This window comes from Natator depressus, chromosome 1 (genome assembly GCF_965152275.1).
Source record: "Natator depressus isolate rNatDep1 chromosome 1, rNatDep2.hap1, whole genome shotgun sequence".
Lineage (NCBI taxonomy): Eukaryota > Metazoa > Chordata > Testudines > Cheloniidae > Natator > Natator depressus.
This window is the reverse complement of record NC_134234.1, coordinates 150,744,658-150,888,836: the sequence shown is the minus strand read 5'-3', so window position 1 is coordinate 150,888,836 and position 144,179 is coordinate 150,744,658. Positions and strand designations below refer to the sequence as shown.

At 44.1% G+C, this 144,179-nt stretch overlaps 1 protein-coding gene across 6 annotated transcripts; it reads left to right on the top strand.

The window, feature by feature from the left end:
• The first annotated feature begins 22,745 nt into the window (after positions 1 to 22,745).
• Positions 22,746 to 89,707, top strand: BCOR (BCL6 corepressor). Of its 6 annotated transcripts, none has more exons than XM_074968922.1 (15): positions 22,748 to 22,885; positions 43,170 to 43,299; positions 44,869 to 44,947; positions 46,097 to 48,922; positions 49,608 to 49,661; positions 50,066 to 50,249; positions 60,359 to 60,640; positions 61,078 to 61,329; positions 68,524 to 68,852; positions 69,416 to 69,685; positions 76,698 to 76,864; positions 85,120 to 85,265; positions 86,829 to 86,906; positions 87,123 to 87,273; positions 88,618 to 89,706. In XM_074968922.1, exons 2-15 carry the CDS (start codon positions 43,214 to 43,216, stop codon positions 88,910 to 88,912), a joined length of 5,199 nt encoding a protein of 1,732 aa, XP_074825023.1. In that variant the 5' UTR covers positions 22,748 to 22,885; positions 43,170 to 43,213; the 3' UTR covers positions 88,913 to 89,706. The 6 variants fall into 6 exon arrangements, with proteins under 6 accessions (XP_074825052.1, XP_074825023.1, XP_074825043.1 ...); XM_074968932.1 differs by having other exon boundaries at positions 22,749 to 22,885; positions 60,976 to 61,329; positions 69,548 to 69,685; XM_074968905.1 differs by having other exon boundaries at positions 22,749 to 22,885; positions 60,976 to 61,329.
• The last annotated feature ends 54,472 nt before the right edge of the window (positions 89,708 to 144,179 follow it).

The following is a 144,179-nucleotide window of genomic DNA, read 5'->3' as shown; positions in this document are numbered from 1 at the left end:
AGAAAGAAAATGGCAGACTAAGAGGCAGAAAATTTTCAAAATTCTTGCCCCGGCCTTCACAGTCCAACCTAACTACCCTAGCCTATACCACGAGTTTGGGCCTTGACTACTCTAGAGAAATTTACCTTGCCAAGAATCACCTGGTCCTTTTAGCACACTTGTAAAACACATCAGATCCATGTGGTTTATATGCATGCTTTAGATGGATTAAACCAGGGCTTTGGAGCAGAGCACGGAGCTGGAGCACGGAGCAGCTCCAGAGCAGTGGAGCTGCAGGTTTTTGCCTGGAGCTGGAGCACAGCTCCAAATCCCTGGATTAAACATGCTTTCAACAGGGTGCCAGTTCAATCTGATCCAGTTCAGCCTGCACTGGTTTAATGCCAGTGCAGATTGTACTACAATGGTTCAGAATGGAGTCGTTCATATAGTCCTCCACTACTGTCCCATGATACCCTGGTGGCATTTTCAAATCTCCCTTGAGGTTCTTCTGAGATCTGTGCAGGGAACTGTGGGCTACTACCTTCATTTTAATGCCAGATCCAGTCAGGAGTTTCAGATGAAGACAGACACTCTGCAGTCATCCCCACACCAAGGAACATGTGCTTCTTATCTCCTTCCCCTTTCTCTGATTCTTCTGCCCACTCCTCCCAGCCCAGCCCATTGTTTCCTCCACTTGAAAGCCTGATCTCAGCTTGAGGGCCCACCTACCCTCATGCTGAAGTGGTCTGATTTCACAGTACAGGGAGAAAACAGAAGGGAAGAAGCATGGAGATCAGATGTACACCATTTTGAGGAACAGACTATCTTCTTCTGAAGCCTGTGGACATTGTCTGGCCCTAAATTAAAGAAAAACAACTTAAAGTACAACCAGTCTCAATAGAGGTGTTCAAAGACCAATGCTTCCCCATTTATTTAAATGGAGGATTAGTTTCTTTCTGGCCTAATTTCTCTTATGAGGTGACTGGATTAAGCTCAGACACCTCCATAGGCACAGAAAAACTTTGAACTTGTTGATGTGTATCTTAATTAATTTTTAAGATAAATTGGAGTGCTATTTATTTATACGATATTTAATAGGAGAACACTGAACATTTTTAAAAATAAAGACAGGGTGAAACTCACTTTTGTTCAGAGAGCAAGCACATGGCCTATGCATCTCTTAAGACCCACTTACACCTTCAAAACAGGACTTCAGTGAGGCATAGGCCTACTGCTAGTCTTCAGGGGTGAGCTTCATTCACAGTGAAGGCTAAAGTTCTGCAAAGTTGTACTGGCTACTTGGCACCTACATCAGCCAACAGCTTGCAGAGAACAGTACAGATCTGTGTTGGATGAGTGAGACCTCATAGAGACTGTTGGGTCTCCAGTGCTTTTAAAAAGGAAACAATAGCTTGTAGGGGAACAGTTCTCCTGGCCTAGGTACCTGTGGTCCCCTCTGATGTAAGATATTTAAACAAGGGTATGTCAATATTGGCTTTAGACACATGTATCCCAATCCTGCTCTCCTTGAAACTGACAAAACCTCCAGAGAGTCAAATGGGAGCAGGAGCAGGCCCAGAAACAGTACATCAGACTAGAATAACTTTCCTCATAGCTGAATGGAAGAAAGAACATGTTGTAATGAGCCGTTTCGCTATGTGCAGTGATAGGTAAACTAGAAAGGATAGAAATGATCCTGAGCATACAGTGACCCAAAACTCTTTAGCTTTATAAAATTACAAATTGCATTTTGATGCATTGAAATTAATGTGGAGCCCATGTGACTTACCTCCAACCCAATGGTGCTTTATAACAAAGGTGACTACTCCATGTTCACTTTCTATAGAGAGGGCAAACTAAGAACCGACTTTGAATGTGAGGTCTACATAACAGTCATTTAGAGCAGTGCTTCTCAAGCTATCTGATGTGGGGGACCGGCATTTTTTTTTCCAATGTGCACGCAGACCGGCAGCCAATGGCTCGCGGACCGGCACCGGTCCACGGACCACCACTTTGAGTAGCACTGATTTAGAGGGCAGTGATCACAACTGTGTGAGAGGATGTCCACGATCAGGATAGACAAATATATCTATAGACACAACCTTTCTCTTAGCTAGGAAAGTTTGGGCTGTATGTAGAAAGACCAAACCTGTATGGCTCAGTCATCGTAAACTGTGGGTATCTGAATGATTGGTGCTGTTAGGAGCTGAAAGCTGTACCATGTGTCATTGCAAAAGTAATTTCCCCTACATGCACAAATATAAGGGCCCAGAACCTCTGGGGTAGTTATGCTGCACAGAGCATATATCAGGTGCGTGTACAAAAAGGTGGCTTAAACCTCACATTTGCACTGCCCTGATGCTGGTGCTGCCCGGTGCTGGCTGATCCCCCTGTGCTGTGTTACAGAAGCCTGAGGCTCCTTTACTTTACACCAGGGGGCAAAGATGCATCTGGGGATTTGCATAATGCAGGTGTATCAGTGCCATGTCCCCTCTCCTGTAGCCACATCCATTTACATGGATACACAAGCAGCAGGGAAGATGAGTTGCAGAGGAGACCCTAGTTCTGAGCCGCTAGATGATCACCCTTATGTAGGGTGAGCTTTCCTGTGCCAGCTAAACCAGCTTTACCCCCAGACCGTGTGAGTGGTGCAGCCACACCACACCAACTGATCTGGCCAAAGTCTCCAATCTGTACTATGACCTCTGACATAGTATATATGCATTATTGGTCCATTGTGAATATATGAACTCTTTGTCTAGATTGCAATTCCTAGGCCAATAAGGTTAGTATTGATTGTAATCATCTCTCTAGGATGGTGTATGACCATGATATAAGAGTGTATATTCATTCCCTGAATGGGTACTTTTTCTAAAAAGATCTAAAGAACCAATCTAGAACAAAAATTAGTCTCCATCATATTTGGTAGAAAGGGTAATATAAATATTAATGTATGTCCAAGCTGTGTATGCTAAAGAAGCAACATTTGGATGAGGGCAGAGAGGAAAGCCTGTTTATGAGGCTCAGGACAGTAATTTATAAGAAAGCTCTTCAGGTCAGAGACTCTCTCAATGTATGTTCATACAGTGCCTAGCACAATGTGGCCTTGATTTTTGATAAGAGTGTCTAGGAAATATTGTTACACAAATAATAAGAGGAAGCTGGCGTTCAATCATAATTTATTTTATGTAGGTGAATCTAATCTTTTGGCATCCATTGAGGTGACCTGTTCAGCCATCTTTGAGTTAAAACTGCAGGTGTAGCTTGAGAATAAAGAGGGGAGTAGGGAAGTAGGTGCTGTGAAGTTAAGACATCTATCCTCCAGGAACCTTTGACTGATATTCTCACATACTTGGACAGGCAAGTTGAGCCCCTAGATAAGGTCACCCTTAGGTCCAGAAGATGACCCAGAATGTAAAAAGGATGAACATAACGAGGGTTTGTTGAGTAATGTCAACTATCACTTCTTTTCTCATGTTTATAATTTATAGTTACAGCTGGATTCAGGTGTTACTGATGAGGAAAGGCAGAAAATGCAGGAGTTCTGCAGTCGCTTCTTTGTGCTTCAATAGATTAACGGATCTCATGGGTTAGCACTAATCTGAAAGCCCTGTAAATAGCTAGTTTTGAGGAAAAAGCACTTCACTCTGTCTGTAAGACATCTTTACTTGCAGCCGTGTTAGTCTGTATCCGTAAAAAGAAAAGGAGTACTTGTGGCACCTTAGAGACTAATAAATTTGTTAGTCTCTAAGGTGCCACAGGTACTCCTTTTCTTTTTATCTTTACTTTATTTCTCAAAACAAGGCTTTTTTTCTGTTTCATTGTTTTCTGGGTTTTTTAAATCTTAGTAATATCAGAAAGGAAATATAAAATAATTGCTGGCAAAGTTTGCAGATGATACAAAAATTGGCAGCGTGATAAATTATTGTAAGGATGGGTCTGTTCTACACAGCGATCTGGATTACTTGGTAAACTAGACTCACTTTGAATGACATGTTTCAATACAGCCAAATGCAATGCCATACATTAAGGGACAAAGAATGTAGGCTACAGTTCCAGCATGGAGGAACTGTATTTTGGAAAGCAGTGACTCTGAAAAGGACTTTAGAGGCCATGCTGGAAAACAAATGAATGTTAACTCCTAGTGTGATAGCATGGCTAACAGATGAACACTATTTTTGGAAAAAAGAAAAGGAGGACTTGTGGCACCTTAGAGACTAACCAATTTATTTGAGCTTAAGCTTTCGTGGGCTACAGCTCTTTGGGTGTGTCAGCAGGAGAATATAGAGTAGATTTAGGAGGTGCCTTTGTTTCTGCTTCCAGCATTAATGAGACCATTATTGGAATACTGTGACCAGTTCTGGTGTCTGCATGTTAAAATGGATGTTGAGAAATTAGTATGGGTTCAGAAGAGAGCTACAAAAATGATTTGTGGTCTGGAAAACCTGTTTTAGGGTGACAAACTAAAGAAACTCAATCTATTTAGTTTACCCAAGAGAAGGATACGAGCTGACTTGACATGGTATTTACAAGTATCTAGAGGTGGAGATTTCTGATACTAGAGAGCTCTTTACTCTAGCAGAGAAAGGCATAATTAGATAAACTGGTTAGAAGCTGATGATATGACTTCAGACTAGGAATAAGAGGCACGTTTTTAACAAGGACGGTACATAACAATTGGAACAATGTACCTAAGGATATGGTGGATTCTCTGGTGCTTAAAGTCTTTAAATCAAGATTGCATGTCTTTCTAAAAGTTCAGGCAAAAGTTATGGACCGGATGACTGGGTGAAATTCACTGGCCTATGTTATGCAGGAGGTCAGACTAGATGATCATAATGGTCCTTCCTGGCCTTAATATCTGTGAATTAGCTATTTCAAGTCTCTTAATCCCTGATATTCCCAAAGGTCTCAAAGATGTGTATTGTGAACACTCAGATCTTAATTGTAAATAGGCAAGGGTGTTACATCTGTTTAAAATAGACTTCTCTTTCAAACATTAATTGGGCAATGGAGTTAAATAGTGGTTAACAAACAGGACAAAGAATTCTAGAACGGTCTGACAAAAACCACTTCCCAGTTGTGCAGCTTTGTCTTGTGATGCCACAATTTCACTAGTTCTCTAACTGCCATAATATTACAGGTTACGTAAGAGCTGAAATGTTCATGAAAATAAATAAATACATAAGCAGCCAACACCCCTGAATGCCACCCTTTTGCCCCATAAAATCTCCTTCCGGCCCTTCTTTATACATCACAAAGAAGCAGAAAAAGGCAAAAGGCAATTTGACCTGTTTTAAAGATAGAAATCCATTCTCTCACAGGAGAGCCCTGCAACTTGTCTGAATGAATGGCAGGGGAAAGGGTAAGGGGGTTTAGAGAGACACCTAGATATTCTTGAGATTATTTAAGCTATTAACTTTCCTGAGGTTTCATAAAAATACCTCCAGCCAATTGTCTTTACTAAACCACAATATTTTTCTCAAGGGGGAGGAAGGAGGTAAGTTTTCAAGGCACAGCTTGGTTTCTAGTCCCTTATATGAAGAAAACCTGCTATGACTCTCAGAGGTCTTATAAATCATACCTGTTGTTCCGTGGAGATACTAAATATAAGGTACATTCAGTGCCTTGTTAATCTTCCTAATCAGAAATGGAACCAGAGATTGTAATTGGTGCAACAAAACACTGAGTTAAAAGTGTCTCAGAGACTGAGCTCTGTGATTTGATGTCTTAAACACACACTGGAGTGTTTCATGCGCAAACAGTGAAGTAGGGAATGATGTCAGGGAAGCCTTGCAAATTCACCAGGCAGGCAGACCAAGCAAATTGTCCACTTTGAATAAAATTAATATGACTGACCACCAACTTCTGGTCAGCTTCATGCTCTCTAGTGACTTGTTCATGAGCTTCTCTTAGTAGATAAGAGGGTATCAACTTACACTCACTGCACATGAGAGAGATAGGGAGGTCAATGGTGATGGAAAACAGCACAAGCAAATGTGAATTCCTAGCTGGATAGGGGCGTAAACCCATTAGTTGTACATAATTTGAGAACACAGATCAACTTGTCATAACATACTACCATAAATCTATGCTGCTCTCAGAATAACAATGCAAGAGTCCACGCCCTTTGGGAACTGGAGGAGTAAGCAGGAAGTAAAATTTACATCCAAGTCAATGACCTAGGTCAGGACACGATCCTTCAGTACTTCCCCAAACAAAACCTCCAGGCTGCACAGAGTGGCCCCTAACATAGTTATGGCAGAGAAGTCTTGGGGAAGCTTATTTCATTCAATTTCAAAGAATTTGAGATTGCAGGGCTTGAGAGACTATTGTTAGGAACACAACACAAGAGGATGAAAGGAGCTCTGTAGTTCATTTTACATGTCCAAGAGGCATTTTCATGCTCCATAATGAGAAGGGATAATTTTGAGGAAGTTCACATCAAAGGGGAAAACATCCTGAACATTTGCATAATTGCAGGATTTGGAGAATAATAAGACAAGCCTGCTGCTTAAGAACCTGGGCATGACATAGGCCTTCAACTGGACTTAACATCTGGGGCTAGTGGTGTATGTTTACTTACTTGGTCTAGGACCTCCTTGGAGGCCAGAGAGGGAGATCTGGAGCTGTGGCTATAAAAATAACTTTGACCTCATGGGACAAAAAGAATTAAAAATAGATTAGCTTAGCTAGCTGTTTCTACTCCGAAGCACTCCAGGCCTGACTGGGAGAACTGCAAGCCTTATGCAGGGCATAGCGTCGGGGCCGCAGAAAATGCAGGAAGGCTAGATCATTGAGGGCCATTGCCTTGTTGAAGAACCAGCTCCATTTGTTGCTAATGACTTGGAATGCCAAACCATAATCAGGGTGCTCAGGAAAAAGGCTCCAGGTTAAATGCACATAGTTTGAATTAGCTGCTGATAGCAGAGGGCGGGGTAGTCAGCAACATCTCGTGTTTATGCGGCAACAAATGCAGTTTAAACAAGGCAGATCATTTCCCCCAAGAGTCGCCCCGTGGGGCACCATAGAATTAGTCAAACGTTTCTCTCAGAATTCAATGGTGCAAGAAGTAGGCGAGAACCTCTAGTTTCAGGGTCCAACAAGGGGGGCTCCAAAGAGTCGATTCGTTAAGGCGCCGTGTTTCTAGAAATACTCGACAAAAGTCTAGAAGTCTGAGTGTGTCATCTCTGGGATGCCAGCTGAGTCCTCCCTTTTCAGCGAAGACTGAGGCAAATGCCAGTCAGAGCCTCCTGCCGCAGAGTGAGAGCTAGCTATATACCACCCTGCTGCAAGACACATCGCTGCCAAGCCAGCGAAGACTACCGGTGCTGAAAGGACACTGGAGCACATTCCCCCCCAGCTGTCACTATCCATTTGGTACCTCTGTGGATTACTCTGTGCTCTTACTAGGTGACATATGCGTCACGTAGCAAACACATTGCTAACATAGCCTCCTCCTAGCCAGTGCTCAGAGCCTCCCAGTCCTCACCAACCACTTTGCTGACACAATCACACGAAGACTTGTATAAATGGATTAAATAGCAGGTTCGCATTAGTGCAGAGAAATACTTCACCCAAGGATCTCTGCTACCTCAGCGTCACACTGCCACTTTCTTTAATCTCGTCTGTAACAATCTACTAAGGAACGGTCCCATAACTGGTCTTTGAGCATCGCTTTATGAATAAAGTTAGTGCCTATCAAATTTGTTAGTCTCTGAGGTGCCACAAGTACTCCTGTTCTTTTCACCCCAGAACAGATATTTGATGTAATCCCGATTTCCCTGCTACAGTTATCGGGTCATTGTATTCGTAACAAACTCGCCTGTTCAGAAGCATAGCTGGAAAAAAACAGTTTGAGTTGAAGGTTTTCCTTCAAAAGGGTGTTTCCTACCAGGTGTGTTTCTATGTGCCTCTGCACCCCAGATGTAGTGCTTAGAATCCATTCAGCCATGTTACAGATGTCAAAAGAACAAAACAACCCATGAAATAAAGATGAACAGCCAATAATAGCTCCTTAGCCATTATTTAAAAGTGTGGTTTTGGCCTATGTCTATGTACTTGCTGCAGAGACATTTCAACCTTGCATGCTTTCCCCAGAAGAAATTTATGTAAAAGTTGGAAGAAGTCATACTCTGGTAGCTAAAGCCCAGCCTTGCTGAAGATTTGTGATTCTGCCCTACTCATTGCTGAACTAGTACTTTAGTCTGTGATTAGTCCCATTCAAGTCAATGAGTGTACTGGGAAGCCTTATACTATTTCTCTCAAGCTGGAGTCAGTCCCTAAATAATTGGTCCCTCCTGCAGACCTTATTCAGGCAAAAATCCCAATAATTTTAATTTCTCAACATTTTGGAAGCAGACTTTTTTTTTAAAGACAACAGTGCATGAGATAAGGAGGTTAAGTCCTAAATGTTAGCTCCTTGGCTTTTGCCATAACCTTAGTGTTCTTTAAAGGGCGCTCTTGTATTCAGATTTAGCACAAGCCCTGAAGTGACTGTGATACCAGATAAGTAGGGACCTACCAAATTCAAGGCCATGAAAAACGTCTCACAGACCGTGAAATCTGGTCTCCTCCCGTGAAATCTGGTCTTTTGTGTGCTTTTACCCTATACTATACAGATTTCACAGGGGGAGACCAGCATTTCTTAAATTGGAGGTCCTGACCCAAAAGGAAGTTGCAGGGGGTTGCAAGGTTATTTTTTTTGGGGGGGGGGGGTCATGGTATTGCCACCTTTACTTCTGTGCTGCTTTCAGAGCTGGGCAGCTGGAGAGCGGCAGCTGTTGGTTGGGCACCCATCTCTGACGGCAGCAGTGTAGAAGTAAGGGTGGCAATACCATACCATATCATCTTTCCTTCTGTGCTACTGCTGGTGGCGGTGGCTCTGCCTTCAGACCTGGGATCCCGGCCAGCAGCCCCCACTCTCCAGCTGCCCAGCTCTGAACCAAGGCTGCCACCAGCAGCGGCGCAGAAATAGGGGTGGCAGTACTACAACTCCCCCTACAATAACTTTGTGACCCCCCCCCCAACTCATTTTTGGGTCAGGACTCCTACAATTACAACACCCTGAAAATTCAGATTTAAATTGCTGAAATCATGAACTGTATGATGTTTAAAATCCTATGTCCCTGAAATTGACTAAAATGGAGCATGAATTTGGTAGGGCCCTACAGATAAGTCATTATGCACTTATTTCGACATTTTTTTTTAGAAGCAGCCCTGTAACACAAAGATAAACCTGGCACCGAATTGCCAAGCCAAGTGACTTAAATATGTTTATTCTTGCTTGGGAAATCCAGTCTGCGTGTAGAGCCCCATCCTGCTTTCATGACACAGGCAAAACTACCATGGCAAAAAACGGGGTTGGGCCCTCAGAGAGCAGAGCCCGCTTCTGTTTGCTCGCTGTAGCTTCAGCTCTTATCATTTCCCCTGTCATTTATAATCAACCCCCCCCCCCAGCCCTAGCCCTAGCCCCAGCCCCAGCCCCCTGAACCCTTCTGAGGAGGGAGTGAAACGTAGGTAGAAGGGCAGAACGGTGAAACTAAAGGCAGCTGCGCGCAGAACAAAGGTGCTGGAGACGGAGAGTGGCTTTTGGGGCTAGAGCAGAGCCTTGGAAAGGAGAGATTTCTGTCCAGAAAACTCCGCTCGCACCGTTTCTGTCCTGCCCTTGAACTGACAAGTGAATATCTGCCTCACAACCAGAAAGTAAATCACAACGAGCCTGGCTCAAGGGAGAGCGTACAACGCTTCCCTCGGTTGCTAAGAAGTGGAAGATTTCTGCTTTCCAACACAGTCTGTTTTCTATGCAATATTTACTCTGGGAGCCCGCAGAAATGCGTTCGCTGTTTATGATGGTGAGCGTAGAGCAGCTCCCATTTTCCTGGTACAAATCAGTTGAGGAACCCCCGTGGCGAGGAGTATCAAAGTGAGATCGGCTTGGTAATCCTCCCAAATCATGGTTTTACTGCAGCTCTCTGGAGACTTTTGAGCAGGGTGCAGCATAGTTAAGTGAAGGTTTGGGCGACTCTTTCTCCTTCCACTTTGCAGGCAAAACCTGCCTATCCTGTGCTTGTTTAGCTGTGTAAACTTCTACTATTTACTGCCCGTTTCCTTAGGCGCAGGGAGTTTGATCAAACCTTTATGATATGCCGAGAAGCAAATGCAAATGGGATTTTGAACATTTAACTGAGTCAACAGACAAGGCACTTGCCCCTGTAAGCTTATCGGTTCAGTAATATGGCTCCGAGGGTCAGCCCGCATGATTTTTAATCTCAAAAAATATCTAAAACTAGCCTTGCTGTAATCGTATTAGCCCAACTGCATTTAAGGAGGAAAGGGCTTGGTGTCTGCCTTGCCAAAAGCAGACAAAGGTCTGAAAGGCAAGGCCTCCGGGTGCGCCGCAGGGGGTCGAGATTTGTTAATGTTCAATCTTGAATGAGAGACCAGGTTAGTGAAACGTCTCGAGATTTTTCTAAACAGCGCATGATTAGACGATGTAGAATTTCCCTTCGTTTAGCAACTGAGTTTGCCAGTCAGGCTCTTGGCAAAATTTAAAATGGAGGAAGTAAACACCCAACACATAGGACAAAGTATCCCGGAGTGCTGCTTTTCCTTCTGCCACTTGGGTATAATTTCTCTTTGGAAATTATGCTAAAATAACATTGTGCATAAATTAATGATTTATTTATTTGGCTAATAACTTTCACATTCTTGCTTATATTTATCTAGGCTAAAGGCCATCTGTAAAATACCCCGCAGCTGTACGCAGTGCTAAAACAGAGTGCCTTGGAACCAGAAATCAATGTCCCTGAAATGAACAAGTGGACAAGTTACTAGGTTCAGTCACTCCACACACCATTTCTTGATCACCAAATAGATGAAGTAGGCGTCGGTTAACGGAAACATTTGAAAAGGCCACATGCAAACCCTTTCGCTGCCGCCGATTTAGACTGGCTAATTTTAAAGTCACAACTGACCACGCACAAAAAATAAAAAACCTTTGGTCAGACTAGGGAATGTGAGAACGATCACATGCTATCCAGATTTAAACGACGATAAAACACAATTAGCTATGATAATGGCGCCAGAAATAATTGATAAAGTGTCTTATTTCTCTTTGTATACAGAAGGCAAAATAGACACCTTCAGTGAGATCACACTGTGGTACAAAGCCTCTGCCCAGAAACACCAGCACTGATTGTGCATTTTACATCTAAGGAGGGGAGGGAATATGTGCTCCTTTAATGCAAATCATCTTTACACAAATAGATTTGCAGGCTCACAAAGCCCCTGCAGACCTGACCTCTCCCTACATAGTTCGTAGCTATAAGCTTGGGCAAGCGGCTAACTCAAAATCCACATCCCTAGAGCAGATATTATCCGTGAAAACGCCTTGAAATATCAGTCAAAACTCAGGGCTGTTTTAAGAAAAGTACGATTAGGAAGGGCTGGAACTAGCCTGCAACTAATCTCCGAGGCCTTCATGCCTCCCTGGCGAGCAGCGCCCCAATGCCATGTGCAATTAACAGAAAAGGACTCGGAGAAAGCAACGCTGAATTGAATGTGCAGACTTAAAAAAAAAAAAAGTTAGCACTTGGGCAACTCTGAGGGCGCCGCAGAGGGGGAGAGAGCTCCCAGAACTGTTAGATCAACGATCCCGTCTGCCCGGGAGGGTGACACGGTCCTGCCGCGAGTCCGCCCAGCAGAGCAGGTTTAACCGGGCCAAATGCAAAGCGCCAGGGCCGCCTTTTGTGTGCAGCCCCATAAAACAACTCCAGGCAGGTAAAACTCCTCCGAGCCTGGCGTGCCTCTTGCACTAGCAGGCCACCGGCGCTGCGCACCTCCTGCCCACTCCCCCCCAGGCGCGTACCCACGCACACTAGATCTTTCCCCCGTCAAGAAAGGTGTTGGAGACCATGGAGACCGGAGGAGGGGGAGCCCCGTCACGTACCAAAGCCCAGGGCAGCAGCAGCAGCCAGCTGGAGCCCAGCGAGGTCACGTTGTGTCTCAGACCCAGCCAGATCCCCCGCCAAAGGTTCCCCTTCCCTGTTGCCCGTGGGGAGAGGAAGGAAATGGGGGGAGGGAAGAAGCTGCTGGGGGAGTCCCCCCCCTCCAAACTGCCTCCCCGGCCAGAGAGCAGCCGCGCCAGACAAAGGCGAGCCTTGCAGAGAAAAGGGGACCCGCCAATACCGGGCTGGGAAAGGCGGGGACGCGCCGCGCGGCTGGGAGGCTAGTGGGGTCCGGCCGACCAAGGGGGCTCGGAAACCTGCCCGGCTCAGCTGGCCTGGCGGGGAGGAAGAGGAAGCCGAGAGAGAGAGAGAGAGAGCGAGCGAGGGGGGGAGGGGAGACAGCGCCATCTTTTCCTGGCACAGCCAGCGCTCGGCTCGGCCACGGTGTCTCTCGGTTTCTTTTTAGCAGCGGAAAACGTGCGATTAGCAGGCAGCCAGGCGGAGCCGCCCTCCCAGCCCCGCGCCCACACAGCCCGCAGCTCGCTCCCCCCTCCCTCCGCGTGATCCCGGCGCGCAGCCTCTCGCTGCAAAGCCAGATCGCAAAACAACGCCTGCCCCAGCCTGAGCGCGGCCAGCCAGGCCCCGGGGTGGGGGGCAACTGCGGGCCCGACCTCCCTGCGTGTCACAGCGCTGCTGCGTGGGCACTCGCCCCTGGAGCGGGAGCTCCGCGCCCCCTGCTTTGCGCAGCTGGCCCCGGGGGCGAGCCCCAGCCCTGCCGTACCCAGGGGTGGGCTGCGCGGTCACCGCTTCCGACAGCGGGGGCGGAGAGCCAAGGCCCGATTCCTCTCGCTTTTCACACCCTGCACCTTATCGCGGGGAAGCAGCTGGGCGATCCCCGCCCGCCCGCCAGCCAGGCAGCAGGGAAAGGAGGAGCCGGCGTTGCAACCCTAGAGCTTTACGTTCCCTCCTAGGGGAGGGGGAGCCGAGGCCCCGCTCCGGCTGCTGCCAGCCCTTTGCAGCCTCCTCCCCCGCGGGGCGAGGGTGGGGTGCGCTCCGAGTTCTCCGCTTCTGGGGCCCGACCCTGTGTGTGGGGGGGGGGGGCGAGGGGGGTCCTCTCCGGGCGAGAGCTACCGCCCCTGAGCCGGCACCGCCGCCCACAGCCCCCTGAATAGCGCTTTATTATCCAGCGCTCAAACCCCTCATTGTGCTTGGCAGAATCACCTGCCTCCGCTGGAGCCGGGCGCGGCAGCCCGGGCCACACGGAGCTCGCGCCGGCCCGGCCCGGCTCTCCCCGGGGCGCGGGAGGAGGGGCAGGCAGCTCGCGGACGCCCCGCACACTGGCTCGCCCGGGGAAGCCTGGCGCAGCCTGGTCAGGCAGCGGCGGCTCTGGCTCCGACGAGTCCCACACAAGCCAAGCGCGCGGCCGCCTCGCGGACCTGCTGCTGCCTGGGGGTGGGTGGGGAATTTAAACGGGGCGGGGGGGGGGACTGAGCCTGGTGAGGGGGATTTGATGGGTGGTTGGCTGAGCCGGGGGAAGGAGGGGGTTGGGTTGGCTGCGCTCAGTGATGGGGGATTTGAGAGCGAGAGAGAAGGGGAGGGAGGTGTTGGCTGCGCTTGGTGAAGGGGGATGGGGGGGGGGGGGCGGCTGCCGCTCATGCTGGGGAATTTTTCTGAGGGGAGGGCTGCGCCTGGGCGTGAGGGGGGATGTGGCGTGGGGGTGTTGATTGCGCCTGCCGAGGGGTATTTGATAGGAGGTGGGAGAGACAGCTCCTTGTTTCTAATAAAGGAAAGGACTTTTATTGAAGGATAAATGCAGGGAACGAAAGTAGTGTGGGTTGCGTCTGATGAGGGGGGGATTAGACGGGGGCAGCCACTACCCTTGGTGAGGGGGGATTTGGTGGGGGAAGGAATGGCTGATCCTGGTGGTCGGGATTTGATGGGGGGAGGGTTGGCTGGCCCTGATTGCGCGGGGGGGCTTGATGGGGGAGGGTTGGCTGGCCCTGATTGCGGGGGGGGGGCCTTGATGGGGGAGGGTTGGCTGGCCCTGGTGGTCGGGATTTGATGGGGGGACGGTTGGCTGGCCCTGATGGGGGGGATTGATGGGGGGAGTGTGGGCTGCCCCAGGTTGGGGAGTTGATGAGGAGTGCGGGCTACCCCTGACCAGGGGCTGTGTGTGTGAGTCAGGGGGTGGGGAGGTGTCGGCTGCGCCTTGCCGGTTGGGATTTGATAGGGGCGGGTAGGAGACAAGTCTCCTGTTTCTAATAAAGGAGCCGGCTTTTATTGAAGGATAAATGCAGGGAACAAGAGTCGTGTGGGTTGCAGCCGCCCAGCTTCGTTAGCTGCTGATGTGACTGTGAAGAGAAAACGCTTCGCAATCATTTGAGAGCGAGAAACGCCTGGGAAGGAGCCCAACACCCCCTCCTGCCCCCCGGGGAGCCCCCCCCCATCCTCTGTCGCAGTCGCCCCAGACTCAGTAGCTGAGGGTGCCTGGGGAGCCAGGAGACGCAGACCCTGCTAACGGCTGGGCTTGGGGGCTTGCCAAGTTGCTGTGACTTAGGGGAACTCTGGGGATGACTAATCGCCTAGGGCTAGGGCTTAGCGAGGTGGTTTTTTGTCATCAGCTGCTGACCCACTCGCTACGAGAAAATAACTGCGGTGGGTTTCTGAGAAGGAGCCTGGGGCTGCGCCTGGCCTCAGGGAACTCCCCTCTCCCCGCATGGAGATCAGCTCTGCGCCCTCAGCAACTGCCTCGGCGCGGCTGCTAAGCCGGCCGGGCCCGGTGTGCTTCCGTGTGTGCGCTCCCAGCTAGGAGGGGACGGGGTGTGGGGAGGGTGTGTTATGGCGGAGGGCTGCGCTGTCTGTCTAGGCTGAGCCAGGGTTTGCGAGCTGCACCCTGCGGGGCATGACCGGAGGGAGAGAAGTGAAGAGGAGCTGCCGAAGGCGGAGACTCAGCAAGACCAGGCCCTGTGGCCTCGGTTTCTTGGAGTGGTGGGAGAGGCTGTCTTCATGCCTGGGCCCTCTTCTCAGCGTGTGTGGGAAGGGGAGGAGGTGGAGGAGATGCCTGGCTCTGGATGTGCAGTGTGCGGCTCTTCCTGGATTTAAAGTCTGGTCCTAGGGGATGAGTGAAGGGATAAACATGTCCCGATTCTGTCCTGGTGGAAAGATGGAATGGGGGTGGTTGTGCTCTGAGGAGTGTCACTTCATATTCCAGGCTGGTTGTCCTATGCCTGTGTGTCTGGTGGTGGGGGCTGTATGTCCTGCGTCTTTCCGCACTGTCTTCCGAGTTCAGAGGTGCTGAATGTCTCCAAAAGTTACACTGGAGAAATTGTGTGTCTGGGCCTGTCCGGCTGGAGAAAGGGGCTGCATGTTCTTCTACTTCTATCCAGACCGCGGTGTCTGGGGATGTGCCTACAACAGGGGATGGGAAGAAACCGCCTTGTGTTAGCTCCAATGAGAAGCAGATAGCATATAAAATAGGGTGAAATTGTAGAACTTAACTAGATGTATAAATCTGAGAAAGCCCTCTCTTTTGTGAACGACTTTTTTTTTTTAAATCTACTTATGCACTAGTTCAATCTGCAGCCAGTCCTATGGCATTTCCCCCGTTTTTAACTCTAAAAAGGCCTGTAAAAAGTCAGTAGAGGCTCTTATTTTATATTAACAATCACCATATGTTGACACTGTTATGTGACCCTCCCAAATACAGCTACCTGTTTAGTTTCAACTCAGTGAGTGGTTAGTAAAACAAAGACAAGTCCCTTAACTACTAAAATAAAAGCCTGGCTAGTAGCTCAGTGCAGTGAGTGAGAACAAAAGCTCTGATGCACAGTAAATCTTAATTATTCCTAGTTTTATTTAATTTAATCAATTACGTGAATAATTCTGGCTTCCAACAGCCACATTTAGACGAAAACCTTTACTGACTGAGCTACTGCTTTGTTTTAGTTATAGAAACCGGTGGAAGGGAACTTGGTTGTGAATGCCTTTTTTAAACTGAAAATACTTTTATTTTCCTTTGGCTTTTTGAAGCTGTTTTCGAAATGAACATTTCAGAGATAAGAGGTGACAGATCCAAATCGCTGGGGGGAGGTTGTAAACGGACGTTTTGCCCCAGCTTACTGATATCTTATCTTTCACACTTGCAGGGCGAAAAAAGTGGCTTATCTTTGTACCCACCCCCCTCTTGCCTTAATTGCTAAAAACACTGCGAAGTGTTAAGTACAGGACTAAGGAATCTCTCGGTGTCTTCCATGAAAATAATTATGTTTAAAAATTTGGAGATGTTCTCTGTACAAACACAGAAACCCTCCTATGCTTTCCCTCCGCCGTGCTTTAAGGCTGCACATATCCATCTCAAACGTGTGCATTCAAGTTAGGGAAACCGCTGCTGCTGGGCTTGCAGCTGAACTGAAAATCCAGTCACTTAATACCAGTCAGCCCACAAGGACGAGTCATTGGTGCATTCTGTCGTTTTCACGTTTAATTCTAAAGTATGAACTTACAGTCACCTCTAAAATAGATAGAATAAACTCCCTGATTATCAAACCAATAGCAGAATTGTACTGGCTCTTCAGAAACAGGATTAGCTCATGGCTTTCCTCCCCCTTTAAAATAAGGTAGCTGGAGGTGATTCACCGATTGTATCAAATTATTAACATACAAGCTAGTGTCTGCAAAAACACGCTTTAAAATAATGGCGTTTCCCCCTTCCATTGTATGATATTTAAACTCTGGAGCTTGGTGGATATTTGGTCGTTTGTCTGTGTCACATGCAGGCCGCTAATGGCTGGGATTCCAGGCGCTGTGTATTGCGCATTACAGAGATGCCTGGTACATACTGAAGGGTCTGATCAGTGTTTTCAGTATAAACCCCATCATGGAGGGTTTATAAATCAACTGCAAAAATTAGCTGCAGAGTCAGACGCAAAGGCTAAACACGAATTTTAGCAAGCGATTAGGGCGCACAGAGATTGAATTGCTCTGTTCAGAGCTCAGATTCTCTCCGTAGTAGTTTCAGTGTCTGCATGCACAGTCCATGTATGCTACCAATATTTAGATCACTGCGTTGCGACCTAGAGTATAAAAAGGGCTGTAAAACCAAAATAGTGTATTCTATTTTTTATTCCCTTTAAGAATTCTCCTCCCCCGCCTCCCTTCAGCCCCCTGCTTCGCAGCTGCATCTTCCTGCTAAGAAAACTGGACAGGATTTCAGACAGTAGTCCTTTCAGAACCTGTCAACATCGCTCCTTGATTGGTTGTCAGAGCACCGGGAGGCGAACCCTCCCCCTCGGGATGGGCATGCTGCTGCTTCCCCGGCACCCCAGAAGTGACAGGCGGAGTCTGATAACACAACTCTGCTCTCCAGTGTGCCAGCAGAAAAAGCTACTCTTTGCTCACCAGTGCCTTCCCTAACTATTTCTAGTGTTTTGAACCAACAAACAATCAAAATGGCTGAAATATTAAACTTCAAGAGGTGGCTACTGTTCACTCGCTATATATGGTTTTGTTTTGGAGATATTAATCATAAATATTGGTTTTCCCAATATGCTTCCTAAAAGAAGAACTCGAAGGGACAGCCTTCTTTGTCCAGGAAGCACGTATCTTTATGTAATTTACCTATTCAAGGAGCTGATAAGGTACATGATACATAAAACTGCCTAAGTAGAGAGAATGGAGGGATAAGTGTACTAGTCTGGTGACTACAGAGTATTTCAGGAAGGTGGGAATTATTAAATTAGTTTGTTACAATTTTGTGTGGTTTCTGCCATGTACCGAAAACAGCCAGGAAACAGACAAACAAGGCTGACACACTATCCTTAACGCTTTTGCTTGGTTTGTTTCCTTAATGTTATAAATTTAAGGATTGAAAAACAGCCTCAACTTTGAATTTTCTCTCTGATGCGGATGAGTGTCACAACTTTGATAAAACCTAAACATATTTTTCCTATTTGGTTATTGAATGATGCTGATCTGTACAAGCCATAGACTTTTCCATTATAATAGTTATTATTCAGGGTTTTTAACTGTGAGGTACCAAGTAATCAGACCTAAACCTGGAACACAAATTATAAAACTGAATCTTTTGTTGTTAGTTAAGATGTTTTAAAACATAGTTGGGAGATATCAAAACCACCGATACTGTTTTATTGAGTGGGGGAAGGATGTGAAGCAATATTTTGGTCATTTCCCTTTGGAAACAATCTCAGACAGTAGCCATAAGGAACTAAAACTGGATCTAATATGAACAGAATTGCCCTGTGCTACAAAATACAATTATAGGAGTTGTAATATGAAAACTCACTTTGATTTCAATGGGAGTCTGTAGGATTTTGTAACAATATGCTGGCATTGTGTCAGGCCTGAAAGAACTACTGTACAGACTCTGCATAAGGCTGAGTGAAGCTTGTCTTGCTTTGTTATTCAGATTTCTCCACGTCCATTAAAAACAGACTTACAATTTGCAAGGATAAAGGTCTGGTTTAAGACACACACTGGCAGGACAATTCAAAGCTCAGGATAGTGATCGGTTATTTGTAGGCTTTTTCATGGCACTAATCATCATAGTTTCTGAGCACCACAAATGCATTATTTAATGTATCCCACAGTACCTCTGTAAGGTGGGGAAGTATTATTATTACCATTTTGCAGATGGAGAACTGAGGCACACAGAGATTAAAGTCCCAATCTAGTGCACTAGCCATAAGATTTTCTTTGAGGGCTGGTCTGGGATTTAACTGTCACCTTCTAGTCTAGAAGTAAGAGCGATAACGGAGGTACACACAAATTTCAGAATAAGGTATTATTTCTACTATTGTGATTCATGGAATGGCAGGTAAATGAAAGAGGGAGTGAAATAACCTCCTTTTTCAGGCCTCATGTTAGAAGTCGCATTCTACCGTTAACAATGGATTTGTCTTTACGAGGTTGTTAAGTGCTTAACGTTATTGGAACAGTTGTGTTTGTGAACGCATTCTCACCATACTTTATAAAAACATCAGCGCAACGACCCCAGCGTCTGTGTACGGCGGCGCTCTCTCTAAGCTTTCATTGAAATCCTCCCTTCACTGAGTGCAGTGTACAGCGGCCTGACCTCCGGGTCAGCTCCCTTAAGGGCTCGTGGGAGGGGAAAGGCGGCCTGATAGTCTGTAGGCAACACTAGGCTCTGAATTTACCGAGGCGTTGCCTTCATCGGCTTGAAGGAAATGCAGCCCTGTGTGTTCAGAAGAACCGAGCCAACCCGGCTGAGGGATTGAACTGCAGCTCCAATGGCTTCACAGGGAAGTGTGGATCACATCTGCCACTCTCCAATTGCAAAGCTTTGGGACGTGAAAAAACAACAATAAAGCAGACAGAAGAACAAACACGTTTCTGCTCCTCCGAACAACGAACAAAGTTAAAGAAAGTAGTTTTAAAAAAATAAAAGAGTGATCAGTTTGGTCTTTTCTCAAGATAATTTGAACAGGAATAGTTCTAAAAATAGGTGTGAAACAAGGCCCTTTTTAAACTAAGGACGGGGTAACTGTTTCATTACAACATGTAGATTTCATATACACTGTGAATCAGGAAATGTAAAGAAGAAAATATTTTTTACAGAGAATTAACTCAATCCAATTGCAGACTTTACCCACAAGGAGAGGGGAACCTATAGTTCTACTTTTCAAGTAAAAAAAAAAGCAATTTAATTAGGTTTTTCCCCAGGGGAACAAAAATACCAGAGGCCTTTCCTCCAGCTCTGTGTCTGTAACTCACGTGTGTTCAGTCTAATAACTTTTAATGTCTAGCCCTAAAACGTCTTTATAAAAAAAAATAGCTTTACAAGGTAATAGGCCAGGTGTCCTTCTGCTTGTTATCCGAGATTAAAAAACCTGTGTGAGAGTTTTCAGATGTAAACCCAATAAACCTGGAATAAAATATAGAAACTTTTTTCAGTGTTTGAATGTGAACCCTTGGTATCATAACAGTGGAAAACATCTCAGATGCTCAGTATATGCCTAAGGCACTTGCAACTCTTTTCTTAAGCCTAGATATCTACCTACTGCTTAAAAATCCCATTTCATTTGCATCAGCTGTTTTTAGAGGCTTGAAGGCAAGGCAATTCAGTTGTGTGTCTAGAGTTTCAGGTTTCAAACAGTTGATATTTCACTTCTGCTTTGAAAGGGACGATATTTTTAAATAGACACATACCGAAAGCTAAAACAGTATGAATAAAATCTCACAGAATACCAACTCTATTGTCAGAACTTTTTAATTTTTTATCTGCCTGGTAAAACGCTGTTGGTTTCTAAGATTCACGACTTCAGTTGTTTTTTAGTCTAGTCTTCTTTAGGGAACTTCTGTTTTTCCACCTTTAAAGACAAGTCACTCCTGTCATTACAAAATACACCTTTATGAACCAATACCTTTTGTTCCCCCTATTGAATAGACACCTTTTTTAGTCAAGGTTAAGGGTTTGTAAAAGTACTAAGGTGAACATGTTATTCAATTTCTCACACTGAAACCCTCCACCTAGAGATGAAAAATACAATGGGTTAAATTGCCTACGTTAACCGTGCTCTATCTGGACAGAATTAACAAAGAACAATACTAATAAAGGCCCGCTTCTGCTCCCATTAGATGCAATGGCAAAACTCCAAGTCACTTATATGGGACCAGTATCTGGATCCAAAGATTACTTGTGTGAGTAAAGCGAGCAGGATTTCCCCCTCAGCATCCTTAAATGGGGTAGGGTTATGCTGTAGTCTCTCTTCTGCTGTTAATTTCAGCTACTAACACTATGAAAAATGACGAAGCACTTTGTATACCTATACCGCTAACGCAGAGCAACCAAATGTATGAGTATCTGTCAAGTCGGGCGTTAAGAACATGAAATTTACCAGCTGAGCTGCCTGAGCCAAAAGCTGCGCTGCCAAAGTAAATAGATGCAGTAGATAACCACCAACCCAGCGATTAAAGGGCTCCAAAACCTATGCAGAAATCTTAAATCAGCAGTAGAAAATCCAGGAAGGAGAACTGCGTTCTCCAAGCGCCACCCCACCCCACTATTTCCAAACAATTCACACGCCATGAAAACGTGTTAAGGAGTCTCCGACTTGGATCAGGCAACAGATTTATAATCAGGGTGGCGTTTTCACGCCGAAAGGGAAGCCGTTGAGAAACGGTGCTTTTTAAAAAAAGGGATCAGAGGGGAAATGTAGGGAGAAGTAGAGCAGTCCAGTGGAGGGGTGTGTGTGATGAGAAGGAGAAGCTGAGCGTTGCGATGTGGAGAAAGACATTTTTGGGGCAAGGGCTGCCGGGCGAGGGACGCAGTACAGGAAGGGGGTGGGGGGGGAGCGAAGTAGAAAGTGTGTTTTAGAGAGGAGGGGGATAAAGGCAATCTTCCACTGGAGGACGATTGTGAATGAGAATTTAAAAGGGGGCTATGTTGTGGCGTGGGGGGAGGTGGGGAAAGCACTTGGGACGGAAAAGCGGGGGAGGGCCGGGAAAGCCTGGGGGGGGGGGGCGTGTGACTGAGAATGGAGAGTCTGATGGGGCAGCGGCGGGCTTGATAAGGAAACCGTGTACTTCGGGAGTGCCAAGGAGAGCGAGCGGGAGGGAACAAAGGGGCACTTCCAGTTGGGGAAGGGGTGCTGCGGGTGGGGCTGAGGGGCTGAAGAAAGAGAGCGCTTCGCCGGCGGGGGAGGGGGAGTCCCCTCACCTGAGCAAGCGGGGGCGATTCGGAGTAAGACTGGCAAGTGGGAATAAAAAGCTTCCCCCCCCGCCCCAACACAGCCACTCGGGAAGGGGGCTGCTGCGAGCGGCTGGAGGCAGACCGGCGACCCGGGGGCTGCTCAGGCAGGGCCCGAGAGCCCACGCCACGAGCGGGAGCGGGGCTGAGCCCGGGAAGCGCGCGCCGGGCCGGGCCGGGCCGGGCCGGGCGCTCCCCGGCGGCAGCGTGCTGGGGCTGAGCGGCGTCCGGCGCGCTGTCTGGCTGAGCGAGCTGCCGCCGCTGCCGCCGCCGGGCTTTGACAGCTTGGCGGAGCGGAGTGAGCGGAGCTTTATGGTAATTGCGGTTCTCCACTGGCCTTCTGGGTAGCGAGCAGGGGAGCAGCGGCGCGGGCGGGGGAGACACTTTCCTCTCAGCCGCTGCTGGCTGAGGAGAGCGCGGAGTCTCCCCGGGACGCCCTCAGCTTTGGGGCGGGGGGAGGGGGGCCGCGTGCCCGCCCGTCCGCAGGGACGGGAAGGGGGAGCCAGCCCCGAGGTGCTGCCGGCCGGGGGCAGGGAGAGAATCAATTAAGGGACGAGAAAAGGCTCGGAAGGGAAACGCGGGCGGAGGGGTAACTTGCTCCGGGAGAGCGCGGCGGCGGCGCTGCTGCTGCTGGCGGCGGCTCCCTGAGCGCAGCGCCCGCCCGCTGGGGGGAGGCGGAGGCGGCGGCTGGAGGAGGAGGAAGGGGGGGGGGATGTGAGGGGAGCGCGGCGTGCAGCACACGGAGCCCGGGCTCCCAGCGGCAAGAGGAGGAAGAGCGGCTTTCCCGGCGGAGGGGGATTAAATCCCCAGCCACACACACAAAGCCGCGGCCAGGCCACTGGAGACGCCGGCCCCGCGGCGGGAGCGCGATGTAGGAGGGCAGCCGGCGCCGGCAGGGGACACTCAGCCCGGAGCGGCCAGCAACATGGCGCTGCCAGCCCAGCGCCCGCAGCCCGAGTGAGCCTAGCGGGCTGCGGAGCCCAGGCAGCAGCAGCAGCGTAGCCCTCGCCGCGGCCACCTGCCCCGCCAGCCCCTGCTGCTGCCCCCCGCGCGGCACGGAGCGCCCCAGCCCAGCGCCGCAGCGCGGACACACGCCCCGAGAGAGGGGGAGGGGAGCAGCAAACTTTTTGCATCCACCCAGCCCGAGCTTCCCTTCCGGGGAGAGGAGGGGACTACAGCCCCGGGACCCGGGCGGCCGCACTCGGCGCTGCTGCTCTCCCTGCCGGAGCACAAGGTCAGTGCTGCGCGAAACCTCGCTGCTGCGCGGAGTCCGGAGCGTCCCTTCCCCGCGGCCGGCGGGGCTCTGGGGAGCGGCCCGGCCCGCCCTGGCGCTCCCCTGGGGGACGTGGGGCGAGGGCTCGCTGTGTGGCTGGGCCAAAAGGGCTGAAATGGGCAGCGAGCCCAGCGGGGCGAGGGGGTGGCAGGCAGCCGTCGCTGGCCGCCTGTGGGCGGTGGGGCCTCCTGGGGCGAGCCTCGCGGGCGTGGGTGCCGCGGAGTGGAAGTTTGTCGGCAGTTGGCTGGTAAAGATGCCCCCGGGGAGGCAGGGTGGGGTAAGCAAAGGGGAAGCTGCCGGTCGCGCTCTGTCTGCGCCCCAGCAGGAAAGAGGAGGTGGGGGGTTCCCGTCGTGTCTCGCTTTCCGATCTGGAAAGGGCTGTGAAAGCCCCACCTCTGGCAGCCGCCACGGCTTGCTCCCAAGGGAAGGGGGTGGGGGACACTTTTAAATCAGGGGAGAGGGAGGGCACGTACTCGGCTTCCCCTCCACGCCAGTGCATCTGGTGGAGAAGCCCAAGCGAGAAGAGCCACATTCATGGGGAAGAGGCTGGGGCTTTCGGGCGCTGGTTGTTCCAGGGCCAGGTAAAGGGTGGACTTTTAACGCTGTTTTTAAAGGAGCTGCTGCGTGAGGTTTTCTCGTTGATTTGCGAATGCAAAGGGGTTTTGTTCTTTGAAGCTGGGGGGGGGGGGGCGGGAGGAAAGGGAGCCAGTCACCGTGGTTACCCATTCAAGGATCATTGCTGGTATGGGGTCCAGTCTGATGTAGAAGTTTATTCATTTTAAATCTAGTTTTTAGTGGAAAGAAAACTACAGGGACGATAGGAACTTGCTATCAAAGGCTGATCAGGGAAGGACAGACAGGTCTATTTTCTGCAAGCCCTCGCCAACTCCGAGGCTGGTCTGCGCAGCATATGGGGCATGTATTTGATGTTCGTGAAGCGAGTCCGGGGGCGATATTTGCGAAGGTTTCACGTTCCTCTTTTTTTTCTCTCTCTTCCTTCCTTTCTTCTTTCCGCGATGTGTGTAGGATCCGAGGTTGCGGGCGGGAGGAAGGGAGGGGGGAACCAATGACTGGTGTAACACTGACGAACTGTGGGATTGTGTTTAATGGTCTCGCCTCAGAGCTTGTTGCAGCATTAATTTCTTCTAATGAATCTTTTGCAGAAAGTCCGCTCATTGCTTTCATCTGCTCCTCGGAGCCTGCAGCTTTGCATTCGTGTTTTGTATTAAAAACGAAAAGAGCCTAGCCCGCCCACAATGTGGTAGCGAAGCCTGGTTGTTTCAAGGCTTTATTAACTTTTCCGTGGTGAAGAGGTCATCGCTCCCTATAAAGTGGGGATTGGCAAAGGGCTGCGTAGCCGACCCTACTAGTACGATCTGGGAACAAAGATAAAAAGGAGGAAACCTCCCCATAAGGTGGTGTTAAGTGCAGTCTTGAGTATTTCTTGCCGTGGCGTTGGAAACAGACACCAGCCACCGAAATCAATTGTTACTGGGTGTTTAATTCAGCTTTGCCAACAGAATTGCATTCCTCTCCCCCCCCCCCCCCCATATCGCAGAACATTTACATTCTGTTAACCTTGGAGAATCGTGTCTGGCTGCTTCTGTCACGCGAGTCCATTAATGTAGCTTCTTCACTGAGACGTTGGTGCTTATGTATTTGTCTAGGTTCGGTGCAATTGCATTTGTGCACACGGATTAATTTTTCTTTCAGTTTTTAAGTGGAAGCCGTCGGTTTTTCTGAGAGGAAGACAAGGCAACGGGCACCGTAACTGCTTTTGGGGGGATTAGGAAGGCGGGTGTATGGGGGCGGGGGGCGTTCAGGCAGGGGTTGCAGTTCAGCTCTTTGAATTGCTGTCACAAATATGTGACTGAGAGTATGCTCTGGATCAATGAGTTGCACAGCTCATTAGCTATTCCCCAGCTTTTTGCAGGATTGGACCTCCACCTCTAGTACCGTCCCTCTTGAATACGCAACTCTTAGGGAGAGCTAGAGACAGAGCAACACTTCGGTTGACTATAGATGGGTGTGAAAGGGCGTGATTGAGAAACATTTAAATTTTCAGGTTAATAGGTTTGCTCACTGGGGGAGGGGGTTGTTCTTGTTCTGCCTTCCACACTGACCCTGTCTTTCTCGAAGGGCGGGGAAGGCCCTGGCACTTTGAGCTAAATGTTATGGTCGTGGAATAGAAAAAGTGTGTATCGTAGCAAATGCTAAAAGAGCAGACAAAATCCTATTTGTCAGGCATGAAGGTGGGCTGTTTTGAAGGCTACACATGTACAGTGAAGGATTATGTTGCGGACACTGTTTCTTTATTTCCTTCGCCATTTCTAAGGTGAGTGGCGGAGGCTGAGGGACCGGGAAAGGGCTTCTCCTGGTATTGTTTGTCCGTCTGTGATAGATCGGTCTAGACAGCCGTTCAGGCTCCCTGCGAGCTCAAGAACCGGAGCCTGAAAGGGAGAGTGGGGGAGACCGAGAGGAAAAGGTCAACGCGGTATTTTTTGTTAACCCTTAAAGATGAGGAAAATCTAGATAGCTGGTGTAGTTAAAAGAACCCGAGAAGCGATTGGAAGGAGCCCGGAGGGAAAAGGGGCAGCGCTGTGGATCGTGGGCTTACCCCATGCATCTAATTGCATTTTAAGAGCTGTTTCCCACAACAGGAAAAGAGTTTACGAGGCGAGTGCCAGATTATTTCGTTCCCAGAAGTTTCCTCTGTTTAGAAACTCTGAGGAGCGCGTTAACCCCGTGTCAGATTGGTGCGGGGCCAGACAAACACAGAGGGGCGCACAAAGGCTGAGCCTGGCGTGCAAGGGGCCCCGCGAGCGAGCGAGCGAAGCACGCAGTTCGTGTTTCCCCATCTCTTCTCTCCGCCCCCCTCCCCCGGGTCACGATGGAAAACCCACAGCGGAGATTCACAACCACTCCGGGCGAATACCGAAAGGAAAGCGAGTTTCCGCGAGAGCTTTTCAGATCGGATCAACTTCTCCCCTCCCACCCCGGAGCCCTAATGACCTGGGGGTGGGGAGGGAGTCGACTTTGTTTTATAGCACCGGGCTGCCCTCGGTTTGTTTAATGTATACACGGAAAGGCAGGCAAACCTACCTCAGGTTGTTTTGAAGCACAGCGGACTTCACAGGGAGGGTCATACCTCGTGGCCCGAAAAGGCAAACAGGGACTAAGGCTTGCGTTCCTGTTTGGGTTACTTTGAGTGGCGTATGGGTTTTCCTTTTGTAATAAGACGTTGTCAGTGGAATACAGGCGACCGTGTTGTGTAAGCCTATGCGGTGCAGATTAAAAGGAGTTAAGGCTCCAGAGCCGTAGATAAAAGCTGGTTTGTGTTGGATTTGCCTGCAGCGCAGACCATCCTCATTCCTCTTTGTTTGAGCCCTGGCTCAGGGCGCTCCAGCCTTATTGGAAATATTCCCGAGGAGTCAGCGCGGAGCCAGGGCAGCAGGCAGCTCAGCGTTTATTTACACTTCACATCTAAATACATCTCTAATTAGATAGAAGCAACACCGGAAACGGTAGATTGGTTGCATATCTAATAGAGACGAGTACCAATAGACCCTACAGAATTTCCTTCTTCTCCCCTCCCCCTCCCCTCCGCCCACCACCACAAAAAGAGCCCATGAAAACCAAGCCAAGAATCTGGAGACTGAACTGAAATAACCTCGTAATAAACCACACAGATCTCTTCTGAGGTTATTCCAATGTTAAAGAAGTACTTAACATATGAGAACTGAGGGCCCAAACTGCAGTGTAGTGAGTGGTTATTAATATATTTCTGGGGTCTATATTAGCCTGGTGGACACAGCCTAGAGTGCTGTGCACACTGAGTCCCTATCCTTCAGTACCAGGATGCGATCCTCATCTATAGACGCCTTGCGATTTGGCAAATTTCATAACAACCCTGCCCAAAACAGTTCACTTTCTTCATAAACAGGGGCTTTTTTAAAAAAATCAGGACGGTTCATAGCCATTCTAAGCTAGTGTTTAGAGGATTGGGTAGAATCACCGATGGAGAATTTTGGTTAGTCCTAGGATTGAAAAACAATACACAAGGTTTAAATCACATTGGTCCTTAATTTGTGGACATAAAAAATGTAAGGCTGCCATTAAAAAAAAATTAAACAATACCCACACTAAAGTCTAAATTATAGGAATGAAAATCGGTGACTTTTTTGTCTTCCAAAGAACCATAAGACTTTGAAAATTGAGTGGTTAAAGGCCTAATTCAGTCTAAAGGCCTCATCTTGCTCCTGGTAGTGGGGGTGTAAAATATTGTAATTTCATTGACAAGGGAGTTAATTCCTGTTTTACTCAAGCCTTTTAATGTTGGCTGATGTACACAAAAGGCCACTCAGCTATCTGTTTGTAGGACTTGGATAGTGCAATACACTTCATTACACGGATGACATGTGATACTGTCTCTTACGTCTACATCTATAGCACATTTTAGTGTGGGCCTTTGAACAGCAGGCTTAATACTTCCTCCTTAAACTGAGGTTGTTTAAAAATGAATGGTAGCTAGAATGAATGTTATGCTTCTTGCTTTTTGCAGTAATCTAACCACTCAGAGATCAAGTAGATTCCTTCCAGCGAGCCAGACTAACCCCTTTTAACTACATCGAAAAGCTCTCCCCGTGTGTGTATAATGAGAGGCAGAGGAGGCCTCATCTGCAGACAGGGGGAGTTCCCTTGTCCGTGAGCAGCACTGGCTACATGTAATCCTTGTGTCCTTTCACCGAAGAGGCTGATATGGAGTATTACTCTGAATCGACCTTTCCCTCAGACCTGTTCGGCTGTCAGGACTTGAACCTTTAGCTCGAACGATCTTTCAAGCAGAAGTTAATGAATGTTTCACAAGGGTTTCTCTGTCATGTGTAGCACCTTTTAATGGATGAGTTGACTAGTTAGGGACAGAAAGCAAGAAGGCCACCAGCTCACAGAAAATATTTCCCTGAGAGAAGTTCTGTTAATTTGCAGAAGGCGCTTCTATTTTTTCTTTTTGCCGGACAACAAAACAACCTTCAACTAGTATTAAGATTTTTCAAACTATTTTTTACCAGTGGGACGAGTTAATATTTTTTCATTACTACCTGCCCACATATATATTTAGAAATAGCAAACTAGCATACTAAGATGATGTAGGGCTTATTTTGGTGCTATTTTTCTGTATGAAATTTACCTTTATACATTAATAGATTTGGTGCCCTGTGATTAGGCATGCAAGGAAGTCCGCTTGGAGAAGACCCTGACAGCATAAAATATAATTTGTGATCTGAAAGACAGTTTCCAGTATAATCTCATTATGCACCACAGACTCCTGGTGTTATTTTGTGGAAGGCGGACAATGATCAATTTACATTGACCTGGGGCTGGGCGAGCTTTTAGATGGTAATTGCCATATTGATTTGCATGCAGAGAGGAGACCTGTTAAAATTAAAGACCGGAAGCTAAATTAAACTAAATTTATTGTCTAGGTACAAACTAAAAGACCTGTTAAAGTGTAAGGTAGAGTTTAAGAATCTGAAACTTGGAGGGGAAAGATATTTACATTGCTAGTCCCTTTAACAAATACATATTCTTAGAAAGTGGAACGTAAATGCCCAGTTCTGAGTGAAAGTATATATGCCAATTCTATTTCATGTAAGGATTGTTACCTTTTTTTTTTTAAATTGTATAATAAAATCCTTGCTTTTTTTAATCTCCTCCCCCAAACCCTTTTGTGATTTTGTTTTGTTAGTGTGACAGTAAACACACACACACAAGCTTTATTTGGATAGGACAATTGAAGTAGAAAGTACAGACTCCACCAACTACACTGGAAATTCTTTGTATAGAGTTGAGCATGACCCTTAGAAAAGAGAGTAGGTTAAAAGTTCCACTCTACCTCAGCACTCACACCAATAAGTACTTCATGCAAGTTTTATCACCTTAATTTAATATCAGCAAGATCACTTTTAATAATATCTAGCTCTTATATAGTGTGTTTTATAAGTAGATCTCAAAGCGCTTTACAAAAAGGTCAGTATCCTTATCCCCATTTTACAGTTGGGGAAACTGAGGTAGGAGAGAGGTGAAGTGGTTTGCCCAAGCTCACCCAGCAGATTAATGGAAGAGACAAGATTAGAGCCTAGGTCCAGTGCTCTATCTAGTAGGCCATAAATTAACTTTTCCCTTAAACTATGCTTAGCAAACATGTAGAACTCCCATGCCACTGAAAACTGCAATAACATAACAAAGCTATATGCTGTCATTCACTTTACAGATGTCTCAATGTATTTTAGTATGGTATAAGTATGTCAATACTTCCATTTAGCAGTTACTTGTAAGAGTTCTGTCACAATTTTTAAAATAGATTAAACTCTTACCCTAAGTGTTCATTTAAAATACTCTGGAATGTATCACCTAGTGACCCTTGCCTTTAAATAACTTTATACCACAAAATACTTAGGCTTGTGTTCTTAGTTTTAAAAGTCCAGACAATGGGACAATTGAACAAATGAGTACTCCAAAGTGATTGATGTTTGCATTCACACATCATCAGGAATGTTTTCATATTTTTGTATAAGTCCAACCACTCAGTAGTTCTATGGCATAGGAGCTAAACCGTATAGACATTTTACCTAAATAACTAAGAAAACATTAAAATTACATCTAGGTTCATGCTTTGTGTTAGAACTAATACCCAAACAAAAACACTACCTGTGTGGGGGTTTCTTTTGTGCACCAAAGGGAAGGAGGAAAGAATTAAATTCATCCAGTTTTATATTTGGTTAGTTGTACTTCCTCTGCTAAGGTCGGATATTAGCTGATGTTAATCTGTGTTTTCTTTTAATGCTGCAGCATATAGACACACGGAAGTGAATTAAGGATTGAGAGGCAGATTCTCAGTATTGCTTTGAATTCTCAGAAAACTTTTGAGTGGTATTAGAAGGGACAGAGAGAAATCCATTTTCACTGGAAGATCTGCTGCTGCTGTGACCCAAACATCTTCCATGTGATAGTTTAGGACTTTGGATAGGTACCACCAGGGTTCCTTAATCCACCCACTGGTGCTATAGAATCTAAATTCATAGACCTAGGGACCTTTTAATGCACATATTATTGCTAAAACAGACAGTAACATGTTTTTAGAGTCATACTATTGAACATTTAGGAGGGTATTTAAAATCACCTATAATCTGGGTACCATAGTGTGCTTACTAAAATAGTTGTGAACAGAAGTGTTTGTGTGCAGGCACACACACTGCACTCTGAATCTCCCTACCTCATTCATCCCTGTATCCAAATGTATTAGCCCTCATTGTGGGAACTACTTTTAACATGTCACTCCCAGCCATTATACATTGTTAGGGTCAAATTTAATTGGCCCCTCAGGAAGCAATACCTTTTACATACATCCCCAAATATATCAATCAAAACACTTTACAGGTTTACGTAGGGGCTTCATTAGCACAATTAACCATAGAGGTATCCATTTGGTACTCAAAACAGCCCCATATACCTTCCCTTTCCAAGGTCTGCCTGGATATAAAATCAGGGGAAATAAGACGTCCCAATTCCAGCCAAAGCAATTCGGTAGCTCAGAACAGTACTATGCAGCAGGAAGTGGTCTTCTCCTCATTTCTCCACTTCTTCTGGTCCAGTGAATTGTGACCTACCATATGTGTGGCCAACGTTTGCTTCAGCCGTTTTAGCACATCCTCCCCAAGGCCTACATCTTTGCGGGAGGATGGGCAAGGTCTGAGCTCCCGCAGCTTGGCCAGAGGGCCTGAGTGGAAGGTTGGCCTAGGCATGTTTGAGGTAGATTTCAGCTAATGCTGACCCAAAATACACCTGCCTTTTTTAAAAAAAGAGATGTAATGTGTTTAATGGTAAACACTATAATGGCTATGTGACTTGACGTTAAAAGGGCCCATTAAAAAGTAGCTGTTGGTAGCTGAAGTCGGAAGATCCAGTCGGGAAGAAAATATGTGAAATGTAAGTTTTAAACTATCACTTTCCCCGTAAGTTAGTGAGGTGGGGAGAGAGGAAAGGGCCCTCCTGAGCAGACATTTCAAGGTTGTTTTATTTTAGCTATAGAAAGAACCCGTTACTATGAGATCGCATTTTCAATAAACTGTATTGGCTCTCCTCTTTATACAAATTGCTGGTATGAAAGGAAAGCAAGCCTATATGCAGGGAGGCAGGCATAAGCTAGTGAGATCAGGTTTCCGACTGAGCTCCCGGAGGAGAAGTGAGCATTTGATTGAAGCTACACTTGGTTCTTCGTTCCCAGGGGACAGCAGCCCTGAAACACGAGAGCTCTCCCTCCCTCCCTCCCTCTCTCTCTTCTTCCTCTAAAAGCCTTTGTGCTGAAAGAGCTTCAGTAGGCACGAATCGCTGGTCTCTCACAAGAATGTGTTGCAGCCTTTGCTGACATTGTTTTGTTAGCAATGGGTTTTACCAGGCAAGCAGATTCTTAGCTCCGTACAGGCAATGAATAGTCGATGCCACCAACCTGCAAATACCTATTGGAATAATTTACAGGGAAAACTGGTTGGGAAGTTCAGTGCAGACCTACCACGTCAGTAGTAGCCACTGTGCCTGCCTTGAGAAACGTTAACCTTTAGCAATACTTGGGCCGAGATGAAAATGCTCTTTAAAACAAAACAAAAAATCGTCAGTCTTTTCTTGCAGCCGGTCACAAAGCTATATATTGTGCATTTCCGTGCCGGCTCTCATAGTCTCTTTATCAAATTTAATCTATTTTAAAACTCTTAGGCGAATACGCTTACTGTTAAACATTTCTGTAAAGATATACATTCCAATTAATCATACATAATTTAGCCAAGAATAAATTAAAGGGAGAAGATATACTTTGTCAGTTCTAGCGAAATCTCCACCTTTCCCTTCGCAACAGAAAATTTGCACAGAATGGGAGAGATACTAGCACAAGTGTAATCAATGAAAGAGCAGGCAACTTATAGCTAACCTGCTGTTTAATTATTGTACAGAGTATTTCACAAGGAACGTTTGATTTGCATCAGAATAGTAGATTTTTAAAGTAGGAAAAGAGAAACTGCACGTGCATGATTTAAGGTTCAGTTTAGAAACATTAAGACTTGAGTGGAATCAATAGAAGTGACCGTTTATTTTAACTGGATATATGGAGATAGAAAATAAAGTACTTCTTCTGTTCAAGTGTTTGGGACAATAAGGGATGTCCATTGTGGGATAATCAATAAATGTGCAGAGCTCAAAGCAAGAGGGAGGTGGAAGGGTGCAGGAAACCCAAGGGTAGTCATGTAAGTATGACGCACAGCCCGTTTCATTTGCTATGTCAAACTAGAGGCAAACAGATTTGACTCAATATCTTAAAATCTAATCGTAGTTACTTTACTCACTCCAGAAACTCACTGGGGATATCAACCTGAGCAAAGCCATCTGGAATGGTCCATTATGTAGATTCGGTATTGTAATGCAGCTAAAGCGGATTGTTCCTTACTATAGGCCTTAATGATGGGGAAACTTTATAACAAAAATATCTTAAGTCATAAAGTGAGGTTTATACTTAATTAAAGACGAGCTGGGGTGCAATTTTCACCGATACTGACGATTATGGAAAGTAAGTTTAATACAAAATAAAGGAAACTTGTCCTCACCCCTATGGGGGCAGTTACTGGTATCCATTCAGTCGTGACATTTCTGCAGCAGAACAAGGGGCCTTAAGCTTCCAAAAGCTACAATGACCTAGACATAGTGAGGGGCACGGTGTACTTTACACGAGAAAGTCAAAGCTGCAGCTGTACTCTGGGGCTTCTTGTGACGGGAAATCAGAAACAATTGAAGTTGTGACAAAACTTTATTATCAAGGAGAAGAGTGTGTGTGTGTGCGCGCGCGCGCGTGCTTGGTCTGTCTCGAGTTTGGAGAAAAACCGAAATATCGTCTGGTGGGGAAATTAATAAAGGAACTCCACTGTATCGGACAGCAGCAAGATTCTGTTCGAAAAATCGGATGAAACAAACAGAGTTCTCTCCACAGTAGGAGTGGGGTAGAGGGGGTTCCTTGTTTGGACTAAACCAGCTGCAGTAGTTGATGCTACAGCACTGAAGGCAGACACAATGCTGCTGTTGTTGGTTTGATCTCGAACTGTGGATTGTTAGTCTGGATTTAACTATGCGGTGGGGGGGGGGGGGGGAATGTGAAGGCTGTTTACAGCTAGTGCAAATAATGTGACAGCTGTTGGAGCGCGAGTAGCCCGCGCCTCTTCGGCACCTACAACAAAGCTCTCACTATGCAGGCAGCAGTAGCGCGGCAGAGCGCTCGCACAGATAGCGGCCGCGCGGATTAAGAACTAATGAGCTGGGGGGGGGGGTTGCTTTTTAATGTAATAGTTCGCGAGAGGTGTGATTTTTCTCATCACAACTTGTGTGCACGGACCTGGGCTAAATTTCAGACAGACCCCCGGATATCGCAGTTGAGTAATACACCTGTAGGGGAAAAGCTCTTCCTGGAGTGGAGGGTCTCTCTAAAACAAGAGACTATAGATATGACTTCAATTCCTTTTGTTAGACTTGAGAGAGAGTCTAAAGGTCAAATTCTGCCCTGGCCGTCAGCAAGGGCAAACGCACTGACAACAGCGGGCTGCTTTGGAGTCTAAACCAGCTCGGAATTTGGCAAAAAAATATGTTGGCTACTAAGCCGTGCTCCCTTTCCTGGAAGTGCTGAAATTTGCATATACCGGGCCAGATCCTATTGAAGGCAATAGCAAAGTTCCCGTTGCATTCCCTGAGAAGAAAAGCAGGCCCTGTGGTGCAGGGGATTGTACACATGGGAGGATGATGTTCTGAATTTCCCTTAGACTGAGCTGACGATGTGAGATGACTCCAACTTGGACAGCATTTCTCAAAAACAATATGCTGAATTGCATTGTTTATTTTTAATGCACGTGCTGCTGTAAAACAAAGTTGTTATTCTGAGATCAGTTGTAGGCATTCTCAGCTCAACTAGACTGTATGTTGTTGTCAGGAAGGTGTGTAAGATTCTTGGTCAAAAACAGCTCCAAACAAGTAAAAATGAGACAGTAATTGATCAGGCTATTGCTCTTAAAACAAAGGCCTTTGAAACTTGAAGAGAAATTCACTACCTATTTCTGTCTGTCCTTCAGGTTTCCTTATGTATCCAAACTCAGCCCGCAGCCTTTATGGAAGTCTCCCAAAAGTCAGATGGAGTTTTGTATGATTAAGAACTGTAGGATCTGGCCTGTATTTTCAAATTAGGTAGTTTTAACTGCAACAGAGAATCGTTATGTTTTTACACACAAAGTAACCTCTAAAATCTATTTTCCTTTGGCCTGGAACTCTCTAGAAAGACTTAATTTCACACAGTGGGTATAATTTTTGTTTAAGGGTGACTACCTTTATTATCTATCTTCAGTCTCCCTTTTTTTTCTTCTTATGCTGTTGAGTCTTTATGAATAACGTTGTGCTATTGACGGTGGAAATTACTCCAATAGTAATTCAATAATCTTAGCGTCAATGCTATAAATTAATCTTTCATATGACGTATGCCATTTCTGTAGGAACATTGCTTGCGAAACTAGTTTCGCCTTGAAGCTAAGGCGGAAAGATAAACAAGTCTACGTCGCCAAAATACTGGCACTCTCTTCCTTCTTCCAAATCTTTTAAAGTCACGGAGCAGTATTTCCAGGATTATAGTGTTGCCTCTGCGGAGGGACTGTCGCTGGCTTTAAAAAAAGCTAATGCAAATTAGAGAAAAATAATTTTCTTTCAGAGATATGCAATGTATTAGTCACTTGTTATCGTGCTTAGAGGCAGACCTCATTTGCGCGTCTGCCAACTCGCTCACATCTGCTCAGAGCTGTTCAGGGCATTTTAACCTTGGCGGTGTAGTGCTGTAGTCCCACGGATCAAGAGCGAGTAATTAAAGCTCTAAGCAGCAGCAAAAATTCATAGCCGCCCATCTGCATAGCAGTTGCTTCAGTGTTTTGTTTTGGTGCCGAGTTCTAAGACGAAAAAGCAGAGATTGCAATGGTCCTTAGTGTTTCCCTGTACGACCGATGTCTGTGTGAGTCTTCCTACAACTGTGGGGTATTAACCCAGAGGAACATCGCAAAACTTTGTATAGAAAGCCTGGCTTTGCTTTTACAGTAACTTTCGGATTCACGTAATAAAATTACGATTCTGCTGTTTGAAGAAGAGTCTTAAAATCAGATGACTGGCACATGCCTACCTGCTCTCTATAGGATAACTGTTTCTTTAAACGGTCTGGAGAAGATGATGTGAGGGTTTGGGACCAGTAGTTATGTAGAAACCTATAGACGTGCGCGCAGCTGCTTGTTTATAACTGCTGTCTAAAATGTTCCGTGATTTTCAGAAGTACTCGGAAAGTATTTCCCAGGAGGGGGAAACATTCGCACTGTAAACACTATATGTATTTTGAGACGGGGTGGTACTCTTCAAGTATTGCTAAGCATAAGCCGACTGAGTTGTTTGTAAGCCGCTCCAACTTCCCAAGCGCTTTTCTTAAATGATCGCTGAATATAACTGTCCATCTTGTGTATAAAACGGTGCAGTTGAGTCCCCCGCCCCTCTCCCTCCAAGCAAACCTTGCTGCATAGACAAAGTCCTGCGGGGAGCAGAAGGATCTCAGGCTAGTTAAGCTAGATAAAACGTTAAACAGAGGAGCAAGTTTAATATCTCGCTGCCGGCGCGCCGGCCATTTGCTGTATAATGAGTAGCTGCTTTACTCTCCGGAGAGAATCGCCTTCAAACTGCCTCCTCCTGGTGATAGGTTGTGTGTCTGTCTGGGGAAAGGGGGGGAGGGGGCTGCTCCTAATCAATCAGCCTCTCAAAGCTGTTGCTCCGTAAATGAGGGAACCACAGGCACTGTCAGCCACAATTATGCAAAATCAACTCGTCCGTGATCAATATCTGCTAACGTCCCCTGTGGATACTGCGGGGGGTCAGGGGGGTGCTCCCCCACCGTACGGTACAGCGTGAGCTGGTGACGGCGAGAGAAAGCAACGTGGATCAGGGGCGGTCAGAGGAAAACCAAGGGCGTATGTCCCATTAATCATTCTAGCAGGGGGTGCCGTGTGGGGAGGAGAAGGGGCCCGGAACGGTGGTATTTATAGCCAGATAATGCTGCGGAAATGAGTGCACCATTTCGCTCGGTTCTCACAGAAACAGGCGGACTTATCTATTCAATGTGTAGGGGTATTTTTTTTTCCAACCTGAAGTTTCCTGTCGGCAAAATAAGTGGGAAGGGTGGGATGGAAAACGCGTTTGTTCAGGGAGCTGAGTTAGATGTGCACAGCGAGCGTGGCCAAAGCCAGCCGTGTGTGTGGAGGGAAAGGTGGCTAAAGGTGTGTGTTTGTTTGTTCTTAAAAGCAATAGCCATCCTAAATCAACCCAACATGGAAAGCTCCTGATCTGTAAGGACTCTGAAGGGTTAATGGGGTGAGGGAGCCCGGCCCTGCGCGCTCTCCCTTCTCCCCGAGACTCCGCTCGGCGGATGCAACGTTCGCTTAATTACCTGAAATGCACATTTGTGCCAGGCCGGCTGTATCTATCTCTCTCCTGCTGCTCCTTCTGCGCAGCTCAGGCTTGGCTGCTGCCTGTTGTCTCTGGCGGCAGCAGCAGCGGAAACCCTCGCTCCTCTGTGTCTCTCTAAAATGGCGCGGACGGTCTAGGAAGTAAGAGATGCAGACGAGGGGGTCGGTGACAGAGGGAGCCTAAACTATCGCTTGGAAAGGGGGGCAAGACTGTGGCTAAGGGCCATCGATAAAAGGGGTTTAGATCTAGTGGCTCTGTGGCGTATGGTGCAGGAGCTGCCTTCTCTGGCAAGCATGTCCGCCTAGCTACCTCTCCCCCCCGCTCATCTCCTCCCCGGAGGAGGAGGAGGGGGCGTTATTAATGTCGCTGCTGGAGAAGTGGCAGGATGAAATGCGAAGCTGCCCTTCGCGATTTATACTCTAGAACACCCCCTCCCCTTCCCCCCCCCCGTGAAGCCAAAGCCTTTTCCGCTTCAGCTCCGCCATTCACACAAGGGAAATGTGTGGCGGGGGCGGGGGGAGAGATGTAGAAGCGCAATGGAACTGGTGTCGCCACTCACCGCTTGCCAAGTACACGTTTCAGTGGTGACCCTTCTAACACTCTCCCAGGGTGGCCCGGGGAGGGTCAGCTCCCCTGTGTCAAGGCCCCTCTTCACCCTAAGCAACCCCAGCTTGGGTGCCAGCCGTGTCTCTGCTTCAGCAAATAAAATATCCTCCTTTCCCCCCACCTCCTCGATGTATTTCAGTGTGTGTGTGTGGGGGGTCAAGCATGTGCCCCACGCTGAAGCAGATCTAATTAACCTGCAGACGCCGGCACCTCTGTGAACTCACCAAAGTGAGCCGGGTGCTCCCTTCCCAGCCCCATGTGCCGGGGGGGGTTCTCCCTAAAATAGGTGGGGTGGTTCCCCAGCGGATCAGCGCTGGCAGGGAAGGCTGGGACTCTGTCGCGTACGTGGGCGAGACGGCCAGGGTTATTTGAAGGCTCGCCAGCCATTTTAACTTTCCCTCGTTGGCCTCCTCTCCGCCGCCCTTCCTCCGATCCCAGGTTTATCATTAATTTAAAACTTTTGTTTGCAAATGGCGGTGAGAGCTCGGCACCGCTTCGCCTGGTAGCGTAGGCAGCTGCTGGGGGCTGGACGGGGGGAGAGAGCGGGGCCGCGCCGCGGAGTTACTTTCTGTGGCAGGCTCGGACGCGCGAGAGAGACCGAGCGGAGCCGCCGCACGTGAACCGAGCGCTGCTGCTCTGCGTCCTCCCGGGAGCGTCTGGCGGTGAAGCGTCCCCTGTCCGCGCCCCTGATCACGCACCGAGGCGGAGAGAGGGGTGTGTGCGGGAGGGCTCCCACACGGGGCAGGGAATCGTCACTGGGCCAGGCATGGAGGGACAGTGCTTGGCCGTGAATGGGGAGGGATTGAAGTCTTCGTTGCCTTCCTGCCCCGTGTCCCCGGCCGGCCCTCGTATCCTTCGCCTCAGTGGGAAACACCCTCCTCGGCCCCCTAGTGTCTAATGCCTCCTCTCCCTCCCCCGCTTTGATCCTCCCTGTCGGCCCCAGGGCCGGGGGCTTGCCCTTTGCGGCCCTCCCCCGCGAATCCAATCGCTGGCAGCTGGAGAGCCGCAGACAGAGGCCACAGTCATCTCTGCCTCCCCACTTCCCCCTCCCGCGGCTGCAGCGTCTGTCTGTCTGTCTGTGGGTGGAGTCCCTCTGGGCGCACCCCTGTCCCCGTCCTCTTCCCAATGTAGCTGATGCCGAGCAGCAGCTCTGACTGCCCTCAGATGGCTCCGCCGCGTTTTGTTTACACTGTAGAAAGTCCTGATAGCCTCGCTACACGTGACTGTGTGGGAGCCTCGGCAGGAAAGAGGAGTCAACACGCAGAGGAAAGAGGTTGTTTTAAAATCTTAAAATAGACACCGACCCTCGTGTGTGTGTTTCTTAAACCGAAATGCACTAGTGTTATGCATGACTCAATATGTATTTTAAATCGGTTTAGAGACCTAGCTGGCACATTTGTACTTAGCTTTATGGTTAAATGAAATGCCACACGTCACGGGTAAAGGTCAAACTTCTTTTTCTAATCCCCAGATCCATGCGGCGGCTACTTAGCCTGCTGCTTCCTAGCCTGGCTTGCAAAATGTGTGTCAAATCAGTGATGCTGTGTAGATCTTTCAAAATATACCTCGGGTATTTTTTCGTTAAAAAAACCCTCCCCTTTAGCCGCTGGTCTAATATTGGACCGCCGCTGCCAAAGCTGTACACTCGGTATCAAAATGTGCAATATGGTGTCTTTAAAGTAATTTCTAACACTGGTGTCGGTAATTGTATAACTTGTAAATATGTTAGCCATAGGTATAAGAGAAAGGAGGTGGCTAACCACTTTTACAAGCAGCTGTCCGTATTTAGGCTTCTAAATACTGTAGGAGTCCTGCTCTATAAATCAAAGTCCGGCTGAACAGTTTGGTCTAATCGAAGTCGGTTGCTATGAATCCCCAATCCCTTTTCACTTCTCTTAGGGATTTTCACAGACCTAGAAAGGATCATTCCAGTGGCCTGGAGACAATCAGGACGGGGTAATTTATTGCACTATTTTCATTTCCGAAGGTCAGATTGTTTGTTTAACTACCTCTTGCTCTGTCGGTGCCACTTGCTTACTACATTACTTGCAGACTTTAACCCATGAAGCTTTCTAGCCGCCTGCAGTCCCACTGAGGGTGGGTCTGTGGCTTTTGCAGTGGAAACTGGCGAGCTGCCAGAAGGAGCTGGAGGTGGAAAGAGTAAAGGCGCCAAAAGGGAACTCGTGCGCCGCTGCATTCTCTCCCCTTCCTGGCTCTCTGCAGCTGCTAGTCCCCAGCCGGGCGTCCTCTCCTTTCCTTACCCCGCTTTCACCTTTTCCACTTGTTCCTAATCAAGAAGACGTCCTCACAATAGTGACTCAAGGGAAGTCGGGGGGAGGGGCAAGGCGCTACCACTTTACACTGGCTTCCCTGCCCAAGAGGCAAGAATGAGCGGCGGCGTCCGCTGGCCCCCGGCATCGGGTTTTTCTAGTTTCCAAGCCAGGAGTGTGTTAACAAAACTTTGCTGCTGCTGGCGTCAATGGCTGCCAAAAGTCTGTTGACGTTGCGAGGGAGACCCAAACGTTTCCCTTTTTTAATCAAATGCCCAAACAGCGCTGTGTGTGTCTGTGCCTGTCTCTGCATCGCGGAGCTCTGGCTGCGTGCGGAGAGCGCCGAGGACTGGGTGTTCCGGGCACCAGCGCTGCCGTCTCAGGCTGCCTGGCAGTGAGGGGAAGGGGGCAAGAGAAAAAAGGAGCCAGGTTAGTGTTTTTAAGTGCTTTTCACTCGCCGGCAGTGCTCTGACATTGCGTGTGTATCACGCTCTATATATAGCACCAAAGGGCTCGACCCGCCAGACACCTCCAGGAGGAAATTCCACCCTGTCTCACATGAGGCTGAATTCTGCTGGGCAACCCCGGTAGCAGGCTAGTTTCCGAGGAGTTGGCGGAGCAGCGATCGGTAATTCCTGCCCCCGAGGGGAACGGGCTTTCCGGTACGTGCTGGTACGTACGCGAGAGCGGCATGGCAGCAGCTGCAGCGCTGGCTCTCGTGCGGAGGCGGCGGGGTCTCGCACCGACTGACTCCGGACTGGATAAACCAGCTTGGAAATAGCCGGCCGTGGTGTGGATGTTTCGGGGAAACTGGATCCGAGTTGGGCGGGCAAGGGTTTAAACGCGTCCTTTATTGCCCTGGCCGTAGTCACACACGTACAGTTCTGTGTTCTGGAGCGCGGCCGCGAACGCTCCAGGCTAGAGATCGGGGCCATCCGCGGAGGAAAATACCAAAGGAGCCGCGTTTCTCCCTCTCCCTGCGGGGAGGGTGGCGGACCCGCTGTAAATGGAGGGCAGGAGCTCCCTCTCCCCCCTTGCGCATTAAATGCTTCAAGGTTGGTGGAAGCGACAGAGAGGGATTTGCCTGCTGATAATGGGGTGTTGGGGGGAGGTGGATTATTTGTATCGCTGAGGGGAGCGCCATCCCCGAGGGCGGTGGGTCACCCTCCTTCATCTTGCGACCCCTTGTCCGCAGAGGGAAAAAAGGAGTCGGAAGAGTTAAAGTCTCTTGCTTGTTGCAATGAAATTATGGCTGGCAGTGGCGCCGCTGTTTGTTCAACAGACCTCCACTTTTAAACAGTTCACAAAAAGTTCATCAGGGCGGCGATTATAAATACATACACACGTACGTATCCACAGCACAGCGCGACCCCGAAAGCGATCGCCAAGCCACCGCCTCCCCCCTCCGCTCCGAAAGGATAACTGGGATCAGTGTAGCCCTGTTAGAGGGCATTAATATTGCACGCCCTCTAGAAGCTGCTCAGCTGCACACGCGAAACGAGTGTGTGCGCGCGCGGGGGACGTGTCTTCGCTCACTCAGGGGACTGCAGTGGTGCTTTGGAGAGGGGATTGCAACATATTTCTTTGCAAGCGCTCAGTAGCAGGTCTGTGCTTCCAGCCGCACGCAGCCTGCCGGCACAGACACCTCGGCCTCAGGCAAACTTCGTGCAGCTGGGGGATGAGGGGAGGTTCTTGGCTTGCAGTCGAAAAGTAGGGTGTGCTTTTTAAATACTTCGGGCGTTGGCTGCCTTATTATTGGGCCCTTTGAGTTTGATCTCTCGTCTTGCCGGATCCAGCGAGTGAACCTTGAAGCCGCGAACGTAATTTTTAGTATTTCATTCTTTGCAAATGGCAGGGGCTTGACAGGCTTTAATTCAGGCACCGCAGCTGATGTTAATGATACACTTCCAGTGAGGAAACGAGGAGCATTAGCAGTTCCGCTAATGAGTAATATCAGTCTGCCTTTCGTGCCCTCCGTTTAAAAAAGGGAGAGCAGTGGGCCCCTTTACACACAGCCATATCTATTTGGACTTTGTGTCCATTCCTTACAGATGAGGCAGCGCACGGGGCGGCTACTAACCGTCTGTAAAACCCTAAATCACACTCTCCATGCTGCTGCTCTATTGAAAACATTACGAGCCGTGCATCTGGAAACCAGTAAATCTGTCCAGAAACCGTCTTTCCAGTGAAATAACTCCTTTTGAATGATAGTGCGCTATCTAATCTCTACAGATTTTTGTGTCCTCACTGCAGGTTTTGTGGACTTCATTATTGAAAGCTAACAGTTCTGGAGGGAGGAGGGGAAACATGCTATTTCATTAATATACATTTGTTCCAGGCATAGGGCTTTACACAAAAGACTTCTCTAAGGAAAGGAGGAAAAAAATGTTTGAGAACACGGGGCTTTCCTGCCGTTTTATTTCCTGAATCTCTCTGAACGGGTGTGAAGTGTTGTGTGTTAAACACATAATCTGGAGTTCTTCCCCATTAAATAGCAAAGTAATCATTTGCATATCGTGGACTCGGACAAAGGAAATGAGTTTACTCGAGAAGCATATATGCTCTGGGAAACGTTATGGATTAAATTCCCCATGGTCAACCATCCATTACTGGCTTGTCTGCATGTGTAAAAAGAATGTCGTGCCTCCCGTTTGAAGGACTCTATTTTTGTAAGAGAGGAAGAGCTGAGGGATATCCTGTGCATTACAGTCTCCCCCTACTTATTAACCCAGCATTTAACAGCAGGATGCAGGCTGAAGCTCAGTCAAAAGAAACGACTCAACCTCCAAAGAGCAATTAAAATCCTGCACTGGAATAAATCATGCGCCGCGATAATCCTGTTAATAAAACGCAGCTTGTCCTGACACTTCACTCATGCAGCAAACTAGAATTTAATGGGGGTGGCGATGGCATTAGAAAGGGAAGAAAGGAAGAAAAGGCATTTCCCCCTCCGTCGCTAGACGCGACAATCCGGTTACCTTTCACCTGCCTTTGCTGCTGCACCACACCGCGCCTATCCTCTCGGGCTGCTAATACTCCTCCAGCGAGCCTGCTAATGATTCCTTTCCCTGGAGTAAGCAGGAGTCATTTGAATTACTGAAAGCAGTCGCAGCAGCTCCAATGCAAAAGCCATCAGGGTTTGGTGCTTAATCAAATCAAGGGGTGGGGAGCTCAGCAACCCACTTGCTATTTTTAACCCATGTGCAAACGTTAGAAGGGAGTTTTCCTTTAGCTCCGTTCCGCAGAAGCGTCTCTTCAGTTTAACTCGTACCGTACGAGCTTTCTCAGTAGTTAGTAGGGTGGGTGATATAGAAGGTATATACTTGTTGTTGTAATGCACTTTCTGCTCTTGTGTATTCCTAACGTAGATTTTTTTTCCTCCCCAGTTTAAAACGCACTATCCAGCGCGCAGAATCTCTCCTTATTTGGGTGTACATAAGGTGCATGGAGCACTTTTGGGGATCAGTGTAGACTTTGCCAGCCGAATTGTTTCTCAGTTCAAATTAAATGCATTGAAGAAACTTTTTTTTTTTTTTTAAATTGTCGATAGCCTGGAATGATTCTTAATTTTGTGGCTGTGCACGAGGGAAAAGATCCATCTCCTCTGACCTATAAATGCCCTCAATTTGCTCCTTTATTGCAGGGTAGCTGTCGCTTAGCGTTTAGCGTAGGCAGCTCACTCCCCACACCAATCCTGCATTCATTATTAATTACACGGAGGGAGGCTGGCTGGCTGGCTGGCTGCTTCACTGTGCTGTTTGCACTTCCTCCTAGACCAATCTTCTTAACTTTTGTTTTACTAGAATATAAAACCCTGAAGAAAAAGCAGCGCTTTTAAGACGACGACATGCTTTCTGCAACTCCCCTGTATGGCAACGTTCATAGCTGGATGAGCAATGAAAGGGTCCGCATGTGTGGAATTAATGAAGACAGGTAAATATTTAAGCTTCTGGCAAGTTAAACCACGCTGAGATTCTGTGATGTGAGATTTCAGAGTTCATTCGCTTTCCTAATGCCCGAGTAGATAGCTGCCTTCTTGCATCGACATCAGGCCAGCATTAGGAGGGAAAAAAGACACGTGCGTGACAGCAGTAGACCAGTCCATGATTTACTGTTTAACAGGCACCTGGTTCAGTGAAGCAGTAGCGCCCTTTAAAAAAAATATTACTCCCCTAAGCAGCCTTTAAATGCACTTTTACACTTAATTTATTTTTTCATTCATATGAAGGAGTATTAATCCAAATACATACTCTTTTTTTAACTCTAAATGCTAGGCATGCCAGTCCCATCTGATTTGCCTCTCAGTGCCTTAAAACAAATGGCTTGCCCAGTGATTAAAAATCGAAACAATGTCCTTTTTATCTAGGTACTGGATTCCTTATTGTCATACCATATGTTATTTTTTTTCTCCTACTACTATTAATTCAAGAATCTTAGTTATGCTTCTTAATACATATTTTCCAAGTGGACTCTATGGCTAAAGGAACACCACTAACTTGAAATCTAGTTTATTTAAAAACAATAAGCCTCACCAGTACTTTCAGAGACTACACTTAGCTTTGAGTAGCCCTGCCAAGTTTTGTGATTTTTTTTTTTTTTTAAAAACAATAACATTTTCCTGTTTCTTCCCCACTCCTCCTCTGTTTTTAAACGACTTTCTTCTTTGTTGCTGACTGACAACCCCTCAGAAGCAGGGGGTTTGCAATCTATGCAGGGGGAAACAGTGAAAGTGACTATTTGCCAGCTCTGTGCAAACACACAGTAAAGAAACTGGGGAAAAAAGTTTTGCTATTGTTTTTCCTAATTGCTTCCAGGTATAGTAATATTAGGGGTTATTTGTATCAGTAACCGATTTTAAAAAAAATCAGAAGTGTAATTTCAGTTTTTTTCAAGTTGTTGTTAGCTCTTTCAATATCAGATGGTTGAAACTGTCTCTTCTGGGTAATGATGAAACTTTCCTTCTGCTTCATGTCAGCTGTTTTATTCATGGGATTTGAAAGTTGGCACTAAAGTATATTCTTTATCAGTGCTTTCCGTGATAAAAAGTCCCAGCCCTGTAACACTGGTGTGGCGCAGATGTGGAGCTTCCTCTTTAGCATGGAATAGGTTAACACTTGTATGACGTTAGTGTGTATGTAATTTTCTCTTCGCTAACACTTAGAGATGGTATGTGAATATGGTACGTTAAATGACATAATTATCACTAGATATGAAGTAGTTTAAAAAAAAAAAAAAAACTAACAAAGAAGTCACCTGCCTTCTGGGATACGTTCTTTTGAAGTGGACTGAAACATTTTCTTAATGTAATGTCAAAACCTTTTTTACCTTGAATCTGTTCTCAGGCAGTATTTAAATACCATTATTTTTCGTGAGTTAATGTAGAGGATAGAGACAATTTCATATGGGATTGTTATGGGGAAATTGAAATATGGAGCCTTACAATCTTTTATTAATATTATATGCAAGGAATATTTTCAAATAGTAAGCTTACATTTTTAATAGGAAAATTCCAGTAAATGATGGCAATGCTCCGAAAAGCAGACTGGAATTAAGGGAAGAAAATCACCTGAATCACAGTGTGGTAAGAGATTAATAGCTTTAGACTGAAATAACATGTGTTTGTTTTTTTTTATTTCATTTTTGTGTGACATTTCATTTAAATAAATGATTAAAATATTTTAAGTGCAGCAAGGACTACAGTTAAGACACAAGTTCCTTCAGGTAAGAGGCCTTCTTCAAGCTGTGGTAAAAGGTTATTTTTTATTTTTCAAAGGTGTGAAGAAGGCCTCATGGTAGAAATAATTTCTTTCATTCTGTTCTCTTATCTTGTTAATTCTTTTTTATGCAGAGTGGTACAACACCAACACTGTTATTTCTAAGCCATTAGGAATAATGTGTTGTGGCACACTTGTGATTCTGGCAGGATTAGTTTATAAAGTCACTAACTAGCCAAATAGCTGGTGTTTTGATTTATCTGTTTTAAAAAGTTGGAAGTGAAAATCAAAAAATTTCAGCACTGTTTCATTGATGTACTTTTAATAGGGACATAGTACCGGAAGAGACCTCCTGGGTTATCGAGTCCAGCCCCTTGCTATCACTGGCAACCCCTTTATATAATTCTGTTAATAAATTTGTTAAGATTGTTTGTTTTTTGTTTTTTTGTTTTTTTTTCTCCCACTACTACTGTTGTAGAAAAGGGGTGGCGAGTTTGGGTGTGGAGCACACGTAGCCTCCTATCTTGGATTTTCCCTTGCAGACAGACTTATAAAAGTGATGCCTGTTGGCTGTTTCAAAAGGCTTGTGCCCCTGAAGGGATTGCATTTTGGGATGACATAGTTGCTGTCATCTGCCTTGTAGAAAGGGTTTCTGCTGAGCAGTGGAAATTTAAGGAGATGATTATTTAAAGGCAGTATTAACGAAGTTAGGTTCCAAGTGTAAAAGGGTCAACACATCTGTCAAATTATTCATTTTAAAAACTTGTTTTAGTAAATGGTGCCCCTTTACAGCTAGTCAGGATCTCCAAGACAAAAACGAAGCAGCCAACATCTTAATTAATTAGATTTATTTCCGGCAGTTGTGTTCACCAGTTCAGTCAACCTACCTACATTTTAACAATGAACAATGTATTTGTATTAGTATTGTTTCTCTTCAAAATTAAAGATGTATCTATAGTCTTGAGTAATGTTGTTTTAACAACATGCAAAAATAACACATTTCTTATTCTACAAAGGTGGATGCAACCACAGCACATCGCATTGACAGTCTTGCAGCTCTGAGCATGGACAGGTCTGGACTTATGCGGGAAGGACTTAGAGTCCCCAGTAGTATTGTCTATTCCAGTTTATGTGGACTTGGCTCAGAGAAAGCACGGGATGCTACAAGTTCTATAGCTGGTCTTGGATTTACTCCTGAAAGAAATCCAGAGATACAGTTCAAATCGAATCCCTCTGAAGCAATAGAAAGTGCATCTGTCTCTGGAAAACCCCCAAATGGCTTCAGTGCTATATATAAAACACCACCTGGAATACAAAAAAATTCTGTTCCAACAGGGGAAACGCTAGGCTTGGACAGAACTTCAAGTGACAAACAAAGTCCTCTTACTGTCAATGGTGCTAGTTACCTAAGGCTTCCCTGGGTAAATCCTTATATGGAGGGTGCAACACCCGCTCTATATCCTTTTCTTGACTCACCAAATAAGTATTCATTGAACATGTATAAGGCATTGCTACCTCAGCAGTCCACATACAGCTTACCACAACATCTGACGTATTCACCTGTATGTACAAATGGTGAACGTTTTTTATACCTGCCGCCTTCTCACTACGTTACTCCCCACATTCCATCATCTTTAGCTTCACCAATGAGGATCTCGGCTGCTTCAGCATCTCCAGCAATTCCCCCACTAGTACACTGTCCAGATAAAAGCTTGTCTTGGAAGATGGGAGTCAGTCCTGGAAATCCTGTTGACTCTCATGCCTATCCACATATTCAGAACAGCAAACAGCCCAGAGTCCCATCTGCAAAGTCAGCTGCAGGTAATATGTCAACAGACCCTGCTATCTTGTTATCTCATTCGCCGAGACCATCCCCTAGAGTTCATCTGCCCACACAAGTTGGGGATACCTACTCAGAGTATCACAAACAGTTTTCCAGAATTTCGACGTCTCCTTCTTCAGTTACGCTCCCAAAGCCGTATGTGAGTGTAAGTAATGAATTTCCTCCTTCCCGACTGTCTAATGGAAAAGTTCCCAAAACACATGACACTGGTGAAATTTCACAGCAAGCTACAACACATGTAAGAAAAACAGGTCACGATAGAAAGGACAGCCGGTCACCTCTGCCACTAGAAAAACAAACAACTGCCAAAGATGTCATAGACAAACCACTAGACTTGTCATCAAAAGTGGTTGATGCAGAGACAACCAAATCTGACCTTATTAAAAAAATGGCACCAACTGTTTTAGTTCATAGCCGAGGTGGAAGTGGATTAGTTTTACCTGGAAGCGATGTTCAGAAAGAAACTATTTTTCCTTCAGGAAATGGTTGTCCTCTTTATAGACCTGAAATAATTAGCACTGCACCCTCATCCTGGGTTGTTCCTGGTCCAAGTCCGAACGAAGATACCAGTGGTAAAAACATGCAGTTGAAAAACAAAGCATTAGACTGGGTGATACCACAACAGCGAAGCTCTTCTTGCCCTCGGATGGGTGGAACAGAAGCAGTAGTCAGTAATATTTCAGGGTCTGTGTCAAGTGGAGGTCGGCCCGCATCTGCTTCACCAGCTCCAAACGCCAATGTAGACTGCACCAAGACAAACAGGAGTGCTATGGAAAGTACTGCGTCTGTCATACAGCATATAGGACAACCTTTAGCAACGTCTGCAAAACATAACAGTAAAGTGACTAAATCCAATAATCAAGAATCTAGTTTCAAAGCAAATGAGAATGCCCTTGCATCAAGTTCCATGTTTTTACCTCCAAATGAGGCATTCCGATCTCCACCATTGCCGTATCCAAGAAGTTATCTCCCGTTTCCTGTTCCAGAGGGTATAGCTATAAGCCCTTTATCTTTACATGGAAAAGGACCTGTGTATCCTCATCCACTTTTGTTACCCAATGGCAGTCTTTTCCCTGGGCATCTGGCACCAAAACCTGGCATTCCATACACCCTGCCAGCTGCTAGAGGAGAGTTTATGACCTATCAGGATGCCCTGGGGATGGGGATGGTACATCCTATGTTGTTACAGCATTCAGTTTTGGAAATAAATAAGGATGAAAAATCAGAAAGAAGATCTAGGTCACATGAAAGGCTCCGCTATGAGGATCCTGCTACAAGAAACAGATTGCCAGAGATGCTGGAAACCAGTACAAAGACACATTATGAAGTACCTATTGATAAGAACACAAAATCACACCAAAGTTCAAGTCATAGTAAGAACGCGGCCAAAAGTGACAAACACATCTTTTCAGATCTTCTGCGAGATGAACAAGATGTGAAAAGTGAAACAAATGTAGCAAAAACTGGCTTTACTACTGAAAGCAGTAATCAGACTAGTGACTCCACAAAGCGCAAGGTAGAACAAGTGTTGCAGCACAGAGATTTTATTGTAATGAGAGAAGAGTTTGGAAGAAATACTGATTTCCACGAAACCTATAATTTTAAACAGGCTCAGAATTCATCACTGTTCAATTTAAGGAAAGAGGATGTATCAGGAAGCCAAAATAAAGAAAGATTACCAGTTCAGCCTTCCTCTGCTTTCTTAGAGAATACGCATGGGAGTGATGGTCCAGCTATGTGTTTTGGCAAAGTACAGGATGGTGCAAAACAACTTTGTATGGGAAATATACAGTCAAATATTGAATCTAATCAGACATATACCAAAGATGGAACTGATGATCTAGAATCTACTGATGGCAAAATTTTGAAACCCAAGCCGTCTAAATTGGCAAAAAGAATTGCAAACTCTGCTGGCTATGTAGGTGATCGATTCAAGTGTGTTACAACTGAACTGTATGCAGATTCTAGTCAACTCAGCCGAGAGCAGCGGGCACTGCAGGTGAGTCTGTGAGGTTTAACTACCAAAGCATTTGTTTGTGTGTGTTGTTTATAAAGTCACAGTCAAGTATTAAATTTGATATATCCTACACAGGTGGGGAATATGTTATTTGGTCTAGATGTTGCCAGAAATGGTAACAATAACTTTTTGTTTATAAAACTGTGAAGCCAGGTTATGTGAATAGTAGTAGATGTGAACTATATGTATTCACTAGTCAGTTTAAAAAATGCTTTAAATGAGAACTGATAAAGTGCTGATAACATAAGTATTAAATATTCTGCAGTTAGGGAAGCTGAAGAATGCATGATATGTTAGACTCGTGGTTGCTTTAGCTTCTCAGTAGGCTTGTACTGTAAGATAGCAAAGGGTATCCAGAAGTTCTGATTAGTATACCATACGTGACATTTGATGGAGAGGAGTAGCAGCCATGTGTTGGTGGGTGTTATGCAACTTTTATGCAACCTTTTCACCAATCAAGAATGTAGTAAAAGAATAGAAGCAGTATTGAATTTGATGTTGAGCGATGACAGATATTGTATAGGAATTTCCTTAAGATACTTTACTTTTAATTAAAAGATGAGTTAAACCAAATTGTTGTGCATTGTTAAGAAAAGAATTGGTTATGCTTATAAAAATGGATGAAATTATTTAAATGATCCATTGAGTGCCCATTTTAATTACATAGATGGAAGGATTACAAGAGGACAGTATTTTATGTCTACCTGCTGCTTACTGTGAGGTCAGTTCTTCAAATTTTTATTACTAGAATCTTACATAAACCTTTGAGTTAAATTTCATTTCCAAATACACAAAGGGAAGTTTGTGGGCCATGGTCGTCTTTATTCATTGTGCAGTTTCTGTTTTTATGTTTTTGTTTTGTTTCTTATACCTCCAAAACAGAATGTTTTTGTTTATATACAGTATATCTTTATATATGAAAGAATTGTGTGGATTTTTACATATAGATACTAGAAATTTTGAATATTTTTATACAACTGAGATATTTTAAACTTTTATATATTAGATATATATCTCAAACCTTGGTTTTGAGCAGATTTTTCTTTGGAAATACTTTCATATAAGGTAAGGTAAATGGAGTAGCTTTTATTGTGAAATTTTTTTTCATATCAATTCTCTTTCTAGCGTGCAATGATGCGCTTCTCAGAGTTGGAGATGAAAGAGAGAGAAGGCCACACAGCAACCAAAGACTCAGAGGTCTGCAGATTCAACCAGGCAGACTGGGAAAACTTGAAAGGAAATAATGAAAAGAAGCCAAAGTCTGTCACTCTGGAAGATGCCATTGCTGATCAAAATGACAATGATAGATGTAAGCACATTTAGAAGGCTTTTTGAAGTGTGTATGTGTATGTATGTATACTGTAGCAGTTTGTCCTAAAACTACATAGTATATGGAAACTAGTAGAATTTTTATCACTACAGAATGTTGTAAATAAAAGAATGATTAATAGTGACAGCAGTAACTAATACAAATTTACATAACCGTATCTAGTCACCTTTTCATATATAGAGTTGTGACCTCTGCCGTTTTCCATGCATATTTTTTGATCTATGAATGTCAGTTGAAAGTTGCACCTTTCGGCAGCTTATTGTCATAGTAGTTCTCGCTCTAAATGGATCTACTTTGCAGTAGATGAACTAGTACCTTAACAGATTAAACTAAAAACCCAGGCTCTTATTGCACCATCAGTTTTTAAGTAGAACTTTCCGATTTTCCCTTTTGTGACGTTCTTTTTAAAAACGGGTGGTGCCGTTAAGTTCCAATAATGTAGCTTTCCTTCACTATGTGGGGGCAGGCAAAATGAAAGGGTGGCAGGGGAAGTCAAGTATATAATCTACCACATCTACTTTATTTATAAATAAACTGTAGCTGTGAAATTGAAAATGCATCTCATCCCCTCCACTTATTACTGTGGCAGGGTATGTATGTGTTAGACCATCAGAAGTCCTCAAGGGCAGTCACCATGTTGTGAAACTGTCTGTTGCTGATGCCATTGTCCTTTGGACCAAGGGAAAGAGACTTTGCAGTAGCGTGGGACAGTGTATGGAAGTACTGTCACTGAGCTCTATTGCAAAAAGCACAAAGCACTTTTTTTCTTAAGTCATATTAATTTTTTAATGTATATTTGTAAAATTAGTTCTAATTCATAGCAAGTGGTGTGGGTTCCATCAGTCTCCAAACCGTTTTCCTTGCAACAGCTTGTAACAAGGTAATTAAGGAGCTGATCGCTGTTTTATTCCGTATTTGCAGAAAATTCAAAGTTGCAATTCAAGAAAAACGTTAGTAGAACACTGGATGGTCTGTAGTATATGTGTAATTTGTTGGGTTGATGTGCATAGTTGGGAACTTATGAGTAGGGCTGGTAGAAAATGTCATCTAAGCAATTTAATAATTGTGAGTTATTGTCCTGGTCTTTGTTTAATAATTTTGGTGGACAGGAGGATGATCTGCACCTGCTCAGTTCCTCACCTAAGCCAAGTTACTGTGGTGTTGCGGCCACTAAAATAAAATATGTGAACAAAAAAGTAGCTTGGCAAAGTAACAGCGAAGATTTCACTTTTAATCTACAGCTAATATCAAAATGGCAACCAAGCTTAGCTTCTAGAAACTCAGCCTCCTATTCCCTGAGGTGTATTGAGTGAGTTTTCAGGAGCAATGAGGCCTTGTTGTTCTACAGTATCCCATTGCCTGGTCATAAGCATGGTAGACTTTCTACAGGGTGCTACTGCTAGAGCTTTCAGTTCCCAGCACTACTCGCACCTCGGAGTGCACTGCACACTTGTAATGGCCTCCATTAAATCCCACACACATTCTGAAACATCAAAGTGGTGTAAGAGCAGCAGCATCTGGGTCGTGCCACCTGGATGCCACTGTTGGAGGGAGGGCAGGTCACCTAAGTTCTCACAGAGATAGGGTGAAGGGAAGAACAGGCTATTGCCAAAAGTAGATCAAGCTGGAGTTGATTAATGAGAGAGAAACCAGGGAATAGTCCGAAGGGTGAGGGAAGGAGAGAGAAAAGTTTCTTCAGATGCACATCTCACTTGTTTGAGGATTATCCCTCACTATTATAAATGTAATCTTAAAATTACACTTTTGATGATGCAGAAAATAGCAAAAAAATAAAACCAAACCGTACAATTTCTAGTTGTCTCAAATCCATAACTTAGCAGTGTTCTGGCTCATGAGACTCCATTGGATGAAATACATTTGGAACTAGTAAAGAATTGCTGGGTGTGGGGGAGGGTATTATGATGTTTTGTGAGTATGTTCCTGTGCGCAATTAATTAGCTATGAATTAATGGGAAGTTCTATAGGCTTGCTAAAATTGCAAAATCTATAAACTTTTAATAATGCAGCTTTCTTTTAGCAAGTTTCTCTTGCACGTGATGGGCTTTGCAGCAACTATGCTTGCAGATACTAATTTGGTTCCCAAGGCAGGTCTGCACTTAGCCCTGGTCTACGCTGCAGGGTTAGGTCGATGCAAGGCAGCTTATGTCGACCTAACTCTGTAAGCATCTACACTAAATTGTTGCTCCTGCCGATGTAACTCGGTCCGCTATGCCAGCTTAATAACTCCACCTCTGTGAGAGGCGTAGCAGTTAGGTTGACACAGTGTCAGTGCTTTGCTTACATGGACTGTTGCTGACTTTCTGAAGCCATCCCACAATGCCCCACACTGACAGTACAATCGGCGCAAGTGCTCCTGGTGAGGTTGTGCGCCGCCGACACAAGGAGCATAGTGTGGCTATGCAAAAGTGATTTAATTACTGCATTGGCTGTACATCAATGTATCTTAAGTAGACATCATTTTTGTAGTGAGACACACCCTTAAAGTGCTGCAGCGGCGTAGCTGCACCGTTGTAGAGCTTCAGTGAAGATGTTACTAGCTGACGTGAGAGTTTCTACCATTGGTGTACTTAATGCACCTCCGGAAGAGGCGGTAGCTATGCTGATGAGAGAATATAGCACTATCTATAGTGGGAGTTAGGTCAGCATAACTGCATTGCTCAAGGATGTGGATTTTTCATACCCCTGAGTGACTTAGTGATACCGGTGTAAGTTTATAGTATAGACCTGGTCTCAGTAAAAATTTTTTACGGCCCTGTTTCACCTTCTGCTCCTTGGTATAGCAGTTGATTAAATCAGGGATATGAATTTTGCACTTCTTGAATGCCTCTAGCATAGTATTTTTGGTGCTCTGGTGCAGCTTGAATTGCTGGGAATCCTGACACATCTCTCTAACCGAATAACAACTGGCAAAGATGTGATAAACTTTGCCTGGTGTTCTCCTCAATTTACCAGCTGTGGCTTTCAACAACCATGCTCACAGGAGAAAATGTAAATACTCTCATTCCTTCCCCCCCCCCCCCACCATCCAATTCCTAATCTCTGCTGAAAGGTTTAAAATTGAATAGAACTTTAAACAACTGTATTTCAGAACTTCTCCTAGCTTATGCTCTGCCTCCTATGTTGGATCTTGATGCTAAAAAGATGCTACATTTTGTTTTATATAATGTTCATAAATTTCTATCTAATATTATAGCAGTAGGCCTTCCAGATGCTAGCAGGAAATGCACGAACAAAATTATTTGATTAATCAGTAATTTTTGGTAAAATGTTAAATTTGAGCCCTGCTGTGAACCTTCAGCTGGCTAACCTGAATTTGAAAGAAAAACAAATACAATTTAAAGCCTGATCCTGTAATGTGGTATGCAGCTCAACTGCTGTGACCTTGCAAGGCCCCAGTCATGTCAGTGGGGCCCTGTGCAGGGTTCAGTAGTCTGTGCATAGAACATAATACAGGATCATTGCCTTAAGATCTAGTGGCAGTTTCAGACACTACTTCTATAACCCTTGCCTCCTACAGCAATAATAATAGTATAATGAATATTTTTGCCACTCTGCCTTTTTTTTTTTTTTTTTTTTTTTTTTTTTTAATGAATTCGTACAGCCATCTGACAGCCCCAGTTTTTTTTCTGGGCTGTCTTGGGGGTTTAGTCAAGTGGCACATGGGTAAAGCCTTGCCATCCCCCAAAACTCCATGATAACGTAATAAACTGGTTCACATTGTCTAATGACTTCTAAGACGTTTCTTCAGTGCTTTAGAATGCAGACTATTGCTAGGAATAGGCTCTCTCTCTCTGCAGAAGAGTACAAAGATTTAAACTTGGTTAAATAGAGGGATAAATTGTAAGTGTCTTAATACTCTTCCATCTTGTTTAGGACTCAGTGGGAAATATGCGAACAGTAGTGAAGCTGCTTTGTTGCTAAGGTGACTAGTAAATGTTGCTGTGGCAATGCTTCTATGGAGCATTTCCATAGCACAAACACAATAAATTATGGGATGTGTGTGTCGTGAGTCATAGAAATGTTCAGTGATCAAGTGATTTAAGCATACAGATAGGTACGTGACACAAGCATGTTGGTAAACAACCACAATTTTTGAGCAGTACTAAAATCATACAAAAATATGTAAGAGTAAATAAAATTCTACAAGCTGCAAATGTCTTGATAGACAAACTGGTAGTTTTGCTCCTCTCATATTACAGTAGAGAGATACTGTTTAATCCTTAATAGAGAAAAATAAAAACTGGTATGTTCAGAGATTTTGGGGAATGTGGGTGTGAGGAGGAGATTATGGCAATTCTGTGCATGGAAGTATAATGCCTTTTATTTGCAAGGAGGTTAAAATTCAGATGTTAAGAACTGATCTGCAGCCTCTTTGCTAGGTGTCTGTTTCTTAGCACACAGCATGGGTAATCCTTCAGTTTCTTGCTTGTATGCATGCTGAGTAATGAAAGATCAAAACAGCAAACATTCTGTTGTTGCCATTTGGCTTGGTCAGCATTACCTTGCAATGACTGGCAGTGGTGCAAAAAAGCCTCATGATTCTGAATATAATGGATTTAGGTGAAGGGAACAAGGATGGAGAATATCTGGGAAAAGACATCCAGAGAGGGAAAATGTGAATTTTTTTCCCCCCATGGAATAGTCAGAATACGGCTTGCTTTATCTTGACAAGTGGCTTGGCTGAATTGTTCTATTTTTGTTGCGATCTTGGTGGTGAATGCTAGTTCATGTTCAGATAAAGTGTCCTGTGAAAAGTTGGGATGAGGACTAAAAGGCATCTTACTTAAATGCCTGCAGTGAGAAGTCACTGAAGAGGAGAGGAAAAACTGGTTCTAGTTGCCACTTTATCTATAAAGAAAGAACTGCAGTTTAAAAACTAAGGTATGTGTTTTGTGTTCACATTATATGGGAGATGTGTTGTTAAATAGAATTTGTGCTGGTAGGAAAAGGAAGATGGAGAAGAAAATGAAGAAAAGTTTTTAATAATCATTTCTTTCTCACAAAGTGTGACCAGTGCACTGGGGATACTGCTTCAAGTGGAAAACAATACGTGTAGAGTCGTCATTCTTTACAGTTTCCAGTCTTAAAGGATAGTAAAAGGTGGCTTTTGTTGCTGAGTTAGTATAACTGGACTGAGGTTAGCAAATGATGTCAGGAATGTGTTGCCCTTCACTGTAGCAGCATTTGCTGTTTTAGAGTTAACCTTCTTATGTGATGTGTTTGATATGAAAACTAGCATTTACTATTATATTAGTCTCGTTCTGCTGCTTATTATTTGAATAGTAGTGGTGATTTGAAAACTCCAAAGTGCGTTTTCAGTTTGCTTTCTTAGCAGAGTAAAGGGTACAGGGGAGGCATGAGTGCCTGAGGAAGACCAAACTCTGCGTATGGGCCCAAAGAGGGGAGACTATCCTTGTGCTAATGCACTTTTCTTTGATATTCATGCCTGGATTTTGGGAGTCCTGTGTCTTTGGTCCAGATGGCTTTCCAAACCAGATTCAGGACAGAGTGGAATCTGGTGGTAACATATGAATAAAGTTCACAGGAGTTGTGTTCTGTGAAAATACTGCAGTTGTTCTGAGCAAAAAACAAAAAACTAACAACTTCTTGGCATTTGGCATAACTAGATCCCATAACGATAATGCTTTGATGTAGGGCACATGCCTGAGAAGACAGTGCCAAACTATGGGCCATCTGACAGCCCAGACTTTTTGTTTCTGGTTTTTCCTGTGGATTTGTCATTCACTTAGGCACTTGTAGAACTTTGCTGAACAGAAATGAGTCTCTAGTTTTTAAGGGCATTACCAGTGAAATTGTAGAAAAGTGTATTTTTGGTAGTCTGCAAATACAGTATAGTCAGTATGCTTCCCAAAATATTTTAATAACTTTACAATTCTGCCTGAATATCTCTTCCCTCACTTTGCAGCATTGGCATAGGCAAACTATAATGTGTCACGTTTTATATACATTGAGCATCTAATGTTCCTAATCTTTTAAAATGGGTCAGTAAAGAACTGGCCTGCTAGCTTGACAGTAATAGGTTATCATGCTGCCATCACTGAGTTTCCTACTGCCTATGTGGTAGACTCTGAGAGAGGACAGGAATGAGTGGAACTACTCCCATCAGCTATTTGCCACAGACATGTGGACTGGCATTGGTGGTAGTTTTGCTCTTCTCTCTAGAAACAATGCATCAGAAAAACTATGTGAATGAAGGACTGATGATAATGAGACTAAAGTGAACATCGCCACTTCTTCATTCTTGGGACTATTCTTTGCAAGGCATTCTGGGTTTCTAGGTCAGATCCTGATTGGAAATAAAAGAATTAGGGAGTTGAATTAATTTGATGTCACTTTTTCATTAGTAACGAGGGGGTGCTAAATGGCTGTTCCCTGCAGATCCCATCTGCAGTCTCTGGATGCTCACAATAAGGACTGCTCCTCCTCCAGGTCCTTACAAGGGATCTCTAGGAGGTAATCGGGGTGTTCCTGCCCTTTCTCATTCCAAAGTGCATTATCAACATGGAGACCGTTCCACAACAGTGATTTTCAATCTGAAAGACGCTACATAATTTCTGGTATGTGTGAACACCTAAAAAATGTAACTACTAGAAATGTGATGAAATGCCCTTTGACCTTGTCTGTTCAGGGAGTTAAACACAAAATGATGAGAGAGAGTGTGTAGATCACTTTATCAGATTTTATTTTATGTTTTTAGAGACATTTTTGAAGTGATAACTTAAAGTGTTGCCGGTCCAACTTCTTTTAAATTTGTGCAGAACAAATCTGATGTGCTGATGTTATATGAGGCTGGATACTCTTAGTACGTTGTTATCAGATGTGCAGGTGTCTAATATTTACAAGTGCATTTTGATTTTGGACAGTAACTTTTTGGAGAAAGAGTATAATAAATTAAGGTCGCTGCTCCACTCTTCCAATCTTTGTATTTTTTTTAAAAAAAGAAAGACATATCAGTGTTATGTATAAGATGAACAATCTAAAAAATGGGTTCACACAGTACCAAACAGCCACAGAGAGGTATGGTCAGGGCATAAACATTCCACAGGACAAATATAGTGCTTTCTTGAGAAAGTGCCTCTGGCTTTTACCTCTTGTCCTTTTATTGGTTGAGTTTGTAACCTTCTAAATGGAGTTTAAACTTTTATGCAGTGTTTTTTCTGGAGCCTGCAGACAGCTGAAATGCCTTAACTGCTGCTTAGAGCTTTTCCAGGTTGCAGTAAGTGGAAACTGACCAGAGGCTGCTTCACTATCGCTGCTGCTAAAGGAAACCCTAAGGGCAGCAGTAAAACTGACAGACATGAGGTCAATTTAGCTTTGCTTCAGCTGGGAAGAACTGTGGTCAGCAGGGGATGGTGGTAGTTTTGGAGCTGCTCTGTGATGTGGCAGAACATAGACAAAGCCGAAGGAAGGACTTGATACTATCCTTGTAGTAGTTAGAGAGGTCTGAGGAGAGGTTGGGGGAACACGCTCACTTTTCACCCCCCACCCCCTTCCTTCCAACAGCCAGACTATTTGGGTGCTTGGCTTTGTCAGGAACCTATTCGCTCAAGGCTGCAAAAGATGATGCCCCAAGCAGGGTCCAGGTTCCTACCATTCTGGTAGGAAAACCAGCGTAAACTCCTCGGGGGGAGAAAACTTTTCTCAAGCTCTAGTCACTGATGACACACTATGATGGGGTAGTCAATAGGTAGACCGTGGGCAAAGTCCAGACCCCCAGATTGAACGGACCCTGAAATCCTTATTTACTCATTTATTATTATTATTTTATTTATTATTTATTTATTTATTTATCATTGTTGGGTTTTTTTATTTTATTTTTTTTTTTCCTGGAATCTGGACCTTGACTATATGTTGACCAGGAAATTTGGACCTTGACACACACAAGTTGACTACCCCGGAACAATGAGATGCTGCTTGTAGAAGACCTTTGAGATTTTCATAATAGGATAGTCCTCCTTTGTGTGCTTTGAACAGCAGTAAAATAGAAAATAATGAGGACAATGTAAATGTCAACATGAGACTTCAGAACCAGCACCTATTTAAGGAAATACTGTGCACTACACATAATTATTTCATTCTGTCTGCAGATTCACGCAGACATAATTGCATTGGTTTGTAGCTGATTCACATTTTGAAGGTTGTCTTTAAGTTCAAGGAGCAGAGGAGGCAGGCATCGAGGAGAAGTACTGGCAAATGGAATGGTGGTGAGCCAGTTCAATTTACCCTGTGCCTTTCCCAGTCAATGGGGATTGGCTTTTCTTCTTGCCTGGGCATTGCCAAAAGGAGAGTGGGGACCCTTTAATCTAGTTCACAGATAGTTGGGGTTCTGGAAAATGTGTCGAGCCCTGTGTAAGAAGGGACAAGCATGACTAAGTAGATGGGATGGGTGGAGATGAGTAAATGGGGCCAGGGTGAGTGAAAGGAAGAGGGTAGTGGGTGAGCAGATGTGGTTGAAGAGAAGAGATTGATGGGATAAATGAGAAACTAAGTGGACTTTGTGTGTGTATGTGAGAGCAGTTTTGAGGGGAGAGGGACTGAGGAAGACATGACAATGTATATGGAAGCAAAAGGGATTTGAAATGTTGGGAGATGGGGAGAAAGAAAAGAGGAAATGGACTGTAAACAATACTTGGGCGGGAGGGAAAGACAACAGAAGAGCAAGCCAGGAAGGGTAAGACTTATGAGAGATGTAAACTCTAATATATAAAAGTGTGTATATATATATATAATATTAAAAATTCAAAGTTGATTGATGTGTTACTTAAGTGAGGGATAGCTCAGTGGTTTGAGCATTGGCCTGCTAAATCCAGGGTTGTGAGTTCAATCCTTGAGGGGGCCATCTGGGGCAAAAATTGGGGATTGGTCCTGCTTCAAGCAGGGGGTTGGACTAGATGACCTCCTGAGGTCCCTTCCAACCCTGATATTCCATGATTCTGTAGTGCATAATAAGTAGTACGCACCTATTTTGTTTGTTTAGGTTCTGTTTCAGGAAATAATCTCTAGTCAAAGAATCCCTGTACAATGTTTAAGTCCCCTTGAAATTAAGCATGCGCTTAAGATCCTGAATCGGGTTCTTAAATTTGAAGGGACACGGTAGCATAGAGTTTTTCTCCTTGGCTAGTAATCTTACTCAAGTATCAGAGGGGTAGCCATGTTAGTCTGGATCTGTAAAAGCGGCAAAGAGTCCTGTGGCATCTTCTAGATTAACAGACTGTTAGTCTAGAAGGTGTCACAGGACTCTTTGCTTACCCAAGTAGCATCAGGTAAATTTTTCAAGGCTTATATGGTCACTGTAGCTGCAAAGTTTCGTGGAATAAGTGAGTGCTGGATTTTTTTGAAGGAAGAGATGGAGGGAACTTGCTATACGGTGACTGGGAGATTATTACGGGTGTACAGGGCTTCATATAACCTTAAAATAAATTCAGGTAGTGTCTTATCATTTCACAGCTATTCTTGAAGTGTTTTTCCTATCAAAGAGTGAGTGCTAGAATGTGCATTTACTTGTGTTTTCCATTTGTACATCCAAGGACACACAGTAGCGGGGTTGAATTCTTGTAATCAGGCCCTGCAGTTTGGCGTGATTAGTCTTGCATTGACTTAAAGTATCAGAGCTGCTGAAATTAATTTTATAAAAGCCATTGCAGAAATGAAGCTTGCATTGCTATCTGATTTTTAAGGTTACTCTTTCAAAAGAGTATGTGCTTTTGATATCTAAAGGTGATTCTTTAAAGTCCTGGAAAAACCCTGAATTAAAGAGAAAGGTAAGTATACTGTGGCATTTCTATGGCTATTTGTATGGTGAAGTGCCTGATTGGATGCTGGCTAAAAATTGAAGGCCGAAAATTTGAAGACGTGCTTGGTTTTCAACTTGACTACTGGGAAAGTTGCTGTTTTACAGCTGACTGTAGCAAAATTAGATCTAAAGTAAACTATTTCTTGTTTTGGTTCAGAAATCATAAGGATATATTATTAGGAGATTGAAATTGAAGAGATCAGAAATGAGTTATTTCACAATAGACTCAGTTTTGTTTTTTAATTATTTTTAGGTGATTTTAATAGTGCAGAAAACAACCAAGATCGTTTTCTTGAAACCTCAGAGGAAAGAGACCCTCCAACTGAGAAATATTATCTGGAGAGACATTCTCTCTATGAAAATATAGGGGACCAGTCAACAGACGATATCGGTCAGCATCCATGCCCACGTCTGGATAGAAAGCGTAAACCCTCTGGCGAGAAAATACAGAATGGGGCCAGCCAAAACGAAAACTATGTGGATGAACTGCAGGATGAAGCTGTGTCAAAGGCAAAAAAGAGGAGGAGCTCCAAAGGTAACCCCATTGCTTTGGTCTCCCTTAAGGAATTTCTTGTGAAAGGAGTATCCCTATGAATTAACGTCTCCATTTATGAACTTGATAGTTACCAATCTGAGCACTGTCATTTCACTTAAAATAATCTCTTGGTATCTGAGGGTAAAGCACTAGTGATTGGACACTGTAGCCATAGCAATGCAAATGACCCTAGTGCATGTGACCCTTAATGACCAAACCTTTTAAAATGCATAGTGTGGTGGTAAAGCTGAGACTATATGCCCCGCAAGTGAAATGTAGCTTTTGTTTTAAGTTGAGGGGGCTTTTTGATTAATTTTTAGTTATTTTTCCATTAGATGACTGGCCTGAGAGGGAAATGACAAACAATTCCTCTAACCACTTAGAAGAGCCCAATTGTAATGAGGTGACCAACCTGAAGGTGTGCATTGAATTAACAGGGCTCCATCCCAAAAAGCAGCGTCACCTGCAGCATCTTAGGGAACTATGGGAGCAGCAGGTGTCACCAGAGAGATCCCCGTCCGGCAAGTTGGGCCGGCAAAGCAGGAAAGATTTAGCTGAGGCTGTTCAGCCAGAGGCCACTGCAAAGGTCAAAGACTGCACAGAAGAAAGGCACACCAGGAAAAGGTCAGAGGTCAAAAGCAATAGAAGTTGGTCTGAAGAGTCCCTCAAAACAAGTGACAATGAACAAGGTATGCAGAGACTACTAGGGAAACATCAGCTGGCATAGCATTAGTAGTGATGCATGCTGCCACCACTGTTAAGGAATCGTCAGCAGTTTTTATAGAAGTCCACATGTATAAGGACTTACAGCTCCACTATAAAAAAAAAAAAAAAAAAAAAAAAAATCACTAGCTAAAATTTGTCAGGCGGGGGTGCGTGTTTGGTGTGTGTGTGTTTGTTTGTTTTAATTTGTGGTTTAAATGACTTTAAAATTGAAGCTTTGTGTCTGCAGATCTTTTGGCATTCTTATAATTCAGGAATAGTTCTGATTTAGAAAAAAAAAAAAAAATCTCAGGTTGTTAGTCCATGTAAAAATACTTACTGCATGTATAGCTAAATGGATTAGTGCTTTTTGGGTATAATTAAAAACAAACAAGAAGTCCAGTATGAGTACCATGAAGACTCTGATTCTCTATCTTGGGAATCTGCTGTTCCATCCGGTTAAGAACTGCTGAGTTTTTCTGCTTTCTCAAAGGCTTAGAGGCAGTCAAGAGGTTACCCCTGTTTTTTTCCCTTAGTGCAGTCTGCCTGTCTGCTTTCTCTACAGACACGCCTGATGAACTGCCCTGACGTTGCTCCCCAGTATTCTTCCATGCGCACGCGCTGAGGGCTCTGTTCTTCAGGATATTTTGCTAGGTTCTCTCTCTCTCCTGCTCCTCTAGTTCACTGTGCATCTCAGGCCAGGTCCATGCTGTAAACTTACATTGGCATAACTACGTCACTCAGGGTGTGGAAAATCCACACCCCTGAGTGATGCAATTATATTGACCTCAGCGCTATGTTGATGGGAGGGCTTTTCCTGTCGACATAGCTACTGGCCTCTCAGGGAGGTGGATTAAGTACGCCGGCGGGAGAAGCTCTTCACTGAAGCGCTACAGCTGTATCACTGAAGCATTTTAAGTGTAGACCTACTGTCAGAGGGATCCCGGGAGGTTGTGGTGGTGGTGGGGGGGGGGTTTGAGCGAATCTAGGGATTCCCCTTGACTAACAGTATGATTCCTCCCCACGCCCACAACTGCTTCAATAGCTGAGCAAGGCCCAACCAGCAGCAGCAAAGGCTTCTGTTCCTGTATTTAGCTCCACATGCTGGCAGTCTTCTCCTGATGTTCTATTACTTCATTCTGGGGGCTTCTCCTAAGCAGGACTGTCTCCCCACTTACTCCAGTCTGGAGCTTGCTCGCTTCTGTTATTTCTGCCCCATCACCATGGCAGCCAGCAAGTGTTGAGCCAATGGGTGGAAGAGGTGTGCTCCCAGAGACCTCCCTTGAACTGTCACAGTGGCCAGCTCCAGCTGCCCACAGTATTCCAGGGAGGGGCCAAGCACTACGGCTCTTTCCCTGTTTTACTGCCCGTCCCTCCCACCATTCACCTGCTGCTTCATTTTTGTCTTCTCTCTCTCCCCTTCCCTGGCTGTCAAACCTCAGGTGATTAGTTACCTCAGTAATTTGAGGAGGCATTGCTCCCACAAACCTAAACAACTTAAAATCTCAGCTGCACTTAGATATCCTCAACATGCTTTGTGCTGTCTTGACTGGCATCCTGCAAACCCAAACCATGTGGCTATTTCTGCTCACAGACCCTCCACATCTTCCTTCTCCCTCCATCCCACTCTTAAAAGTAGAGGATGAAGCTCTCCTTCTCCCTTTCAGGATATGCAGATCAAAGGCTGTAAGTATTGTCTCCCTCCTCCTCCTGCCCCCAAGCAAATCTAGTCTGTTTTTTTGAGGACTCTCCTAGATGTAACTAAGGCCTGGTCTACATGAGGAAATTAGGTCGATATAACTACGTTGCTCAGGGGGTGTGGATTGTAGACAGCACTGTGTCGACGGGAGAATTCTGCCACTGACCTAAGTACTTACTGCCTCTCAGGAGGCAGATTACCTACGGTGATGGGAGAACCCCTGCCATTGCCATCAGTAGAGTCTTCACAGAAGTGCTACAGCTGCAGTGTTTTAAACGTAGACAAGCTCTAATATTTGCCCCAGTTCTTGGAGGATGAAGAGGAGCTTCCCACCTGCTCTGAGCACTCTGAATCGGATGTCCCAGGTTGCTTGTTCACTAACAGACTTGGTTGATTTGATACATTTCACCCTCAAGATAGCCAAACCTGCAACTCATCCAACCTTCAGCCAGGACCCCGTCACGATGAGGCATAGGAAAAGCTGCTCCACTTGCCCCATACCGAATCTCTTGAGAATTGGTGAGGCCAGGTGGTCCAACCCCAACAAAAAGAAGTCCAGTCAATATGATCTCTAAAATGGTGTCCAGTCCGATTGGATAAAATTACCAAATTGTCCCAAAAATTGTCTTGTCTATCCTTCATCTCAGTCAGGATTGTTCATGGTGGGGATGGAGATCTTGATGTTAATCGATGGGGTAGGTTTTAGTGGACCTGAAGATCGACAGCTGTCTTAGAAGAGTCAAAACCTCTTTTCTATTACTTTGTGAGCTACCATGGTGTGTGTGGCACTGGCTCAGACAGACCTGTCCATCTTCTGCTCCTTCTTGTGCTCTCAGAAGAAGAGGTCTTGTAGGACCCCAAAGAGGGGAGGCCAGAAAGCTGGATTCTGTAATGTGGATGCTAGCTTTCCTTTGCAATGCCTGATATGATATTGCCAGATCTTCTCTTCTCTTCTCTTTTTTTAACATTTTGGCTTGAAGAAATATGTGGTTTTAGATTCCAGTGCTATTTCCAGAGGCATCCTGGCACCCTTTGACAATGTGAAACAAGAATAAGCCCTTAATAGCACCTTAGACATGATTTAAATTATGCCCGGCCCACCCATTCTCAAGAGACACTTAAGGGCTTTCAAGTCATTTTGTTGTAACTGTTACTTCCATCCCCACTGAACTGTAAATTCTTTGATTTGTTTTTCTCCATTTACCAGGGCTTGGAAATTCTTCCCCATCATTATCTAGATAGGCCTCTCCATGCTCAGAAGTTGCATGAGGAGGAAGTCGGCCTTAGCTCTTCTGATCCAATAGTCCCCCAACTTTTCTCATGATTCATAGATCTCAAGCAAGTTAAAGAGTAGAACCTAGCCTTTATGTAGTAACTAAACTTTATTTGATCAGCACCTTATTGTTGCATTCAGTATCACTCAGTGGGAAGACCTTCTGTTCTTTGGGACCACTGCTTTTTCAGGCTCTGTCTCTTTTCCTTTCCTGTCCTCCCTTTTTGTGTTTCTCTCCCTCTTCCCCATCTCTTAGTCTTCTCTATTCTTCTATCTCTGTTTATTTATCTGCAGCAACTCCTAATTCCACCATCTTCCCACTGCATCCCCATTCAGTTTTATTCTCACCCTCTTTCCCCTATTAAAACAACTGGTGATTAAATAGATAATGACGACATTGAAGGATGTTATTGGGCTTTACACGTTACACCAATGAGACTATTTAGGGGAAGGTGAGTTTGTACCTAAGTTACTGTTTCAGTCTGTCTGCAAATTCAGGAAGACAACACCACATCGGTTATGTGCTGTTCATGTTTGGAAGGTTTTCATGGCCCAGAAACCTAGAAACTTCGATGATTTTTTTTTTTTTTTAAAGCATAGATTTTTGCATCATATGGGCCGATAAATACATCAGGTAGGCCAGATCTGGCCCCGGGCCATATGTTTGACACACATGTTTGGCCATTTACTCTAAAGAGCTGGTTGACTTTTCTCAAATCCAGAAAGCCCTGTGCAAATTGATCTTATATGGGTAACTGAAGGAAGACAAATCCCAAAAGAGATTCTGAACATCCTACTAGACGGCTCTCCTAAGACTCTAGATAGAAGTGCAGGTCTCTGTCCTGGGTGCCACATGTCCTCTCTTCTAGTTCCAGCTTGCTTCATCCACATTTCCCTTTCTGAAAGCATCATCACTTCAGAGAGCCCTGGTCTGAGGCCCTTGGGAACAACAGAGCCTCAGTCATTGGATGACCCAGTAAAAATAATAACATTGAACCCAGACAGCCCCTCCATTATGTTGATACAAGATTTGTTTTAATAGAGAACTAAACAAGAGCAATGTAATTGATGCTAATCAACATTGTTAGTTTGACAGGATATCTTTTTTAGATGAGGTTACAAGTTTGGTTAATAAAGGTATTAGTGTTGATGCAATAGACTTAGCCTTCTGTAAGGCATTTGACTTGATACCGCATGACATTTTTATTAGAAGAATACCCCAGAACAATATAAAATTAACATGGCATATATGGATTAAAAACTGGCTAGCTGTTAGGTCTCAAAATGTAACTGTAAATGGGGACTCCTCATTAGGGCCCTACCAAATTCACGGTCCGTTTTGGTCAATTTCACAGTCAGAGGATTTTAACAATCGTAAATTTCATGATTTCAGTCTGAAATTTCACAGTGTTGTAATTGTAGGGAGCTTGATCCAAAAAGGAGCTGTGGTGCTAGGGCTTTGCAGTACTGCCACCCTTACTTCTGTGCTGCTCTTTCTTCAGAGCTGGGCAGCTGGAGAGCGGCGGCTGCTGCCTGGGAGCCCTGCTCTGAAGGCAGAACCGGAGTCAGCAGCAGCACAGAAGTGAGGATGGCATGGTATGGTATTGCCCCCCTTACTTCTGCGCTGCTGCCTGCAAAGCTGGGGCTTCAGTCAGCAGCCGTCACTCTTCGGCCACCTAGCTCTGAAGGCAGCGCAGAAGTAAGGGGGGCAATACCACAAACCCCCTAAAATAACCTTGCGGGACACTCCCCTTCCCCGGGCAACTCCCTTTTGGGTTAGGATGCCCAATTTGAGAAATGCTGGTCTCCCCTGTGAAATCTGTATAGTATAGGGTAAAAGCACACAAAAGACCAGCTTTCATGGGGGGAGACCAGATTTCACTGTCCGTGACATGTTTTTCATGGCCGTGAATTTGGTAGGGCCCTAATCATCATCCAGTGGGTCTGTTTCCAGTGGGGACCTTCAGGGATCGGTTCTAGGCCCTATGCTATTTTTATCAATGGCTCGGAAGAAAATATAAAATCATCACTGATAATGTTTGTAGATGACCCAAAAATTGGGGAAGTGCTAAATAATGAAGAGGACAGGTCGCTAATTCAGAACCATCTGGATCACTTGGTAAACTGGGTGCAGGCAAACATGTTTTTAATATGGATAAATGTATCTAGGAACAAAGAACACAGGCCATACTTACAGGATGGGGGATTCTATCCTGGGAAGCAGTGACTCTGAAAAAGATTTGGGGGTCATGGAAGATACAGCTGAACATGAGCTCCCAGTGTGATGCCATGGCCCAAAGAGCTAATGCAGTCCTGGAATGCATAAACAGGAATCTTGAGTAGGAGTAGCGAGGTTATTTTGCCTCCGTATTTGGCACTGGTGTGACCGCTACTGGAATATTGTGTCCAGTTCTGGTGTTCACAATTCAAGAAGTATGTTGATAAATTGGAGAGGGTTCAGAGATGAGCCACAAGAATGATTAAAGGATTAGAAAACATGCCTTATAGTGATAGACTCAGAGCTCAATCTATTTAGTTTACAAAGAGAAGGTTAAGGGGTGACTTGATTACAGTCTGTAAGTACCTGCATGGGGAACAAACATTTAATAATGGACTCTTCAGACTAGCAGAGAAAGTTATAACACAATCCAATGGCTGGAAGTTTAAACTAAGCAAATTCAGACTGGAAATAAGGTGTAAATTTTTAATCGTGGGAGAAATTAACCATTGGAACAATATACCAAGGGTTGTGGTGGCTTCTCTGTCGGAAAAATTTTAATTCAAGGTTAGATGTTTTTCTAAAAGAGATGCTATAGGGATTATTTTGGGGAAGTTCTGTGCCCGGTGCTATACAGTTGGTCAGACTAGATGATCACGATGGTCATTTCTGGTCTTAGAACCTGTGGATTTAGGAAGAAAAACAGCAATCTCTCTCACTTCCCCCAGTGATTCAGAAAGTGGTTCAATAAAATCTGACTGAAGTTTTCCTTCTTTGTAGCCATTAGGATGGGAAACTTTTTTGTCCCCTTTCATCAGACAGCTTTGCTTTAATTTTTTCCAAAGAAGGTGGTTCAGAGGTCAGCCCCAATTCTGTTCCTAAGAGAAATTCAGATTTCTGTTTAAAATTATCATGTTCTTTGCCCTCACTTTATCCTAGACCCCCTTGCACCCTATAAAAACTACACACTTTACATGTGAAATTCTACTTCTGTAGAACTAAAGCCTGAGGAAGCCCAATGCTCTGGGAAATGTAGAAAGGGGATAAAGCATCACGATATTTTGTATGTAGATAGTTTATTTAATTCATCTTCCAGTTTTACAGGGCATCTAATCGAAGTTGTCTTGAAGATCTAGTTGCTCACTCCACTAGGAATCCATCTACTTTGTAGGCAGAAAGTCACAGCAAGCCTATTTCAGAATTATTTGGAAAGCGCTAAAACACTGACATGCTGCTTTCTTCATCCTTTGTTGTCTTTGAGGATAGAGTCCTTTGAGTCTTCCCTCAATGGTCTACGCCAAAGACCCTCTCTGACTGTCAGATGCTTGGACTAGATGATGGGATGTATCGCTTGATAATTGTTCTGTTCATTCCTTTTCAAGCATCTGGTATTGGTACTGGGCTAGATGGACCATTGGTCTGACCAAGTATGCCCATTCTTATTTTCTTTAACTAGAACACAAAATATCTTCCCCTCCCAACCTCCCCCCCCCTCAAAAAAAACAAACCCCAACCAAATAACAAACCTCTTGCCTGCCACTTAAACTTGGAAAAGGCAGAAAAGCCCAGCAGTTCCCAGCCTGATGAAGAAGGTGAGTTCCCATTCAGATAAGACAATTACAGGTAAGGAAACTAATTTTGTCATTTACACCCACCAAAGCCAGGAAATTCACAGCTGAGACTTTCTGCTCCTTGTTTTGCCCTTCGGGCTAGAGGTTCCAGTGTGTAGGTTGCATATCAGTGCACTGATAGGCCTCTGCAGTACCTAGGCACAATAGTGATAGAGAATTTCCTATAGTGGTTTTATCAGACAATTACAACTATTTTAAACTTAGCATCTTTACATTTTGAATGTGGAAATTTAAAATATTAATGACTTGAAAATGTAATTGGTGAATCTCTTAAACAGGAAAGGAGTTAGTGTTAAGTGTTAACTATGCATTTTCCTCTCAACACACCATGCAACATGTAATGCCTTTCCTCCCATTTAGGACTGCCTTTATTCATGGTCTCTCAGCCAGTGAAGAGCCTTTCATCCACCAATGCAAACAGCAAAAGGCAGACTCAGCCAAGCTGTACTCCAGCCTCGAGGTTGGCTGCCAAACAGCAGAAAATTAGAGAGATCCGGAATACAGATGTGCTGTGCACAGATGAAGAGGAGGATTTCCAAGCTACATCCCTGCTGCAGAGATATTCTGAGTGCGAGAAGCCATCAGGGAAACGTCAGTGTAAAACAAAACACTTGGCACTACAGGAGAGGAGAAGGAGGTCATCCCTGACAGGCGATGACACCACAGATATTGAAAACGCTGAAGATAAGGTATCTTTATTTAGACTTAATCATCCACTAACCACACTGAGTGTACAGCAGAGCCAGCCTACTCAAGCTAACATGTTATGGTGCCATGTACAAATATAGGACACCCTCACTGTAACAAACCCATTGGGATCCAAATCATTTGTTCATTAGAGCTAGGCGTTCTTTATAGCGAAAAAGTCCTGCCTCCAGGGAAGGAGGGCGGCTGACATTTCCTCCAGCTATGCTGTCAGCCCTCGCCGCAGCGGCAGGGGTCGAGGTGGATCTCGGGTTTGGGGTCGTTCTAGCCAAAGGGTCATTATTATGAAGGATGTTCTAGCAAAGGTGGACTGTAATTTTATTCAAACTCCTCCCCCTTTTTACTCTTTGCATATTATGAATTTGTTCTCTTTGTCTATCTGAGATAAAGCCTAGTGTGGGCATAAAGACTGAGCAGTTGTACATTTAGTAACAGTAGTAGATTTTTGTAATGAGAACAGAAATGTAATTCTTAACTGGCCAAATATATTCCCATCAGTGTATTGTTAAAAAAAGGGGGGAAAAAAATCCAATAATGATTTTGACAGATCACAGTAACAAGAAGATTCAGAAAGCGACCAGAGCCTACTTCAGACTGTGACTCTTCACCAGCCAAATCATATGAGCAGAAGCTGTATGATCGCCTGCAGCAGACTTCCTCATTATTACCTGTCTCTCAGCCCTCGCAGTTGCAGATTGCAAGCACCCCTCAGGAGACCACCCCAAGTCGTCCCATGCCGCCTGAAGCACGAAGACTTATTGTCAATAAGAATGCTGGCGAAACTCTTCTGCAAAGGGCAGCTCGTCTGGGATATGAGGCAAGAATCCCTTTTAAATACTCTGAATTGAGATGCGGGAGCTGTTTGCTTTGTTTTTAAAAAAACCTCATTTTTGTACACAGGACTAAAGTCACTTTGTGATTCTAGTTTATGTAATCCTGGTGCACTGATGAGGTAGCTACAAACAGATTTGTAGTTTATGCATTTCTACTCTTTGGGGGGGTGGTTGTTGTTGTTGTTATTATTGTGTATTAAAGCATCATTTAATTTGAATGTTTACAGTGATGGTGAGGGGCAAAACTGGATAACTCTCTTGGTTATAGGGTGTTCAAGACAGGCCTAAACCTGTGGTGCTGTGCACCCTGAACTCCTGTCATAGCTGCTGGGAGTGGAGGGCATGCAGTGCCTTGAGAACTGGACTCCTTCATAGGAAGGTTTTATAAGGGGTTGAAACCCCACCGCTATATTGTCTGACACTGTATAAAATCACAAATTAATGTTCCGTGTGGTGTATGGAGAGCTTTAATGAGCTGTGGTTTTGCTTTCCTTTTATATTAAGGACATGTAATTTACAAAAGAAAATGGACAGTTTTGATGTTTGAGCCAGAACGTAATGTTTGGTGTGTCCACTTGCGTGTTTGGATATATTGCAGAAAGTGTTCTGAATGTTTTTAGAGTTGGACGCTTCTCAGCATCTATACGTCTCTAAACAAACAGACCTGGCTTCTACAAAAATCAATTGCTGAATCCACCATCTCTGAGGTCTCAGAAACATGGTTTTATTTATTGGGAGAGGGGAAAATATAGTGGCATTTTGTAATAGCCTATTAGGGTCTCAATCTTACAAAGTATTGCTGTGACAAAAGTGGTTCATCACAAGTGTGATTACTGATTTGATGGTATTCGTCAGAGCAGGGATAAGGAGCTATAAAACTTGCCCTCGCTTTGAAAGAGGCAGTTTGGCCTGGGAGCTTGGGTTAGACAGAGGCTTGCTCCAGTTTTGAAGATTGAGTCAGCCTGGAAGCCAGGTTTCAGCAGAGGCCTGTCCAGCTTGAAAGATTTGCTCTAGCCCATAAAGATTTTGTCTTGTTTGGAACCTTTGTTTAGGCAGAAGCCTGTTCCAACTTTGGAAGGCTGAATTTAGTCTGGAAAATCTTTCGTTTAGCCTAGACAAACACTTATTCTAGTTCTGGGTTTTCTTACTTTAGCTAGAAGTTATATTATTATGAAGTTGCTGTGGGAATCTTCATAATTTGCATTACTTCTGTTCCCATGGGACCTGAAATTTAAACACAGGGTTTTTTTTAATGCTCCAGAGTCTTTCTTGCTCTTGCAGTAGCTGAGTCTCTGAACCACAGTTCCCATGTCAGACTGCTGTGTGATGCTCGTGAGCGCTCTGAGTCATCCCATTGAAGCCAATGGGACTACACACAGTGCATAAGGTTAAGCACATGCATAAGTCTGGGTAGAATCAGGGCAGGGCCGTCCCTAGCAATTCTGGGGCCCTATGCAGCCCAGCTGCGGGGTTGTGGCTCCGGGCTGCCGCGGGGGGGGCGGGGGGTGGAAGCAAGGGGGCTGGCTCCAGGTCTCCGCAGGGCAGGGGGTGCAGCGGGGCTGGCTTGGGGGGCAGAGAGGAACCACCCCCCAGCACTCACTGGCAGTGCGGCTGAGGCTGGGTCGCTGCACTCTGGCTGCCGGTGAGTGCTGGCCTAGCCCAGCTGCCGAGCTCAGGGGAGGGGGGCTGGCCCAGAGTAGGGGCTGGAGCAGTACGCAGCTGCGCAAGGCACCAGGAAATTTGGTGCACCAAATTTCCTAGTGCCCTACACAGCTACATACTTTGCGTATGGGTAAGGATGGCCCTGAATCAGAGCCTAAAACTCTCTCCCATAGTAAGGTGAACAGGCTCCGGATAGTGCTTTTCTCAAGTGGCTCCCGGAAGCAGTGGCATGTCCCGCCACTTCCAGCTCCTGTGTGGAGGCGAGGCCAGATGGTTCTCGGCCAGTGGGAGCTGCGGGGGCGGCGCTGGGGCAGGGGTAGCATGCGGAGTGGAGCCCCCTGGCTGCCCCTATGCATAGCAGCTGAAGGGGGGACATGCTGCTGCTTCAGGGAGCTGCGCGGAGCAGCCCCCGACCCTGCTCCTGGCTGAAGTGCCGGAGCGGGGCAAGCCCCAGGCCCCGCTCCCCAGCTGGAGCTCGAGGGCCAGATTAAAATGGCTGGCGGGCAGGATCTGGCCTGCGGGCTGTAGTTTGCCCACCCCTGATCTAGAGAGCATATATCCAAGTATACTGAGAGAGCTCAGTGTATCATTCTGTAGGTCCCCAGCAAATAACTCCAAATATATATTTAAAAGACACTTCATCTGTCTCTCTATGCAGGACTAGCTCTGTGATTTGCAGAGCTCTGTGCAAAGCAAGACAATGAGGCCCTTTTTTAGCTTCCTCTCCACCTAGGACCAGGTCCTCCTTTTGTAGTCCATGTTCTGGGGCTGCATCTGATGAAATAAATTATATGTGCATGCAGGGAGCCTTTAGTAGACGTAGAGTTGAATGATGCAGAGCATAAGTCTAAGAACCCCATTATGCTTATGTTGCATCTAACTCTAATTTGCTCTTTGTACTCCGTGAAACAGTGGGAGAGGCTCATTGGAAAATCGGAATTTAGCTTCATCCAGAAAAATTACTGGAACTCCCTTTTCAGTGTCCTTGTAGATAGAGGCTCTCAGTTGTCATTACTCATTCCCTTGCCAGTTCTGCACAGCCACATGACATTGAAAGTGGGGAGGACTTCTTCAGGTTTATAATGGTATGTCTACACTGCGATGATAAACCTGTGGCATCGGATCTCAGAGCCTGGGTCAGCTGACTCGGACTTGGGTTGCAGGGCTAAAAATAGAAGTGCAGACATTAGTGCCTGGGCTCCAGCCTGAGTCCAGAGACCCTCTTCCCCTCATAGGGTCTCTGAGCCCAGGCTTCAGCCCAAACCCAAATGTCCAGTTTTATAGCCCCACAGCCTGAGCTTCACAAGCCCAATTCACCTGACCCAGGCCAGCTGTGGCCATGTGGTGGGTTTTTTTTACTGCAGTGTAGACACATCCAAATAATCCTGAAGGGGGGTACAACACTGATGCAATGTTTTAAATGAAGGCAATGTATTTGACACTGCTTACAAGCCTTTGATAAAACTATTCTCTCCCTCTATGCTTTCTTAGCAGGTAATGTGCTTTTGTCTCCCCTCTCCCACAACACCTTGCCATTCTGAATGATGATTTATAATCCTGCCATCAGACCCTGTTGTAGATGACTAGTATAAAGAACATGCCTGGAATTTCAGAAAGTTTAGTGGTTTATGTTTGGCAGCAAAGGGGTCTCTCTTTGCAATAGGGCTGAGTAGCATTGGAAGCTCTAGAATCTCTGCAAGCCCCTACCCAGATTGTCCACTTACTTGTCTTCAAATGAAGGCTTACTTTACCTCCTTGACCATATTTGAACATTTTCAGTTCTAATTCTTGCGTAGTACAGTGTAGATGACTATGACTGTCACTTACCCTAGATTGGAGTATTTGTGTATGTGAGTGTGCGTGAAACAGGGATAAAGTATCTAGTGATAAATCTGGCTCTCATCTGGGCAGATGTGTAGCCTGGCTGCAGCCAAGAGGGCTACGTAAGCAAGTAGGGTGGAGTAGGCTTTGGCCCTATATGTCTTTAGGGTCTGATCCAAAGCACACTGACGGGAGTCTTTCCATTGACTTCAAGGCGGTTTGGATCAGGCCCTTAGTTAACTAGGATATTAGTATTATAAGTACATTCTGTACCGGATCCATTAAATAAATATTTATTTAAATGACTTAAGTACAATTTTAAGTACACTCTGTTGTTGCCTGTAGGGAGCAGAAAGCCACACACTAAAGGCTTACGTACTGTATTTGATTTGAGCTCAAATACTCCTTTTCATTCTGCTTGGTGCTTTTAGTTAGTGTTTGTACCTGAAAGTTTTCAACAATCTTCGCCCTAAGTCAATTCAGGATTACATCATGCCAGGAAAGGCAGTGGCATTAGGGAGACCCCTGGTAGCTGATGAGGGGAGGGCAATAAATGCAGGAGGAGCCTGGGAGAAGAGGACTGAAATTCCCCTCAGGGACTCTCCCCATTGTTTCAGTGGAGATCGAGGATGGGGTTTGCCTCATTATGGATCATGCAGGAGGCTTGGCCTGAACAATCCATGGATCCCCAGGATGCCCTGCAGGCTAGGACCATCTTCCCAGAGCCTTGTGCTTCTGTGCCACCTCCCAGCCACATGTTGTTCTTCCCTAGTCCCCTTTCCACGAGGCTGCATTGGAGCTGCGCTGGCCGCTTCCCCTGGGTTTCCCCCCGTAAGGTCGAGAAGAGGCTACCTCCATGGTGCAGAGCGGCTCAGCAGAAAAGGGAATACAGACTTCAGCTGTGTTATCTTATCTTATCCAGTGGTTTCCACACTGGATTGGGTGGAGGATAATCCATATAGCCATCTGTGGGTCTAGGGCAAGAGAACATGTTGCACAGAGAAAGCTGACCTGCATTTTCATGTGGAAAGGGAGAGATTCCCATTAAGATCTGGGAGTGGGGGGAAGATCTGCCCTCTTTATTTTAAATATGTTAAAGTTGTGGCGGGCATCTTACATTTTATAATGAGGATAGAATTAAAACTTAAAGCTTTTTAAATATGTGGTGTTTTCCTTAACATTACTATTTACTATTTAGCTAAAGAAGCTGCAGGCAGTGAAAACAGCTATGGTATAGCTTTTGCTGGTGGCAAGCTAGCTGGTTTTTTGGATTTATTAAGCTTGTGATGTTCAGATCACTGGTTTAAATGGGCCACATGAATATATCTAAATTAGCCCATGCGAGCTTCACAACCTTTCTCTAAGGTTAAAGAGAAGGAGGCTTATGAATCCAAAATGTTTGTGCTGCCACACGTTCATACATTCAGCAGTGATGGTTAAATTTTCTACGAGTTGAGTAAATCATCTTTAAAAAAAAATGTTAATGAGGCATATAATTAATTAACAATGTAGAGTTTTATGGTCTTCATGCTTACATTTTGTGGTTAATAACCTTCTTCTTGTTGCCTCTTAAGATGAACTTGTCCATCTTTTGTCATCCAGCTTTGGTCCAGTAAATGTTTTGTCCTAGAAAGTCTTTCCTTTTTACAAAAATAAAAATAAAATTAATAAAAGCTAAATTTGGAGGCTTAAAAATTGTTTTAAAGGGTAACTGCATTTTAAAACTACAGCTCAATATTATAGGAACTGCTGTTATCTAAAAGTCAGCTAGTTTGCAACCAATAAGGGCTTCATACTTAGTCCAGTAAGTGGGCTACATGCTACTCATCTTTTAAAGAGGATTGTGCCACATTCCACCTTCGAATAAGCACATGCAAATCTGAGTGCATAATTTGGCCCGTGGTGTTTAACTATATACAGTTGAGCAGTATTATATTTGAAACCAACATTACTAACTATTTTCCTGTTGCAGTGAAAAATTACTATAAAAGAAAATGGTTTGTTGTAGCATTTATCAGTCCCTTTTATGATGTCCCTTAAAATGTGTGTCTGCACGCACACATGAATTTCTACCAAAGTAAAAATCCCTTAGTCTGAAAATTTTCAACCAACATTTATGTTTAAAGCAAATTCAGGTTCCAGAATGAATTATACAGACCCTTTCAGGTAGGCATGGGGGAATTCAGGTAAAGACCATAGTTCTTTGATTTTGGCCTTCAGAATTATTAATAGGAACAATAAAGCTTTTGGTTGGTGAGACACCAGACTGCTGAGATCGAGGTAAATTGATCAGTGCACCAGCAGTAAGTGGCTGATGCACTTGATCCCAATGTCATGTGACTGGGTTTCTTTCCTTGGCTGGGATAGACAGCTCATTAGCTTACTGCTATCCACTTTAGTTTGGTTAGTGAGGGCCTGCTAAAAGAACAGCTTCATGCTGTATCCTAGATACCAATTCTCAGGTCAGGTATACCAAGAGCACAGATTATTGTAGGGTTTCTGGTAGATTTTGAAACTGAAAGAATATTATGCATTGAGCCCAGCATTTTATTTCTTCCTGTCTGAGAAAGGAAACTACCCCACATTGCTTCCAAATAAACATGCGGATAGTTCACTACTTGACCTTTAAAGGTAGAGAATGCAAAATTAATGGATTGCAGCTAATCTTAGAGCACATGAGCTGTTTTACTTACTGCATCATTTGTTTGTGCCTCCCACAAAAATAAATGAAACTTGCACTATTCCCAAATTTTTGGTTGACTGATGGAGCAGTCATTGTTTCAAGGTTGCATGAGAGCACAGAGCTGAGGATGGCCTAGGCCTTCAACCATGGTACATTTGACTGCAAGATGAATTGTGTTAAATCCACATGGCTTCCCACAGTGATAGGTTATTTATTGGAAACGAGCATCTGGCTCCAGTTCTGAATGAAGAAAATCACTATGGGTGAAATTCTGGCTCCATTGACTTCATTGGAGCTAGGATTTTCTTATGATTAGTTTTCTAATGGAAACCATTGTCCTTCATGTCTTTACAAACTTTCTTTATCAAGCTAACATTGAATACATTGCTGCTGTGCTTGGAACATTTTCATATACATATTTTAATACACGGGGATAAGATTAATAACCTTTCTAACAGTTTACATCAAGCAAATTCTGAGGAAACAGAAGCCATAATTTAGTGTGAAATGGGTACATCCTTTCTCTGTGTTTTCTACCATTAGTTAATGCAGAAAATCCCACTGGTGTGCATAGAGATCTTAGAGCTGCGCAATACAATGCTGCCTTGCTTGTGAAAAAACAGCGGTCTTTGACTTTTTTAAAATTTTACTTCTATGGGGATGAGAACCACATGATTCTTTCCTCCTTTTTCCCCCCCCCCCCCCCAACTTCTTTCCAACCTGAGACGGCCCATTCAAAGAGAGATAACCCAAACATGTTAAAGGTATGCACATCTCCACAGCAACAAATAACATGACCTATCTATTCTCCCCCCCTTCTCTATTTTCAGGAAGTGGTTCTGTATTGTTTGGAAAACAAGGTCTGTGATGTAAATCATCGTGACAATGCAGGTTATTGTGCCCTCCATGAGGCCTGCGCCAGAGGCTGGCTGAGCATTGTGCGACATCTCCTAGAATATGGGGCTGATGTTAACTGCAGCGCTCAGGATGGAACCAGGTTAGCAATGTTATAGTTACTAAGATAAAATAACTAGTGCTTTGTGGCACATTAATGAAATAACACATGATGGGATAAATGTCACATACATGGTATTAGCTGTTTTGAAAGAATGATTAAAGAAAATTAATTTCTCCAAAAGTTGGTGTCCTTTCTAGATCTATCACTCTTTGGTCTTGTAAATTCTGGAGTTAGCTAAAGTTTATACACTGGAAAATTTAGAACTCCTGTGAAGTAGTTACACCATGTTTCTTTAGAGTAGCAGCTGTGTTAGTCTGTATTCGCAAAAAGAAAAGGAGTACTTGTGGCACCTTAGAGACTAACAAATTTATTTGAGCATAAGCTTTCGTGAGCTACAGGTGCCACAAGTACTCCTTTTCATGTTTCTTTAGCACATCTGGCCTCTAACTGCCAATTCATTTTTTTTTCTGTTGTCCAAAACTGATGTGAGAGAATCTTCACACTCCTGCCACTTTCTTTTCCACTGTGGGAGACACATTTTTGTATTGTGGCTTGTTTGATTTACCGCTTGTTTTACCTATGAATTTTAATAGTGTTTGATATACTCGTATTTTTCTAGGAAATAGTATACTTGGCTCTCTGGAGTTTTATGACGTTTCTTATTGAACAGCCAGAGGAAACGATACCTGAAGGCTATGATCCTCTTTATACGTTCCACATCCTTTATTTTTGCTAAAGTTGTGTTTTTGCTCCATTAAAATTTGTGCCCAGCAACACTCTATTTGAGAGCCCCTCTTGCATTAGCTATATTTGTGTGTCTTGATACTCTAATTTGATTTATTTTTAATTTAAAACAAATTCCATTTAATTCAGCAAACAAGATTATTTTTAAAGTAGGTCTGTTCCTTTGGTGTTTTGAGTCGATGGTTCCTCTGCTGGCATATTTTGCCTTCCTCAGAATCCCCATATGCATTTAGTTCCTGTTTTGAGTAGATGCTGAGCCTTTTTCTGTAAGTGGGGGTTGAGGAAGTTGCCATGCATGATTTCTCAAGCTTTGAATGTATATCTCTTTGTGCTAAGAAAGTTCTTTATCTAATTTAATCGTAAATGGTTCATCCTCTGATCTGGTGACAACTTTTCTTAAATATATTAAGGAGCATGATTTCTTGGGGGCAGGTTATTTTATATTCTACTTCTTTTAAAAATCCTAGGGGGAAGGTGCTCCTGCAGTTAGTTAACTTGAATGTTTTATCAGATCCCACCTTCTACCCAAGACATAAAATTAGCATAACTGTGACTCTGTCTCTTTTTTTTGTTTTGAAAGTTTTTGCATATCAGCTTGAAATAGTTGGTGGGAGGATTCAGAAAAACAAAGCTCCAAGAGTCCTGCTAGAGATGGTCCATTAGAAGTCCATGATGGTCTGTCATTACCAGCCCATCAGTTTGGAAAGATGTTTCTGGAGAAACATTTAATCTAGGGCTGAATAGTAAAAAAATTCCTTTCCCATGACCCACCTCTTAAAAGTACAAAGGGGAGAGAAAGGGAGAGATCTTAAACATCCAAACAAAAAACCCTCCACCAAACTGTTGTCTACTATCTCTGGGACTCCGTAAATCAGTCACGCATAAGTAAGGTTGCCATAAAAAAGAATCCTAAATGGCTTCTAGCTCACTTGCCAGAATAATCCGTATAGAAAAATGACTTAAGAAAGTTTCCAAACAGTTGTTAGTATGTATAAGTTCAAATTCACAAATGGAGATTATTCCAGTTATGCCAGGGAAGAAATATTAGTGCGTATGCACTCAGGAGCTAGTCATATTTCTTTGACGTGTTTTGGAAAAAATGTGTCTTAAAATACAATTTATCATCATCTTGTCTGTTCAACAGCTCACTCATAGGTGTTGCCCTCAGAAATCATCCTGTGGTTCCCTTTGCTTCCTGGTGGCAGATTCTCTTAGCTGTTTCAAAGGCTTCTGAGTAGGACAGCGTATTCCAAATCAGATCTGCCTGGGTTGTTTCTTGGAGTTCAGCAGGATACAGAACACAAGTTTTTGTGAAGGATTCCTTAAGGAGGATCATCTCCTCCTCCGTTTTGGCTTCTATAGCCAAGCCTGTATCTGAGTATAAGATAGTGCTGGTCATAAGACAAATACCGTTTTTCCCTTGGAGCCTGAACTGTATTTTCTCCTGTAAGCTTGTATGTGCCAAAAAAAAAGGGGGGGGGGAGGGGTTTTCTCAGCCACCTTGTGTTTTTCATCTCTTCTGCTACCGAGTATGTTCTCCACTTATCAGATCAAAGGAACAGCAGTCAAATACAAAATGTTGACTGCCTTATTTTTTTCTGAACTAAATATACATTATTGCCCTCTGATGGGGAACGCTGATGTTGCCAACCAACGATTCTCAGAGTTCCATCAGATTGCTGAAGTGAGTTTAAGGCCAACCCACAGTGACACATCTATGTGCACTATCTGTTTCTCTGGTCTGCCTGTCTTGGCTTTCAAATTGATCCCAGTTAACCAAATTTAGGATCTGAATTATATTGCCTTCTACCTTTGGTCAGCTCTGTTGGTTGGCTCTGTCAATGAAAAGATGTGACAGCTAAGGTTATTGCTGGAGTCTGAACGATATGACACTGTCTTTGTGGCTTCCTGAAATCTGAGGGTTTTATGAAATCACTGTAAAGTCTGCTATATATAATTGTCATGCATATAATTTTCCTCATGTTGAGTGCCTGGGTACTGTAGTGATGTGTACTTCAAAAAATAACTTTGGTTTGATAAGTCACTGGGCGGTCTCCTCTTGTCTCTGGCGTTTTTAGATATGCATATTTAAAATAGAAAATAAGGCAAAGTACATGAATGGAAGAAAGTTTCCTGAGTAATACTTGGGTGTTCTTGTTTATTACTTACCTTTTATATTTTTTGAAGGGTCCAAATCCTATGAAATATTGCTGAACTAAAAAAAAAACCTGAGTAACAGAAGAAATTAGAGGGTGCAACTGCATTTTGGTGTCATGAGTAGGGCACAGTCATGTTACCCATACTCCCACTGAGTAATAATTTAAGCCAGTGATACTACTTGTGGATTAAAGTTTAATTCAGTGAGAACAAAGGTGGCAGAATCCAGCCAGTATTGAATACAGTGATCTTGGGTGTCAAATGTGGTTTTAGAAATCCAGTGCTAGGTGAATGTTCACTAGAATACTTAGTTATTGCTGTAGTGTCAGCCTTTGCGAATACATGTCTATTTTGTTGCTAAACTATTGGCTAATCAAAGATTATTGTAGAAAAGATTGAGATCTTTAAGTTGTGTCTGAAAGATGCTCTTAACTGTATTCTGTTTAAATATTAGTAGTAGATAGACTGTGCGTAAGGGGTTCTGATAAACATTTTCTTTCCCAGATAGAGATGTATTTGCTCAACAACGGGTGTAAGACAGCCATCTGATATTTGCAAGTACCATTATTGGCATGTTGGGCCTTATCTCTTCCTTCTTATTTGTAACAACGAATGTGCACTTTTCCATTTTTTCATGATCAGACATTCTTCAGCTGAGATGCAGGCTGTTTTAAACCTAAAAGTTTTTTACGCTGGGGATGCTGAAGTCTGATGCACATTGCAACCATACATTTCTATTACCAGGCTCTCTCTCTTGTCACAGATTCTGTGGTCAGTTCTCTAGGACACTACACTCACTCTTCACGGTCAGTTTTTTGTTCTTTTAGCAGCTGAATTTAGTCAGTCCTCTTCCTAAGGACCAAGCCAAAACTGGTGTCCTCCTATGTTTTTTCCTGTGTTAATCTTGACAAGATGATCTCCTGTAACAGCTAATTTTACTAGAGGAACTTCAACTGGGGTAGCCACCCTCCAAGCAGGTTGCACCTCATATGCTCTTATAGGGGTAGCCCCTTTATATAAAGGTATGTATTTAAATAAAAATCTGGCACGGAGACACTACAGTGCCTAATAAAATAACAAACTACTAAATTACAGGGCTACCGTTGCAGCAAGGGAATTCTGATGGCGTCATAAAGACTGAGCACAAAACTTGAATGGCATGTGTATTGCTAGCACCCAGTGATGGAATTATAAACCCCTGCTTGCCAATTTTCCTAATTTAAGAGGAGATAAGAAGAGGTGATACATGGGAGAGAATCTGAATCCATGCTTTTGTGTAGGATGCTACTGCTTTGGCAGCCCACCCCTGTTCCCAAGGAGGGGCCTCCTGCCTTTGTAAGGGCTTGTCTACACACAGGTTGTACCACTTTAATTGTACCCGTAGGTATAGGTAGCAATTCCTTTTGAAATTCCCATAAAATAAATACTTTGTGGGAGGTGGTAGTGAATAAAGCCCTGTATGGGGATTCCAAGGGAACTTTTTGTAAAATAACTATTATTTCATGCATTCTGGTGTATCTTTATGGACCAGAGGTAAAATTTGTCATCCCTGGCAGAAGTACTTTAGCAGCTTACAGAGAGGGCAATAAACGCCACTTGAAACAGGAAATCTCCTTATATCTCCCCTTCATCAGTATAAATATTAGTACCTGCTTGTGCCTTTACACTGTTTTGGTAGGGACTTCATTTGCTAACCCCGTATGCTTACAGTGCGACGACTGTCTGTTTTATTCTCCCATCTTTCCTCCTCTTTATCTACCCTATCTCTAGATATATTTTCCTCTTGTTCTGAGTGGTGTACTCCTTTCCTTTTCTCATTTCCTCCTCCTCCTGTCTCTCTCTCAACCTTTCCCTGTGTTGTTCCCTCCCCTTCTTCATGGTCTTGTATCTCCCATTTTTTTTCTCAAGCCACCTTAACTTGTCACTCCTGCTACCTTTTTTTTTTTTTTTTTTTGAAGAAAGCAGCCTCCTCACCTCCCCCTCTCTCACCCAACTGCGGACAGCCAAGGGAGACAAAAAAGAGGCACTTCTCCGTGGCAGGGAGGGATGGAGGGTGGGTAAGGAAGCTCAGACAGTTCTGCTTGCCACTGGGGTGTGTGCGCGCAAAGAAGATAGGGCTCTGAGGCCCTGAAGAGCAGCTGCTTCCTGTGCAGGCTTCCTGCTGCACTAAAGTAGGGGAAGCAGTTCCTCCAGGTCACTTGCTGCTGGGGGGAGGGGAGGGGAGTTAGACAGCTGCTCTGCACAGCAAGCTGCAATCATCACAGGCCAGTAGGGGGGAGGAGATAGAGGAGCAGGGATGGCCCTCTGAGCCCATCACTCATAGCCTCAGCCAAGCCTGCCCCCAGAGGAGTGACACTGAATGCAGCAGGTGTTCTGATCTCTCTCCTATGCTCAGTCAGACCTGCTGTGACAGACCTCTTCACAATCTGGGTGACCCATGGAGCAGGAGCAGCACGCCTCCATAGAAGAGTACAGCAGATCTGATACTGCTTCCCCTGCGGAGGCCCCCTCAGGGCAACTACATTGATTTAGTAACACTAGTGCAACTTCTACACAATGTTCCTTGTGTAGACAGGCTTTGAGGAACATCTCAGACAAACCACTTCTTTAAAACATAGTTAAGACTGTAAATAAATATCAATAAAAATAATTGTTAGAAAATCATAATGATAAGACACTGAAAGCCAAAGAATTCAAAGTTTAAGGCTCCAATAAATGTCACTAACAGAAAATTTGTACTTAATGTCTGCAAACAGTCTAACTCTGACCTGCTATCAGTGTTCATCCCCTCTAGCCAGCAAATATCTGCTTTAGTCCCCTACAGGTACCAGACCTTGTGTGCATTTTCAACATAGTTCAGAGGTTGTCCCTTCTGCTATTACCAATACAAATATATACAATAGCTCAGCAATCGCATATGGGCCAGTGACTCAGACTTCAGCTTCTCTTCTTTCTATGTACGTTCTTACACCATGTTCATCACCATAGTATTGGAATGCCTTCCAGTAGTACATTAAGCCACTTGGCTACACATCTTTCACATGTTGTTTTTTCTCTTGTCCTCCCCAGCAGGAAAAGCGTGGGTAGTGGAGTGTCTTGTTTTGGTAGGGTTTTATATTTGGTTGTCTCTTTTTAATGCATGTTGCTATGTGTTTTGTGTTGGAGATGGCAAGGTCAAAGAAATGCGCCTTGTGTTTGGAGTGGAAAGTGGTGAGGTTTGTGGTGAGAGTTCATCACTTGCTCTGGGGGAGTTCACTCCACTGTCTCAGACCAGCCCTTGAGAAAGTTCTCTCTTCAGCACAGACAGGCTTTGCCCTTATTGTACAGAGTTCTGTTGTGCTAGAGGAGTGTAGAAGCAAGGAACTCCAAAATTTCTTCTTGTCCATAACAGCCTCAGCTGCATGGGCCACCAGAAGCAGATTGGACTGGTTCTCTGCTCACTACACTACGGGCTTGAAGCAGGAATTACTGGGTGGTGATCTGTGGCCTGTGTTATGCAGGTCAGAGTTGATGATCATAATGGTCCCTTCTGGCTTTAAAAATCTATGATATGACCTAAAATACCATATCAACTTCATGGTCTTAATCCTCATTTTCAAGGCATTCATTGGTTTGGGGCCAGGATATCTAAAAGTTCTCATAAAGCTGTGGGATGAGGACCAGACGTGACAACTCCATTCCTCCGGCACAATCGAGCTGTCCATTGAAAGGGTAAATTCGTTTGTGTACTAGAGGCAGAGTTTTCTCAGTGGCCTGTGGAAAAACTGGGGGACAAGCTTCCACAGAAACCAAGAACCACCTCAAACCTCACCAACTTCTACAAAAGTGCAAGGTGCACATCTTCCACTTGCTTGTCTAATATCAACACACAAAATAGTGTTCATAAAATTTATAAAAGTAAGACACCACACTAAAGCGATTTTCTATTTGGGGAATGAGACCGAGACGGAATCGCATATGACGGATGTTAGTCACATTGCATCGTTTGCTTCTGGAAAGTACTTGGATGCTACCGTGATGAGGGCAGTATAAGACACTGTATAGTGTAGAATTGAATAAAAAGCGCGCACAGTTTTGATAGTTACACTCTAAATGCATCCGATGAAGTGAGCTATAGCTCACGAAAGCTTATGCTCAAATAAATTTGTTAGTCTCTAAGGTACTACAAGTCCTCCTTTTCTTTTTGCGAATACAGACTAACACAGCTGCTACTCTGAAACCTGTAATTGTAAACAGTATCTTACTTTTTCTTGTGTCTGGAAATACTTGAGTTTGAAAGCTTAAGTTCCCTTGTGTGTCATGTTTAGCGGTAACAATGCTCCTATTTGGTAGCCTAAAAGTGGAAGTCTATAAAAGGACTCTTACCTCTTGGAGAAAGTGAATTTACTCTGCTTTAGAGTCTGTTGAATGTAAACACCTCTTCTGGATCTACATGCCTCCTCTACTCACTTCCTTCTAAAAGCTGGGATTTTAAGACCTATTGCTCATTAGATCAATGGTGTAGTATGTTGACTTTCAAATAACTCCAGTTACATTGACTCGGTATTTTTAAAGACAAATATTAATTACAATTTGGGGGGGGGTGTCTTAACTTAGAATTATAGGCATGCACAATAGTTTACTGCTTCTGTAGGCTCAAAGGATACTTTTAGGTTTTTTTTCACATTCTTAATGTTTGTTGCTGTAAAACTTCTAACTTTATTATATAACTTTACACTAGCTATTAATCTTAATGCAGCATTTTTGATTTTTAGATTAATAGTATTCTGCAAGTGGAATTTATTAATCATGCTGTGAATATATATAAACTACCACTTAAATAAATATACTGTGACATTTTAATTCATGGCAAGTTTTCACAGATGGCTCCTATGTACTTAAGTTAGAACCTTTGGGTAACTTTGACTTTCAGCTATCCTCTGGGTAGATATGTAAGTGTGTCCTCCCCAGCACATCCAATTAAGTTAAATTGGCTGAAATTTGGAATGTTATTGTGCTTTGCCTATAGTGAAGTATATTGTGGTGATACAAATTTGTTCAAATTCTGCACTCCATTATATCAGTGTAATTATTACAGTAACAACTGAGAGGTGCTAGGCAATGTACAGGCATATAGCAAAAGTGCCTTTTTCCAAATTGCTTTTGCTCTGAAAAGAAACTGTGGGGAAAGATGAAATGATGATGCACAAGCAAACGGTGCAAGGTAGTGATTGGTAGATCTCTTGATAGTTCTATGTTGATTTTTTTAATTTGTCTTGTGTGTGTATATATAAAGTGTGTGTATACCATATATAATCTGAAGTCAGTGGAGTCACTCCTTATTTACACTGGGGAAAGGGGGTAAACTTGGCCCACTGTTTCTAAAATTTTAACACTAAGACCTCTTTTTCTAGGCCGATCCATGATGCAGTAGAAAACGATCACTTAGAAATTGTCCGCTTGTTACTTTCTTATGGCGCTGATCCAACGCTTGCTACCTACTCAGGTAGAACTATTGTGAAAATGACACACAGTGAACTGATGGAAACGTTTCTAACCGGTGAGTAACTCTATACTCTGTCTGCTATTGTGAATGTAATGTGACATTTCCTGTCTCTGCCTCCTAGGTGCCAAACAACCAAAGCTTTATTGTTCAATGTAAATAACAATTACTAGAACACACTTAAGTGACTTTATATTTTGCCTGCCAAGAAAACACTGAGTGGTAGAAATTAGAAGCATGTCTATGGATAATGTCGTCTTCTATGCTATGTGGGATGTGTGATATGCTGCCATCAGATTTTATGGTTTGGAGACCAGCTAATTGGACATTGATCAGTGTAGTTTCTATTGGTACATAAAATTTTGCTTGAAACTAAAATAAAATTACCAAATGTTATAGCAATATGTTAAGTATAATTAGTTACAGCTATTCAGGTGATACAGATTTTTTACCTTTTAGTGTCAAGTTTTAGAGAATTTTTTTTATTCCTCCCCTTAGTTTTCACCTTTATAAAAGTTCAACCTACCATTTTATTTTTTAAAAAACTATGATATGAAGGAGTTGAATATGTAAATGGAGTGGGTGGGTGTGGAATTATTTTAATACCTTAACTTTCCCTGTTAAGGTAAACACAATTGAAAATCCTTTTGTCATTTCATTGGCTCACAACTGAAAAATATCCTATTCTTTTATCGTTTGTAACAAACGAGTTTAAGTACTTGTGTATAAATACAAAATGGTACTGTTTGCGGAATCGTTAGTTGCTTTAGGACTGTATTGGAGTCCAATGGGTTGGCATTCTCAAATTAATCCTAATGTACTTCCGTCTTATTCACTGGTAAATGCCCCAAAATTAAGGCTATTCACAAACTAAATACTGCCTCACAGTTATGTAACCTTAGGGCTTGTGTTCTCTATTGGGGTAAGTCGATCTAAGTTACGCTACTCCAGCTATGTGAATAACATAGCTGGAGTCAACATAGCCTAGGTCGTCTTACCCTGGTGTTTTCACTGCACTGCGTCGATGGGAGATACTCTCCCATCGACTTACCTTACTCTTCTCGGGGAGCTGGAGTTGACCGGGGAGCGCTCTGCCATCGATTTAGGGGGTCTTCACTAGACTTGCTAAATCAACCGCCGCTGCATCGATCGCAGCAGCCTGGATCCCCAGTGAAGACCAGCCCGTAGTGTGAAAATCTTTTCCCTTCTCATGTCTGCTACTTACCTCCCAAATTCCTTATCTTTGAAAATTGTGGAGAATGGAAAAATTTGATTTTTTTTCAAGGGCTCAAGATTGCATCTCTCAGAAAATTAAGGTGCTGCAGTGTAAAGCTCAGGAATTCATGGGTCAAAATTTGTCTCTGCAAAGAGTTGGGTTTTGTTGAGGATTTTGAGGGGGGTGGAAGGGACCCCTAGGGCTTGGGGGGAGATGAGAAAAGTGTATTCCAGGAATAGTCACAAGAATGGTATTCTTCATAGTATGTGCATCAAGAATATGTTGTGGATTTTAGATGGGAGGTATGAAGAATGCATATTGTGACTCTGGCAAGCTTAGCGGGCAGTGTATCATACAGCTTTCCATTCTGATGAGTTTGTTTTTGTTGTTGTTTCCCTCTCTAGAGTATTTAACTGACCTGCAAGGTCGAAGTGTGGATGACCCTGGTTTGTACTGGGATTTCTGTGGCAGCTCTGTGTGTGGTGAGCAAATGTTATCCTTTATTTTTTGTATGTGAAGAAGTTTCAAAACATTATCTAGCATGTGGGGGGGTTTCTTTTGCTATATGCCAGAGGAAGTTTTGAAGGGAAGTGTCTAGTTTTATTTACTGCGTCAGTTACAGGATGATCAAGCAAGACTTGCAATATACACCTAATGCTGATTGGACCCGCCTTTTTTTTTTTTTTTTTTTAAACTAGATCCAAAGGATGAATCTGGTTTTGACATCCTGGCAAATCCCCCTGGCCCAAGTGATGAGGATGAAGATGGCTATAGCGATGTGTTTGAATTTGAATTTTCAGATGGGCCTCTCTTGCCATGTTACAATATCCAAGTGTGTCTCTCTCAGGGGTAAGAACTGATACCGATTTATGAAATAATCTGTTTGGGGTAGCAGGAGTCAGTGCCTGAATGCTGCTTTTAGAATAGCACAATTTAAACTCTACATTGTATTTCTGTAGAGTTATTCATACCATGTGCCACTGTGTGAGGTGGTAGGGAAGAAAGCTGATATGTCAGTTCTAGGGTGGAGTTCCAAAAGCGTAAGGGTACGCAAAGAAATTGCAGTCTAAACATTCTGCTTGTGCTGACTGTATTTGCCATAGTATAAAGTGCTTTACAAAATGCTGTTAGCATAGATAGCTGGTTTTACATCCCAGAAAAGAGTGAATTACTGTTTTAACCCAAGACACATCAAACGTCCTTCCACCACCCAAAAAAGGATCTTGATGGTCCCAAAATAACACATTTGCTTCTGGCAGATTAATATTAAGTAATTTAACATTTTATCTTGAAATTTTTCCTTGTGAATTTGCATCTCTTTATCACTTAATAGACACTTCATGAGTGACAACATGGCAGCGTTACTACAGTTTTAATGCTCCAGTGCAAAGCTGGATTTGATCCATGAATAATGCATTGGATCAAACACATCGAGAAATGGCTTATAGCATGTTGGTTGTATACAGATATAGGAACACTGTTAATCACAAGCAGAAACCTGGACTGTTTTAGTTGTGTAGTATCTCCTAAATGTGAATCAGCTCAGTAAACAACTGTTCATAGTTTGCAACAGTTGCAGAACTTAAAACTACAGTGTTTCTTCAGAACCTATTATTTCTGAAGAGTTTTTATAAGCCATGTTGGACTAGCTTTTTTTGACTGTGGTTAAATAATGCTCATTAATCAAAATTTGACAAATATAAAAATTGAATTTAATATTTAGTATTTAATATTAATCTGAAAAATCCACTGTTTTTTCCCATTAATTGCTTTTTTAGAATTCATAGCTGCCCAAGATACTGATTATTTAACTGTAAGCTAACTCTTGATTGCTAAATAAAAAGCAAGGCTTCATTGTGTAAACATTTACACATGTGAGTAGTGGTCAGTGTGACTGTTCACCTGTGTAAAATTATGAACCACAATTTACGGGGTCAGGACCTATGTTGATATATCATATGACCAGCCTGTCGCACAAAAGCCGTGGATGACATTAGTATTCGTATATGTCTATCTACATGCAGCTGGACACTGCTAAATTCTAATCCCACAGCTAGTCTCATTGATGCAAATAAAAGTGTTTGCGGGAGTATGGTGAGCAGGATTTGACATACGATGTAAAGCTACTGCTTACATAACCGGGATGATTATAACTTCATGTAAATTATTTAAGCCCTTTTTTTTGTTCTGCAGACCACGAAACTGGCTGTTGCTGTCGGACATAGTAAAGAGGCTGAAAATGTCATCCCGCATATTCCGTTGCAACTTCCCTAATGTAGAAGTTGTCACGATCACTGAGGCAGAGTTTTACAAACAGACGTCTTTGAGTCAGTTGTTCTCTTGTGCTAAGGACCTTGAAGCTTTTAATCCAGAAAGCAAGGAACTCTTGGACTTAGTAGAGTTTACAAGTGAACTTCAGACTTTACTTGGATCTTCACTTGAGTGGTTGCATCCAGATGATGATAATCTCTCTGATATCCATTGGTGAGCCACCAGGACATTTAATGTATAGTACCATATAAAGTTAATTCTTTATGTATATGTGTTAAAAATGCAATTGTTTCTGTAAAGAAAGGACACTATTAAATATTAAAATATCTTTCCTTTATATAAGAGATTTGAATTCCATTTTGATGGACTTTGGGACTTTTTTTTTTAAGAACTTTAATCAGTTTTTACAAAATTGTTATATAATGTTTCTTTAAATGCACACAGGCTTTGGGATACTTTTTGTTTTTACTTGGAACACATTTAAAAAATATAACACACCCACACATTGACTTTGTTTCATACAAAGCACTGATTACACAGAACATACTTTTATAGGTGATGTGATCAAAGTCATGTGGCTTGTTTGGGAGATAGAATTTGGTAAGGCACTTCATGATATTATTTTTGTTTACAGAATTACCTGCTTCGGCCAGGTAAGCACTATTGAATATAATTCAATAGCTTGTAATATAAATTAAAACCATATCCATATACACCAACTAATTGTATGAACTTTTATATCCTAATTTAAAAGCTGTGAAATTTAGTTTTCACACATCAAACCGGATTGTTTATATATGTTTAAACATTTTATGCTCTTTATTTAAAGAAGACTTTGAACTATTTTTTCTGTATCTTGTAAAATATTGAAAAACTAACATATGTTGAAGTGGCTTGAAACTGTACATAAACTAAAATTTTCTGAATTTGTGTGTTTACGTTTGAAATCTCTGTTTTAACTTTGTAAGTAAATTCTCCTGCCTTTGTATTTATATTTTACAAAAATTTTCTTAAAGGCAATAAAACTGTTGAGAAAATGAAGATGTTGAAATGAGTTTTATTCTGTGCACGATTATAAAACAAATTAGCTTATTAAAGTTTGTAAAAGGAGGATCTGATATCATTTACTGGAGCCAAGCAGGAATGGCGCAGGTGCTAGGGAGCCATTTATAAAATACGATGTTGAATCTATATTAGCCTTCTACGATCAAGGTCAAAAGAAAAATATCTCATGAGCCTTTTACAGGGACAGACGTTTAAAAAAACTGTAGTCACAAGACTTTCTGGAGTACATTTTCGTTAAAGAACGGTGAATCCATTTACTATGTTTTTCCGACTTGTCATCTTTAAAGTTGGACTGATTTGAATTTTTTTTCTCAGTGGTTCCTAATGGGGAAAAAAATGAGAGAGGGTAGATGTTCTGTTAGATAATTTCTGTATAGCGGCATCGAGTATGTGGGCACACTGTGGGCACTTCATGTGTGCTCTCCTGTTACATAAGAGACAGCCTTGAACCAAATTCCTGGTTTTAAACTTCATACCTTTATAAAGTGCCTTACCAAAATATCCTGAAACCAAATCCTTCCAGATCCGGGGGTTTTGGCCTCCAAATGTGGATCTAACCTTCCTAATTGTCTAGGTCTTTTGATTCAGTGTTCAAGTTTGGTACATTAGATGAACAGGTTCCCATTGTGAACCAGATCTTGAGTTTTTTGTTTCAGATCCATCTCTAATATTAAAGTGTGCCCTGTGTGAAAACCAAACACTTAAACCTCCTTATACGTCAGTTTTGCAATATATTGGATGTTCTCTCTGACCAGTACTACCGTCAGGTGCTTAAATAGATTTAGAAGCAATGCAGTTAGCCAAAGTAAAATGCCTACAGGACTGAAATCGAAAGGAAATGTTGAGGGCTGTCATACAAACATCTGACTTTCTATAGACACAGTAAGGTTTTTATTTTTTCTTGGGTTGTTTTCTCTTTTGCACTGTGACACTTCCTCCATTGTATTAAGATTTGGGGAAATACAGCAAAGATTCATATTGTGCCAGCTGCAAGTTATAACTGAGTGTTTTTCCTGTAAAAGAATACCTAAATTTCTCCAAATGCATGAGGACTGTAAAGGGGGTCAGAAATGGATCCCTGAGAATACCTCCTATGCCCTTGAGTGTTCTCTCCAATTGCCACAGAGCTCAGTGTCAGCCCCAGATCTACAGGGAAGAAGGACTAGGGGCATGCAGGGGCTGTGACTGGCTCACTGTGTGCAAGTGAAATCTGCTTCCCAGGGCCCACTGGTCCCTGAGAAGCAGTGAAGTTAGTGCATCTGTGAGGTTGCACTAACTGATGCTAGAGGTTGGCTGACTCCTAAAAGGGCCCAGAATACATGAAGCATTAGGGTTAAAGCGTCTTCTGGCACCTTCCCCCATTGACTCCTCCCCCCAGCGAGGAGTGGTGTTACTCATAATGGGCAGGTTCTGATCTGGGCACAAATTTAAATCTAGACTACCTCCCGCCAGAGGAGTTATGACAATGTGAGATCAGAAATAGGCCCAACACCCACATGTGGCGGAAGCCAAGATGCTTGTAGAAGGTCAGAGCAGAAATGCACTCACTGAAGCAGTTTTACAGTATTTGCACCAAAGCAAATTAAATTTAAAATGCAAGTTCCCCTGTTTAATTAAAAAAAAAAAAAAGTACACGTTTTAGAGCTCCTCTTTTGAATGCATAGTCTGCAGCTGGATTTTGGAAACAGGCATTTTGCTTTGCTCAGCTGTCTGCCAGCAACTGAAAGTGGCAAGTTCTTGTTCTTAATTGCTGGTTACATTTCTTCTCAGTTCCATGGCAAGAGTAGGGTTTAAGCATAGAAATTAAGTTGTGTGCAAGTATTAAAACACGTTTCTTGGACCTGTTTTCTCTGGTCAGCTGCTTGCTGATTGGCTGGTGATTTCTGGGTATGTATCAGCAGTATACCACTTTATGGTGTATTGGCAGAGACCACATCTCTGGGCATGGAGCGTAAAGGAGGGAAACCTCTGTGGGTTTCATGTTCAGTGGGTAAACAGGAAATGGAAGTATATTTCCTTTTCTGAACCACCTCCTTCGGAATGGTCTGAAATGTGCTCAGAATAAATATCTGCCTAGTCAGAACCTTCAGCATCAGCCAATGGGGTCCTTTCATAAGGTTCAGTATACACCCACGCCTTGTCCACATCAGGACTTTTTCAATTTCAGTTAGAAACCTGCACTGTTGTAACAAAGTGTTTTGTGCACATTAAGGACCTGTCTACGCTATGTAAATACAGCAATGGTAGGGGAGTTCCTTACAACACTTATCCCCTGATGCGGTTTTAAAAAAAAATAGTTGTTCTCTTTTATGATGCAGCATGTAGGACTACTTCGTTTCCAAACGCCTGCCAGAATGTGCTGTGGTGACCTTGCTGGCCCAGTTGTCTTCGATCAACATCTTTCGGAGGCAGTGGAGCTGCTCTCTAGTTGCGAGTCTGCCCACCGGCTTGTCTGGAATCATGTTGCTCAGAATCTGGCATTGCCCATGACAGTTTCCCTCAATTCCCATCAGTAATTAGTCAGATTCAGCTGCTTACAAACCAGGTGGGAACTGTGGTGGTGCCTGTGGCTACTTTTGCTCTCGCAGCTCTCTCAATGTACAGTTTATTTTGGTTGGCATTTACTTGGTGATAGCTCAGGAAGTCTAGAAAACACCCTGCTCCAGGCTAGGTGGGGAGCAAGCCTGATCTTGGAAATGGTTCCTTCGAGTGATGCAAAAAGCTCAGCTCTGTGATGCTTAAACCTACCTTTTGCTCCCTCCGATTCCCAACAGGGCTGAATATTTATTTAGGTCCCCAGCTACACATGCAATCTTTCATTTGGGGCCTTTCTCCCCTAAAAGAGTGCTGGCTTGGGGTTTTGTTTCATCCATACACACTCCAGAATCCTGCCGCCTGGCTGAAGGAAGCCCTGTTCCAAAGAGCTTTGAAAGCAACACTTCTAGCTATAGACATAGTAACTGGCACAAAAGAATCTGAGATCTAAGCCACCAGATACCTTTCATGGTGGTGAAAATGGCCCTTGGGGAGTGCACTCCATGTAAGGGAGTACCCACACAACACAGCTATTGAAGCAGTCCTGTAGTAGCTCCCAGTGTAGGAGACGGAGCCACAGCAAGCAGAGGGTAAAATAGAACAGCCCTGAGTCTGCTCTAACCATTACTAGGGGCCATGCTGATCCTACAATAGAGAAAGTATGAAGATGGCTACCCCCCTTCATTTCTTTGCCAAGCACAAGATGTACTTGAGAACTGATCTGTGGACTAACCATTAATGTGAACTGATCAGCAAGTCAGAGTAAGGTAAATATAGACAGCAGTAGCTCTAGTCCCCTACAGATTCTGTAATACTTGATGAAACAGTCTTTAAACACTCAGATTATTTCAGTTTATAAAAGAAAACTGAAGGCATTACTATTTTTAACTTGTACAATGTAAAGTAGTTTTTAAAAGTGTCTGTTCAAAATTATGTCTGTGAGCACTATCTTTTTATGTCAGTGTTGATTCACAGGCAGAAAAGGGGAATTTATGGTAAAAGATTTGATGCCACAAAGATGTTGATATAATATTTGATATTTTATTGGAACAGATTTGTATTTACACTATTTCATTTCTACATATTCTGGAGATACACCTGCTTCGGGGAGGAATCAGACCGGACACACACCATGCGATTAGGTTGGCTCATTAGGTAATGAAAAACACCCCAACAGATCTAAAAGAATTGTTGCATGTAATGCTTCTCAGTGTGTTTGTGTGTGTGTGTGTGTGTGTGTGTATATGTATATGTGTGTGTATATGTTCATTCCTAGGTTAATCATGCTAGTTTTGTTTTCCAAACTGGTTCACTTTGACTGCAGAGTGGAGAGATTGTATCTTCTTGCAAGTAACAACCATGATGAACTGGTACAAGAAGCATTGCCTTTCAACTTTGATTTCACTCAGAAGTCTCTTAGAAACCTTTTGCTACTTCTGATGCTTTATACGGCTACAATTCTTACCTCATTCTACATGGTACATTTCTTTGTTCTCCTCCCAGCAATGTCTGTGCCTCAGTTTCCCTGATCTGTAAAATGGGAATGATAATGCTTTGTAAAGGGCTCTGAAAATGGTGAAAAGTGCTATACAAGTGTTAACTCACAGTTGGGTAAATAGTGTAGTATGGTGTTAGTCTAGATGTTAACTTTCCCCACCCACCCACACACATACACTCCATGAGATTGAAGTGATGGGAATCGGCTGCTCTCTTTCACCAGGTATGCAGTACAGTTCTGCCACTAAATAGATTTTCCTTTTGTTGTCAGATTAATTTGCAACTCATTAATAGTGACAGAAGTGAAGTATTGCACTGATGCAGATTTACATATTCATGAGGAAATTATTATTAAACAAGATTTTCCTAGCTTAGGAAGCACCCAAAGTAATGCTACACAGTACATTACACCAGCCTGGATGGTTTATTTTCTCTTAAATATGTTAATAGATGCAGTTGTGTGTGGTTTTTTTAAAGTAAATATGCATTTATAAAACAATGTAATATTAAAAAATCAGAATAACTGAAATACTAAGCCATTCACAAAATTGTCAATAATTGAACAGGAATATCTATTTAATACAAGAATCAATTTATACCTTTTAACTTTGGCTAATGAATATTATACAGGCAACATCAGCAAGAGTACAGCAGAATTTCTTCAACAGTGGGGTGAGCAATAGGCAGATTAGTTGCTACTGGACTGTATGGTTCAGACAAGCAAACTGAACTTACTATCAAAAGTTTGGTACTGCTTTTGCCCTGTCCAGGGTGGTTAAAATGTACATCAGTGCTGGGAGGGCAGAGGAAGAGAAGTGTAACATGTCCATCTCGTTTGTCAAACAATTGTCAGGGTTCTCACAGATGTTCAGTGTGGTATCTGTTTTTAAAATGGAGAGAGACAGCTACACCCATCCAGGAGCCTGACTGCAGCACGCAGCGCCGCTGATGAGAAGCTACTCACCACTGAACTGACTGGCTCAGCAGGCACTGTGTGTTTCTGCAGTTTCATCTTACTCTCGCTTCACCATAGCCTGTCCTTTACTGGCATGGGGAACCGTTTCACTTACAGCTATGCAGGGACCTGCACCACTCACCCGTATCTCTGCAGTCAGGCACTCCCCCCATGGAACCTGTTGACATTTACTATTGTTCTGTTAAGTCAGTCCCACATAGGGAGAGCGGTACATATGACTAGACCACCATTATGGTGGTGGCAATGTATTCAGTGTAAAATAAAGCTCCGCTTTTTAGAGTGGCTGGCCATTCGGAAATCTAAGGTTCAGCCAAAGGTAGGATCTTAGGCCTATACACCAGTCAGGACTGGGGAGATGGTGCTAGCTGCAGTGTCCCGTCTAACTCGCAGGGCGCTGGGTAATTGTGTTTCATCCCTGACCATCGATAACATGCCAAGCAGGGAGGTGAGCGAAATAAGGGAAAATGCCCATGTGCAAAGAATATGCTATTAAAGCACCATTATTATTTTATGCTCTGCAGAAAATCAATTTAAAAACTCAGAAATTCAATAGCCACTTGAACTCTACTGGCCCATGCTGGGGGAGAGGAGATGGGATGCGTATGAAGGGCTATGTATTGAATAGTTGTATTGTGGTTCATCAGCTAGTAATCTGTGGTAGTCACTTTCAGCTTACTCACACTTTCTTTGTCTGTGGGCCGATTTAAACACAGAAAAACACCAGCTTTCTTTTCCCCTGAGCATGGCCAGCATTTTAGAAGCAGAGAAAGAAGAACAAAATTGACTCAGCTGAGGTTGAGAAATGAGGGTGATGGGATGGTTCCTTGATGGCCCCGGTGCATGTTGAAATCCCTCTTAAATACCTCATTACAGAGGCGGATTTACAGTAAAACACAGGGTGCCCTGGCATGCCCCCCCCCCCCCAATGACAGGAGGCCCCAGGGCCGGGCAGCTGCGGGGACAGAAGCTTGGTCCTGGGGCTCCTGCTGCAGGCTCTGCCCCCACCGACAGCCAAGCTCCCCGCCTCCTCCCCAGAGCATGCCACGTTCCCTCCCCCCACTTCCCCCACTGCCGAACAGCTGTTTGCCAGTGCTCAGGTCGCTCTGGGAGGGAGAGGGAGGAGCGGAGTCATAGCGCGCTCGGGGAAGGAGGCAAGGAAGAAGCGGGGGTGGGGCCTTGGGGAAGGAGGCGGAATCGGGGCAGGGCAGAGCAAAAGCAGGGCCCCCACCTACCCCCTACACATACATACCCCCCCCTGCCCTCTGCCGTGAGCCACTCTGGGCAGAGAGCTGGGAGCACCCCGAAGACCCCAGCCCACACCCCCAGCTCCCTGACTCCTGCACCCCCCCATCCCAACCTGCATCCCTCACACCAAATGGGAGCTGCCCCAGGTAAGTGCTGCACACCCCAACCCCCAGTCCTGAGCCCCCTCCTGCACCCTAACTCCTGGCCAGACCCCGTACCCCAGTGTCTTTTTACATTCTTTTTATCAAGCACTCTTATCTAAAGCACTTTACAATCATTAGCTAACGGTACAAACAATATTGGGAAAGATCGTTAAGTGATCCATCGAGACCCTCCGCGATTTTCAAGTGGTCGGTGGAAAAATAAGTTAGACTACAAGAACAATCGAGGTACCTCACTTTATTTTAAATTATTTGCTATTACTTATAGGAGGAGGATGAAGAAAAAAAGAATGAAAAACGGGGGCTGGGGAGAGATGAGAGAATGTTCTTTTTCTTGGCTAGGTCCCAAGGAGGGGTCCCAAAAATGAAGCTGAGCACAGGGCTGGGGGCCCCCACTAACTCTAAATTCACCATTGCCTCATTAAACCTGTATTTGAGTTTCTTTCTGGCTTTGTGACTTTGATAAGGTAATGAATATTACTGGGCACATGGGAACACATCGGTTACTGCAAAGTTCTGCTCAATTGTCACATGTTGTTTTTCTCTCTTTAGAATTTCCAGATGATTTTGCAGAGCTATCCAACTATTCGACTGGAAAGTGGTCCCTACAGCTCTTCCTTTTTCTGGTGCCCTCTGACTTAGCCCCCACCATTTTTGTACCGGTCACAGGTCAAAGGCTGAAGTGAAGTCTCTTTTGGACATGAAACCAAGCCCAGTCTGCACTCCCAAATCTTTCAAGCTTGAGGTTTTCTATTGCTGGCTAATCTCAAGATACCCAAGGACTTTATGGCCTTGGTGGGATGTAGTTTCACCCTCTGTGAAGAACATACACTAGAACTGTAATCTCAGGTCTCTCCTACACTTAAAAATTAGATCTATTTAGCTACATCACTCAGGGCTGTGAAAAATTGTACATACTAATCACTGTATTTGAGTTAACCTAACCTGCAGTGTAGATGAGGCCGGGGCAATGGAAGAATGCTTTCATTGATCTAGCTACCACCTTTCAGAGACGTGGATTAACTACGCTGATGGAAAAAAACCCTTCCATCTATGTAGGAAGTGTCTAGTATGCTGTTGCAGTGCAGGCATTCCCTCAGAGGTTGTATCCCCGGGGGCATGGTGCAAGGTGGGACAGTTTTAAAGAACATTTTCAACCTTTACATCTCCATGCTCTTTCTCTAACGGAGAATAATTTTGTTTTCAAGTGCAGATGGTTTTATCTTCATCTAATCTGTTAGGTTTTTCTCCAGTAGAGGTAGGAATTCCAGCTTGTTTATTAGAAAGACAAGGTGGGTGAGGTAATAGCTTTTATTGGACCAACTTCTGTTGGTGAGAGAGACAAGCTTTCGAGCTGACACAGAGCTCTTCCTTGGGACTGTTCAGTGTCAGTGGTTCTAAGGGCTGATTCCTGGGCTCCTTGGTTGGAGCCATTTTAATGTACTGTGGGTGTCGATGTAGAGCCAGTCAACATAGGGACCAGACACTCATGGTGTCAGAGCTACAGTTCAGCATTTGTAGCTGTAGACATTCCAGGGAAAAGGCTCTGTAATGAAAGCCCTGTGCCTGTGTGCCGTAAAACCGTTGTTGATGTACAATTTACATGAAGGCCTGTCCTGAGAGCCTTCTGAAATGAAAAGGGCAGATTATTTAACAACTCATCAACATTAATAACCCTTGGCAAATATACTATGCAAATGTAACTCCATAGCTAGAATGCTCAAAAGATGAGGCTCTTAAATAGTATGGCTTAGTCTTGAATAGCTCTTAGTCTGAGTAAAGGGCATCTATGTTTTTATTGATATAGCATGGTGTTGGGAGTCAGGAGACCTAGTTGCTAAGCCTAACTTTGCCACAGATTTGTTGTGTGATCTTGGGCAAATCATGTAGCCTCTCTGTCCTGCCGATACCCCTTCTGTAAAATGGTGATGATGATGGTTTGCATTGAGATCAGTGGCTGGCAATTGCTATAACATTACAAAGGCATAAACCTGGCTTTAAACTGTTTGAGACATCACATGACACCCCTTTCCCTCCCTCCCCCCGCCCTGAGATTATCAGTTCCAAATACTTTTGTGTTTAGCCCCCAAAATCCTGCTTCTCAACACTTGGTCCACCAATGGCTAGGTCCAAGACCATAGCTATGCTTACCACTTTACCCCTCCTATATTGCCCCGGGCCATATTACCACAGGACATTGTACAGTAAAGTACAAAAATTGAACCTAAAGTGAGGCTTTGAGTTATTCATATTTATTTATTCTTCTCAGTCACAATGCCAGTGATGAGTTTGTAGATACAGCCGCAAGGTTTCAGCAGATGATTGACACTGCCTTATGTGATTACAGTATGCAGTGCCATTGGAGCTGTGTCAGTCCCAGGATATTAGAGAAACAAAGATCCAGGCGGTAATATGTTTTACTGGATCACCTTCTGTTGGTGAGAGAGACAAACTTCTGAGCCACACACAACTCTTCTTTAAGACAGTGTCACAGCTAAATGCAAGGTGTAGCAGATTGTTTGGTGTAAGTAGTTAGCACATAGCCTAAGAGCCCATTCAAGGTAGAGGGGCCCCTTAACACCACTGCAAATTCTGGGACAAAAAGCAGGGGTTGGGGTGACAGATTGTTGTAATAAGCCATAAATCCAGTGTCCATGTGCAGCCCATGATTTCTAGTGTCTAGCAAAGTTATGAATTTAAACTCCCAGGTTCATCTTTCAAAAATGCTGTGCAGGTTTCCTTTGAGGCTGAGGCATAATGGGTCAGATATAGCGTGATCGCATTGTGACTAGTGTTCAAAGATAGGCCAGAGGGTTTTTGTCTTTTATCATTTTACTGTGAGTTCATTCAAGAGCGTTGTGATTGTCTGGTTTTACCCACATAGTTGTTATTGGGGCATTTGGTGCACTGGATGAGGTACACCACATGTTGTGACAGGTATGTGTAGGACTCATGGGTCCTGAAAGGTGTGTTGTGGGGGCTGTTGTAGCAGTGGAGAGATGTCTGCAGGTTTCGCATCTGTTGTTCTGGCAGGAGCTGGTGCATTTCTGAGTTGGTGCATCCTGGGCTGTGTGGAGCTTGCCTCTGAGGATGAGCTTGGAGAGGTTAGGGGGGTAGGGGAGGGGGGAGGATTGTTTGAAGGCCAGAGGAGGGGATTCAGGAAAGATTTATTTCAGGATGGGGCCCCCATTGGGTAGGTAGTTGTTTGATGCTACTCCGTGTGGGTTCCAGTGTGGGGTGATAGGTGACAACTAGGGGTATGCAATCGGAAAAGGTTTTATTTCTGTGTTGAAGCAGGGTTCTCTCAGGGTATTTGAGTGGCCCGTTCCATGGTGTGATCTACTTCTCTGGTGGCGTGCCCTTGTTTGGTGAAGACAGTTTTACATGTGTTAAGGTGTATATCCCAGACTTTCTCCTCGAAACATATTCTGTGGTATGGTATCTGAGTGCCTGGCGGTAGATCACAGATTTCTCGGTGTGCTTGGGGTGGTTACTGAATCTATCCAGGTAGATGTGGTGATCTGTGGGTTTCTTTTATACAGTTGTTTGTAGGGCTCAATTGTGGAGCTGATTGTGGTGGAAATTTATGAGAGCGTTTAAGCCGTCCATCCAGAAGATAAAAATATCATCCATGTATCTCAGGTAGATCATTGGTTTTATGGTGCATTTGTCCAGAGATTCTTCTTCAAGGTGGCCTATGAAGAGGCTGGCATATTGGGGAGCCATCTTAGTACCCATGGCTGTTCCCAGGGTTTGGACAAAGTGTTTGTTCTTGAATGTAAAATTGTTATGGGTGAGGATGAAATGGATGAGTTTGGCGATGTGTTTGGGGTGGATATCTGAAGATTGTCCATTGTCTTGTAAATATTTGAAGCTGGCAGCTATGCCGTCATTGTGAGGGAGTCGGTGTATAGGGAGGTGACATCCATGGTGGTGTGGCTGGTGTTCTGAGGGAGGTTGTTAATGTTGAGGAGTTTGTGGAGGAAGTCAGTTGTGTCCTGGGGAAACTGACCCTTTGTGTGGTGAGTGGTTTGAGGATGATTTCTATGAGTCCTGATATTCCTTCAGTAAGAGTGTCATGGCCGATATGATGGGTCTGCCTGGGTTCCCTTGTTTGTGTATCTTGGGAAGCATGTAGAAAGTCCCTGGGGTGGGTTCGTGGGGGATGAGTTTGTAGAGTTTCTCTTCCAGTTGTTTGGGGAAGGATTTGATGATATCTCTAAGTTCCTGGTAAATTGTGGTGTGTGGGGGGGTCTTATTTGAGTTCTTTATGTAGGTGGAGTTGGCAAGTTGTCAGCTGGTCTCATTAACCTACTCATCATGGTGGAGAACTACAATTACAGTTCAGCCTTACCCTGGATGTTATTAGAACCATTTCAAAATTCACATCCTTAACTCTAGGGATAGAGTTAAGCACAGCCACTTCACCAGTGACATCAAACACTAGCTGGCTTCACGTTGTTTTCCTCACCATTAAAGGCAATTTACCAGGGGATGGCCATTGTCAACACCAAGGGATCAAAACAGAACCATGTCACAAGTGGCTCTAGACACTGAGTGTTGCAGGGACCTGAGCTGGTGTAAATTTGTCAGCGCTCCAGTGGTGCAAGGTGTGCAGTCTCTACAGTGACTGAAATGGCAGCTGTGTCCAGAGAACAAAGGGCCTTTGATTATCATTGCTTTCAAAGCCTTAAAAGTAAGTTTGATTAGCAAAGTCAATACATAGATGTCAATACAATGCATTATAAAGGCACATTGTTATTTTCAAAGTAAATGCCCTTCCTCGAGGCAAGCCGTGATTGTTGGTGCTGGAAAGCACAGAAAAGGAAAGGGTGTGTTATTTGGGAGACACTGGCGATTCAGAACAGATCTTATCTTGATGTAGACAAAACAGTTTATCTGTCACCAAGGTTATTTCATAGCACACAACTGCTCTTTGAAGTAAAGAAAATCTACCCATTTGGGCATCAGGCTGTTGAAATGTTCATATTTTCATTATTTCCAGAATATATAAGGAGTTTCAATGAAAACAAAACAAGACTGAGCCCCGAAAAAAGCCCAGTTCCAGCATGGGCTTACTTCTGAGATGAATGTTCATGGCTAAAATACACTAATCTGCCCTTTCCAGGTGTGTGTTTGTGTGTATGTATATGTGTGTAATATATATAAATTCAGTGGAGTTTTGAGGGGGCAAGTTGCTTTTTAACAAGGTTATGGTGTGTTGCAGCACAACATTTGCAATGTTATTACTGATACTTCAGAAACACCCAAAGTGTGTTAGGCACTGCTGCCATAGTGCAAAAGATAGACCCTGCCCAATAGTTATTATTTAATCACAAAAAAGGGCTAGTTTATTACTTATCTTAATTCTTCACCTTTTTTGTCACTATTCACTCAAACCCCCAAAGTGATTCAGCATCTCAGTCGGTTTCTGTGAGTGAACATGGAAGATATACTTTTAAAATACACAGTGAAGACTCCTCCAGTGCCAGGCCTCTCTGTAAAAGAAATAAACCTGTCAAATAAATTTACTTATCAGGTATTTGTTTAACCCCATGACACCAGGAGAGTTGATTTCCTGGTACTAACCTTAAAATGTAGACTCTCAGAGTTACTAACCATAGCAGACAGAGTCCGCAAATCCTAACCCCAGTGCTACAGGTTTAATGATGTATCCCGGGTAACTTCAAGGCAACAGCTACAGATTCCAGGTATTCATTTTAACAGTGCATTTTACACATATCTCTGTGGGCTGGCATGATATACAAGACCTGTGAAAGTAAAAGTTGACAATAATGCTATTGTAAACAGGTCCACATTAGCTCTTCACTAACATACATTTTAGGTTTCAGAGTAGCAGCCGTGTTAGTCTGTAGTCACAAAAAGAACAGGAGGACTTGTGGCACCTTAGAGATTAACCAATTTATTTGAGCATAAGCTTTCGTGAGCTACAGCATCCGATGAAGTGAGCTGCAGCTCACGAAAGCTTATGCTCAAATAAGTTGGTTAGTCGGCTGAATGCGTCCGATGAAGTGAGCTGAAGCTTATGCCCAAATAAATTTGCTAGTCTCTAAGGTGCCACAAGTCCTCCTGTTCTTTGTGCGAACACAATTTAGACTGTTTTCTGAAGTCAGAAGCGGGAACTGGGGATGGGCTTAGGGTTTTCTGGATACTGTGGAGTTAAAAAAAAGAATGTTCACATGTGGCTCCTCGGGATGGGAGCATTAGGAACACATACAATGGATAGAGTGTCTTATTTACCATGCCATCAGTTTTGCAACATTGTTGACTGATCAAATACAAATACCTAAATCAAAAATCCATGTAATTAAAATCAGATTTATTTACAAACTAGGGATAGGCATTAAATGACTTAGACTATGATTATGTAGTATCAATGTGGAAACCTCGTGAATAGTGCACCTTAATCCATTAAAGGAGGAAGGTAGTTCCTTATTTATTAAATATGCTAATTTCTTTTAAAGATATCTCATAGCTTGATTAGTAATAATACAGTAATATCGTCTACCATAGCCTTCATCCAAACATGCTTTATAAATAGGCTGGGAAGGATTTAATTTTTACTGGTAAACGCTAATAAACATCTATTTCACCGCACATACAACATACAAACCAATGAAAAAACATTTCAGCCGATAATGATCAAAATTTAGAGCTGGGCAAAAAGAAGAATAATGCTGCTTATCAGAGGTTGAAGGAAGGACATTTATTTTGTATCTTTTGACATGCAGTGTTGACAGTTTGTGTTTTAACGGTTATAAAGCTTCAACTTTTAAAATCTCAACAGCTTCTGTCATTAAATAATTATTGTCTGACCTTCTTCATAATTTCTCATAATTATGAAAATGTGTATCAATAAAAATTGAAAAAATGCTTACAAATAAACAGCAATATACTCTTTCAAAATGATGAAAACAGAAACTTGAATTCTGCCAAGCCTATTTATATTTATATTCATAAAGTATAGATCTGCTAATCTCCTTTCATGCAAATTTTGTGCAGAATGAGAAAATAAACATTTAAAAAAGCCCACAAGGCTTTGCAAATCCAATCTACTAGCCTTTTCAGGGGAGAGGTTTGCTGATGAATGGAAGAGGCGGGGGTGTGGTCATCTTATAGTGCATGTGTCCTTAGCTCCAAAGGGAAATCTATGGATTTTGAGTATTTGAATATGAGGCCACAAATCCACATGCTGCCAGTGGCCTCCTTGCCCCCGCAGGGTAGCTCACCATTAGGACCCCACCTTGCCATTGTCCTCCTCTGGCTGCATCTCACTATAGAAATGCACCATTTCCTGCCTGTACTGGGGAATGAACTGGTGCAAACTGCACTGGTTCAGTGCTTATTCTGTTCTGCATGAGGAGCTGTGAATGTGCCATGCAGGGCAGGAGTTACACCCTCTGCGGACACCTTGGTAGAGGGTCACTGGACACCCTGCTGCACTGGCTCTGAGCCTTGGGACCTGCTATGATGAAGGGAGGCTAGCAGGTTTGGGTGGCAGGGATTGCAGAGGTATGGGCCTTAATTTCATTCTTTTAATTCATCTCTTCAGTAATTCTTTTAATTGTAACAGTGTGTTTTCAAGTTTTTAGTTTGGTTTGCAGCTGAACCAACTGCCCTTCCATAGAATCATAGCATATCAGGGTTGGAAGGGGCCTCTGGAGATCATCTAGTCCAACCCCCTGCTCAAAGCAGGACCAATCCCCAATTTTTGCCCCAGATCCCTAAATGGCCCCCTCAAGGGTTTAGCAGGCCAATGCTCAAACCACTGAGCTATCCCTCCTCCCCTCTGGTGATTCCTTCTAAACTCCAAAGAGGGGAGTGAGCCAGGCCCACGTTTGGAGGGAGTCCCGCCTTCCAGAACTCTCCCCGTTTCTTCCAGCCCACATGTAATGCAGGGGGGACTTGGGATGACAAATGGGTGGTAACACACCTGGGGAGTTAAGTGGACCTACCTGGGCTAATAGGAAGGATGGGAGGGGAGGGGGAAGGAAGGAAGCTTTTAATTTAACTGCAAAACAAACAACAGCATACCAAACACAATGATAAGGATTACTGATTAAAAGAGCAAAAAGAATGAAACCAGGCCCCTTCCCTCCTTGACCCCCGCTACCCAAAAGAGTAGTGCTCCTCATTATATATCCCAGGCCTGCAGTGGCCCACAGGCCAGACAAGTTGTTCTTCACCAGAGTATCTGCGCTAAAACTGTGAGGTAGACGGGTGTAGCCTCTGTCTATCACAGCACATGCGTGGCTTCTGGTACAGGACAGAACCATTCAAAGCATCCGTTGGAAAAAACCACGAATGTGAACAAGTGCAAATAAGGACTACTGAACCAGACACAATGCACATGCTCAAGGGAGCTTTGCCAAGCATTATGGGATAGATGCAACAATTCACAGGCCTACAGTGTTGGCAGGGAGAGCTGTGGGTGGCCATGCTGCATTGTGTTTACCTGAAACAGGATGGCTAATGTGGATACACTACACTGACAGACTTGCACCAGTTTAATCAGACTGTCATGCTATTATGCTGGTGCAATTCTTTAGCAGATACACCTTGTGTGACAACTGGTGGCTATTGCTAGTGGTTTGTTTAATCAGGCTTTTACAGAGAATTCTAGGAGGTTCCTCTTTCTGGCCTATATTAAGGAACACACAACAGTTTAAGAGTGGAGGTTAGAGGACACAAGAAGTTGTGAAAGAATAGCAAGCTGGAGCCATCAAGTAAGTAAGACGATCTGGCAACATTTCAGAAAATGGGGTGGTCTAGTAAGGGAGTACAGGAAATTGTCTGAGCTAGATTAAACATTTTCTAAAACCTTCTGGGTGCTTGAGATTTGACTTGAAAGTTGGCAAAGTTAAATACAACAAAAGTTAACACATTCCCCTCAATTAATTTTGTTATAGAACTCTTGTCAAGGCAAGTCTATTTTTCATTATTTTGAATGTATCCTTTAATATGAATATATGAATATATGCACAGTAAAATCCAGGGCTATTTCACTTATTGGCTGCAGGCCACAAACGCTTTTGTACACATTTCAAAATATCTAACTTTTAGGCATAAAAGTAGATTTGTTTCTAATGGAGCTTTGTTTTACAAGAATCTCAGTGTGTCTGTGGCTCACTGCTGTATTACTCCTGCACAAAATCCATGTGGTCTGGAACCACACCACTGGGTTCCATATTCCTAGTGCTGGTTCCAAGCCCAGACAATGTTGGAAAAAATGGACATAAAACTTCAGTGGTTTCACCTGCTTCATCTGCTTTGGCAGTTTCATCTGCTACTCACAGCAGCACTAAGCTCCAAGATTCATCTATTCTGTGATATGTAGAGGAGTTGGACTATATGATGGTGATGCGGGAGGAGGGAAAATGCCTGCTAAAAAGAGCGTCTATCTACATCTTCAGCAATGTCAGTATCTGAAGATGGGATTGTGGAATGTTCAATCATTAAGAGCTGTGGAAAATGACTGAACATTGATATACGTGGTGTGCAGGAGACATGGTGGAATTTGAACATTGAGAGCACAACTCCGACTCATAGTGGTCAGAACTTTTGATTGCTGCTTGCCTGTGATACAGCTGATGGACACATTGCAGTTGCTCTGGTTTTGTCCTTGAGGGTGCAACCTGCACAACTGGCTTGTCAGGCTTATTCTCCATGCATAATAGCTGCCATTTTCAGGTTGAAAATGGGATGTGAGGTAGTTATTAGCACATATGTGCCACATGATGCAAGGTTTGATGCTGAAAAAGATACTTTTTGTGCCATGTTAGGTGGCGTAACTAGGACGTCTTCCCAACTTTGTATTGTCATTTAAGCCTTGAGGAGATGTGAATGCAAGAACTGGCCATAACAGAACTAGATATGAACTGGTCCTGGGATCACAGAGCTGCATAGAAGAGAGCACGGGGCACGGGTCCCTTGCAGGGTTAAACCAGTGTAAATGGTGGATTGTCTGTAACTTGAAGTCTTTGGATCATGATTTGAGCACTTCAGTAACTCAGCCAGAGTTTAGGGGTCTATTATAGTAGTGGGTGGGTGAGGCTGTGTGGCCTGCAATGTGCAGGAGGTCAGACTAGATGATCATGATGGTCCCTTCTGACCTAAAAGTCTGTGAGTCTGAGATCACATAGTAGTGTGCATCTACAGAATTTGCTTTCACAGATGGACTATTTTTAATGGCTGCCTGGTTCCAGCACAAGAATTGCCATAAGAATACATTCTGATATCCACTGGGTGACAAACTGCAACCTTGGCTCACATTCTAGTTTGGAAGCCCTTGATTAAAGTCATGTGGGATGTACATGTGTTTAGTAGTGCTGACCTTGCTCTGGAATCTGATCGACTCCTAATAGAAACAATGATGTTCTGTTTAATAAAGTTTCAGAGATGGGTATCAGTTGCATAGAAACACTTCAGTGTTGATATGCTTCATGATTAGATGACTGCTAATAGTTATGCAGTAGAGATTTCCAACAAATATTCTATAGCGGATGACTAGCTGTCCATGCCAGAGGAAGAGTAGACTTTATTTCAGGACTCTATCACAGAGATTGCTGGAGGACAGCTGGGACAAAGAAGACTGAAAAAGCAACGCTGGATTACGGATGAGACCATCTAACTGTGGCAGAGGAAAAAGAAGTGTGGTGCAGAATAGGTGCACAACAAGCTCAGAGTTGAGTCAGTGAAAAAAGGAGAGAATGGGCAGTAGAAGAAAATAAATGTCTTGAATAAGCAGCCAAGAGGGCCTGTTGGAATGACCGTAATCAATGGCGAAATAGTATGATGGAAGAAGTCTCTGAAAGACATAACCAGAAATGTGTATTTGAGACTCTGAAGATACTAATTGGGCATCCATTCTCACAATTTCTGCCAGTTAAGGACAAAAACGAAGAATTCTGCCAGGCTGTTGATGCACAACTTAAGCATTGGATGAACATTTCTGTGAATTAATGAACAGATCCCCACCAAGATGTAAACTCACAAGTTAATCCAAAAATGAATCCAGTGGAAAATAGACCAGTGATATCAGAGGAAGTGATGCTTGCAGTCAAACAGTTACAAAATGATAAAGCGCCTGGTAGTGAGAGTGGAGGTCTGAATTTAGTTCACTGGCTTCATAGAGCTGTCTTAAAAGTATGGGAAACAGCTCACGCTCCAGAAGATTGGATAAGGGACTGCATCATCCCTTTTTAAAAAAATGGAGAGTGATCATCTTGCTCAAATTATAGAGGAACAGTACTACTGTCCGTCCCAGGGAAGGGGTTTATGCTCATACTACTGAACTGACTGAAATACTGTCTCAACCCAAAACTGAGAGACAACCAGTGCGGTTTCCACAACCAGTCCATGCTATGTACGCGCTGCAGAATGTGACTGAAAAAGGACTAGAGTGACAAAAGGAAGCTTTTATACACTGTGCAGCCACTTTTGGTACAGTGCATTGACCAGGACTTTGGAAACTGCTATGCCAGTCTGGTGTGCCAGAGGATTTCATGTGAGGAGTGGAGTGGAACTCGCTCACAGTACACTTAGCTGGGTCAGGGTCAAGGGATGTATTACAGACAGGTTCTGAGTAGAATCATGAGTACGCCTGGGATGCGTTCTTTCACTTCCATTATTTCATGTTCTAATAAACTAACTGATGACAAATCTGATTGAGGCCAAAGTAGGAGGTGTGACATTTATAATTTAGAGGATCTTGAGTATGTGTATGGTATTGCCTTACTTGAAGAGGCCAACTACAGCTAATGCTGGAAGAGCTGCGAAAACTGCAGAATCTATGGGACTTAAGATCAATGGTGATCAAACCAAAGCTATGCATGCCCCCGACAAAATGGAAATGAATGACCTGCCAACACTGCATGTAGCTGGCAATGACACTGAATGGATGAATAGTTTTATTTATCTGGGTTGCCGGCTGACAGCAGGAGGTTCTATATTTGAAGAAGTCACACATCAGATTGGTCTTGCGTCAATAATATTTCAGACTCTTCAAAGGCCTCTGGGTGGCGGGATGTCTATGTGACAACTAAGATATGAGTGTGCATAAGATATGAGAGTTCAGTGCAGTAGTGATGACAACTCTGTTATATGGAGCAGAGCAGAAACATGGCCATTAAAAACAGCTGAGGAGAGTAAACTAAACAATGTTCACTGTCAACAGTTATGGCGTATTCTCACCATCTGTTGGTCTGATTTTGTCACAAATGAGAAGATATTTAGATGATCCTGAACAAGATGACTGCAGTGGTGGGGTCATGCCCCCGGTGCAGAAGGGATCCAAGGAAGTAGAGCACAAGGCCAAGCATGACTGAGGCTGAAAGATGCAATTTTGACAGATTTATGAAACCTAAATCCTCCCATACTGACCCTTGCCAAAGGAAGAAGATTTGCAAGGGATTGTTCAAGATAGAAGTCCGTTCTGTGCACCACCATAACTACATCACAGCCATGTGAATCTGCTGCTGCTGTACTCTGTTTTGGAGCAAAAAGAGCTACCTCTGTTCAGACTGGGGAAGTGAGGCATTACAAACCTGATGGTCCATCGTTTCTCCCTCAACTCTGAAACAGAACCAATCACAGTACAACCACAGGGCTCAAGGGTCAGCTAGAACACATTTAGTATAACAAACTCCATTCTAGGATTTACCTGTCAATGTAACACGTGAAAAGTGCTTGCTAATGGAATCAGAATTAGTGTCAGACAGGGCATGCACTTCTTTAGTTTGACAATTCCCTGGAAATAATGAATTAAGGAAGCCACTTAAACAAATAAAGTCACAAGTAAATCTTAGGCGAGCATTTTTTTGCCTATGCTAAATACCAGTTAGTTCCTGTACTGTAAGGGGTAGACTGAGCACTGCTTCATTTAGCCAGCAGAATATTCTTAGTTGTAACTGTATTACAGCAGAGCTCTTTTGGCCTGCTTTGAGTGAAGAAAGAAAGGCAGTGTGACCTTAAGAGAAATAAAATAAATGCAGATATAAATCAGAAAAATGCAGAGAGCAGTAACAGCCTCTTAGAGGGTATATTAGAAAGAAAAACCAAAATCTCTTATCAGAGTTAGAGCAAAGGAGGCCATCCCACTGAAGAGAGGAGACAAGGAGGACAGCTGACATCCTGCAGAGAGAGAATCTAAGGCCTCGAGGAGGGAGAGTATAGCCTCAAAGAGGAGGCAGCCGTAAGAGGCTGCAGCTCTTAAAGGGGTAGCTACACTGCTTCAGAAGCAGGGGTGCTGACAGGCAGTCTGAGCAAAACAAGCAAAAGAGCAGTTATGGGACAGTTACCAAGGCTGATGGCAGGTGTGAGCATGTATGTTTTAAAATAATGTGTTTTATAGATTCTTTGCTGTCCACAAAGTCCCAGGGGAAACTGAGAGTCTAAAGAGCCAACTGGAATCTGTTCAGATAATGGTGAATTATTAAATGAACAGATTTGGTGCTCTTTTATTAGCACAATGGGGAAAGCAATTGTGAATTCTCTGTATCTACAATGGTAAAAGGAACATGGAGAAGAATAAAGTTCCACCTTAGAACCGGGGAGAAGCCACTGACCTGCCTTTGGACAAGTAGCAGTCAATAACGTGTCAGTTCGAGCTTGGTGCCCAGTCCATTTTGGTAGACTGCTAGCTTCAGAGGGACAGTGCAGTTGGAGCAAGAGAAAAAGCTAAGGACACATCTCCTACCAAACATGGAAGCTGTAAGGCAGTCACAAATTATGAGATGTTCGGGTCAGTACTTCCCATACTAAGGGCTGCACAGATCAGCATTTGGAGGATGACACTCTCAAATCCACTGTCAGCCATTCACTCTCCAAAATACTCACTACCTGCTTATAGAAGCTGATCACACTCTGACCTCCATCACAAGAGGCCCAGGGTGCTTGTGAGACTCTGGAGGCAACACTGGTCTGGGGAAGGAGAAACTCCCTCACAGGGGAAAGCGCAAAACAGAGAAAACACCAAAGGTAAAAATATTTAGGGGAGAAGGGACAAATGAGAAAAGAAAAGAATCTTTGAACAAAGACAAACATTTTAAAGAGGATGAAAAATTCCTGAAGAATTTGTAGGAGAGACACTGAAAACACTGAAGATATCACGATGGAGATAAAAGTGAAGAATAGGAAGAGAAGGGGAAAAGGAAATGTATGGAGGAGAGACATTCTTCTACTTCATTTTATAGAGGGTACTTCATTTTATAGAGGGTTTGTTTTATGCAATATTTTGATGCTATGATTTAATGGGGGCTTGGCTGTTTTTAGGATTTAAAAATAAATCTGCAAATGTTGCCAGCATTGGCAGGTGAGGGGCCATGACACACACTCTCCAGCTTTGAACAGACCAGGGATGCTAGAGAGGAACATAATTTTCTTTTGGAAAAGTTGACACATATGTATTGCACATACGCAGAAGAGGCTTGGGTGAAGGAGGGGAAATGAAGCACACTATACACAATGCTCTTACACCATGTCTTTGGTTGAATATAAGTCAAAATTATTAGTGAAAGGTTTAAAAAGGCTGATTCTAAGGACGCTCACCCATTAATACTGCTAGCCAGACTGTGATTGCTTTGCTTTATCTGTCCACAACTTGATGACTATTTAAGTAGAACTTTAAGTACATTGGCCATTTTGGTTTATCTAGTGCCTGGAAAACAGGACTTAATACAAAAGGTGTTAGATGAAGACAATTTTAACATTCCATGATGTCTGTTTAATTTCAGGAATTCACCTTCTGGTATTCAGATGACACTGTATGGGATTCACTAAGACAATGAGTGTCCAGTGCTTGCTGAAGTGTAGAATTGTAATCTTGCATCATATTACCTGCCAGAAGTATACAGCCACAGCCATCCTGTTACTTAGAAGTATTCGTTATACTTCTTTCAGTGTAAGACTGCCAACCTGTCTGTAGCACCATATAAGAGAGAAATATTTTTTAAAACATTTTTATATTATTCACTTCCCAGAATATACGATGTCACTGACACTCCAGTAAATATTTTCTGGTAGGCAGTAGAGATGATAGGAAGTCAAAATTAATACTTGCAGTGTATACCTCTGAAATACTGAAATACCAAGAGATAGCCATTACCCCCAAATTTGGAGTCCACTGTTCAGTGCCTAAACCTACTGAAGTGAGTGAAATGGTTTGTCTGGAAGGGAGCTCTCACATTTCTTCCTTCTTTTTGAAAAGAGAGCTAAACACTTTCTCTGATGGCAAGTGTCTCTTGTCCATTGATAATGTTCCCTTGGGTGAAATCCTGGCCCCACTAAACTCAATGGGAATGTTGCCATTGACTTTAATGGGGCTAGAATTTCACCCGGTGTTTATTATCTTATGTTCACCTGCTTTAGCAGTCTTTAAAAGGAAAAGCCCCTCTTAACATGCACAAATCCCAGTTAGAATGAATGAATAATAAAGCTGCACCATCATCACGCCTCCCGCAGTCACATTTCTGACTGTGTTCCCCATTGTGTATAGGGTTTGGGGCTCTGGGGTTCACCCCCATTTACATCATTGGTGTTAACAACCGAGCTGTTATTATATTATCTTAGTTTGCAAGGAGTCCTAGCCTGTTATTGTTACTCTTAATAAAAATACCACCTGACTGTTTGCAACCTCAGTCTGCCTTTGTCTTAACTACACAATTATTGATGATAGATGCGGAGGGGGTAGAACACTGCAGATGGCCCATCTTCTGCAAAGGAAAACCTAGTTCCAGCTGTCTAGGGCTAACACCTTCTGGACTTCAAATCTATTTATTGGGGTTTTCTCATGAGCTTTTATTTTTAATTCTTCCCCACAGCTTCTGGGTGCCCATATTTCATTAGTGTCTATAACAGTTACATTGCCCATAATGTGCTAAATGTAAATGAAACAATTTGCACAGGTTGATTTATTTTGAGAGTTAGCCTCTTTTCTTGATCAAAGCGTGAATTCCTCCCCTCTCTAATTTAAAAATAAAAGGTGCAAAACAAAATTACTGCCGTTTTGTGTTGTAGCGAAGTCAATCTGGAACCAAGGCAAAAGCTGCAAGGGAAGTTTCTCTCTGATCCCAGCAGTTATGGTTTCCAAACCGGATGGCAATATTTGTGGCATTGTGCATGTGTATGGATGGCCTTCAGACGCATTAAGGTACATTTCTGCAGCAGGCCTACCATGTTGATATTTACAGTGTGTTCAGAAACAAAAAATACTTTAAAAAAAGAATTACACTGAAAGTGTGTTGTGAAGGAATTCGGGTAGCAACTACAACCACAATCAGTATGCTCCATTTTTTAAACAATACTGCACCTTTAAAAAATCCTGTTGTCTGGAAATGAACAGCTAAGGGATCCAGCCTGTTTCCCACTGCCAATCTTTTATCACTCCCTCTTATGTCTACGCTACAAAATTAGGTCAAATTTATAGAAGTCAATTTTTTAGAAAGCGATTTTATACAGTCAATTGTGTGTGTCCCCACTAAGTGCATTAAGTTGGCGGAGTGCATCCACAGTACCGAGGCTAGTGTCGACTTTCGGAGTGTTGCGCTGTGGGAAGCTATCCCACAGTTTACGCAGTCTCTGCCGCTCATTGGAATTCTGGGTTGAGCTCCCAATGCCTGATGGGGCAAAAATATTGTCGCGGGTGGTTTTGGGTACATGTCGTCAGTTACCCCTCCCTCCGTGAAAGCAACGGCAGACAATCGTTTTGTGCCTTTTTTCCATGCGGGCGCCATACTGCTTTCAGCAGATGGTGCAGTAGGGCTGCAAACCGTCGTCATCGAATGACCACTTCCGCTGCCACTCTGCTCTCCTGCTCTCCTGGTGCTATGAATCCACCTCGCAGGTCCTCTATATGACTGTCATCATCCACCGCTTCCGCTGCAACTCTGCTCGGCTGCTCTTGTCTCGCCATACCACAGCAAGCGTGCAGCCTGCTCAGCTGTTGTGTCCTGGCAGTAGACGGTGCAGTAGGTCTGCAAAACTGGTCATCCAACCACCGCTTCCCCTGCAACTCTGCTCTCCTGCTCGCCTGCAGACGCCATACCATGGCAAGCATGGAGCCCGCTCAGTTCACTGCGGCAGTTATGAGCATTGTAAACACCTCATGCATTATCATGCAATATATGCAGAACCAGAACTGCAAAAGCAGGCGAGGAGGCAACGGCAGCGCGGTGACGAGAGTGATGAGGACATGGACACAGACTTCTCTCAAAGCACGGGCCCCGGCAATTTAGCCATCCTGGTGGCAATGGGGAAGGCTCAGGCCATGGAACACTGATTCTCAACCTGGGAAACAAGCAGTAGACTGGTGGGACCACATAGTGTTGCAGGTCTGGGATGATTCCCAGTGGCTGCAAAACTTTTGCATGCGTAAGGGCACTTTCATGGAACTTTGACTTCTTTTCTCCTGCCCTGAAGTGCAAGAATACCAAGATGAGAGCAGCCCTCATAGTTCACAAGCGAGTGGCGATAGCCCTCTGGAAGCTTGCAACACCAGACAGCTACTGGTCGGTCGGGAATCAATTTGGAATGGGCAAATCTACTCCGGGGGCTGCTGTGATCCAAGTAGCCAACTCAATCACTGACTTGCTGCTATCAAGGGTAGTACTCTGGGAAATGTGCAGGTTATAGTGGATGGCTTTGCTGCAATGGGATTCCCTAACTGTGGTGGGGCTATAGATGGAACGCATATCCCTATCTTGGGACCGGAGCACCAAGGCAGCCAGTACACAAACCGAAAGGGGTACTTTTTAATGGTGCTGCAAGCACTGGTGGATCACAAGGGATGTTTCACCAACATCAATGTGGGATGGCCGGGAAAGGTACATGACGCTCGCATCTTCAGGAACTCTGGTCTGTTTCAAAAGCTGCAGGAAGGGACTTTCTTCCCAGACCAGAAAGTAACCATTGGGGATGTTGAAATGCCTATAGTTATCCTTGGGGACCCATCCTTCCCCTTAATGCCATGGCTCATGAAGCCACACATAGGCACCCTGGACAGTAGTCAGGAGCTGTTCAACTATAGGCTGAGCAAGTGCAGAATGGTGGTAGAATGTGCATTTCGACGTTTAAAAGCGCGCTGGCGGAGTTTACTGACTTGTTTAGACCTCAGCGAAACCAATATTCCCATTGTTATTACCGCTTGCTGTGTGCTCCACAATATCTGTGAGAGTAAGGGGGAGACGTTTATGGGAAGTTGAGGCAAATCACCTGGCTGCTGATTACATGCAGCAAGACACCAGGGCGATTAGAAGAGAACAGCAGGGAGCACTGCGCATCAGAGAAGCTTTGAAAACCAGTTTCATGGCTGACCAGGCTAAGGTGTGACAGTTTTGTTTGTTTCTCCTTGATGAAAACCTGCCCCCTTGGTTCACTCTACTTCCCGGTAAGCCAACCGCCCTCCCCTCCCCTCTTCGATCACCAGTTGCAGAGGCAATAAAGTCATTGTTGTTTCAAATTAATTGATTCTTTATTAATTCGTCACACAAATAGGGGGATAACTGTCAAGGTAGCCCAGGAAGGGTGGGGGAGGAGGGGAGGAGGGAAGGACAAGGCCACACTGCACTTCAAAACTTATCGAATGCCAGCCTTCTGTTGCTTGGGCAGCCCTCTGGGGTGGAGTGGTTGGGTGCCCGGGGCCAACCCTCCCCCACCCCCATGTTCTTGGGCATCTGGGTGAGGAGGCTATGGAACTTGGGGAGGAGGGCTGTTGATTACACAGGGGCTGCAGTGGCGGTCTGTGCCTTTTCTGCCCCTCAACCATATGCCGGAGCATATCAGTTTGATCCTCCAGTAACCTCAGCATTGCAACCTGCCCCCTCTCATCACACTGCCGCCAGCTCTCCTGTTGCTCCAGCCATCTATCCTCTCGAGCATCCCTCCTGTTCCTTGCGCTCATTTTGTGCTTTCCTGAACTCTGCCATTGTATGCTCCACGCATTCTGCTGGGCTCTTTCAGTGCGGGAGGACTGCATGAACTCAGAGAACATTTCATCGCGAGTGCATTTTTTTCGCCTTCTTATCTGCGCTAGCCTCTGGGACGGAGATGCTAGTGGCAGCATTGAAACATTTGCAGCTGCGGGAGGAAAAAAAAGGGAGAGTAAAATTGAAAAAGACACATTGGCCAATTAAAAGGAGGGGCTGATATTTTCGGGTTAATGTGCAGCACAATCCCAACTAACCCCCCCCCAATTCTCTGGGATGATTGCTTCACCCCTCCCCACACCACGTGGCTAACAGCAGGGATGATTTCTTTTCAGCCACAGGCAAACAGCCCAGCAGGAATGGCCACCTCTGAATGTCCCCTTAATAAAATTTCCCTATTTCAACCAGGTGGCCATGAATGATATCACTCTTCTGAGAACACAGATAGATAAAAAACAGATGTTGCTTAAATGCCAGCAAACACCGGGACCATACGCTGCCATGCTTTGTTGTGCAATGATTCCAGGCTTCATGCAACTGGCCTGGCGTGGTAAAGTGTCCTACCATGGAGGACGCAATAAGGCTGCCCTCCCCAGAAACCTTTTGCAAAGGCTTTGGGAGTACCTCCAGGAGAGCTTCATTGAGATGTCCCTGGAGGATTTCCGCTCCATCCCCAGACATGTTAACAGACTTTTCTAGTAGCTGTACCGGCCGCAAATGCATCCCAAGTCTTCAGGGCAAATTTGTCATTAAACATGCTGGCTTTTAAAGCATGTATTATATTTACAAAGGTACTCTCACCAGAGGTGCCTTCTCCGCCTTCAAGGTCCAGGAGCCCGGGTTGGGAGGGTATTGGCTCCAGGGTGATAAACAGTTCCTGGCTGTCAGGGAGAATGGTTTCCCAGCTTGCCTGATGTGCGCTATCTTCAACCTCCCTCCATCCTCATCATCTTCCTCATCCCCAAAATCCTCATCTCTGTTGCATGAGACTCCCTTGCAGGAGTCCACGTACAGGTGTGGGGTAGTTGTAGGGGCACCCCTAGAATTCCATGCAGTTCATCATAGAAGCGGCATGTCTGGGGTTCTGACCCTGAGTGGGTGTTTACCTCTTTGGTTTTTTGGTAGGCTTGCCTGAGCTCCTTAAGGGTAGGCTTGCCTGAGGGTCCCTGTTATAGCCTCTGTCCTTCATGCCCTTGGAGATTTTTGCAAATATTTTGGCATTTCGTCTTTTGGAACGGAGTTCTGATAGCATGGATTCGTTTCCCCACACAGTGATCAGATCCAGTACCTCCTGTTCGGTCCATGCTGGAGCTTTTTTGCGATTCTGGGACTCCATGGTCACCTCTGCTGATGAGATCTGCACGGTCACCTGTGCTGATCAGCTTGCCAAGGTGGCCAAACAGGAAATGAAATTCAAAAGTTTGCAGGGCATTTCCTGTCTACCTGGCCAGTGCATCCGAGTTGAGAGTTCTGTCCAGAGCGGTCACAATGGAGCACTCTGGGATTACTCCTGGAAGCCAATACCGTCCAATTGTGTCCACACTACCCCAAATTCGACCCGGCGATGTCGATTTCAGCGCTAATCCCCTCGTCGGGGAGGAGTATAGAAATCGATTTTAAGAGCCCATTAAATCAACAAAAATGGCTTCGTTGTGTGGACGGGTGCAGGGTTAAATCGATCTAACACTGCTAAATTTGACCTAAACTCATAGTGTAGACCAGTATACCTTGTAGCGCCACTCAAATATAATTTGGAGTATGTCTACTTTTGAGCTGGGGAGGTGTGTTTCCCAGCTCTCATAGGTGTACCCAGGCCAGCTCTGCTGGAGTTAGTGTGCTAAAAATAGCAGTGTAGCCAGCGCAGCATGGGCAGCGGCTCGGGCTAGCTGTCCAAGTACCTACCTGCTGCCCATGCTATGCCAGCTACACTGCTATTTTCAGCACACTAGCTCCAGCAGAGCTACAGCAGGTATGTCTATGTGAACTGGGAATCACAAACCTTCATTAGCATTTGCTCTCCTTCCGCCCCCGCACACCTAGGCCAAGCTGTTCTAGAGTTATTATCAGCCAAAAAAAAGTTGGTGAGGTAATTTTTAAAAACACTGTAACTTTAAAACTCCTTTATTTGGCTTTTACCAAACTTCCCAGTAAAATTCTACTCTGGAATGAAATATGGCAAGTGAAATTTCAATGAGAGCCATTTCTTTCTGAGGTGGGGGGAGGACTGAAAATTCAGACTTATGATGGGAGCTAGCGTCAGCCTCAACTACAGAATGGCTACCACATTACATAAGTAAGGCTAGACACACACCAGGCTCAGTGTCTAAAGTTTTGAATTAATCATGGGTGTTCTAGAAATACCCGACTCGCTCAAGGAAGCTCAGTTACTGCTAAGCTCCTTCTCTCCACCCCAGCACCAACACACACATACACACAAACACACAAAACACACACAGCTTTTTTTTTTTTTTTAAATGACGCTAATTAGCAGCAGGCAGTGAATATGAAAAGTGTTTATCTTTCCACCCTCAGTTCGCTATCCCGCTGTGTTATGACAGATGGAATGTTAATGAACATGACCTGGCAGGTAATATTTAATACAACACAGAGTATCACAGAACTATCTGACTTACTCAAGGAAGATCACCTACTAATCATCTGCCTAAAACCCACTTTTGTGCATTTCCATACCTACCAGTGTCTGCATCTCTCTTATAATAGAGGTAATCCAGAAATGGACTTTATGGCTTTGTCTATGCTACCATTTTTCTAAAAATGTCCCTCTAATTACAGTGTCACTGGTGGTAGCACTAGTGTAGACAGGCCACCAATGTTTAACCACTATACATGATCTGAGCAGTTAGATGACACAATGGTTAGACTGATGATGGTCTATCTATACTATCTATCTATTTTGGGGGTTTATATTGCACTCGTCACCATTGTATTTGAGCTCTTTACATATAAAATGGATAGCAATAGTGAAGTCCTTAGTGGACGTCATGGAGTCTTTGGAACTTCTCTCTTTTTGGGGTAAAAAACCAAACTCTGCCCGGTTTCTATTTATGCATGTATTTGTGGGTTGGTTAATGTATTTGTTTCAAGGGTAATTTTTTTTTTCGGTGGGACAGTGTTTGGGTAAAAGGGCCTGTCAGTGTTGCGAGTGTCATACTTGCAATGGTGAAAAGGCTTTTTCAGAGGAAGGTTTGGCAGCATTTTCTAAAGATGGTCAGACTCTGGATTTGCCTAATCTCTTGTGGAAGTTTGTTTAATAGCCAGATCCCCTCAACAGAGAATGCTTTGTCCCCAGCTCTCACGTGCTGTGTCCTGGGCTTTGTGATCTTGTCCTAGAGGAACACAACTGTTTCAGTGGTCTGTTGCTTGAAATGCCATTTTTAATGTAGCTGGGGTTTGAGCCATTAATAGCTTTTGAAGATTGGGACCAAGGCCTTAAACTGGCATCAGAAGCGGACAGGGAGCCAGTGGAGGGATTTGAGCACAGGCCTGACCTGCTCACAATGGTCCTAGGCCAGGGAGGAGGTGGGCAGCTGCATTCGGTATCAGCTGGAGCCAGTGCATTGTCTTCACATTCAGCTTCAGATGCAGCAAATTACAGTAATCCAGCCACTGATGCTTCCAATTTTGCTACCACCAGTGGAACAGAAGCAATGGTAAGACAATGTGGGGAAATGTGAGGAAAGGAGATTTAAGAAAAATACCAGACACAGTATACGGCATCTAACCAACCAATCAAAGATACTTGCATTCTGCTACACGTAAACCAGATGCCATGGTTCTTCAAATTACCAGGATAATGCATTGTTTTAAGCGTCTAAGTGAAAGTACGGTGTTTTGCCCTTGGTGGGCTTCATTAACTTCTCTCAGAGCTTCTGAAAAAATGTGCACCATGTTTACTTTCTACTTACCAGATCACCTCTCTAGGGTACAGCCAACATACAATGGATACCTTCTCCAAGGAACCCTGCAAAGCATGTTGAAAGGGAGACATTGTCCAAGTATAATTTAGACCAAAATTTAAGTTTTTTTAAACTAACCTTTTGTAAAAGCTAAGATCAATACAAACATTTACGCAATTGAAAAACAAAAATATCCAGTGGAAACTTTTTACAAATAAACACCCTTTTTTTGGTAACATTACAGCACTGTTACTGCGTAAGAACTTCCACGTGAAACTCACTAAAAATTAACCGTGAGCAAAAGTAAAGCTGACTCGTCTAGTTTAATTGCTCAAGCCAAGAGAAATGCAGAAACAAGACAAACAGTGTGAGTGGTAATTGTAAGCTCTGAAATTATTTCTGTCTTCACAGGTAGACAGTTCTGAACACAAGTCAAGAAAAGCTTCTTTTTTTTTAAAAAAAAAAATCTTGTTCAAAATTTTCAAACTTGGTTCCCTAAAGTTAGGTGCCTCAAGCCATATTTAGGCACCTCTGATTTTCAGAGATATTGAGCACCTGTGAACTCCCATTGACTGCTGGGGAATGGCATGGACTTCTAGGGGCCCTGCAGATAAGCAGTACCTCTGAAAATCAGGCCACTTTTATTTTGGTGCCTACATTTAAGCACCTAATTTTTGGAGCCCACTTTGAAAATTTGGGCCATGATTTTTAAATGGAGTGTCCCTTTAAAACAAAGCTTTTCGTTTATAAAGAGACATATTGAGATGATAAAGAAGCCTTACAAAGCTTCCCCCTCCCATAACTGAACTATCAGAATGTGTGCAAGCTTTGAGATACTACCTAATTTAGCAGAGTAGTAACTAGATACTGTCTCTGAAGAGATCTGGGCCAGTGATTTCTAATAATTTTAATAAACATGAGTAGTATGACACACACAAACCTTCTTGAACTGTAGGAATAAAAAAAAGCTACTTTATCTGTAAAATCCTATATACTTTTACTGGCATCAGCAGGCTTTCTGACCACAGCTATCTAAAAGACAGAGTGGTCTTTGGATACTATTTAGTTCCAAAGGGGCTATAAAAGGCAGATGGTCTCATTAGAAACAATTTATGCATATATATTTCTAGGAGTTGAACGCTGCCAGAACAGGTTTAGCTCTTTCACCATAGAGGAGGAAAATATCACCACTTGCAAATGTTTCCAGTTTGCAAAATAATGACCTATCCAAAGTAGCTAAGCAACTAATTACTCAAATACTAGAAGGTTATATGCCAATATTATCACATTGTTGGTCTCCTGGGCAAACAACTTCACATTCCTCAAACTGCCATATACTGTCATTAGATTTTGCAGGAAAGGCCTTTCTTAATAGTGCAGCAGCAGCCCCAATGCCCCTGTGCTTATGCCATCATTTCAACTATTATTTCCAATCTCCAAGTCAAATCACTTATTAATTAGAGAGGCAACTCTAGCAAACTCAATTACCCGCAGGCAGTTTCTTCCCAGATGTGAAGCCCCTCTTGGAAGCAGGCCATGGTGTTCCCAGCTGCAGGGAAGTGTTTTGAACTTTTGTCTCTCTCGCTTCCCAGCTGACATCAATGGCCCCCAGAATCCACATGCCCAACCCCAGAAATATCTTTCCCAGCCCTGCCTCCCACGTCTCTTCACTGCATTCCTTTTCCTGTCTCCAAACCTTAGCGAACAGGATATATTGTCTTCTTGATTTTAAAATAAAATATATAAATTAGATGGGGGATTTTCTTCAAACGGCAGAGAGAGAAACTCCCTATCTACTAGATAGGGAGTGTACAGTATGCATGTACCTATATAAGGTATAGGGTATGGATGTGCTGGGATTTATAGGGAACACATATATAATAAGAACTTTCAACACCAAAGCGCAGACCTCTACTAGTTGAGTTGAAGAAGTAATGCCATTCACTGAGAACAGTACGGGGCTGTTCTCTGTGGGTTAGCAGCTTGAGGGGATGTAATGCATGTGCATGTATGAAGCAAGCATATTTTCTTTGTATGGGGTGCACATGTATTGGACGTAAAAGGAGCACGTGGAAAGGTGTGTATGGAGATTGTATGGGATGCATATAGGGTGCCTGTGTTGTGTGGGGAAGGATTTGGGTTACATACACAATAGTGCTTTCTGATAAATATTGGGTGTGTGCATGTGGTGCATATAGGATGTACTGGCATGCATGTGGGTGCACATGGAATATGGGGGGGTATGAAGAGTTGATATGAGGTTTGTGGGAGGGGGTGGCTGCCTGTTTCATTCAGACGACTTGATCATGCTATCATGTTCTCCGGATGGTACTCCAGTCCAGACATTTCTCTGAGATAATGGTCGGATGGACTAAATACACAAAAGCAAAAATGTCCTCAGTCCATATAGCTATAGAGGAATCTGTGTTTGCATTAACACCTGTAAATTATTCTGTAGCATCCTTAAAATAGATTGTCCTTTTATTAGCTAGTTATTACCGTAGGCGCCCATTGCTGTAATATGTAAGCACCACAATCGAATGTATTAATCCTTACAATACCCTGGGAAAGTAGGGAAGTAATATTTATTGCTGTTTTACAGATGGGGAACTAACAGACTGACTCCAGGTCTCACACGAAGTCTGCAGCACCGCAGGGACATAAACTCAGGTCTCTGAAGTGTGAGGCAGGCACGCTAACCACCAAACCATTTCACTAGCATGCATGCTAATAATGCACTATCTGACTAACAACAATGTATTCCTGCTAGTCAAATTGGATTTCTCCCTGAGAAATGAACCACTGGTCACATGTTTACCTTACATTTGGTCAGGAACAAATGTAAAACAAACAAACAAAGATACTTGCCAACTTCATAGATAGACAAAGAAACAGCTTTTGACTCAGTTTGACCTTAAGTTACCACAATATAGCTTTGGTGGAAAAACATAGGATATCATTAAAATAAGCAGCTGGCTAAGAGAGATCAAAACATGGATGTAATCTCAACCATGCTCTTTCCAATATACATGCCACTGACCTATCAACCCTTTTGGAACAATTTCCACATCCAGCACTCCCACTAAACAACTCAAAGATAAAATTCTGACCGTATATCTATGAAGCAGTTCATACTATCACCTATTCAAGATGATCTCCAAAGAATGTGTGTTTTGGGGTGGGGGTCAGGGAGATGTGTGCTTGGGAAAGGCCCCACTGATCCCAGCCCCTTGGGAGATTAGAGGAATTTAGTAAGCTGAATAGCAATTGCCCCTAGAAAGCCCTCTCCAGAAATTTCTCCGCCTCCTATTTCTATTCCTCACAGATCCGTCTCTTTATCAAAGCAGCTTTGCTGGCTCAGGATGTAACTCCGAGCTAGAGGCAGGAGCAGCCAAATCAGTTTCTCTAATTTATGTCAGGGGGGTTGTTGTGGGGAAAAGGGGGAGCTGTACGGGCCCCCTTGGAGCAGTCCAGAATTAGACGGGTGCAAGGGCAGCCTGAAACCTGCCAACCCCCTGGGCGCTGCATTCTGTGCTGTACCTCCTGGAGGCACAGAACAAAATCCCAGCTCAGATCTCTAGGGTAGATGAAGCCTGAATGTTTAGTGTCTTCTCAGCCAAAGCAGTGCATGCTTACTCCACCACAAAGCACCAGATGAAACTTAAGGATGAACATTTAAATCCAGATGAAAGCACGATCCATTCATATATCACTTCCTGGTCTCAACAACACCAACCTTCTGACCAATGCAGCAAGCAACTCCGCTCCCAACTGAAAAATGGCCAAGACACTACACATCTAAATGACCAAGAAACAAATACTAGGAAGACCAAATCAAGAAAAAACAACCTAAACTGCTACAGATCCCACATTAGCAGACTACCCCATTGCAATGAAATGTACAAAGGTACAATAAATTCTCACCAAATACAGAACCAGTGACCATAAACTAAAGATGGAAACAAGGGAAAAACAAGGATGAGTAGTGACTACAACCATCGGGACCAAGAAGAAACACCTTCTTCTCCACTGTCCAAATTACATTATCAGGAATGACAAAAGTCTTTTAATCAAACAGTGATGAGGTAAAAATATCTAACCCTGGGTGGCAATAGAAGCGATGGCATCATGCTCCCAGAGTGGAGCAACCCATCTCTAGAAAGGGAATGGACAAATGGAGACATGGAATAAAACCCAAACAATGTGAATCCCCATCCTGCGCAGATTGTATCTACCTCTAATAGGTAGCTGAGGGAGCTGTCTCTTTTAGATTTTGTTCACATACCTGTACTGCCTCTGTGATCCTATCTTGGTTCTGATTCCCAGACAGAGACCTGTGGAGTCTTGTCTTTCACTCACACTTTGGCAGGCCTGGAATCACTTGCTTTGGCAGGCCTGGGATGGCAGGGATACGGTGTGTCTGTGTGTACCAGGGTCAGAGGGTCTTTGTGCCGGGCAGCGGGGGATGGGATGTGCATGTGCAGAGTGCAATGTGGGGTTTCTGTGGTTATCTGTGTGTGCAGGGTATGTGTGTATGGGGAGGTATAGTGTGTCTGTGTTTCAGGGGTACAGGATGTGAGGGATGCAGGGGTACAGGGTGTGCATACGGGATGTTTATGGAGGTGCATGCATGGCATATATGAGTGTATCGGGGCTACAGGGGGGTTGGGCTGGAGGTACAAGGTGTGTGTGCAAGTGGTATGGGGTCACTGTGCAGTGGGTATGAGGTATGTGTCTGTGTGTGGGAGTACAGCGTGTGTATGTGTGTGGGGATATGGGCTGTGTTTAGTGGGTACTGGATATGAGTCTGTCGGGGTATGGGGTGTGTTCAAGGGATACATAAGAACAAAAGAATGGCCATACTGGGTCTGACCAATGGTCTGTCTAGCCCAGGATCCTGTCTTCCGATAGTGGCCAGGGCCAGATGCTTCAGAGGGACTGAACAGAACAGGGCAATTACCTTGTGAGCCATTCTCTGTCATGCAGTCCCAGCTTCTGGCAGTCAGAGGTTTACGGACACCAAGACCGTAGGGGTTACATCCCTGACCATCTTGGCTATTGGCCATCAATGGACCTATCCTCCAGAAACGTATATAATTCTTTTTTAAATTCAGTTATACTTTTGGCCTTCACAACATCCCCTGGCAACAAATTCCACAGGTTGACTAGGTGCTGTGTGAAGAAGGACTTCCTTATTTTAGTTTTAAACCTGCTGCCTTTTCATTTTATGGAGTGACCCCTGGTGCTTGTGTTATGTGTAGGCATAAATAACGCTTCCTTAGTCACTTTCTTCATTCCATTTGTGATTTTATAGATGTCTGTCATATTCCCTCTTAGCTGTCTCTTTTCTAAGATGAACACTCCCAGTCTTTTTAATCTCTGCTCATACAGAAGCTGTTCCACAACCCTCATCATTTTTGTTGCCCTTCTCTGTATCTTTCCCGATTCGAAAATATCTTTTTTGAGATGGGTGACCAGAATTGCATGCAGTATTCAGGGTGGGGATTTGTACAGTGGCATTTGATATTTTCTGTTGTATTATTTATCCCTTTCCTAGTGGTTCCTAACATTGTTAGCTTTTTTGACTGCTGCTGGACATTGAGATGTTTTCAGAGAACAATCCACGATGACTCCAAGACCTTTCTTGAACGGTAACAGCTAACTTAGAACCCATCATTTTGTATGCATAGTTGGGATTATGTTTTCCAATGTTCATTTCCTCACCCTTATCAACATTGAATTCCATCTGCCATTTTGTTCTCCAGTCACGCAGTTTAGTGAGATCCCTTTGATACTATTCCCAGTCAACTTTGGACTTAACTTTCTTGAGTAATTTTGTATCGTCTACAAATTTTGCCACCTCACTCCTTTTCCAAGATCAGTTATGAATATATTGAACAGCACAGGTCCCAGTACAGATTCTTGTGGGACCCCACTATTTACACTTCTCCAGTGTGAAAACTTACTATTCATTCCTACCCTTTGTTTCCTATCTTTTTACCAGTTACTGATCCATGAGAGGACTTTGCTTAAGAGTCTTTGGTGAGGGATCTTGTCAAAGGCTTTCTGAAAGTCCAAGTACACTTTATCAATTGGACCACCCTTGTCCACATGCTTGTTGACACCTTCAAATAATTCTAATAGAAGGGTGAGGCATCATTTCCCTTTAAAAAGCTGTGTTGACTCTTCCCCAACATATCGAATTCATCTATGTCTGATAATTGTGTTCTTTAGTACAGTTTCAACCAATTTGCCTGGCTCTGAAGTTAGGTGTACCAGAGAATAATTGCCAAAATTGCCCCTGGAGGCTTAAAACCCCCCAAAAGCATTACCTTAGCTATCCTCCAGTAATCTGGTACAGAGGCTGATTTAAGCAATAGATTACATGTCATTGATTGTTTGGCAGGCTTCCTGCTTCTGAAGTCCTTTTTTTTTTCTGTTAGTTTTAGTGTCTTTTTCTAAATGCTTTTCAAATTCTTCTTTGCAGTGCCTAATTATACCTTTACACTTGACTTGCCAGAGTTCATGCACTTTTCTGTTTTTCTCAGTAGGATTTGACTTCCGTTTTTTAAAGGATGCCCTTTTGCCTCTAACTGCCTCTTTTACTCTGTTGTTGTTTAGTCATGGTGGCATTTTTTGGTCCTTTTACTGTTTGTTTTTTATTTGGGGTATACCTTAAGGGCTTGTCTACACTGGCAATTTACAGTGCTGCACATTTCTCGCTCAGGGGTATGAAAAAACACCCCTCTGAGCACAGCAAGTTTCAGCGCTGTAAAGTGCCAGTGTAGACAGTGCACCAGTGCTACGCCCCTCGTGGAGGTGGGTTTTTTAGAGCGCTGGGAGAGCTCTCTCCCAGTGCTCTGCCATGAGTTGGAGCCTCTATTGTGATGCTTTTAATTAGTTTCCATGCAGCTTGCAAGCATTTCACTCTTATGACTGTTCCTTTTAATTTCCATTTAACTAGCTTCCTCATTTTTGTGTAGTTCCCCTTTTTGAAGTTAAAAGCTACTGGTGGGTTCTTTAATATTCCCCCCTACAAGGATGTAAATTTAATTACATCATGGTCACTGTTACTGAGTGGTTCAGCTATATTCACCTCTTGGACCAGACCCTGTGCTCCATTTAGGACTAAATCGAGAACTGCCTCTCCCATGGTTTCCAGGTGTTGCTCCTCAAAGTTCCCCAGTTCCTAATAAACCTAAATCCCTCCTTCCAATACCATTGTCTCATCCATGCATTGAGACAGGTAGTCCGCCTGTCTAACTGGCCATGTGCGTGGAATGGCAGCATTTCTGAGAATGCTACCATGGAAGTCCTGGACTTTAATCTCTTATCTAGCAGCCTAAATTTGGCCTCCAGGACCTCTCTCCTATCTTTCCCTAGGTGATTGTTACCTACATGTACCATGACCACAGGCTCCTCCCCAGTGCTGCACATAAGTCTATCTAGATGCCTCAAGAAGCCCACTACCTTTGCACCTGGCAGGCAATTCACCATGTGGTTCTCTTGGTCATCACAAATCCAACTATCTATATTTCTAATAATAAAATCTCCCATTCCTATTACCTGTCTCTTCCTAATAACTGGGGTCCTCTCCCCTGGAAGGGTATCCTCAGTGCAGGAGGATTCCATGACATTATCTGGAAGGAGGGTCCCAACTATGGGAGCATTTCCCTCCACTCCAACTTGATGTTCTTCTTCCCCAAGACATTCATCCTCCTCAACAGCACCAAGCCTGTCAGACTGGGTGTGGGACTGCTCTACTGTGTCCTTGAAAGTCTCCACTAAGTACCTCTCTGTCTCCCCTAGCTCCTCCAATTCAGCCACTCTGGTCTCAGGAGCCCATACTCCATCACTGAGGGTCATGAGTTGCTTGCATCAAATGCACACATATGTCACCTGCCCACAACAGAGGTAATCATACATGCTGCATTCAGTGCAATCAACTGGAAGGTCCCCACTCTGCTGCTGGACTTCTGCCTGCTTTTTCACTCTTGCAGTGTTTTGTTTTGCTTGTTCTTTGTTTTCTGGGGGGCTACTGACCTTATGGCCTAAGTGTATTAAGTGTATATGGCGCTCGGGCTCCCTTAACACCCTGTTTCCTGCTCCTGTTCCCTTGCTTCTCTGTTTTCCTTGGGATGTGTGTATCTGTGTGTGTGTGTGTGTGTGTGCATGCGGCGGGTGGGGGGGGTGTACTGGATGCATTCAGAAAGCACAGATGGAGATGGCACCCTGGCAGGGACCAGTGTTATTCACTTTATCTCAGCACAGGGCTCAGGCTGCGCCTGCTGCCTGGGCAGGAGGGAGATGGGCGCAGGATGTGCACAGAGCCAGAGGGGTAAGGAGCTGTAGGGGGCAGGGAGTGCACAGAGCAGGGGGGCGTTTGGGGGTTATTCAGCAGCTACAGGGTGTCCATGGGGGGCAAGGTGTGTGTCTGTGGGGGCGGGGTACGGCTCTGTGGGGGGCATGGGGTGTCAGTGGGGGGAACAGGGAGTGCCTGTGGGGGCACAGGGGTGTTTGTGGTGGGGGAAGCGGCTGTGTCTCTGGGGGGTGTTTATGGGAGCTCTGGGGGTGTGTTGCGGGGGGCACACGGCGCGCCTGGGAAAGGCTCAGATGTGGGGACTCGGTGCCGGCTGCGCACGGTGCACGCCCGGGCTCGGGGCACTGGCTGCAGCACCCTCCCCCCCGCGCTCGCTGCCGCCGGGCCGGGCGCGTGACGGTGTCAGCTCCCACCCCCGCGAGCGCCCGCCGCCGCTGCACCAGAGCGAGCCCCGCCCGCGGGCCGGCGGCACGCGCTCGGCGTCCGGCTGGTGCCCCGCGCGCGCTCAGCCCGCTGCAGCGCCTAAAGGGTTAATTCTCCCCTCCCCCACGAGAAGGGGGGGCACGGATCCTGCGTGGGGGAAGGGGGAGGGTTGTTGTGGCAGGTGCATTCTCCAACCCCTGCCCCGTGGGGCTGTGCCTGCTGCAGCCCCTCAGCCCCCGCCTCCATGCACGCTCTGCCCCGAGCAGCTCCTCACCCCATTCTCTCCGCTCTGTGCACGCCCTGCCCTCTGCACCCCCTTAGCCCCCAGCCCCTGCTCTGTGCCCTCCATGCCCTCTGCCGCTCCATACCTCTCTGGCTCTGTGCACATCCTGAGCCCATCTCCCTGGTGCCTGGGCAGCAGGTGCAGGCTGAGTTCTGCAGGGATAAAGTTAATAACATTGGTCCCTGCCAGGGCGCCATCTCTACCAGTACAGTTGCTCTGCCAGGCATCAGGGCACGACCCCCCTGGCCCTGGTACTTCATTGACCTAGCTCACGGGGGGCTATTTTTCCTTAATTGCAGTAGCACCAATCTCAGATGTTCAAAAATCATGAATCAGGCCCCTCCCCAATCATAAACTCGATGAAAAATCATGAGATTTTATTAACAAGTAATGAATTGTGGGTTGCTTTGATTTGCCCTTTGAGTCCTGAGCTGTTGCCCTGCACTTCTCAAATTTTCAGGCTTTTTGCAACCATGAGGGCCAGACCATTTTTTTCATGAATGCTGAAGCTTTAGGGAAAACATCAAATATCACAATATTTAGGAATACTGTGATTGCCAACTCTGGAAGCTAGGTGCTTCCCATCTCCTCCAGTAATAAATTTCTGTTTGTCTACTTATCCCACCCTCATCACCTCAGTGTCTGTGCTTCTTATATTAATCCTCACAGCTTCCCAGTTTAAACTGCAAAGTATTAGACCCCTTTTACAGATGGGGACCTGAGGGTATAAGAATTTTATTAAGATGATATTAAAATAAAAAGAAAATGGTACAGAGATTAAACGTAGAAGTTTCTGGTGATCAGTGAATAACGTACAGATTAAGAAGGGGTGCGAAGTTCAGTTTAGTATCGGATAGCGTAAGGAATACATAATCTGCAATATCCCCAATTGGGGGTAAAAGATTAACAGGTCAAAGTACAGACATTGAGATATGAGGGTATGTTGTTCATATAATGGCTATGTAACTACACAGCAACTAGACACCCACAGCTAGCCCATGCTAGCCGACCTGGGCTTGTGGGGCTAAGGCTCTGGGTCTGCTTTATCGTTGTGTAGACTTCCGTTCCGGGCTCGGGCTGGAACCTAGGCTCTAGGACCCTGTGAAGTGGGAGGATCCTAGAGCTTGGGCTCTTGCCCAAGCCCAGAAGTCCACACAGCAATGAAACTGGGGTATAGACATACCCTGAGGCTTGGAAAGAGGAAGAGCTAGGTTCGCAAAGGGAATTAAGCATTGCAGTGCTCAATGGGAGAATGCCTATTTTGAGAATGCTGTGGGGAATTAGGTGTGAGTGAGGGTGCAGAGAAGCTTGTTAGCTGTGTGGCAGGATTATGATTTAGGTGGGTTTGGACATGCCCTCTGGCAGAAATTTAGGCACCTAGAGGGTTAGGTTAGGTGGCAGTAGAGTGGTGCCTAAATCCAATTTAGGGCTACATTCATAAAGGGCTAAATGTTGCATTTAGACACCTTTGTATCTTTGTGGATCTGGCCCTAACTGATTTGTCCAAACTATTGGTCAGAGCTGGGAATTAAACTCAATTTTTTCAGGGGTCTATAGCAGTGTTTTAAGCACAAGACTATCATTCCTTTCTTTATGTTTATGCAATCCCATTGTTTTTAAATGATGCTATTAGTGACATCTGTGTAACTCAGCTAAAGACAATGGGGTTGCACAGATGTCATGAAAGGTGTACATTTGGCCTTGAGATTATTTAGTGATGATGATGATGTGTCGGAAGGAAAGAGTTCATCTTGACTTTCTAATTCCAGGGGTTTTCAGGGGTACAGCATGGAACCACTACATAAATCCTGCAAGTATTAGGAAAGTAGCAGGATGGCCATTTTTTGGGTGGGTAAACTGAGGCACACAGCAGTTGCATAAGTAGTTCAACGTCATTGGAAATGTATGGCAGAGCTGGGAATAGAGATCATTGTTCTGGACTCTCAGCCCTGTGTTTTAGCAAAAAGACCTGAATTCATGTCACGGTCTTTGTTCCATGCTCTAAAACAGTACACTATTATCTACACTGCAGTAACATGTCACACTGTACACTTGATCACACAATCATCTTTCATCACTGTCCACAGCTCTGTTGTGAGGATCCACGAACAACACAGTTAGTGTGTAATTTTAAAGTACTGCTGCTAGATCCCTAAATGTCTTGCAGCAGTTCATACTATGCTTGACATTTTGCAGGCATTTGATTTCAACACACACTTTGCAAGAAGGGAAGAAACATGAAGGAACAAAACACAGTTTTATGTGTGGAGTGTTAAGGGGAAGTGAGGACAGCAGGTCCAAAAATTCCAGTGTTTGTAGTCCATTTAGCTTCTGTCTTCATGGCGCATTTGAAATCCTCCCACAGAAAGATGTCTGCCCAGAAACTTCACCGTCACACACAAATAAGAGCTATTCCATATCCTTCTCTTGGATTGTAAAATATGTGGGTAGATAACAGCACCTAGAAAGTTTTTCATCTTTTTAAAGGAGTACAGACAGTACACAAGGATAAAATCTTTTTTTAATGTTGAATCTGAAGGTTGGTTCTCTGGTAAATTAAAAAAGAAACTTTCCTTTTACTGTCACTTTGAGAACTGCTGCCAAAAGAAAAGCAGGTAAAGACCAGCACTTGTCTAGTGTGTTGATCTTTACAACTCATGAGTTCAACACTAATGAGTTATGGGTTGGCCCACGAAAACATAATGTGTAAATTAGGAATTTAATGATGTGTAAGATTAAAAGCTGTGCAGGGTTGCATTTATTTAAGGCTGCCATCTTGTGTTCAAAGAGGAATTACTTTATCAGACAATGTCCCTTTCACTAGGTTTAAACTGATTCCGTTATGCATGTTATGGAGGATACTCAAGTGCCCGAGAGTGCCAGCTGATAGTATTTCCCACTATATGTCCTCTCTGCTCCTTTCTTCGCTGCCTCACATAAGCAAAACGTACTGTAAGAGTCTTAATGGCTTCAACAAAAAGAACAGGAGTACTTGTGGCACCTTAGAGACTCAGGGTATGTCTACACTACGGAATTAGGTCGAATTTATAGAAGTCGGTTTTTTAGAAATCGGTTTTATATATTCGAGTGTGTGTGTCCTCACAGAAAATGCTCTAAGTGCATTAAGTGCATTAACTTGGCGGAGCGCTTCCACAGTACCGAGGCAAGCGTCAACTTCCGGAGTGTTGCACTGTGGGTAGCTATCCCACAGTTCCCGCAGTCTCCGCTGCCCATTGGAATTCTGGGTTTCCAGAAAGCAGATCCCAATGCCTGATGGGGCTAAAACATTGTCGCAGGTGGTTCTGGGTACATGTCGTCAGGCCCCCGTTCCCTCCCTCCCTCCGTGAAAGCAAGGGCAGACAATCGTTTCGCGCCTTTTTTCCTGAGTTACCTGTGCAGACGCCATACCACGGCAAGCATGGAGCCCGCTCAGGTAACCGTCACCCTATGTCTCCTGGGTGCTGGCAGACGCGGTACGGCATTGCTACACAGCAGCATCAACCCCTTGCCTTGTGGCAGCAGATGGTACAGTACGACTGGTAGCCGTCATCGTCATGTCCGAGGTGCTCCTGGCCAGACATGGGCGCAGGGACTAAATTTGGAGTGACTTGACCAGGTCATTCTCTTTAGTCCTGCAGTCAGTCCTATTGAACCGTCTTATGGTGATCAGGCAGGTGATACGGATTGCTAGCAGTCCTATTGCATCATCTTCTGCCGGGCAGCCATGAGATGTGGATGGCATGCAGTCCTTCTGCACCGTCTGCTGCCAGCCAAAGATGTAAAAGATAGATGGAGTGGATCAAAACAAGAAATAGACCAGATTTGTTTCGTACTCATTTGCTTCCCCCCCACCCCCGTCTAGGGGACTCATTCCTCTAGGTCACACTGCAGTCACTCACAGAGAAGGTGTAGTGAGGTAAATCTAGCCATGTATCAATCAGAGGCCAGACTAACCTCCTTGTTCCAATAAGAACAATAATTTAGGTGCACCATTTCTTATTGGAACCCTCCGTGAAGTCCTGCCTGAAATACTCCTTGATGTAAAGCCACCCCCTTTGTTGATTTTAGCTCCCTGAACCCAACCCTGTAAGCCATGTCATCAGTTGCCCCTCCCCCCGTCAGAGCAACGGCAGACAATCATTCCGCGCCTTTTTTCTGTGCGGACGCCATACCAAGGCAAGCATGAAGCCTGCTCAGATCACTTTGGCAATTAGGAGCACATTAAACACCACACGCATTATCCAGCAGTATATGCAGCACCAGAACCTGGCAGAGCAATAACGGGCGAGGAGGCGACGTCAGCGTGGTTACGTGAGTGATCAGGACATGGACACAGATTTCTCTGAAAGCATGGGCCCTGCCAATGCATGCATCATGGTGCTAATGGGGTAGGTTCATGCTGTGGAATGCCGATTCTGGGCTCGGGAAACAAGCACAGACTGGTGGGACCGCATAGTGTTGCAGGTCTGGGACAATTCCCAGTGGCTGCGAAACTTTCGCAAGCATAAGGGCACTTTCATGGAACTTTGTGACTTGCTTTCCCCTGCCCTGAAGCACATGAATACCAAGATGAGAGCAGCCCTCACAGTTGAGAAGTGAGTGGTGATAGCCCTGTGGAAGCTTGCAACGCCAGACAGCTACTGGTCAGTTGGGAATCAATTTGGAGTGGGCAAATCTACTGTTGGGGCTGCTGTGATGCAAGTATCCCACGCAATCAAAGATGTGCTGATATCAAGGGTAGTGACCCTGGGAAATGTGCAGGTCATAGTGGATGGCTTTGCTGCAATGGGATACCCTAACTGTGGTGGGGCCATAGACGGAACCCATATCCCTATCTTGGCACCGGAGCACCAAGCCGCCGAGTACATAAACCGCAAGGGGTACTTTTCAATAGTGCTGCAAACTTTGGTGGATTACAAGGGATGTTTCACCAACATCAACGTGGGATGGCCGGGAAAGGTACATGACGCTCGCATCTTCAGGAACTCTGGTCTGTTTCAAAAGCTGCAGGAAGGGACTTTATTCCCAGACCAGAAAATAACTGTTGGGGACGTTGAAATGCCTATATGTATCCTTGGGGACCCATCCTTCCCCTTAATGCCATGGCTCATGAAGCCACACATAGGCACCCTGGACAGTAGTCAGGAGCTGTTCAACTACAGGCTGAGCAAGTGCAGAATGGTGGTAGAATGTGCATTTGGATGTTTAAAGGCGCGCTGGCGCAGTTTACTGACTTGCTTAGACCTCAGTGAAACCAATATTCCCACTGTTATTACTGCTTGCTGTGTGCTCCACAATATCTGTGAGAGTAAGGGGGAGACATTTATGGCGGGGTGGGAGGTTGAGGCAAATCTCCTGGCTGCTGGTTACACGCAGCCAGACACCAGGGCGGTTAGAAGAGCACAGGAGGGCGCGGTACGCATCAAAGAAGCTTTGAAAACCAGTTTCATGACTGGCCAGGCTACGGTGTGAAAGTTCTCTTTGTTTCTCCTTGATGAAACCCCCCGCCCCTTGGTTCACTCTACTTCCCTGCAAGCTAACCACCCTCCCCTCCTCCCTTCGATCACCGCTTGCGGAGGCCATAAAGTCATTGTTGCTTCACATTCGTGCATTCTTTATTCATTCATCACACAAATAGGGGGACGACTACCAAGGTAGCCCAGGAGGGGTGGGGAGGAGGGAAGGAAAATGCCACACAGCACTTTAAAAGTTTACAACTTTAAAATTTATTGAATGCCAGCCTTCTTTTTTTTGGGCAATCCTCTGTGGCGGAGTGGCTGGTTGGCTGGTGGCCCCCCCACCGTGTTCTTGGGCGTCTGGGTGTGGAGGCTATGGAACTTGGGGAGGAGGGCGGTTGGTTACACAGGGGCTGTAGTGGCAGTCTGTGCTCCAGCTGCCTTTTCTGCAGCTCAACCATACACTGGAGCATACTGGTTTGGTCCTCCAGCAGCCTCAGCATTGAATCCTGCCTCCTCTCATCACACTGCCGCCACATTTGAGCTTCAGCCCTGTCTTCAGCCCGCCACTTACTCTCTTCAGCCCGCCACCTCTCCTCCCGGTCATTTTGTGCTTTCCTGCACTCTGACATTATTTGCCTCCACACATTCGTCTGTGCTCTGTCAGTGTGGGAGGACAGCATGAGCTCAGAGAACATTTCATCACGAGTGCGTTTTTTTTTCTTTCTAATCTTCACTAGCCTCTGGGAAGGAGAAGATCCTGTGATCATTGAAACACATGCAGCTGGTGGAGAAAAAAAAAGGGACAGCGGTATTTAAAAAGACACATTTTATAAAACAGTGGCTACAGTCTTTCAGGGTAAACCTTGCTGTTAACATTACATACATAGCACATGTGCTTTCGTTACAAGGTTGTATTTTGCCTCCCCCCACCGCGTGGCTACCCCCTCAACCCTCCCCCCTCCCCGTGGCTAACAGCGGGAAACATTTTTCTTCAGCTGCAGGCAAACAGCTCAGCAGGAACGGGCTCCTCTGAATGTCCCCTGAAGAAAAGCACCCTATTTCAACCATGAATGATATCTCACTCTCCTGAGGATAACACAGAGAGATAAAGAACGGATGTTGTTTGAACGCCAGCAAACATACACTGCAATGCTTTGTTGTACAATGATTCCCGAGTACGTGTTACTGGCCTGGAGTGGTAAAGTGTCCTACCATGAAGGACGCAATAAGGCTGCCCTCCCCAGAAACCTTTTGCAAAGGCTTTGGGAGTACATCCAGGAGAGCTGCGAATGCCAGGGCAAATTAATCCTTTCACATGCTTGCTTTTAAACCATGTATAGTATTTTAAAAGGTACACTCACCGGAGGTCCCTTCTCTGCCTACCGGGTCCAGGAGGCAGCCTTGGGTGGGTTCGGGGGGTACTGGCTCCAGGTCCAGGGTGAGAAACAGTTCCTGGCTGTCGGGAAAACTGGTTTCTCCACTTGCTTGGTGTGAGCTATCTACAACCTCATCATCATCATCATCTTCTTCGTCCCCAAAACCTGCTTCCGTGTTGCCTCCATCTCCATTGAAGGAGTCAAACAACACGGCTGGGGTAGTGGTGGCTGAACCCCCTAAAATGGCATGCAGCTCATCATAGAAGCGGCATGTTTGGGGCTCTGACCCGGAGTGGCCGTTCGCCCCTCTGGTTTTCTGGTAGGCTTGCCTCAGCTCCTTAAGTTTCACGCGGCACTGCTTCGGATCCCTGTTATGGCCTCTGTCCTTCATGCCCTGGAGATTTTGATAAAGGTTTTGGCATTTCGAAAACTGGAACGGAGTTCTGATAGCATGATACAGCGATCAGATCCCGTACCTCCCGTTCAGTCCATGCTGGAGCTCTTTTGCGATTCTGGGACTCCATCATGGTCACCTCTGCTGATGAGCTCTGCATTGTCACCTGCAGCTTGCCACGCTGGCCAAACAGGAAATGAGATTCAAAAGTTCGCAGTTCTTTTCCTGTCTACCTGGCCAGTGCATCTGAGTTGAGAGTGCTGTCCAGAGCGGTCACAATGGAGCACTCTGGGATAGCTCCCGGAGGCCAATACCGTCGAATTGTGTCCACAGTACCCCAAATTCGACCCGGCAAGGCCGATTTCAGCGCTAATCCACTTGTCAGGAGTGGAGTAAGGAAATCGATTTTAAGAGCCCTTTAAGTCGAAATAAAGGGCTTCATCGTGTGGACGGGTGCAGGTTTACATCGATTTAACGCTGCTAAATTCGACCTAAAGTCCTCGTGTAGACCAGGGCTAACAAATTTATTTGAGCATAAGCTTTCCTGGGCTACAGCCCATTTTATCGGATGCATAGAATGGAACATATAGTAAGAAGATATTTATACATACAGAGAACATGAAAAGGTGGAAGTACCCATACCAACTGTAAGGGGCTAATTAATTAAGAGGAGTTATTATCAGCAGGGGAAAAAAAACTTTTGAAGCGATAATCAAGCTGGCCCATTTCGGACAGTTGACATGAAGGTCACCATAACTCTCAAAGGAATAGGCTGGGGGATTTTTTCCCCTATGAGTTTGTGCACAGGAAAGTCAAGATCTTGTACAAGAGATGTAGACAAGAAATGCAAAAATTACATTTGTTTTCTACATGTTACTTCGTTTCCAGGTGTATAATTGCTAACTCTTCCCAAACCCCAGAAGTACACTCCACTCCAAATAAACCAGGTAAACCTATAGGTTAGAACTGTACACCGCTACATTAATCATTGTGATGTATTTTGAAGTTCTAGCCATATACAGGGTGACATCATAGCATCACTTGGTAAACCAGAAATCCTAGTTCTTGAGCCATTTTTTGCTGACTTGGGTAACTGATGTGAGTTCATTTGGGAATTTGGCACTGAGTCAAGCAGGTGTGCTCTAGCAGTGCTCACGGAGATGGTGAAGGGAACCTGTGTGGGAGGAACTTGAGCTGTTCTATAAGCCTGGAGGAAAGAGGGATTACAGTTTCAAGTTGCATAACTCCTCCTTGATACAACAAAGAAAAAGAAGGAAGGTGGGTGGGTGTCCACTTTATCTGTATGGACATGCTGGAGAATGACTCTAGTGTGATCTGAGACTACATATGTAGCAAAGTTTTAAATAAGGAGTGAATGTAGGTTTACTATAAAAGTGATTTTAATAGCTGTCTTGGATAGATTTTCATATGGCTTATTTTAAATTGTACTCTCTTTGGAGCAGGGACCATGTCTTCACAGGTATTTGTACAGGGCCTAGCACAATAGAGCTCTAAGGTCTCTGGGCACTATTTCAATAGAAATATTAAAATAGAGGTGTGTGTGTGTGTGTGTGTGTGTGTATATATATATATTGTGAAGAAGTTCCTGCTCTACCTTGGTGGGTCTTGCGCTTATTGGCGGATTTGCTCGCCTTGGAGCTTCACGGCAGCCCTCAGCTTGGCTGTTTTTCTGAATTCACAGTCCAGGTCGACTCCTCCTGTGTCTGACCAGGAGTTGGAAGGATTTGGGGGGAACCCGGGCCCACCCTCTACTCTGGGTTCCAGCCCAGGGCCCTGATTAGCCTGCCTTAATTGATTCTAGCAGCTTCTTGATTGGCTGCAGGTGTTCTAATCAGCCTGTCTTAATTGTCTCCAGAAGGTTCCTGATTGTTCTGGAACCTTCCCTGTTACCTTACCCAGGAAAAGGGACCTACTTAGCCTGGGGCTAACACATCTGCCTTCTATTACTCTCCTATAGCCATCTGGCCTGACCCTGTCACAATATATAATATATATATATAACATATATTTTAATATATACCCCCCATTTAATATTTCTATTGAAATAGCGTGTTTGTACAGTGCTGAGCACATGTGGGGCCCTTTTATATATATATATATATATATATACTCACACACTTTCCATATATAATGCATTCATATAGTTCATACTACTGTTTATTTTTATAACCTACTATTATTTTTACTTTGTAGGTCTAAGTGTTAGAGATTTCAGAAGTTTTATTCTTATTCTATAACCTTGTGACTGTTGTTTTACAGGAAATCTTATGTGGGAGAGATTTGGTCTCAAAAGCCCTTGATAACATTATTTATTTATTTATTTATTTGTGTTATGTTAGTGGCCCCAGCCAAGGGCCCCACATGTGCTCGGCACTGTACAAAGATGCTAATCTGTTATACAGCACTCTGGTAAGGGGGTCAGGGAGGCAACATTTTGCCTTGAGTAGTTTATACAAAGAAGAGATTTGGTGGTAAGGTAAATAAATGTAGATTATGCCCCTGAGAATAAGCTCCAATAGTTGCTGTGTTTGTGTTTGGCCAGAAGAAGCTGGCCCTAACACCTATGATATATAAAAACCAGAGATAACCAAAACATTTCATCTGATTTTCTCCTAAAGGTATCCATAGGAAATTTAAGGAGAACGAAACACATCTCATGGACAGAGGTCATCCACTCCACTTGCAAGAACAGTCTGAAATCCTGTTCTGAAGCTGCATGGCAAGATGCTTTCTACACTTTAGTCACGGACTGGGCACCTCCCCCAGCGCCAATGTATGTGATTGTAGCACCATTGCATCTTTTTAACAGGATGCAAGCACTTAGTATGTTTCTGGCTGATATTTTTACAGCAGAGGCTTCTGCCATGAGCTCCAGACAATTTATGCAGAATAATAAGAGCTTCTCTCAGGATCACTTTGAGCTCTCCAGTCTAACAAATTGGCATATGACTGTCATCATGTCTGGGGAGAACTCAAGTGTCACAGCTGAGTCCAAGGCTTCCATTTGGTTCAAGCACCAGTGCAAATTACAGAACCCTTCCTTGTTTTCTGATGGCAGGGATATTTGATGATCATAATGCTGTGAGAACCTTCGCTGTCAGTCTTTGCTCACAGAATATTACAGTTCCATGGCTGTGTAGGAGAAGAAGCACAACAAGGTTCCCCTCATGGCTGGAACTGTTTTGATGTCTCATATATAATGTTTTATTTTAAACTTTAAAAAGTTTTGTGCCAGAGAAGAGAGAAGCAAAAAAAACCCCTATTGATTGCTGTTTCTAACATAACATGGTGTAAGGAGACCTGGGTGAAATCCTGGCCTCATTAGATATGTCTACTATGCAATTAAAAACCTGCAACTGGCCTGTGCCAGCTGACTCACGCTTGCAAGGCTCGGGCTAAGGGGCTGTTTAATTGTGGTGTAGATGGTCTAGTGAGGCTGCAGCCCGAGCTCTGGGACCCTCTCACCTTGCAGAGTCCTACAGCCTGCAGTTAAACAGCGCCTTAGCCCAAACCCCATATGCCCGAGGCATGGGTGTTTAATTGACGTGCAGACATACCCATTGACTTTACTTTGAATCTTGCCACTGACTTCAGTGTGGCCAGAATTTCATGCTCTGGGATTTTTAAAGTGTCACAAGCATGTTTATAAGAAACTTTGGATTGAATTTTTCTATTGGCTCACATTGATTTTATTAATTTTTTTAACATCTGTAATATTGCTACTGTTGGAAATTGAGGAAAGAAGAAAAACAAATAATTTTGTCCCTGCCCTGGCAGTAAAATAAAAGCTTTTAGCAAGCATGAAAACTAGAAGAACCTTAGGGCCATTCATTATAGGGCCAGATTCTGATACCCTTATTTATGATGAATGGTGCTTCATTTCACAAGTAGATCCTTTGAACCCAATGGGGCCATTCATGGAGTATGATCATACTCAGTTTGTGTATGTGTATCATAATCTGGTCCATAATTAGGGTCACATCAAGAACCAGACATAAGACTGAACCATTTTTTGTAGCAGGGCATTCTCTCCCACATAATTATATGACTGAAAAGACCATTCATTTGTCTTCCACTTTAAGACATCTAAAGTGTTTTATTTTACTTCAAAACACTTCTGAACTGCTACATGTGTGCACTCCAAATACAATATAAGCCGATGTTGGCAAGCATTCCTTTGGTGTGTTGCACATTATAGTGAACTCATTCTTGAGCCAACCCCACTCCCTGCACATCATTTTCATGTATGGATATTAATTTATGTGTTCACTTGAACACAAACTCTCTCCTGTCTCTGTAAGTTATAGAAGCAATCATCCAAGGAAGATCAGAAAAACCTAAAGTCAGTTCTGGTGTCATAATTTCATACTCTAACCTGAGATGCTAAATGGTCGCTCTTTTAGATGAGAAGTGGGGGTGTGAAAACACTCCCCTCTTCAGAATGGCAGACTTCATTTCTCTATAAAATATATTTATGTTTTGAAATAAGAAGTGGCTAGCCTGGCAGAGGAACGTAGGGGAGTTAAGTCTCTTGGGAGGGCTGCAGCGGCATGCTCAGATCCAGATGAAAGAGAGCACCTGAAGCTTTCACGCAGGGATTCCTCTCACTCACGAGGTGTCTTGTACAGTGCCTAGCACAATGAGGCACCCCACTATCAGTTGAGGCTTCCTGGCACTACTGTAGTAGAACTAAATAATGATGTTGAGTAACTCCCTTCATCTGCCCCGCCTCAATCATGTGAATCTCCCTACCTGATGAACGTGAAGAAACACTTCGTAGATGTTTTGAGGGCCCTGATTTCACAGCAGTTGTCCATTGGCTAAACTTGGCAATTGCTTGGACAGCTTATTCCTCCCTCCTGATCACCTTTAATTCTATACACTTTTGGTACCTTGACTGAAGGTATCTTTTGATGCTTTCCCCAAGATAAAACACAACTCTCTAGGAAGAGAGAGCAGCAAGTATTACCTGGGGTGACATTCAGTTAGTACAAATCCTTTTACAGACCATGTAAAACAACATACAACGCAACCACCACCCATTTAATTTGATTTGTATAGCAGTGTGGTAAGGTCAACCACCACAGCACCCCCGTGTGGCCCACAATGACATCACTCACCCTACCTCAGTTTCCCCAGGGATCTTTAATGAGACAGAGATTAACCCTTCTTGCCTCAGGGCTTTCAGCTATAGGCCTATCTTCCTTTTAGTGAGGTTGTGGGAAAGCAGCCATCTCTGTCAGTATCCTCACGGCAGGCCACTGATAAGCTTAAACGATAGTGTCAAAGGAAACATAAAACAAAAGGGTCTTCCACCCTGCTGGGCCACCCTTTCACCCAGTCTGGTTTCCTCACAGGCTTGCTCCTTCATCCCTTGGCCATCTCCACAGCCTGCCTTAGGAGTCTCTTCCGCTCCCAGAAGACAGTGACAGACACTCCCCCTCTCCCAGCTCTTCCAGCCTTTTAGGGAAATCACCCATCTCCTTTCCAGCTGAGCCTAATAACTGACCTAAGCCAGCTCATCCTCAGCATTTCAGAATGAACCGGGGAAGAGGGGAATTGTCGCTGATGCATCACAGGCCAGGCTGAGCCTAGCTCCCCGCCTGTGACAAGTGGGCAACAAAAACAAAACAAAAAAATTGGGGGGATGGGGAGAGGGAAGGAAGTGTCTTCTGGGATTAGTCCCATTTCACCCTCTTTACTTTCTTTTCCTCCTTACTTAGTTCTTAAAGGCCATGAAGACTACAGTATGTGAGGGAAAGATTAGCCCCTTTCTGAATTTATCACTGTCACTTCAAGCCCTGGCTAGTTGCTCTTGAGAGACATACTGGTCCTTTCTCCTTGCTCCCTGGGTCAATCACACTTTGTCCACTGCAAACCTACATCCTGGCAGCCCAAGGAGCTAGGCCCACATCCACAAAGATATTTAGGTTCCTCATTTCCAGCATAAACTTGTGGATCTAGACCCTGGTAACTAACTTGGATTCCCAAACTTGAATGTGTGAGCCTCTATGGTTGCCTGCGGGGCTGGTGCTATGCAGTAGTTTTAACTCCAGCATCCCAGCTGCACTGTTTATTAGTTCAGAGCTCACTACAGTACTTTGCTATAATCAAATAATTTTGGATGATACAATGTTACTCCACTGAAGAAACTGGTTTATTTACATAGAGTTTGTGTGGAATAAACAGGGGATAGGATATACCAATAGATCTTTAGCATAAGCCAAATTTCCTAACAACCAGTTCATGGGGGAATGTCTTGGACTTTAGACAGATTAAACATGTGAATACAATCTACACAAGAGATGCCAAATTTAGTAAGAGCAGAGGGATTTATTTTAAGAAAACAATGCTAAGTTGTGGCTCTCCAGGGTAGTGAGAGGTGTGTTGGTGCACTAAGTTTCTTTGAATAACACAAACTATTAAGTGCTTATGAAGCGTTAACTAAAAAAAAAAATGGAGATGAAATTCCCGTGAAAAGATGATGTACTGTACCTATGCATTTTATAGCACTGGGTAAGTAGTTTAATGTCTCAGCCAATATCAAATCTACATTTGCAAATCTTAGTATGCTGAGCTCCCTAGTGTTCCATGTAATAAAATGGTATGGTTAAAGGGCATATCCTTGCATTACCTATTCTTTCTAAATTTGAAGGGCCAGCCATTATAAAAATATTTATTATAATTAACAGCTGAAGTTCTCATGTTGTCCTACTTTGCAGCAGTTGTCTGCGGTTACAGTCATTCACAGGCTGTGACTCACAATCTGTAAATGGTCAGTTTTTCAACAACTTGGAAGAGGAAGTGAGCAAAGAGGTGGGCTTTGCTTGTCCTACTAATCAGACGTCATTGCTATTGATGTTAATCACCTGTTCACTTAAATTCATTTGATAAAGAATTACTAAATATAGGACAGAGGCAGGGGAGTCATGGAAAGACCACATAGCAGCAGATGTAGTGCAACATAGTGTGTTTGTTTTCACGCTGCATGCCACAATGCTATGGCCACACTTTTTATTACACTATTCTGCCTTTAAAATATTGTTCAATTTGTTTGACTTCTAAGATGCATGAACACGTGAGCTTCTGGAGCTCTATCTGAATCTATGCCCAGGAGGAGAAAGGATTCTTTAAAATTTAATACCGTGAGGTAGCTTATTGGCAGAGCAAACCAAACTGCTGACAGGAGGACCCAGGCTTGTGAAGTGGATTCAGGATCCTGGGCTCTGGGCCAAGACAGGTGATGGACTCAGACACTTGGTTAGAGGAAAACAGTCTGCCCCCTGGTAACAACACTTCTGTTTGACTTTTCTATGACGTTTTAACAATAAAGACTCTGTAAATAACCACTCTGTAAATATAACGAGGAGTCCTTGTGCCACCATAGAGACGCATAAATTTATTTGGGCATAAGCTTTCGTGGGTTAGAACCCACTTCATCAGATGCATGGAGTGAAAATACAGGAGCACGTATAAATACATGAAAGGATGGGGGTTGCTTTACCAAGTATGAGGTCAGTCTAATGAGATAAATCAATTAACAACAGGATACCAAGGGAGGAAAAATAACTTTTGAAGTGGTAAGAGAGTGGCCCATTACAGACAGTTGACAAGAAGGTGTGAGTAACAGTAGAGAGAAATAAGTATTGGGGAAATTAAGTTTAGGTTTTGTAATGACCCAACCACTCCCAGTCTCTATTCAGGCCTAATCTGATGGTATCCAGTTTGCAAATTAATTCCAGTTCCTCAGCTTCACGTTGGAGTCTCTTTTTGAAGTTTTTTTGTTGAAGAATTGCCACTTTTAGGTCTGTTATTGAGTGACCAGAGAGATTGAAGTGTTCTCCTACTTGTTTTTGAATGTTATGATTACTGATGTCAGATTTGTGTCCATTTATTTTTTTGCATAGAGACTGTCCAGTTTTGCCAATGTACATGGCAGAGGGGCATTGCTGGCACATGATGGCATATGTCCACCCAGAGGCAGGCTAAAACATTCTGCCTCCCCTCCTTGTTTTAAAAATGGAGGAATCAGTCATTCAGTAAAAGAAAAACATGACAAACTTGCACTTTTAATTTTAGTAACTACCCAAAAAAATGAAAACACACAAACGAGACTAGTTTGAATTATTTCGTCTAGCAGCGTCTTTAATGATCAAGAATCCAAACATTCCCTTGTTATCCTTCCATCTTCTTCCCAACCTTCCCCTTATATTGTGTTTTGCTCTGTTCAAATTTTCCCTTCCCCCACCCCACAAGTCATGGAACACCAATCTGATCATTCACATTAAACTGCAGTGGTGGCATCCTTAATATGCTAATGCTGCCCTACTTTGTCTAGTGCCATATTTATTTTTACATGATGCATGTACCCTCTGGCTTAATGCACAGGGTCGATGTTCAAAGAGCAGGGTTGGTTGTGAAAACAGTAACATAACATCTTGTTTGTTTGTTTGTCCTAGGCTTTATTACACTCCCGACATTTCATCTCCAATACATCTAGAACACCTTTAGCAGTCCTGGCATGAAGCTACAGCACAGGGACACTGCATCTTCAGTCTAAAGAATTCCAGCTGGTGTGACCCCTGCATGTCTGATGACTATGCTGCGGAGGGAGCTGCAGTTTTATGACATTAAATATTAACAGCTGGATATTAATAATGAAGGCTGACAGCTCCTTTCCCAGTTTCTGAGGTTCTCTTTCCCCCAGCCTGCAAGTCCAGCAGGACTTTTGCTTTTTCATTGCCTAAGCAATATGGTCAAGGGCCCCTGATCTTTAAGGTCACAGAAGGTAAGAAAAATAACACTGTGGTGTCATCAGTGTGAATGAGAATCATCTCCCTCTGACTGGCCCTGTACTGCACAGCCTCTGGC

Excerpts from the sequence above, each read along its gene's own strand:
- BCOR (XM_074968905.1), top strand. The coding sequence starts at position 43,214 with ATGCTTTCTGCAACTCCCCTGTATGGCAACGTTCATAGCTGGATGAGC. Across the intron at positions 68,853-69,415 it reads TTGAAAACGCTGAAGATAAG|ATCACAGTAACAAGAAGATT; the intron begins GTATCTTTATTT and ends TGATTTTGACAG. Across the intron at positions 76,865-85,119 it reads AGCGCTCAGGATGGAACCAG|GCCGATCCATGATGCAGTAG; the intron begins GTTAGCAATGTT and ends CTCTTTTTCTAG.